Source organism: Callithrix jacchus, chromosome 7 (assembly GCF_049354715.1).
Source record: "Callithrix jacchus isolate 240 chromosome 7, calJac240_pri, whole genome shotgun sequence".
NCBI lineage: Eukaryota > Metazoa > Chordata > Mammalia > Primates > Cebidae > Callithrix > Callithrix jacchus.
The window spans coordinates 30,309,004-30,453,182 of NC_133508.1; the positions used below are offsets into that span (position 1 = coordinate 30,309,004).

General features: G+C 43.1%; 2 protein-coding genes across 11 annotated transcripts; one reads left to right on the forward strand and one right to left on the reverse strand.

The window, feature by feature from the left end:
• Window positions 1–3,637: 3,637 nt before the first annotated feature.
• MTPAP (mitochondrial poly(A) polymerase) lies at window positions 3,638–64,115 on the reverse strand. 8 transcript variants are annotated; one of them, XM_054258585.2, is made up of 9 exons: window positions 35,174–35,454; window positions 28,313–28,485; window positions 27,062–27,286; window positions 23,103–23,327; window positions 17,684–17,895; window positions 13,950–14,176; window positions 7,255–7,347; window positions 7,100–7,173; window positions 3,640–3,855 (listed from the first exon to the last, which is right to left on the reverse strand). In XM_054258585.2, exons 1-9 carry the CDS (start codon window positions 35,448–35,450, stop codon window positions 3,757–3,759), a joined length of 1,605 nt encoding a protein of 534 aa, XP_054114560.1. In that variant the 5' UTR covers window positions 35,451–35,454; the 3' UTR covers window positions 3,640–3,756. The 8 variants fall into 8 exon arrangements, with proteins under 8 accessions (XP_054114561.1, XP_054114560.1, XP_008998372.2 ...); XM_009000124.5 differs by lacking the exons at window positions 3,640–3,855; window positions 35,174–35,454 and adding exons at window positions 4,265–5,387; window positions 63,994–64,115; XM_002750138.5 differs by lacking the exon at window positions 3,640–3,855 and adding an exon at window positions 4,265–5,387 and having other exon boundaries at window positions 35,294–35,454.
• Window positions 64,116–64,348: 233 nt separating this feature from the next.
• On the forward strand, window positions 64,349–93,182 carry MAP3K8 (mitogen-activated protein kinase kinase kinase 8). Of its 3 annotated transcripts, XM_035307068.3 has the most exons (9): window positions 64,349–64,602; window positions 64,858–64,969; window positions 69,073–69,431; window positions 78,043–78,210; window positions 80,612–80,873; window positions 81,978–82,084; window positions 89,053–89,205; window positions 90,393–90,639; window positions 92,067–93,182. In XM_035307068.3, the coding sequence occupies exons 3-9, from the start codon at window positions 69,096–69,098 to the stop codon at window positions 92,195–92,197; spliced, it is 1,404 nt and encodes a 467-aa protein (XP_035162959.1). In that variant the 5' UTR covers window positions 64,349–64,602; window positions 64,858–64,969; window positions 69,073–69,095; the 3' UTR covers window positions 92,198–93,182. The 3 variants fall into 3 exon arrangements, with proteins under 3 accessions (XP_035162959.1, XP_002750186.1, XP_008998375.1); XM_002750140.6 differs by lacking the exon at window positions 64,858–64,969; XM_009000127.5 differs by lacking the exons at window positions 64,349–64,602; window positions 64,858–64,969 and adding an exon at window positions 65,438–65,572.
• The last annotated feature ends 50,997 nt before the right edge of the window (window positions 93,183–144,179 follow it).

The window sequence follows — 144,179 nt, forward strand, 5'->3', positions numbered from 1 at the left end:
TGAAAAATTTAATAGCCAAATTTTATCTAAGTGAATGATAAAACCTATAGTACTGAAATTTGTTATTTGTTATTTTTTTAAAGAAAGGAATCATGGCGTGGGATGGTGGCTCACATCTGTAATCCCAGCACTTTGGAAGGCTGAGGTAAGCAGATTGCTTGAGTCCTAGAGTTCGAGACCAGCCTGGGCAACTTGGTGAAACCCTCTTTCTACAAAAAAAAAATACAAAATTTAGCTGGGAGTGGTGGTACACACTTGTGGTCCCAGCTACCCAGGAGGCTGAGGTGAGATGATTGCTTGAGCCTGGAAGGTGGAGGTTGCAGTGAAGTTGAGATTGTGCCACTGCAGTCCAGCCCAGTCTGGGCAACAAAGCAAGACCCTGTCTCGAAAAAATAAAAAATAAAAAAAGGGAACCATGATCTAAAACTACCAGGTATCAACAGATTAATCATCTGAAAGCATTGTTATTTTACACGAAAACCATCCATGGGCTGGGCGCGATGGCTCACGCGTGTAATCCCAGCATTTTGGGAAGCTAAGGCAGGCAGATCACCTGAGGTCAGGAGTTAAAGTCAGCCTGGCCTACATGGCAAAACCCCATCTCTATTAGAAATACAAAAATTAGACGGGTGAGGTGGTGTGCGCCTATAAAGCTACATGGGAGGCTGAGGCCTGAGAATTGCTTGAACCTGGGAGATGGAGGTTGCAGTGAGCTGAGATCACAGCATGGCACTCCAGCCTGGGCAACAGAGTGCGATTCTGTCTCAAAAAAATAAAAATTAAAAAAAAACATTCATGTTTACCAGTGAAGATATACTCAACCTCCTTAACTTGCAGTTGGCAGTTCTTCCCCATCTCGCTCAACCTTTACTTCTGAGTATCACATTAAAAACTACATCCTAGCCAATCTGGACCTGTAATTCTCCAAACACACACAGCTACTACCAACTGAATGTTACACTCTAGAAAGTGGAGTTGCTACTTCAACAAGATGCATCTGGTTGGTTGCCCTGTCTGGCTTTGCTGCAGACCTTCAGCGTTTGCTTATTTACATAGGCAAATAAAGCATTTCCCTGCCATGGCACCATCAGGCTCTAAGGAGCAGAATATGGCTGTACTTGGAAGGCCAAGGAAATTCTAGGAGCATGAAATGAGGTGGAACAATCTAATTCTGCTCTCACCTGACTACAGTGTATGTCACCTGACTAGGGCTCTACACCCGACTAGAGCAAAATAAAGAGGCCTGTAGGAAATGACAGCAGGAAAAGTCATTTCAACTTTCTTTCCCTTCTCCTTTATGGTAACCGAAGGCTTGGTGAATGAGATAATTACACACTGTTTTCCTATAATGTCTCAGGCTAATCGCTATTTCCTAGAAAGTCTCTGGTCAATTCTCTAATTTTCTAAAGATGGGTAATAGCTCCAGAAATTATCCTAGTGGGCTATAGCTGAAATCGACTTGATCTGTCTAGTCTCATATCAAAATTACTTTCACATATTTAATAAAACTCATTGTAGCTGAAAGTTACTGAATGAAAGCCTAGTAATAGTTAGAAAAGAAAACTTGAAAAAAGTTTTCCTTATCATTGCAATTATTTTTAATTAGGAAATGGCAGTGACAAATAATTGCTAGTTATCATTATCATGTAATAAAAATATTTTTTAAAATCTGGGGTACACAGGAGGCGGAGGTTGCAGTGAGCCGAGATCGTGCCATTGCACTCCAGCCTGGGTAACAAGAGTGAAACTCCGTCTCAAAAAAACAAACAAACAACAACAAAAAAATATGGGTACAATACACTAAAGTTATGAGAAAATATATTTGTCTATAGTCTATATTCAGTTAAATAAACTTTAAAACTGTGTATTAAAAGGTCTTTGTGGCCAGGTGTGGTGGCTCACATCTGTAATCTCATCACTTTGGGAGGCCGAGGCGGGTGGATCATGAGGTCAAGAGATTGAGACCATCCTGGTCAACATGGTGAAAGCCCGTATCTACTAAAAATACAAAAAATTAGCTGGGCATGGTGGCACATGCCTGTGATCCCAGCTGCTCGGGAGGCTGAGGCGGGAGAATTGCCTGAACCCAGGAGGGGGAGGTTGCGGTGAGCCGAGACTGCGCCATTGCACTCCAGCCTCGGTAGCAAGAGCGAAACTCCGTCTCAAAAAAAAAAAATTAGCTGGGTGTGGTGGCATGAGCCTGTGATCCCAGCTACTTGGGAGGCTGAGGCAGGAGAATCACCTGAACCAGGGAGGTGGAGGTTGCAATGAGCCAAGATCACTCCACTGTATTCCAGACTGGGTGACACTAAGACCCATCATCTCAGAAAAAAAAAAAAAAAGGTCTTTGTAGGTCAGGTGCAGTGGCTCACTCCTGTAATCCCAGCACTTTGGGAGGCCAAGGTGGGTGGATCATTTGAGGTCAGTAGTTCGAGACCAGGCTGGCCAACATGGTGAAATTCCGTCTCTACTAACACTAACACACAAAAATTAGCCAGGCATGGTGGTGGGCACCTGTAATTGCAGTTACTTGGGAGGCTGAGGCAAGAGAATTGCTTGAACCTGGGAAGCAGAGGTTGCAGTGAGCCAAGATTGCACCACTGCATTCTAGCCTGGGTGACAAGAGTGGGACTCCCTCTCCAAAAAAAATAAATAAAGGTCTTTGTGGATTTAAAATCAATCACATAATTAAATCTGATTCTGAAAAGTAAAACAGCTTAATGTCATGGTTGTCCTACAAATTACCAAAAAGAAAATGCTAACACATACACATACTTTATGTGCTTAAATAACCATTTTATACCTAGCACCAACCTAAAAAAGAAAATATCTGATTAAATATCTGTGAACAGAAGAAAAAACATTCATTTAGAAACCCTTAAGTGGTTAATGCTTTTTAAATCAATATGGATTTTTAGCCCAAAAAAATAAAGAACAAATTAAAATGACTTTTAAGGGCATTGCCTGTAGAGAACACTGATGTTTGCTGCTATCAAATGTGAAATCCAATAGCACAGCCCCAAGGACACAGAATTCATTTGCTTTGTAATGATGCTATTACTGTTTCTTAAAACATCCCAAGCAAAACCCATTACAATTCCTGACATAAAATTTAAATAGGAAATTTTTTTAAGTACTACAAACTCTAAATCTGAATTTGAGTAGCAAAAAAGATAATTAGATGCCACAAACACCGAAAGGTAAGTTAAAGAGAAGTAACATTTACTACACACCTCCATCCCTCGCTTAATCCTCACAATGATCTGACAATGGTCCACATTTTACAGATGAAACAGCGGCCCCAGGAGACTGAGTAACTTGCCATGGAGCCAGTCTGGCTCAAGTCTCTTTTTAAACACTACACTACTTTTCTTTTTTTTTTTTTTTGAGACAGCGTCTTGCTCTGTTGCCCAGGATGGAGTACAGTAGCCCAATCTCCGCTCACTGCAGCCTCTGCCTCCCAGGTTCAAGCAATCCTTGTGCCTTGGCCTCCCGAGTAGCTGGGACTACAAGCGTGCACTGCCACACCCAGGCCTTACTTGCTTCTTAAATAGAAAGTTACTCCACAGAGGCCGGGTGCAGTGGCTCACACCTGTAATCCCAGCACTCTGGAAGGCCAAGGCAGGTGGATTACCTGAGGTCAGGAGTTTGAGACCAGCCTGGACAACAGGGTGAAATCCCGACTCTACTAAAACTACAAAAATTAGGCAGGTGTGGTAGCATGTACCTGTAATCCCAGCTACTTGGGAGGCTGAGTCAGGAGAATGGCTTGAATCCAGGAGGCAGAGGTTGCAGTGAGCTGAGATTGTGACATTCATTGCACTCCAGCCTGGGGTGACAAGGGCAAAACTCGGTCTCAAAAAAGAAAAGAAAAAAGTTACTCCACAGAGAATGTAATGGAAATTACATTTCAATACACAGATGACCCTGAACAACATGGGTTTGAACTGCACCAAGTCCATTTACTCACAGATTTTTTCCAACCAAACTTGGATTGAAAATACAGTATTGACAGGATGCAAAATCTGGCTCAAGTCTCTTTTTAAACACTATACTACTTGCTTCTTTTTATGTGCGAGGTGGAATTCTCCCATGCACGGGCTCCACAGGACTGACTGAAGGAGTTGAGTGTGTGCAGGTTTGGGTGTACATGAGATCATCCTGGAATCAATTCTCTGCAGATACTGAGAAACAAGTATGTCTATTTTCTACCCGAAGAGGGGAGTTCTCAAAAGAGATGTGAAGGAATACTGAAAATACCACATTGCAGTTAGAAACAGGGTTTTATTTCTGAAAACAGAAAAATCAAACAATATTTTAAAAATCCAATCTACTGATGTCATCATATTTGGCTTGGAATATAAGAATGCAGTAACTGAAGTGTCTGTTCTAAAAACATAAACATTTTTTGATATCAGTACCAACCCACTTTAATGTATATGTAAATAAGAGAACTTTGCTTGAAAAATACAAATATACATATTCAAGAGCACTACCAAATTTTGAAGCTAATGTACTCATTGCCAGCATATTATATATAATTAAAAGTCATTTTAAATATTTTCTAAACAGGGACTGATGTGGATATCAACAATGGTTTCATCCTAAAACTGTGTTTTAGTATTTGTTTAGTATAGTTTCTCTATTTAGTTAAAGCACATTACAATAATCTTTTACCATTCCTTGTGGCTAGTTTATTTTCATTTTTTTAGAGATGGAATCTTGCTGTGTTGTCCACGATGGATTCAAAATCCTGGGCTCAAGAGATCCTCCTGCCTCAGCCTCCTGAGCAGTTGGGACTACAGGAATGCACTGTCACACTCCAAGCTGACATTGTAATAAAGTGCCACTGAGTATCAGACTGAAAACATCCCAGAACTTTAGACCAGGTAAAGGGAGCCAATGAGAAGATCATTGACATCAGATGAAAGCTGAGATCTGTGAAAGTTTCAAACCAGTTTTTCCAAGCAGTCCACAGATGATTTGATAGGGTAAGACTAGTTCCTTACACAACATAGCAGCCGTTATGTTTGAGTACTAATTTGTCTTTTCCCATTGGTATCTGTGAAATTTTCTGTTCTGTTACTTTTTATGGATTCTAACAGGACTTTGATCCTTTCATTTGCAGGCTTTCTGCTTTTCTTCTTGCCCAGGGATTTTCTGCTTGCTCCAGATGGTAGCAGCAGGGCTACCAGGCCCCAAGGCTGATTGCCTGATATGGAAGGTCCATCTAGATGTTCCTGTTGTAAAATCCAGGTACTTTCTTGGGCCAAATCTACAAATTTTTGCAGCTGGCTTTGATTTACATTTTTGCTTATATTGAGAGAAGTTTCAAATGGATTCTGAATGTACAGAGGAGAAGAATCAGGTTTGTTTTGCTCCCTTCCCTATAGATGATGACACAGAAGAAAAAGTGAGTAAGTATATGAAGGGCTTATGATGATGTCACTGCTCAGGTACGAGGTATCTGGGCTAAGTCAACCAACAAAAGTATTTTTTAAAATAATGTAACTTTTACCTAACAAGGTGGAGCATGAAAGGGGAAAAAATGATTAAAAACGGCAGAAGGAAGATGAAGATGTGTTTATTTCTGAGACTTGCTAAAGACATACCTATTATGGTGGAAACAGAAACCCACCAAATGAGAAACCTTACATTAAATATATTAATGTTTCCCAAGTATGAGATGAGGAAAAAAGAGAAGAAACAAAAGATTATTCATTATTTATTTAAAACACTAGGAAGTTTCCATTATATTCCTGTAGATCCAGCAATATGGCAGGGCCCTGCCACATAAGACAGTATCTCATAAAAAGACGCCTGTAGTCCAAGCATTTTGGGAGGCTGAGGCAGGTGGATCACTTGAGGTCAGGAGTTCAAGACCACCCTGACCAACAAACTCTGTCTTTACTAAAAATACAAAAATAGCCAGGCGTGGTGGCGCATGCCTGTAGTTCCACCTACTTGGGAGGCTAAGGCAGGAGAATCACTTGCACCCGGGAGGCAGAGGTTTCAGTCAGCCAACATCATGCCATTGCACTCCCGCCTGGGCAATAGTGAGAATGTCTCAAAAAAAAAAAGATATGCTAAAGCTATGAATCATGTGACCAACATAAGCCATTAGTCTATATTATCTTTTCCTCTTTCAAATGATACTATAAATATTAATTCATATTACAAAGCCAACGGTCAGAATTCCCCAGTGTGAGCAGCAACTGTTTATTCCCTAACTTATTTCACGGTTGGCACCTCTGAACCCCGGAGTACAAAAAGGGTGAAGAATTTTGTACGCTTGATGACCTTTTCCTTCTAGATTGCATTTGCAGTGCTTTCTGCATGCTTTCTCTCTCCTCTCTCCAATCTTTTATTTTGACAAAGAGTCAATGAGAAGGATAAGAGGGAAGAATGAGAAAAGGAGAAGTGAAGAAATAAGGAGAAAGAATGTCTGGGTTTGTGTTTTATGAAGTCAATCTGGTAAGTTTTGTAACCAAGTAGCCAAATGCTAAACAGAATAAACACAGAGGACTATCCCAAGTTATATCCCACTTGTAAACAAATGTTGTCTAGGCTTCTGCCTGACTGATTTTCTTTTTTAAAATAAAAAATATCTTTCATCCCAGCTGCTCAGAGAAATCCAAATCATAAGTTCATTTACTCTAAAAAAAAAAAAAAAAAAACACCTAAATCCTAAGGGCTCAAATGGAGGGAATCACTGAAATCTATCTTTGGGACTTAAATTTATTCCATTGAAACAAATCCAGTTTAAAAACAACTGTATGTAAATTATATCTTTCAGAAAACTTTCTGGAATGTATTCCACATTGTGAGGCAAACAGCATTAGCACTAAGTGAGGACAGAAGTCCCACGGCATAACGACAAAGGTAGATGCTGAAGAGCCGGCTTTTGCTCTTAATGTAACACGATGACTGATCTTAGTCAAGTCATGCAACTTCTCTGGACATCAACCTCCTGGTTACTACCCATTACCATAGAAAAGAAAGAAAATCACATTTATTAGAGTGTTTTGAAAACAGTTAATTAAATATTAGTACAGAGGAACACCAGATTCTAATAACTAAATAATAAAACATTACTTACCTGTCGAATATTTATGGAATTTTTATTGAAAGCAAAATTGCCGAAATATTCAAAAAATTCCTTCAGTAGCAATTCTGTAAGAAAATAAAATAAGGACAATCAGAGGAAAGCCTATTTCAATCCAAAAAGGATAAAGTGAAAAGAAAAACACTTACCTAACGTTTCTGTGTTCTCTGAAGGTTTAATTCTATTCAAGTCACGAACAAATGTGCAGTTGTTGCTTTCTATTATACATTTATCTTCTGCATCTTAAACACAAATGAAAAATATTTCTTTTTTCCCCCCCGAGACAGAGTCTCGCTCTGTTGTCCAGGCTGGAGTACAGTGGCATGATCTCTGCTCACTGTAGCCTCCACCTCCCAGGTTGCAGCAATTCTCCTCCCTCAGCCTCTCGGGTAGCTGGCATTACCAGTACATGTCACCACGTCTGGCTCATTTCTGTGTTTTTAATTGAAACAGGGTTTCACCATGTTGGCCAGGCTGGTCTCAAACTCCTGACCTTAGGTGATCTGGTCAACTCATCCTCCCAAAGTGCTGGGACTACTGGCGAGAGCCACCACGTCTGGCCTATTTCACATATTTCAAAGATATTCCCTTTCTCATAATAAAAATCTATGATTGAAATAAATTTAAGGCTGGGCACAGTGGCTCACACCTGTAATCCCAACACTTTGGGAGGCTGAGGCAGGTGGATCACTTGAGGTCAGAAGTTGGAGACCAGCCTGGCCCACATGGTGAAATCCATCTCTATTAAAAATACAAACATTAGCTGGGCATGGTGGCATATGCCTGTAATTCTAGCTACTGGGGAGGCTGAGGCATGAGCATCGCTTGAACCCAGGAGATGGAGGTTGCAATGAGCTGAGATCAGGCCACTGTACTACAGACTGGGCAACAGAGTGAGGAGTCTTAAAAAACAAAACAAAACAAACAAACAAATTTAAATAAATTTCTACTCTATTATTTATTTAAATCATAGATTTTATAAATGATTGAATAATTATGATTTAATAATGATTTAATCTATGCTTTCTTGTCTGACGATGTTAATTTCACTATGGTATAACTAATCTCAAATCTTTTTATCTTCTTTTAATGGAGTTATATTTAAAAAAAAGACTTGAGACTAGTTATGCCACAGTGAAATTAACATTTAATTTAGCATACTAGAATTATTGTCTAACAACCACCCAATGATTCCTAATCAATTTCTGAGGTAATCAGTTTTCTAGTAACAGATGAAACTGTAGAGTTCCCCCATCATCCACCAAACTAAATTTTGGCACTATCTCTAAGTCAATACTCAGTTTACATCCCCAAATTCCGTTCTTAATATTTTCATTCATGACACAAACTGAATGCTAACTGAAAAAGCTTCAGGTAATTTCTAAAATGTAGCACTGTAAAGTAACTGGAATTCGGTAATTCAGTAACACTCAGTAACAGCACATTAGATTCAGGCATTCACCTTTCCTACTAGTATTTATATCTTTAGATGTATTCATTTTCCTAATAATTGATAAATACACAACCACCATGAAATCCATGGCCCATGCTATCTACAATAGATCATAAGCTGTTTTCAAGAGCAAATTCCTACTCTTCAGAAATCTCATCAATGGCTACTTCCTACCTAGAAGCATTTCATAATTCCAAACTGGCTCTCCATCCTTTTTGCTCCACTCACCATGTGCACTTATCCAACTGCACTCTGACTGTCTGCATGCTGTCCACTCTGTGCCCCAGTCTGGAACTACAAAGGTCACTCTCCTATTCATTAATGCCCACCTCCCCACCATCTGCTCCCAACAAGCATCTAGCATATAGCAGCCATATAATCAATAATCTGAATGACTGCTAATATTTTTTAATTTTTATTTTTTTTAATTTTTTTGAGCTGGCGTCTGGCTCTATCACCCAGGCTGGAGTGCAGTGGCACGATCTCGACTCACTGCAACCGCCTCCCAGGTTCAATTCTCCTGCCTCAGTCTCCTGAGTGGCTGGGATTACAGGCAAGCAACACTACGCCCGGCTAATTTTTGTTATTTTTAGTAGAGACGGGGTTTCACTATGTTGGCCAGGCTTGTCTTGAACTCCTGACCTCAAGTGATCTGCCCACCTCAGCCTCCCAAAATGCTGGGATTACAGGCGTGAGCCATCACACCCAGTCCTGATATTTGATTTTAAATGCCTATAATCACCAGAAAGATAAATAAGACTCCTGTACATTTCTGTCTCCCATTTTTGTGGTTTTTGTTATTTTTTTTTGTCAAGACCTGGTTACTTACATAATTTCTCAAAAATTATTCTACATTCTAACATTTTAAACAGCACATTTTATGTGTTCTACTATATAATTTATAGTATGCTGAAAGAGCTATATAAAATGTGTGTGTGTGTGTGTGTGTGTGTGTGTGTGTGTGTGTGTGTATATTTCTACTTAGATCCATTTTTTAGGGACCTGGGCACATGTTTTACTATGTCAACTGATTAATAGTTTCTGCTTTTTGTGACACAGTGCCAGTCACATATATTGATGCTCTTTTAGCTGCTGTGTCTTTTTTCAGGAATGAATCTTCCATTAAAGCACTAAGCACAGAAGTAAATGTAACAAAAGCTGCAAAGCCAGAAAGCATGGAAAACACAAGAAAATAAAAGACATATGAGAGAAAGTAGTGGAGATTACAGAAAACACAAAGAAACAGAACAATTCGAGAGGAACCAAATATGAAAGCTAACATCATGGTCCATCTTGCTCAGTACAAAAACAGCCCTCAACTTTAAAACGTTCATCCAATCGTTTTGAAATCTATATAGTGAACTCCTGCTATGAACCCAATACTATGCCAGGAATAGAAGATGCAGGGATGAAGCAAAGACAGCCAGCCCTAGAAAAGCTTGACCACATTGAGGCAGGTGGATAAAAGAACTGCAACAATCTAACAGTTATTACAATACAGATGTGTACCAAGGGCTTGGAAACCAACAAAGCACTACCCACTGGGAAGCAGAGAGCACGGCAAGAAAAGACCTAACAAATGAGATCCTGTACTGGGTTTGTCTGTCTTCTCTGGCTTAATCTTGAGGAGGTTCTCCATTGAAAAGGGGGTGGGCAGGTAGAAGGCCATTTCAGGCAAAAGCATGGAGCAATGAAAAAAAGCATCAAACATCTGAGGCTCATCAAGGAGATCAGGAGTGGCTCAAGCTTCCAGCTGGTACACAGGAATCAATGTAAGAGAACAGGATGAAAAGGAGGCTGATAAAGGGCCCTGCACACAATGTGAAAAAGTTTGGTCTTTATCTTAGCTTAGGTTCTAAACAGTAGTTTGTACAAAGTCCTAGAAGTTCTGGAAGATATTCTAGAAATTCATGCTGCCTTCTATTAATAAACAAGCAAGGAAGCAAAGTATTTTTTTCTTTTAAAAAGAACAAGTTAATACTTTATTTGTACATCAAATGAGAGGTGCTGCTTAGAAGAAATGAAATGATTGTACAGATGAATCAAGTCACTTACATGATTAAATGCAGAGTACTCAAGATGGGTTTTTTATTGTTTCACAGTTTAAAATTGTTTTCTTCCTTAGGTTTAATGTCCACCAATGTTGAACTACTAGTAAAAATTAGAAAGTATAAAAACCATGGATTTTGAAAAAAAGGAAAAGGGGGAGGAAAATGTTGATAAATTCTCCTCAAAATGATCTTCACCCCATTTTTAACATACATTAATCTTAGACAAGTTATTTTATAGCAATTTCAAAAACCACAGGTGACGGAAAGCAAAAAGCATATCAAATTTTGCTGGGCCTTTATTGGCAATTCACACCTACAATGTGCTATATGCCAAGCAACAATTGCAAAAAATAGTCTGAAAAATGATCTTACTGTATTTAAAAACTAGCACAAGAATTTAAAAACAGTGAATTTGATGTTTCAAGTGAAATATTAAAGAATTCCAAGCTAGTTTTGCTTGTTTTGATGCCATAAGATGTGAACACATTTAAATTTATTTTAAAGTAGATTTGGACTAAAAACTCAACAGGTCATTTAAAATTTGTGCACATATCATATTCTTTTCCTAAAATAATTAGTGGAAGCTAGGCACAGTGGCTCATGCCTATAATCCCAGCACTTTGGGAGGCTGAAAAGGAACATTGAGCCTAGGAATTTGAGACCAGCCTGGGCAATACAGTGAGACCCCATCTCCACAGTTTTTTTTTTTCATTAGCTGAGTGAGTGGTGGCACAAGCCTGTATATCCCAGCTACTCAGCAGGCTGAGGTGGGATAATCACTTAAGCCTGGGAGGCAGAGGTTGCAATGAGCCAAGACTGCACCACTGCACTCCAGCCTGCCTATAAGGCAGAGCACAGTGGCTCACGCCTGTAATCCCAACACTTTGGAAGACCAAGGTGGGAGGATCCCTTGAGCCCAGTTCAAGACCAGTATAGGAAACACAATACGACCCCATTTCAAAAAAAAATAAAAAAATTAGGCAGGTGTGGTAGTGCATGCCTGTAGTCCTAGCTACTCAGGAGGCTGAACTGGGAAAATTACTTGAGCCCAGGAGGTCAAGGCTATAGTGAGCTGAGATTGTGCCAATGTACTCTAGCCTGAGCAACAGAGCAAGACCCTTTCTCAAAATAAATAAATAATAAACAAAATTTTTTTAAAATTAGACATTTTAAAAAAGATACTAGAAAGTTACTGAAGGACTGAAAAAAAAGAATAACACTATCGTAAGTAATTTTGCAAATCACTCTGTTAACTAAGAATGGATTGGTGGGAACCAAAATGGAGATAAGGGAGAAAGACAGTATAAACTTCCCAGGCAGAGGACAACAGGGGCCTGACCTGGGAAGGGGTGGCAGGACTTGTAAGACTAAGGAGGCAATCAAGATGCTTAGGAGTAGCCTACCCCAATTTTGACTTTCTTCCACTCCTCTTTTTCACACCTACTGTTTCTTAGTTTCTAAACTCCAAAAGTTCCGTGATTTTTCCCCACGATGGTTTCTATAAGAGTAGCAGTAAGCATCAGTGCACACAGCAGGTAGTTTAGCAGTGAAGATCTGCCCATATCTTATGTATGCCTTGCTTCTCCACTAGATTGTGAGTTATCTGAGAACACTGTTCATATCCCCACTCCTCCAATAACACCTGACGCATAGGAAGTAATCAGTAAATACTGAAAGAATGACACTAAGGGCTGAAATGAGCTCAGATATGCATGTTGCCATTTTAATTTCAAAAGTGAGATACATGACCACCACTCTACCCCACTGAAAACTTCCCATTTTCCCTTAACCTAGCAAATCTCGATTTTTATTTCTTTTTTTAGGCTAGTCAAGTGAAGCAGTGGGAGTGGAGAAGGAACAAAGACATTTGTAACTGGTTGTGATTAGTTGTAAACACAAATTGAGCGTTTTTTTTTTTTTCTTGGAGACGGAGTTTTGCTCTTGTTAACCCAGGCTGGAGTGCAATGGCGCGATCTCGGCTCACTGCAACCTCCGCCTCCTGGGTTCAGGCAATTCTCCTGCCTCAGCCTCCTGAGTACCTGGGATTACAGGCACGCACCACCGTGCCCAGCTAATTTTTTTTTGTATTTTTAGTAGAGACGGGGTTTCACCATGTTGACCAGGATGGTCTCGATCTCTTGACCTCGTGATCCACCCGCCTTGGCCTCCCAAAGTGCTGGGATTACAGGCATGAGCCACTGCGCCTGGCCCAAATTGACCTTTTTTTAAGGTCAATTTCAAACTACATCAAACACTTACAGTGTTGACAGGAAGAGATCACTTCTAAAGTGGATAATAAGTGATTATTTTATCACTTAGCATGGAAGAAATAATTTAATCTGAGAGAAAAAAAGCAGACTCCAGGCAGAAAAACAGTGTGAACAAAGAGCTAGGATGAAACGTTCCAGGAACAATCACAGCACTGGCTGGAATGTGGAACACACAGAGAAGCAGAGAAGAGGCTGGAAAACTGGGCTGTGTCTAGAGAGCTAAAGATTTTAAACACCAAGCTATGGAAATAGTTTGAGGTCTATTCTATACAGAATGATCCCTTTTAAGGTTATTTTAAACAGGAAGATTCAAGAAAGCATTTAATCGAATTATCAGGCAGCCATTACATAAGATGGGTAGAAGACAGAGTATGCATTTTCAATGTATGTACCCCTTTATTATCTTCCTTTTAGCATTTACAATTGCAAGATTTTACAATATAACTTCTCCAGCAGGTCTCAGCAAGGCTGAGACATAAGAATCACTTGAACCTGGGAGGCATTTATAAAATCATTCATAATACAAACTAAATAGTGTGTCAAATTTTAATGCACCTAAGATTGCTTATAAACTTAATTAAAAACACATTTAGAATATTTGAAACATCATGAAACAGTTTTATTAGTATCTCTAACCCAAGTCTAAACACAGGTTCAGATTTGAAAGTCATCTCTGAGACTGTGATCCAATCAAAAGTTGTATCTGAAGAAGTTGCATCTGAAAAAGGTCATTCTAGACTTGGTCAACTGGGGGAGAAGCTCTAGCTATCTCATGACTGTGGGAAACGACCCTGCCAACTGATTCAAAGAAAACAGAACTCTCAAAAATCCTAAAAGCCCTAGCTTCCCAGATCAACTGCTCTCATGACCCCGGTAGGCTTTAAATAACAATAATAATAATAATAATAATAATAATAATGATAAAAAGTTTAGATTCACAAGGCTTAGAAGTTAAGACAAATTTTGTGACTAAGAGAAAAAAATAGATGGGACTTTGGTAACACATGGTAATTATATTTGCTCATAACATCAGAAAAAGAAAATGGAGAAGTTTTTCTTTCTAGTCTTACCTGCTAGAGTTTGTAAGGAATCCAGTGTTGGAAGAATAGGGGGTGATCTTCTCTGGAGAAAAAAGATGACCATCATTGTAAGGGAGAAATTTGTAATCCATGCACCAGGAATACTGCTTGTTAGTGAATGTGCTCGAGCCCAGCATCGTACAGTGAACACTAAGGCTCTCACTCTTGAGTCTAGGGCACCATATATATAAAGGAGTTCAGAACTTGTCAAGGCAATCCTTCAGAAAATAAAAACAGAAATATTTTCAAATCCCCAAATTATAAACCAAGGGTAAAATTAAACATATGCCAGGAAACATATCTAAACATCCTACTATATCTGAATATATTCAGAACATCATATTAGGTAATCAAAAGCATTATGAATCTGCAATATAAAATTTAGTATTAATGGCTGAATATCAAATATATTTATTCCCATTAAAACATCCCCTTAATCCTCTTAAAATTGACAATTAAAATATAGGCTGGGCACAGTGGCTCAAACCTGTAATCCCAGTACTTTGGAAGGCTGAGGCAGGTGGATACTTGCGACCAGGAGTTCAAGACCAGCTTGGCCAACACGGTGAAACCCCCTCTCTACTAAAAATACAATAAATTAGCCAGGCACGGTAATGTGTGCCTGTAATTCCAGCTACTCAAGAGGCTGAGGCACAAGAATTGCTTGAACCCAGGAGGCATGGGTTGCAGTGAGCTGAGACCAAGTCACTGCACTCCAGCCTGGTGACAGAACGGAAAAAAAAAAAAAAAGAAAATGTAGATCTAGGGCCGGACGTGGTACTCACACCTGTAATCCCAGCACTTTGGGAGGCCAAGGCGGGTGGATCACCTGAGGTCGGGAGACAAGACCAGCCTGGCCAACATGGTGAAACCGCATCTCTACTAAAAATTAAAAAATTAGCTAGGCGTGTTGATGCATGCCTGTAATCCTAGCTACTTGGGGGGCTGAGGCAGAGAATCACTTGAACCCAGGAAGCAGAGGCTGCAGCCAGCTGAGATCACGTTTTTGTACTCCAGCCTGGGCAACAGAGCAAGACCCTACCTCCAAAAGAAAAGAAAGAAAATGTTCTAGAACTTAGAATTTTTAAATCAAAGTTTCTAAACATGATTTAAATAATAAGTAAAACACACAAAGCTCTTCATAATTATTAACGGATGGCCTGGCACAGTAGCTCATGCCCGTGATCTCACGCACTTTAGGAAGCTGAAACGGGCCGATGGCTTGAACTGAGGAATTCAAGACCAGCCTGGGAAACATGACAAGACCTTGTCTCTACCAAAAATACAGAATTTAGCTGAGTGTCGTGTCACACACTTTAGGCCCAGCTACTTGAGAGGCTGAGGTGGGAGAATCACCTGAGCCCAGAGAGGTCAAGGCTGCAGTATGCCAAAACTGAGCCACTGCACTCCAGTCTTAGCAACAGAGTAAGATAGCATCTTAAACTATATATGCATATACATATATCGTGTGTGTGTGTGTGTGTGTGTGTGTGTGTGTGTGTGTGTAAAATTGATAAAGACAGAGAGGTGTTTGCTGGCCGGGCATGGTGGCTCACTCCTGTAGTCCCAGCACTTTAGGAGGCCAAGGCAGGAGGATAGCTTGAGCCTAGGAGTTCGAGACCACCCTGGGTAACACAGTAAGACACTGTCTCTATAAAAATAAAAAACATATATATAAAATAAAAACAAAATTTTAAAATTTTAATTTAAAAAAGATAGGTGTGGTGGCATGCATCTGTAATCCTAGCTACTCGGGAGGCTGAGAAAGGAGGACTGAGCCCAAGAGCTCGAGGCTGCAGTGAGCTATGATCACACCACTGCACTTCAGCCTGGGAAACAGAGTGAGAAGCTGTCTCTAAAAAAGTAAAAACAGAATTAAATTAAATTAAAAATATTAAGTTCCTACTGATCAAAACGTGTCTTACAATTTCTCAAAGAATCAACAGAGGGCACAAAAAATAATTTAACAGCATCAAGTTAAAACTGTCTCTAAAACGGCATTTACATTTAAAAAGTACAAAGAACAGAAGAAACAAGGCCAGACGTGGTGGCTCACACCAGTAATCCCAGCACTTTGGCAGGCCGAGGTGGGCGGATCATCTGAGCTCAGGAGTTCAAGACCAGTCTGGCCAACATGGTGAAACCCCGTCTCTACAAAAATACAAAACTTAGCCAGGCATGATTGAGTGTGCCTGTAATCCCAGCTACTCGGGAGGCTGAGGTGGGAACTGCTTGAACCCGATAGGGGGAGGTTGCACTACAGTGAGCTGAGATCCTGCCACTGCACTTCAGCCTATGTGACTGAGCAAGACTATGTCTCAAAAAAGAAAAGAAGAAACAGCAACTTAGAAATTCATGGTGATTGTTTTATGAAAATATTTATTTTAAGCTAAATTAAGCTTAAAATAAATATCAAAAAGCTTAAGGTATCTGATATAAAGAAGATAACACAATTACAAAGATATATGTCATTTTGTCCTATTTTACATACTATAAAGAACACAGGATGATAAAAAGTACAGTATATATCTTTATTTTTTATATTCAAATTTGACAAGAAATCACAGACTTTGCTCCGTAAGTTTGACTTGAGAGAAATCCACCAGTACTTAGGATTGGCTTGTTGGTGAACACGAGAGTTTAATCAAAACTGCTCTAGCCTTGATTTTCTGAATCTATTTTCAGTAATGATTATTTATCTAACAAATAACTATAGTGAAATTTAACTCATGCAATGAGAATTTAAGAGATAAACTTCTCAATTAAGAAATTTTTCCCTACTGTGGGCCAGACTCAGTGGCTCACGCCAGTAATCCCAGAATTCTGGGAGGCAAAGATGGGTGGATCACATGAGGTCAGGAGGTCAAGATCAGCCTGGCCAACAGGGTGAAATCACATCTCTACTAAAAACACAAAAATTCACCCAGCATGATGGCACACACCTATAATCCCAGCTACTTGGGAGGCTAAGGCACAAGAATAGATTGAACCTGGGAAGTAGAGGTTGCAGTGAGCCAAGATCATGAGCCACACTGCACTCCAGCCTGGCCAACAGAGCAAGACTCTGTCTCAAATAATAATAAAATAAATTTCCCCTGTTATGAATCCAGGAAAAATCATCAGTAAAAAAGTATTTATTCCCACTCCACTTGTTTCTAGCAAACAAATCGCTAGGAGAACACAATGCACATAGCATGAACAAAAACCATCCAGTCTTAAGCTCTTCCGACCACTTTTGGACCTAAGTAAAGAGGACATTTGTTTAGTACACAAAGTTGACTATACATCTAAAGGCAATTCAAAGGTCAAATTCAAGTGGCTATTTTATTTTCTAAGTATTCTTGGAAGACTTATACTATAAATAGGAATCTTTCTTTTTTTAATTGTACTTTTTTCTTTTTTTGCCATCAGAAATTCATGCTAAAAGGTAGGCACCTTTCACATTACACACTACCAGGCTGCACAAGAATAATAAAATACATTTCTTCTTAGAGGTTAGATATGTGAACATTTTAACACAATATCCTAACACTATTTAGGAACACCAAATTATCAACAAGTATAATATAAAATATTTCTTACTTTTCAATCCAAGTGTTCGAAATTTTTAAAAATTATTGTTCAAGCATGTTTAAGATTCCAAAGCCACTGTTTCTGTATGAGAAAAACTAAGCTAATACGTTAGAATATTCATATTTAAAATAATAAACGTTAAGAGATGGTACCTATTGTTCGTAGTCAAATCACACTGCAATCCAGAGGCCTGGTGTGAGAACCTCACGAGCGGACACCGAGCATTTAATATTTTTTGCACACCCACACAACCAGGGCTGAAGTTGTCAAGGCACTCTCCTATCACAGACAGGATCTTCTGAGTTGCAATTCTTTCGGAAGGAACATTTTTCACTTGAAATTCCATCAGAAAATTTCCTGAGGTCTGAAAAATAAAAACATTTCTAAATAGGAGCTTTTGGTAAAAAAACGATTTCTTAATAAACTTTTGTAAAAGGATGTTTTAAATCATTGCTGGCAAAACTTCGTGAAATCACAGCCAAAAGCAAACTTAAAAGGTCCTCAGTTGCCTTTTGCTTCTCCAGAATATAGAGGAACACAAAACACTAACTTGAACAACCACTGGTTTTTGTAATTAACCTAGGAACTACACTATAATATAAATCATAAAGTAATATTATGCACAGGACCACTCACTCTATACATTCATTGAACATACACTTGTCCTTTACACTGGCCATTATAATCTATGCTATAAACCCACAGCAGTGGGGAAGTACAGGCACAAGAATAGTTCATCAGTAGAAGAAAACAGGCAGTATAAATAGGCTTGCATACAGCAATTTAATATTTAATATTTAAGGCTGCAAATTACTAGGGGAAAATTCCTATTCAACAAATGAGTTAAGTGGCCATCAAAAAAAATAAACTAGATCCTTTGTTAAATACTAAAACTCACCAGGTATGCTGGCTCACACCTATACTCCTAGAGCGCTTTGGGAGGCCAACGCAGGTAGATCACTTGAGTCAGGAGTTTGAAGCCAGCCTGACCAACATGGTGAAACACCATCTCTACTAAAAACACAAAAAAATTAGCCAGGCGTGGTGGCCAGTGCCTGTAATCCCAGCTACTTGGGAGGTGGAGGCAGGAGAATCACTTGAACCCAGGAGGCAGAGATTGAGGTAAGCCAAGATCATGCTACTGTACTCCAACCTGGGCAACAGAGTGAGACTCCATTTCAAAAAAATAAAAAATTACTAAAACTCAGTTAAATTTGCTGAGCGTTGTGGCTCAAACCTGCAATCCCAGCACTTTGGGAGGCGGAAACAGGCGGATCACTTGAAGTCAGGAGTTTGAGACCAGCCTGGCCAACATGGTAAAACCCTATCTCTACTAAAAATAGAGGCAGAAGAATCTCTTGAACTCAGAAGGTGGAGGTTGCAGTGAGTTGAGATCATACCACTGCACTCCAGCCTGGGCGATAGAGCAAGACTCCATCTCAAAAAAAAAAAAAAAAAACAAAACTGAAATAAATTCAACATGGATCAAAGACTAAAATGTAAAAAGTACATCAGTAAAGTACTACAAGACAAAGAGTTAATGCCTTTACAATCAGAGTAGGGAAGGATTCTGTAAGCATAACACAAACTTAGAGAAGACACAAAAGAAGTAATAAGATTGCATAATTAAAACCACCTTAAGGCAAAGCATATAATCACTACTAAAGAACAAGGCAAATAACACATGTCATACAATTTATAATTTATGACAGTTTTATGCAAATGAAAGGGGGAACCCATCACATTCTAAAAATAGGCAAAAAAGACAAAGAAAAATTGACAGATGAAATAAAAATGGTGAAAAACCATAGTAAAAGTTGTGCTTATTTTCTAGAAACTAAATAGAAATTAAAACAACAATGAGATTTTTTATTTTTTGGCCCAACAAAGACAAACAGGTTGGTGACCAGAACTAATGGGTAGGGGAAAACATGTATATTCTGTTGACAGGAGTGTAAACAAGGGACATTCTTCTTATAGAACCTGTCCATATCTATTGAAACTTGTATAATACGTTGGCTATTAAAATGGTTAGAAATTATGTCATTCCTTGAGAACTACTATCAATGTCCTTAAAAAAAAAAAAAAAAAGGAAGAAAGAAATTATGTCAAAGGAATATTTGCATAGATGAGTCAATTTCCAAAGATGTTCACTTACCGCAGTACTAATCAGGTGGTTATACACCTTTTGGGAGTTTTATCTAGCTTAATCAAGTTCCCTATCGACAACTTTTCCCTCTTCTAGAATTCATTCCTCCTACAGGGATGAAGGCCCAACAATGCTTATTTACCATGGAAATCTATCCCCTTCCTTCCGGCTGAATGGACTGCGCAAGACAGCTGATCTAAGCACTGCAGGAGTATACCCCGCATTCATTTGGAGATCTCTACTGGGAACTGGTTACTGGGAACCAGAACTAAGGTTCAGAGGCAACCATGCGGCTAAAACATCCAACTCAGAAGCTTTGGGGCAGGCATATCTATAAAAGCATGAAAAAGTAAAGAAAATCATTGGGGCTGAGGAGGAAGGAGTTAAGGACAGGGAGAAAGCAATAAATGAAGCAAAAATATGTAGAGAGGAACAGAACACTTCCTGAGTTGTTTTGTCGTTGCTTTTGAAACAGGGTATCATAGGCTGTGTGTGGTAGCTCACACTTGTAATCCCAATACTTTTGAGAGGCCAAGGCAGGCAGATTACTTGAGGTTAGGAGTTTGAGACCAGCCTGGACAACACGGTAAAACCCAATCTCTACTAAAAATACAAAAAAAAAAAATTAGCCAGGTATGGTGGCTGTGGCCCCAGCATTTGGGAGGCTGAGGCAGAATTGCTTGAACCTGGAGGCCTAGTTACAGTGAGTCGAGATCGTGCCACTGTACTCCAGCCTGGGGTGACAGAGTGAGACTCAAAAAAAAAGGAGGTATCACTCTGCCACCCAGGCTGGAGTGCAGTGGTACAAAAAATAGCTCACTACAGCCTCAACCTCCGGAGTAGCTGGAACTACAGGTACACACCACCACACCTGGCTAATTTTTTACTTTTAGTAGAGAAGTGGTCTCACCCAGCCTACATTGCCCAGGCTGGTCTTGAATCCTGAGCTCAAGTGATCCTCCCGCCACAGCCTCCCACAGTGCTGTGATATAGGCATGAAGCACCAGGCCCAGCCACTTCCCGGGTTCTTGATGGTTTACACTTCTTACTTCTAGTCCTTTCCTAAGACTCCTCCATATTCCTGGCCCTGTGTTCTGTGATGCCTCCCCTACCTCTTTATTTAAGCTAGTTTGTGTTATTTCTGCTACATATAATCAAAGAATATTAACTAATATATATCTGGCAATAAAGAGGAGAAAAGTTCCCTGGTGGTCTAGTGCCTAGGATTTGGCACTTTCACTGAAAGAAGGGAAAAAAAGATACCACCCTCCTTATCTACAAAAAGATGACTGGTTAAATAAATTATGATACATTCATTTAGTGGAGCATTTTACAGCCACTAAGGACAACACAGTAGACTGAATTACCAAGACACTACTAATGAAGAAAAAAATCAAGTTATAATTTGTATAAAGTTATCATCTGTAAACACTATGTTCTGGAGATTTTTTCTTTTTCTTTTCTTTCTTTCTTTTTTTTTCCAAGCATTTCTATATGTAAAGGAATGTAAAAATCCAGAATATATTAAATTATTCATAGGGTTATCTCTGGAGGCAGTGGGACCATTAGCTATACTTCTGTTGTCAATTTCTGTATCTGTCACTTTATAATCAGAAAAAAATAGATTAAATAAATCCATTACTGTATGCAAACAATCCCCATAAATGTGGTATTTTCTCTACAGATTTGTTGTTTATTTTTATATTAAAAGGACTAAAAAATAAATTTCCTTTAAAAAATTAAAATTTCAGGAGCCGATGCTCAGTTCTTCACTTGAAACAGTAGATACATCAAGTACACACATAGGGCACTAACCAAGCACGCGCATGCACACATACACACGCACAGCAGAAAATCTAGAAATAAACTATTTTAATTTCAACTGTCATGGAAGTTTTGTGTCATTTCCCCAAAAAACACAAATTTTATTTTATGATTTAGTCTTGTTTTTATTTAGAATTATTTAAGAAAAGGGGGAGCTGAGTGCAGTGGCTCACACCTGTAATCACACTTTGGGAGTGTGATTACACTCCCAATACTCTGGGAGGCCAGGGTGAGTGGATCACTTGAAGGCAGGAGTTCAAGACCAGCCTGGCCAACATGGCGAAACCCCATCTCTATTAAAAATACAAAACTTACCCGGGCATAGTGACATGTGCCTGAAGTCCCGGGAGCATAGCTTTGGCTGGGCACAGGGCACAGTGGTTCACCTGAGGTCAGGAGTTCAAGACCAGCCTGACCAATATGGTGAAACTCCATCACTACTAAAATACAAAAATTTGCCAGGCATGGTGGTTCCTACCTGCAGTCCCAGCTACAAGGAAGGCTGAGGCAGGAGGATTGCTTGAACCCGGGAAGCAGAGGTTGCAGTAAGCCAAGATCATGTCATTGCACTCCAGCCTAGGCAACAGAGAGAGAGACTGTCTCAAAAAAACAAAACAAAACAAAAACACATAGACTTTTTAACAGTGTAATTAAATCAGAGCATTCCTTATATTATTTGGGAGGATGGAAGAGATACTGGTTAACTTTACAGTGAGCAAAGATTGCACCACTGGATTCCAACTTGGGCAACAGAGCAAGACTCCACCTCAGTCAGAGTAAAAAGCAAAGAAAAGGCACAGAAAATAGGAAATAAAAAATAAAACAGGAAAAATTAGTCCAAGAATGATCGGAGTAACAATAAACATATTGAACTCAAAGACTGACAGACTGGAGTAAAAGCATACTGCTGCTTATAAGAGATACACCCAAAATAAAGTAACATATGTAAGGCTGAAAATAAACAGAAGACGTGTGAGACAAATAGCAAACAGCCATATTAACAAATAAAATAGAACTTAAGAAGAAAGCATTTATAGAGATGAAAATGGCATGTATGAGGGATATAATCTCATGATAAAGCAATCCAACAAGTAGATATAATAATCATACACCTCTATTTAGCTAATATAGCCTTTGGATAAAACAAAAATCAAAAGCATTTTAAAGAAAAGTTAACAAAACCAAAAATCATGAGATGTAAAAATATTTCAGTAACTAAATCACAAGGTTTAAAAGAAAAAATCAGTTAAGATACATAATTTGAATAACACAATAGGCAACTTTGACCTAACTGAAAAGCTTCTGAACCCTTGAAAAGAATAACTACTTTATTGCATATGTACAGAATATTTGCAAAAATTATCACATAGAACAATACGAAGACTTTACAATTCCTTTTTTTAATTTTTTTTCTTTTTTGATCTACCATCTCAGCTGTATACAATTCCAAAGAATAAGTAACAAATATTCCTTATTCTTTAACCATAATATTTAATAAATTTAGAAATCAACAGTTATAACTTTATTAAGTTAGAAGATGTTCCTTTTCTACTTTCTTAACTTTAAATGATTACAGTGGTCAAAAGAAATAGACTTACCTTGTGAGTGCTGAGGCTTCTGGTTTCATTGAGATCCAAAAACATGTCCAAGTCACATCCTAACTTCCCAAAAGTATTCACTGAGGAGCCAAAGGGTCTGACTATGCAGTCGGGAAAATAAGCAGCTGCTATGTCTTCAATAAGAGAACAGGTGAGATATCGAAGCTTAGTGTTCTCCTCTGTTAGCTGGAACTCCTTCAAGAGAGTGTTCAGCTGATCATCAATCTAGCTGGCCAAAACAAAACAACAAAAGATAGAAAACGTACAGGTCATATAAAAGAGTTACCATTTACTTCAAAAGATTTGGTGGCTTTGGAGACCTACCTTAGAAATATGCAAGGCCAGGCACGGTGGCTCACGCCCGTAATCCAAGCACTTTGGGAGGCCGATGGGGGCTGATCACTTGAGGTCGGGAGTTGGAGACCATCCTGACCAACATGGAGAAATCCCATCTCTACTAAAAATAGAAAATTAGCCAGGCGTGGTGGAGGGCACCTGTGATATCAGCTACTTGGAAGGCTGCAGCAGGAGAATCACTTGAACCCAGGAGGCAGTGGTTGCAGTGAGCTAAGATCATGCCATTGCACTCCAGCCTGGGCAATAAGAGCAAAACTTTGTCTCAAAAAAAAAAATGAAAAAAGAAATATGCAGTATTTTCTTGTTCAGTCTTAAAAGTGGATTTTAAAAAATACTCTTTAAAAAGCACTGAGGAGGCCTGAGCGCCTGGTGGCTCATGCCTGTAATCCCAGTACTTTGGGAGGCCTAGGCGGGAGAATCACATGAGGCCAGTAGTTTGAGACCAGCCTGAGCAACACAGTGAGACCTCATCTCTATTTCGTTAAAGAAATAAATTATATAATATTTAAAATTTTCAAAAACTCTGAGCAATGCCACTAGCAAAATAAAAGTGGGCTAGAATTAAAACTCTGTAAGCAATGAGTATAAAGTATTGTTTTAGGAAAACGAAAGTAGTAGCACACCCCAGAAGAGGTCAGAACAACCACACAGTAGACATTTTAAACCCAAGGGGATGAAAGACCAACGTTAAAGGGCAAGAAAAACTAGAAACACTTAAGTATTGAAGGCCCAGCACCTCTCAGTTTCTCAGAATAACAATCCTGTCTATTCACTAGAAGACTGGCATTAAAATGATACCATACTGAAACCGTGAAAAGTATCTGAAATGAAAAAAAAAAAACAAAAAACAAAAACATAGCTCCAAATGCCCTTATTTGAAACCAACACTGAAAATATCAACTGGCTAGGCACAGTGACTCATACCTGTAATCCCTTTGGAGGCCGAGGCGGGAAGATCACTTGAGCTCAGGAGTTTGAGACCAGCCTGGTCAACATAACAAAACCCTGGCTCTACTAAAAAGATACAAAAACTAGCTGGGCATGGTGGCATGCATATCTAGTCCCAGCTACTCAGGAGGCTGAGGTGGGAGGGTCACTTGAGTCCAGGAGTCTGAGGCTACGGTGAGCTGAGATTGCACCACTGCACTCCAGACTGGGTGAGAGAGCAAGACTCTGTCTCAAAAAAAAATAAAGTAACTGAACTAAGCATTCAACTCAAAAATAATAAAAGAGGCCAGGCTTGGTGGCTCACACGTGTAATCCCAGCACTTTGGGAGGCCAAGGAGGATGGATCATGTGAGGTCAGGAGTTCGAGACCAACCTGGCCAACATGATGAAACCCCATCTCTACTAAAAATACAAAAAATTAGCTGGGTGTGGTGGCTGGCGCCTATAATCCCTGCTCCTTGGGAGGCTGAGGCAGGAGAATCCCTTGAACCTGGGAGGCAGAGGTTGCAGTAAGCCGAGATCACGCCATTGCACTCCAGCCTGGGCAACAAGGGCGAAACTCTGTCTCCAAAAATAACAATAATAAAAGCAAGTATAGGAAATAAATTAGAAGCAAAAATTTTCTTATTAGAAAATTAAACCCTAAAAATAGTACTTTGATAAAAAGCCATAAGTTGATTCTCTGGAAAGACTAACAAGGTCTGGCAAGTCTGAATAAGAAACACCAAGACAAATACAAACAATATTTGAACAGAGAAAAGACACAGAATCTTGGGTCAGGCACATTGGTTCATGCCTATAATCCCAGCACTTTGGGAGGCTGAGGTGGGCAGATGACCTGAGGTCAGTAGTTCCAGATCAGCCTGGCCAAAATGGCGAAACCCCGTCTCTAGTAAAAATACAAAAATTAGCTGGGTGTGGTGGTGTACTCCTATAGTGCCAGCTACTTGGGAGGCTGAGACAGGAGAACTGCTTGAACCAAGGTGGTAGAGGCTGCAGTGAGCCAAGATTGTGCCACTGCACTCCAGCCTGGGCAACAAGAGTGAGATTCCATCTCAAAAAAAAAAAAAAGAGATAGAATCAGAAAGAAGACATTTCAAAATGGATAGAAAACCATGTACAATTTTATGTCATTATGCTGGAAAGAGAAAGAAAACCTAATTTGCTCAAAAAGCCCAAAAACTCCAAAGAATGTGGGAGTACAAATGGGGCATGGCGGGGAAGGAGTAGAGGATTACTATCACTTTTCATTCAACATATCCTGCAATTTGAATTTTTTAAAAGCAATCCCATTTATTTATAGAGATATTACAATTGTAATAAAAATATTAGCACAACAAATGTAATAATGTATTTTTTTAATATACCTTGACTAAGTAGGGTTTATTCTGTGAATGCAAGAATGACTCGACATGAGGAAATCTACAGTGAATATACAGTTCACTACATTAAGACATTAGGAGGGGGAAAAGAGACATTAGGAGAGAAACCATATATAATCTCAAGATGCTATGCCAGTCATCAAGATAATCTCAATCAGGTGCAGTGGCTCACACCTGTAATCCTAGCACTTTGGGAGGCTGAAGTGGATGGATCACGATGTCAAGAGATTGAGACCATCCTGCCTTACATGATGAAACCCCAACTCTACTAAAAAAATAGAAAAACTTAGCACCTCTAGTTCCAGCTACTTGGGAGGCTGAGGCTACAGTAAGTCAAGATCACGCCACTGCGCTCCAGCCTGGGTGACACAGCGAGACTCCGTCTCAAAAAAAAAAAAAAAGATAATCTCAAATGTCAAAACTCAACATCTGCTCAATGCTCAATGTGTTGAGCATGATGACATTATTTTGATTTTATTTATTTATTTTTTTTTGAGACGGAGTTTCGCTCTTGCTACCCAGGCTGGAGTGCAATGGCGCGATCTCGGCTCACCGCAACCTCCTGAGTAGCTGGGATTACAGGCATACGCCACCATGCCCAGCTAATTTTTTGTATTTTTAGTAGAGACAGGGTTTCACCATGTTGACCAGGATGGTGTTGATCTCTTGACCTCATGATCCACCCGCCTTGGTCTCCCAAAGTGCTGGGATTACAGGCTTGAGCCACCGTGCCTGGCCTCTTTTTATTTTTTTTTATTTATGTATTTATTTATCTATTTTAAGACAGAGTTTTGCCCTTCTTGCCCAGGCTGGAGTGCAGTGCTAGCTCGGCTCACAGCAACCTCCGCCTCCTGGGTCAAGCAATTCTCCCACCTCAGCCTCCTGAGTAGTTAGGATTACAGGCATGCATCACTACCCCTGACTAGTTTTGTATTTCTAGTAGAGACGGGGTTTCTCCATGTTGATCAGGCTGATCTCAGACTCCCAATCTCAGGTTATCTGCCCTCAGCCTCTCAAAGTGCTGGGATTACAGGTGTGAGCCCCTGTGCCCAGCCTTGATGACATTCTTAAAAAGCTAGAAATAGAAAAAAACTTTCCTTCATCACATTATGCATCCATCCCCACCATCCATCTCCGTAACTCTTTTTACCTTTTAAAACTGAAGATCTATCTCCGTTAAGCAGTAATGTAGCTTAAATATTTTACAGGAATCTTTATCATACATTAAAAAAATACGTATTTCTAAAAGTTGAAGTATACCTAAAAACTTACATTTTCTGCATCACAAAGTACTTCAAAAAGCTTCTTGCTTGAAGGTGGCAACTGATTACTCATCTGCACACGTGACCGTTCAGATGTCTGGTTTTTCAACTTCAGATTGAAGAAACGTGATCTGAATGGAATTGCCACCTCCATGCCCTTGCTTGGAGCGTGAGTCTCATTCTGCAGTGAACGTACACTTTCCTTCTGGCAAAATTCTACGACAGCATAGAGACCCTATACCAAAAATATATGAAAAAACTGAACACATTTCACAAAATATCTAACATATTTTAGCTCATATTTTAAAACAATTATCATGCTACAAAATATCAAGCTTTTAAAATTTACAAATGATATGATCCTACCACAGCATTATTTTTACCCATTTTAAGTAGATTAAGGAGGAACACTGGGCTGGGCGAGGTGGCTCACGCCTGTAAGCCCAGCACTTTGGGAGGCCGAAGTGGACAGGTCACCTGAGGTCAGGAGTTCAAGACCAGCCTGGCCAACATGGTAAAACTTCATCTCTACTAAAAATACAAAAATTAGCCAGGCATGGTGGTGGGTGTCTGTAATTCCAGCTATTTGGGAAGCTGAGGCAGGAGAACTGCTTGAACCTGGGAGACGGAGGTTGCAGTGAGCCAAGATCACACCTCTGCACTGTAGCCTGGGTGACAGAGTGAGACTCTGTCTCAAAAAAAAAAAGAAAAAAAAGAAAATGAACACTGGAAAACGATGTTAGACAAGAAAAGTTGAAAAGAATGCTGAAGCAGAAAAATAAAAAGTCCAAAGGCAAAACAAAGATCCCCTCCCACTGGCCTTCATATCCATAAAAGGGACTATCTAAAGTATTTAAGCTGGGTGTAGCGGTGCAGGACTCTAGTCCCGGCTACTCCAGGGGCTGGAGGATCACCTGAGCCTAGAAGTCGAGGTACACTACAGTGCACTATTATGGTACCTGCGAATGGTCACTGCACTCCAACATGGGCAACATAGTGGACCCTGTCTCTTAAAAAATAAAATTAAGCATTCAAATAATGAAATCAGTCATAAATAACTTATAATCCTAAAATACTGCTCTAAGAATTTCCATTCTCATATCAAAAACAAAACTCATTAAAGAAATCTAGATAAGGAAGACGCCTATAGCCAAGAAAACCTAACTACCAAACTGCAAAAGGCGAAAGAAAAAACAACTAATGGAGACCGCTACCCCTGAAAAGCATAAACATTAAGTTAGACTGTTTTTCAAATACTTACAAAGCTTTCATAGAAGAAATGATTATTAATAGATCCATGTTGGGATAAATATTTAAGAAACTTTTTTTCACTGATTTTCTCTGGGCAGTGTATTAAAACAGTCCGTTGTGCCTGTTCTCGTCTTTCATTTTGCATCTCAGAGAATCTCTTTTTGGGAATCTTGTCTTCAAAGCCTGTGAATGAGACAAAAACATTTCCACCACACAGACAAAATTTTAAAAATATTTTGATAAGGTGTTCAAAGACTTTATACATGACTAAAAACAACTTTACCTAATCTATTATTTTCTTCTCTACCTTTGTAAGTGTTAAACTATACTGCAGGAGTCCCCCCATGACCCACAGGGGTTATGTTCCAAGAGGCCCGCAAATGCCTAAAAACCTCAGATACTACCAAGCCCTGTATATACAATGTTTCATTTTACATATAGAAGCTATGATGAGGTTTAATTTATAAATTAGGCAAATTAAGAGATTACTAACAATGGTCTGGGCCTGTAATCCCAGCACTTTGGGAGGCTGAGGTGGGTAGAATACTCGAGGTCAGGAGTTCGAGACCAGCCTGGCCAACACGTTGAAACCTCATCTGTACTAAAAATTAAAAAATTAGCCAGACATGCTGCCATGCGCCTGTAGTCCCAGCTACTCAGGAGGCTGAGATAGGAGAATCACTTGAAACCAGGAGGCAGACTTGCAGTGAGCCAAGATTGCGCCACTGTACTCCGGCCTGGGTGACAGAGCGAGACTCCATCTCAAAATACAAAAGCAAAAAAAAAAACCTTAACAAAATTCTGAAGAAATAGAACAGAAAATGTAAATGATATATAGAAATCAGCAGAAACTTTTAGCCTCATTTTCTTCCAAAAGGCTACAAAGCTGATGGATCAAGGAAATACTCCATACCCACTATTTTACCTTTTTTTTTTTTTTTTTAATTTAAGAGACAAGGTATCCCTCTGCTACCCAGGCTAGAGTGTGGTGGCACAATCCCAGGTCACTGCAATCTCTACCTCCAGGTTTAAGTGACTGGCATGCTTCAACCTCCCCAGTAGCAGGGATTACAGGCATATGCCACTCCTGTCCAGGTAATTTTTATATGTTTTGTAGAGACAGGGTTTTACCATGTTGGTCAGGCTGGTCTCGAACTCCTGACCTCAAGGAATCTTCCCTTCTTGGCCTCGCAAAGTGCCGGAATTACAAGCATGAAGCCACCGTGCCCAGCCTGAAAATACAGCTTTTAACTATGTGCCTTCGCCTCCATTCCCAATGACAATTATTTAACATTAATCTCTTATTTCAGGCCTCTATCACAATAATCTGACTCCTAAACTAGTCTCATTCACTCTACAATGACAATTCTTTAACATCAATCTCTTATTTCAGGCCTCTATCACAATAATCTGACTCCTAAACTAGTCTCATTCACTCTAGTTTTGTTTTTCTCAAGCTGTCCTTTGGCAATTATGTCGTCCACATAATTGCCAAAATGTTCTTTATAATGTGGTCTTTTTGGCAGGGCACAGTGGCTCACACCTGTAATCCCGGCACTTTGGGAGGCAGAGGTAGGTTGATCACAAGGTCAGGAGATCAAGATCATCAGAGCCAACATGGTGAAACCCCGTCTCTACTAAAAATACAAAAAAATTGGCAGTGCATGCCTATAGTCCCAGCTACTCGGGAGGCTGAGGCAGGAGAATTGCTTGAACCCAGGAGGTGGAGGCTGCAGTGAGCAGAGATGGCGCCACTACACTGCAGGCTGGGCGACAGTGCAAGCCTCCATCTCAAAAAAAAAAAAAAAAAAAAAAAAAAAAAAGTCTTTTGTTTTTAAGGCTTACTCTTTGACTTCCCTGCTTAAATCCTTTAATAGCTTCCCCAGTGCCTTTAAGGTCATATCTAAACTCCAGAGCCTGGGTATAAAGTGCTTGCACCATGTCCCAACCCCCTCTTTCATGTCACTTATACCATTTCTTTGTTGTATTTTTCACATATGCTTCTCTACACACACTATGAACTACTTATGCCTTCTTCCTTCTGGTTGGAATCCCCACCTTCTCATTTTCTGTCTGGCAAACTCTCATTCATCCTCCAAATCTTGCTTAGGTCTGTGAAAACTTCTGACTCTTCATGATAGAATCTTTTCCACCTCTTTATTACCTAATTTCAACAACTATGAAAGAATGTAATTCATAGCATTATATTTATTTATTTAACAATATGGACGAATACCACCTTCTTCTTTCTTCTTTCTCTCCTCCTCCTCCTCTTCTTTCCTTTTCTTCTTTCTTCTCTTTCTTTCTTCTTTCTTTTCTTCCTTCTTTCTTTCTTCTTCTTCTTCTTCGACAAGGTCTCCCTCTGTCATCCAGGCTGGAGTGCAGCTGCACAATCCCAGCTCGCTCCAATCTCTGCCTCCCAGGTTATGGCAATATGGAAGAAGAACCTTCTTCCATATTACGGACAGAGACTTTTCCGTTTGATCTCAGTCTACCGACTGTCCTTCCGCCAAGTGGTCCTTATTTCCTTCTCTTATGCTACAGGCTCTGCCTAGACCATCTTACCATTTTTTCAGTTGTGACTGCCACCTACACCTCTTGTCTCTGACTTTTACTGAGTCTAAACTGATATCCAACTGCTTGTTACAAAATAAAAGTCAAACAGTGTAGAATTTTCTTTTTTCTTTTTCTTTTTAATTTTTGAGACAGTCTCGCTCTGTCGCCCAGGCTGGATTGCAGTAGTGTGATCTTGGCTCACCACAATCTCTGCCTCCGGGGTTCAAGTGATTCTCCTGCCTCAGCCTCCCAAGTAGCTGGGATTACAGGCACATGCCACTGTGCCAGGCTAAGTTTTATATTTTTAGTAGAGATGGGGTCTCACCATGTTGGCCAGGCTGGTCTTGAACTCCTGACCTCAGGTGATCTACCTGCCTTGGCCTCCCAAAGTGCTGGGATTACAAGCGTGAGCCATGGCACCTGGCCCGAACAGTGTAGAATTTTCTAAAGTAGAAGCACAAGTTTTCCCCCAGTCCTCTTACCCTAACAGCCAACCATTAAGTTGTGGTACTTATCTTTTCAGACATTTTCAAGGCATATGTAAACATATACATATAGATAAACATCTTTTACACAACTGAAATTTACTGAAATCTTACTATGTATTCTATTCTCTAACATGCTGTAAGATATTTAATGCACTGGAGACATCTTTCCATACCAGTACATACATATTTATTTCTTTTAAAATATATACTCTTAAATACATCATAGTTTAGCCAAATCTCTATTGATAAATATTTAGGTGGTTTACCACTTTTCACCATTACAAACAATATTGCAATGTTATCTGTATGCAATGTCTCTGCACATTTATGCAAATATATCCCTGCAGGTGGATGGCAGGCAAAGAGCAGGGATTACATTTGAGAACGAGATAGAAAAGTTTGATTGAAAAGATGGAACAATTTGCTTGAGAAGATGAAAAAGGCAGAATCTAAAGACTTGAGCAACAGTAGGTAAAGAATGATATAGACACAAAGACGAAGTTGTGAAGGCGGGAACAAAACGCTGAGGTAATTTACAGCCTCACCAAAGGTTTATCAAACCTATGAATAACAAATGAAGAGGAAAAACTAGTAAGTGCTAATATTTTGTGACAGACTGAAATGTGCAATGGTCTTAAAATACAATATGATAAACACAAATTAACGTTAAAAAATGATTGAACAGGCCGGCGTGGTGGCTCATGCCAGTAATGCCAGCACTCTGGGAGGCAGAGGAGGGTGGATCGCTTGAGGTTAGGAGTTTGAGACCAGCCTGGCCAACACGGTGAAACCCCGCCTCTATTAAAAATACAAAAAATTAGCCAGGTGTGGTAACACGCACCTATAATCCCAACTACTCAGGAGGCTGAGGCAGGAGAATCGCTTGAATCTGGGAGGCGGAGGTTGCACTTAGCCAAGATCTCACCACTGCACTCCAGCCTGGGCAGCAGAGACACTCTCTCTCAAAACAAACAAATAAATAAATAAAATTAAAAGACTGAATACTATCTTTCATTTAGAATTAAAAACAAAATAAAGATGCATGCACATGATGGGGGAAAAATTAACCTAGCACAGTTTTATAAAAGAGGCCTGAACTGTTTTGCTATGAATACATTTAGAGGGTAAAAAAGAAAAAAAGAAATAAAGAAAAAGAAAAATGGAAAATAAAAGAGGCCCTAAAGTTTGACTGGATGCAACTCGAAATGCATCAAAGGAATGTCTTAACTTGTGGACTGAGGATAGGAAGAGACTGAATACATACACAAAAATTCAAGCCTTTTTAAGACAGATGTTCTTAAAAATCCAAATTTAAGGGGTAATAGCACTTCTTTGCTACTTACTAATCAGGCCACATAGAGAGTATATGTTCTGCTCTGGATGTAACAGTTATGAAGGATATTAATGAGCCAGAGAGTGTCCAGAGAGGAATAACAGAAAGTCTAGAAACTCTAATATACAATTAAATCATTACAGAAAAAGAGGGAATTTACAGCCTGAAAAAAAAATAAAATAAAATAAAATGACAAACTAATGAGAATCTGAGAGCTGAGCACTGTCCTTAAATATTGCACCTTCTCTTAATAGCTTTCCAAGCACTGTCACATACACACACTTCTGAATTTCACAATACCTTTTAAGATAGATAGTGTAGTTCTACCTTTAAAGATGGCCCTACCTTGGCTGCTGGCACCCAAACAGCAGCTAAACCTTGTTCAGGTAATAGTTCAGGTAATACTAGCACACTCTTTGTTCTGTTAACAGCACACCCCTGCTGGTAAAAAACCACTCTATGTGGTTGTGATGAAACTGTCACAATTACTCCCACCCCATGAGATAGGGATTATCAGACTATTCTGGATACCTCCTCTTCATCCAAAGGGTTGGCACGATCAATCAGAAGCCCAAACATGTGATCATCAAGCTGCTGGTGACCATCACCCCCACCATCATCATCCCATGTAGAAAAGTCTGAGATTATAAGGCGGCTAAACAATAGCTAAGGAAAATGACAATCTCTCACACTGACCAGTCAATCCAACTGACCTTAAAGTATGAGATATGTCTCTTTCTGGAGTTTGGTTACATAGATTGGTATAGTCTCCCTTTTCTACTTAAACTATTTTGAGTTAGTTTCTGTTAGCCATATCAGAAAGAATCCTGAATAATACAGTACACACTCTTGTTACAGCTCTTTCCACTACTCACATGAAAGCTATGTCAAAACTAAGACCAATGAGGAAATGGGAAGTTAGCAGATTTTAACTCACTGTAAATATTTTTCAACCATTAGAACCTGACCAAAAACAGAATTGACTGACTTATGAAACAATGTTCCTTATTGTTATGAACTGTTACTAGGAATGTTTTGGTAATGAATCCTCACTCACACTGAAAGAAAAACTGAATTGGATATTTCTCAAGTTCCTTCCAATTATAAAATTACACGCTTCTAGGTGAGTATAAGGTGTAGTTATCTGTTCTTTTTTTACAATGGTAAAGACATCCAAATGAAAATTTTGTTATGTCCCACAAGAATCCCTGAATATTCGGCCATGTTTCCCTAATGATATAAAATGAAACATTTCCTTAAAAAAGAAAAATATCAAAGCTACAGTAAATGAAGATTATAGCCCTGGAATTCGACGTGGGTTTTATTGGCCGTGGGTGCAGTGGGCCGAGATTGTGCCATTGCACCTCAGCCTGGGCGACAGAGCACGACTCCGTCCCGAGAAAAAGAGAAGTGAGTTTTACTCTTTTTGCCACTGAATACTTGAGTTTAGCTTGAACTACTCAAACTACCCTTGGACTACCCTGTTTCTGAATCTATAAGATGGAGTAATAGTATTTCCTTCCACACCTATGCCGCAGGGTTGTTTCATGTCTCAATGGGCATATGAACACACTCTCAAATTTAAACTCTTATACAAACGTTAAATTACCATCGCTTTTTTCTGGGCAGAATCCTTAAATTTTCAGTGTTACTTCGAAATTTTCAACAGATGCAGCTTCCACTAAATACAATTCAATCAATATTTCAATAAAATATTATATAAAGTAAGATTTCTCACTGCGTGTCAATATGTCTTTTATACAATCTGATGGAGACAGCTGCTTACTTTAGGGAAAAATAGCTCCAAGGAATCATAGAAATCAATACATTTTGTTTGATAATTTGACTAAACGTCTAAATTAATTGAGCTAGTGACGTTGCCCAAGTTATTTAGCTCTTTAAGCCTTTTTCTACATCTGTAAAATGGACACAGTGATACATTTCTTGCAATATTGTTTTAAGAACTGTAAATACCATATATAAGCTCTTGAGTCACAAAAGCGGTAACAGTGGCGTCTCAACAAACAAGGAAGCGTATAAATGTAGAACGAACGCGGGACAATAGCCTGTGGCAGTGAATGCAAATCTATTACCAGACTGATTTGGTTCAAAATGGCCAAAAAGAATAAAGTAAACGGCAGTAAATTTCACAGGCAAAACCCTACGTCTAGGAACCAAGAATCCTCGTCATTCATCAGGCTACACTATACTCGGCCTCCAGCAACAACTTAATGTATCAAAATCAGAAATATACGTAAATGATGAAGCGACTGGCTCAGGTGTGTAGCTTCACTATCTTTGGGAACACTGTTTCGTCAAACTGTAAAGTGCTAGCAAGCTGGGGTCCCGGAAGTCTAAACAATTCCATTACTGTACACAGAAGTCGCCCCCGAAGAAACGTCACACATCTCACTTCTGCCTCGGCAACGGCGGCGACCCTGGGTTCCCCTAGTAAGATCAGAGGAGAGGACAGGACACAGTCCCAGCCTCTTACCAAAGGGCCCAAGACCGTTTCCACAGACCACGCGTTCGCCCGGGATCCCAGACTCTTCCCCCTTCCCTCGTCCGCTGTGGGACTGGGCTACAGAGCAAACCGAGACCACGGCGCCATCACCTGTCTCCTTGCTCCCCGAAGGCTGCTCGTCTCTCCTGAGGTCTTCGGCCACAGTTCCCGGGCAACTCAAAAGCCTGAGGACAGGCCGCTGGACCCGAGTTCTTCTCTGGGCATATAGGTGCAAACGGGTTAGGAGACCCACTCCGGGAACCGCCATTGTTAAAAAAAAAAAAAAAAAAAAAAAAGCACAAGCGCCCAGATGAAAGGTCAGCGCATTTCCGCGCATGCGCCCGGGGGCAGAAGAAATGGAAAGCCTCGAGGGTCAAACTAGGCGAAAGAAGTTCGCTTTTAGAAGAAGAAATTGAGACCAAAATGGCCGAGCTTTCAGACACGGTTTACGTCCACAGTCATACAGTTTTCCAAATGAAAATCTTCATACAAGGAGCGCTCCACCTACTCTTGCAAATAGCGTCATGAAAATAGAGCCAGAGCCCAGGCGCAGTGGCTCACGCCTGTAATCCCACCACTTTGGGAGGTCGAGGCAGGTGAATCACCTGAAGTCGGGCGTCCGAGACCAGCCTGGCCAACATGGGGAAACCTTGTCTCTACTAAAAAATACAAAAAATTAGCTGGACGTGGTGACACACACCTGTAATTCCAACTACGCGGCGGGCTGAGGCACGAGAATCACTTGAACCCGGGAGGTGGAGGCTGCAGTGAGCCGACATGGAGCCACTGCGCTCCAGCCTGGACAGCAGACAGAACATGACCTTGTCTCTAAAAAAATAAAAGTTGAAATAATGGAAAGGCCTTTAACCTCTGAAAGGGGCACCAGGAGCAGGGAGGGCACCATCTTCTTCCTTGAACCATGTGAGGACATTTTACAACCTCTGCCAAGATGCCTCGATTCAAATTAAAGTGGTTTTGCCAGCCCCTCCTCCAAGTGAGAAGTGCATACTTCATCTCGAAGCCATAGGAAAGGCATTAGAAAGGACTGGTTCAGTCTTCTCATTTTGGACATGGGAAAGTGGGGCACAGATCAGACAGGGACTGGCCACAGGACACACCTGCGGAGTCACAGCTTAAAGTCAGAGCTCTGCCCTTGATCCAAAGCTCTTTCTCAGTTCCTGTATCGTAACCGGTGGTCCTTGCTCTGGTGCCTGGGAAAGGGACATACGGAACAGCGCAAAGAAACCTGCAACTGAAGGCAGCCCCCCAGGGAACACACTGCTCCTCCCATCTGCCCCCTCCTCGCCTTGACCCAGCACTTTTCTGCCTCACCCATCTGGTCCTTTCTGGACTGGAGGCTCAAGGTGGTACAACCACCAACTCTGTGTGTGCTGTGTGTGTGTGTGTGTGTGTGTGTCCCAAAGGAACAGAGCACTGCCGAGTTCAGGCTGATCATTAGCTCGTGGACTGTCAGCAAAATACATTCACAAGAGGGCTATGGGGCCGGGTGCGGTGGCACAGGCCTGTAATCCCAGCACTTTGGGAGGTCGAGGCGGGCGGATCACGAGGTCAAGATATCGAGACCATCCTGGTCAATATGGTGAAACCCTGTCTCTGCTAAAAATACAAAAAATTAGCTGGGCATGGTGGCGGGTGCCTGTAATCCCAGCTACTCAGGAGGCTGAGGCAGGAGAATTGCCTGAACCCAGGAGGCGGAGGTTGCAGTGAGCCGAGATCGCACCATTGCACTCCAGCCTGGGTAAGGAACAAAACTTCATCTCAAAAAAAAAAAAAGAAAGAAAGAAAGCTATGTGCTGTTTTGTCTTTTGCAGTGATGTCATGTTGCTCATGGTTTTTTTGTTTTGTTTTGTTCTGTTTTTTTAATGAAAGAAAGAGAAAGAGAAAAGGGGGAGAGAGAACAGGAGTCTTGCTCTATTGCCCAGGCTGGAATGCAATCTAAAAGTAGGTATCAAAACCTCTTTTATGCCGATAATTGTGTTTAACAGCAGAGACAGAAAGGAATACAGGAAGAAAATAACAAGCAAACAAACAACCAATATTTCATTTAAGTCTGTGAAATGCTATGCAAATGCTGAAGAGTGATTTACTTCCAATTATGTGGTCACTTTCAAAATAGGTGTGATGTGATACTGAGAAAAATGTATGTTCTGTGGACCTGGGGGGAAGAATTCTATAAATATTTACTGAGTTTACTTATTCCACGTCTGAGTTCAAATCATAAATGTCCCTGTTAATTTTCTATCTCGTTGATCTGTCAAATATTAACAATGTGGTGTCAAAGACTCCCACTATTATTGTGCGGTGGTCCAAGTCTCTTTATAAGTTATTGAAAACTTGTCTTATGTATCTGGGTACTCCTATATTGGGTGCGTATATATTTATGATCATTGACTCCTATTGTTGCGTTGATCCTTTTATCATTATGTAATGTCCTTCTTTAATGACAAAATGTTGCTCATGTTTTATGTTTTTCAGAGTTCATTAGTTTCTATTTGTTGTCAGTTAATATCCAGCTCAATAGATTGAATAAGTAGAATACCCTCAAACTGAAAGTCACATACATAAAATATAGTGAAAAATATGCCACCCACTTAACCTAGAGTTGAAAATATGTACATATTAATTTTGTGTAGTCAATACTGGACAATGGGTAAGTGCACAGGATCCCAGAGCTAGACTGCCTGGGTTCAAGTTCCTACTTAACCACTTGCTGGCTGTGAACTACTTGACAGCTTTAAGCCTCAGTTTCTTTTTTTTTTTTTTAACTTAATCCCAAATGTGATAGTAAGTCTCAGTTTCTTGATCTGAAAAACAGATGTTACTCAGTGAGAGTCTGTGAAAACTTTAAAGTACACTGCCTGGCTCAGGAAAGTCCTCAGCTTTAGCCACTATTAGCTATGATTATTATTGTGCTGGCTACACATGCATTAAAAAAATGAGGCAAGAAAATGCTCAAGGATAACAACCAAGTACCCAAATTATCTCATCAGACCGAGAGAGATGCCAGTGTGTGTATGCTCATGTTTCAGCTCAAAGCCCTTTTCTAGAAGGCTCTTAAACTCAGAGGCCCTGGCAATATCAAATTTACTTTGCAGTGGAGCCATTACTTTTGTTGATCAATGCAATTGACATAATGCTCTCTTTTTTTTTAAGCACCAACCACGTGCCTAGAGTGATCTGTGTCAAGAAGAGCATGCTTCAGATGGCTGGAGTGAGCAATTCAACTTGTGAAGAATGAGAAATGATAGTGTTGAGACAAGAAGCATAAAATCCCAGGGGAAGGTAGGAATCACTGAGAGTCAGGCAAAAGAACTGGTGTCCAGTAATGAGTCAGGCTTTGTCAGCCTCTGGCCCTACAGATGACTCTTTGGAGAGGAAAAAATTCAGCCAGGCCTAAGGCCACAGATCCTAAGGGACTGCTGGCAGCTCTAGGAAGAGAAGCAGAGGGTGGCACCTGGTTGAAAGAGGGGGCTGGGGGACATGGCTTGAGCCTGTGTTTACATATGGAGTCCCCTGATCCTTGAGACTGAGACTGCGGAAGGAGATCATGCCTGGATCAGGGGACCTCAAACCAGAACTCTTCCCACCCACACCTTCTACTTTTTTAGGCATCTTTGACTGCAAACAACAGACAAATTAGTTGGAAAGGTCAACAGATTCTCACAATGGTGCCTAGAGGCCAGGCCTAGCTGCCTTTTAACCTCTGACTGGAGATGATGCCAATGGCCCATAAGTACACATTGGAAAATCTTTACATTCATAGACATGCCATGCCCCAGAGACAGCTGTGCAGGGTCTTTATGTTTGGGGTGCTGTGCTGGCAGGTGGCTTATAAATATGTAGAATTGGCCGGGCGTGGTGGCTCACGCCTATAATCCCAGCACTTTGGGAGGCTGAGGCGGGTGGATCACAAGGTCAAGAGATCAAGACTATCCTGGTCAACATGGTGAAACCCCGCCTCTACTAAAAATACAAAAGTTAGCTGGGCATGGTGGCGCACGCCTGTAGTCCAAGCTACTCAGGAGGCTGAGGCAGAAGAATTGCCTGAACCCAGGAGGCAAAGATTGCGGTGAGCCAAGATCGCACCATTGCACTCCAGCCTGGGTAACAAGAGCGAAACTCCAACTCAAAAAAAAATAATAATAAAATAAAATAAAATATATATATATATATATATGTGTGTGTGTGTGTGTGTGTGTGTGTGTAATATTAAGTGAAAAAAACAAATTCCAGAAGGATGTATACAGCATATCTTATATAACTTGGAAAACAGCTGAAAAGAAAATGTATATATAGGCCGGGCATGGTAGCTCATTCCTGTAATCCCAGCACTTTGGTAGGCCAAGGCAGGAGGATTGCTTGAGGCCAGAAGTTCAAGACCAGCCTGGGCAACAGAGCAAAACCTGTCTCTACAAAAACTAGAAAAATTAGCCAGGTGTGGTGGTGCAGGTTTGCAGTCTCAGCTACTCATGAGGCTGAGGGGGGAGGATCTCTTGAGTTGGGGAGTTCAAGGTTACAGGTGGCCATGACTGCACCACTGCACTCCAGCCTGGGCAACAGAGTGAGACCCTGTTTCAAAAAAAAAAAAAAAACTGTATCAAAAGGATCTCTAGGGAAAATAGAGACATCCGTACACACATTTCATAGCAGCATTATTCACAATAGCCAAAAGGCACATGTTACAGCTTGGGCAAACCTTGAAGATATTATGCTAAGTGAAATAAACCAGGCACGAAAAGACAAACACTGTATGATTCCGCTTGTAGGGGCTATTTTGAGTAGTCAAACTCAGAAATAGAAAGTAAAATGGTGGTTGCCAGCATCTTGGAAGGAGGGGAAAACAGGGAGTTATAGATGGGTGTAGAGTTTCAGTTTTGCAAGATGGAGAGAGTTCTTGGAGACGGGGCACAGCAGCGTGAATATACTCAGCAGTACTGAACTGCACCCTCAACAATGGTAGTGATGGGAAATTTCACGTCATGTTATTTTATCACAAATTTGAAAAGAAAAAAGGAAAATCCCAGCACTTTGGGAGGCCGAGGCAGGTGGATCACGAGGTCAAGAGATCGAGACCATCCTGGTCAACATGGTGAAACCCCGTCTCTACTAAAAATACAAAAAATTAGCTGGGCATGGTGGCACATGCCTGTAATCTCAGCTACTCGGGAGGCTGAGGCAGGAGAATTGCCCGAACCCAGGAGGCAGAGGTTGCGGTGAGCCGAGATCGCGCCATTGCACTCCAGCCTGGGTAACAAGAGCAAAACTCCGTCTAAAAAAAAAAAAGAATATGAGATCCAGGAAAGTGATTACCTGTGGCAGGGGGAAGTGATAAGGAGTCGGGAACATGGGGAAATGCTGTGTCACCAGCTTTAAGTTGTCACAGTCCTAACTTTAATTTTGCATAGTAAACTGCCTTTAAAAATGGTGCTTATTATATTTTTAAAATAAACAAACATATTAAAATGCTCCTGCATTTTACCCGTGGGAGAGTGTGCCATGAACCAGGGGTTAGATCAATCCAGTTATCTGCACCTGAAGAGAAAGACAAAATTATCTGTAGGAAATTATAAATTGTTTTAAAATTTAAAACAGACCTGAACAGAACCTTGTTAAATCAACATCTGATAACAAATCTGAATCAGAATAAGTCAATTATCACATTTATTATGGATCAATTCTATTAAAAAGTAGAGATTAGAAATTTTGAGTGGCCAACTTGCAACCAAATTGGCATGTAAACATGGGCAGGGCATGGGCATCGGAATGTTTTCAAGCCTCTAGGTGATGCTAAGCTCTCCAGGTGCAGCCATTGAGAACCACTGGCATAGCGGCTGGTCTCCTGAGACTTACCCTATCTCAGTCTACACTAATCTTAATCTGAGTTTAGCGCCTAAGTTAAGATCTTTGGAGACCCACGACACTGCAAAAATTATTGTGCTGAGCCCCTGTTTGTTTTGAGATGGGGTTTTACCCTGTCATCCAGGCTGGAGTACAGTCGCATAATCAAAGCTTGCTGTGGCCTTGATTTCCAAGGCTTGGGTCAACCTCCCACCTCAGAATCCTGGGTGGCTGGGACCACAGGCATACACCACCACATCTGGCTAATTTTTGTATTTTTTGTAGACATGGGGTTTTGCACTGAGGCCTTAAGTAATTTCTTTCTTTTCTTTCTTTCTTTCTTTCTTTTTTTTTTTTTTTTTTTTTTTTTTGAGACAGTCTCCCTCTGTTGCCCAGGCTGGAGTGCAGTGGCACAATCTTGGCTCACTGCAACCTCTGCCTTTTGGGTTCAAGCAATTCTCCTGCCTCAGCCTCCCGAGTAGCTGGGACTACAGCCGCATGCCACCACGCCTGGCTAGTTTTTGTATTTTTAGTAGAGACGGAGTTTCACCATATTGGCCAGGTTGGTCTTGAACTCCTGACCTCGTGATCCGCCTGCTTCAGCCTCCCAAAGTGCTGGGATTACAGGTGTGAGCCACCTCACCCCGCCACCCTGAGTAATTTCATAAAGAACACCTTAGGAAATGTCCAGCATCATGGATTCTTACCTTCACTCAGGACCCACAAGGCCCCACATTCTGACAGATTTTATCAGACAAATTGCACTCAGTCACGCTTCATTCATTTTCCTCGGAGAATTCCCAGGTTACATAGAATTGAGATAATCTCCCTATCTCCCTCTCACCCCCATGAAGACACTCTGTGTTTTTGTTTGCAATACAGTTGTATATGGATCAATATTAGATTTTCATGGTGTTTTTTGCATTTTGCAACTATTGCTCAAGCTGGCGACCCAGAACAAGCACTAGCTTTACAGTCAAAGACCCCTGAGTTCTAGTTTCAACTGAGAGACTGTGAGCACATCACAAGCCCACTCTGATCCTATATCCCAGGTGTATAATCACCTATTTCCCATCAATTACCAAGCTGGAGAGAAAAGTGCCCACTCTGCCCCGTACACAGTAGGCGCTTGGTAAGCTTAAGTTCTCTTGCTTCCCCACTAACCTAATGTATTACAGGAAAGACAGATGTTGGCAATGGCACCTGGGAGAGTGCAGCTATATGCCTCACAATCCTACCAATGAAAATTCTGAATTGAGCTTCAATTTCTCCTCTACAAAATGAGACAGGACAGCAGTGGGTAGAAGAGGAGGAGCTTGGCTTTGTTAGTTTAAGCCCGTCTGATTCTGTAGCGCGGGCTTCACTGAGGGTCCAGCCTACTCCCCAGCCAGGGCTTCGCGTGCTCTGAATGTCTTTTGGCCAAGTAAAGGCTGTCCGGGATCGGGGTGGGGAGGCGGGGTGACGAGTAGTGGGTTGGAGAGAAGCAGCTCCCCCACATAACCAGCAGGTGGCACCAGAGCAGCGCGGAAGCCGAGGATTTTGCTCCAGCCTTCCTGGAGACCCCGGCAGGGGGGTAAGTCGAGGCAGAGGTGGTGCACATCACTCAGCTGGGCGGCGGCAGGAAAGCGACTGTGGATCAGCCCACACCCTTTGAAATCGACACCCTGGGTCTTCTGGCTGATTTCCCCTCTTTGGTAGGGCGATCATATGATTTATCATCCAAAACCAGACACTTTGGAAAGTGAAAGGGCCGCTATTATAATTGCACCGCGACAGCAGACAGAACCTTAGCTGTACCTTGCAAACCAGAACATATGGTCACCCTATGCTCCGGTCAGTGTTTCCTCCTTGTTTCCATTCTTTCTTTCTTTTTTTTTTCTTTTCTTTTCTTTTTAAACACACAGCATTCTTTTTCCCCGAGCACCACAGCCTTTGAAAATGCCCTCGCATTCGGGATATTTTCGGCCATCCAACATCTGCTTTCGCACCTTGAATCTCAGCAGTCTCTGAAGTCACCCCAAAGGCTGGTTTTAGCTTCTAGTCAGAAGACTCTGGTCTGTACCTTACCATCCCCATGACTCAAGAATTAAGGATGTCAGATGTGGAACAGTGGCCCTTATCTACATTTTGGTACCTCTTTCTTAATTTATTCCTGTGATTTTGTTCTGAGTGCTCATGTCCTTTATCTCTTTGAATTCACGTATATTAGTTTATCGAATTGCAAGTAGACAAGCCCCATTAAGCAGGATGCTTATATTTCCCAGATCATCCCATTACTCCATTCAACCCCCAATTAGCGTGCCATTTATCGCTTGTTTCTGATCTCTCTTCACTTAACAGGCTCATAAACATCCATCCATTGCCAAAAGGACTCCAACTGTTCTCACTTCCGTTTTTAGTTGATTCATTGCTAGCCAAGTAATGATTTATCTGGGGGAGTCATTAGTAGAGAATTGTGCCCTCACATTTATTTTTATAGTTGGATTCTGCTGATTAATATCTCTGTCATTCTCACATTGCAACAAATGACTATGGGTTTCTGTCTTAACCTAAAATCTAGGTTAGAAATTTGATCTTATCCAAGTAAGATATTAATAGATAATGTTAGACTTTTAAAATAATTTGACCGAAACTTTTCTCAGCTAAGAATGACACTCGTGGTCACAAATATATATGTAAGCAAGTGGAAATTTAGGCTGTAAATAGATAAACTCAAAATATCATGTTTAGAGACGAGATTTTCCTTTTTTTTTTTTTGAGACGGAGTTTCGCTCTTGTTACCCAGGTTGGAGTGCAATGGCGCAATCTCGGCTCACCGCAACCTCCGCCTCCTGGGTTCGGGCAATTCTCCTGCCTCAGCCTCCTGAGTAGCTGGGACTACAGGCATGCGCCACCATGCCCAGCTAATTTTTTGTATTTTTAGTAGAGACGAGGTTTCACCATGTTGACCAGGATGGTCTCGATCTCTTGACCTCGTGATCCACAGCCTCAGCCTCCCAAAGTGCTGGGATTACAGGCATGAGCCACTGCACCCAGCTTTTTTGTTTTTTTTTTTTTTTTTTTAGTAAAGTATATTTGCTATGGTTGGAATATTTGTGTCTTCCCCAAAATTCATATTGGAACTTAAACCCCAACGTGATAGTAATAAAAGGTGGAGTCTTGGCTGGGTGCGGTGGCTCACACTTGTAATCCCAGCACTTTGGGAGGCCAAGGCACGTGGATCAGGAGGCCAGGAGATAGAGACCATCCTGGCCAACATGGTGAAACCCCGTCTCTACTAAAAATACAAAGAATTAGCTGGGCATGGTGGCACACACTTGTAATCCCAGCTCTTCAGGAGGCTGAGGCAGGCTGAGAATCGCTTGAACCTAGGAGCTGGAGGTTGCAGTGAGCCGAGATAGCGCCACTGCACTCCAGCCTGGTGACTGAGTGAGAGTCCTGCTCAAAAAAAAAAAAAAAAAAAACAAAGAGGTGGAGTCTTTAGGAGATGACGAAGTCTGGAGGGAAGACCCCCTCATGAAAAGGGTTAGTGACCTTATGGAAGGGCTTGAAGCGGCGACCTAGCTCAGTTTTCTTCTTTTGCTTTTCTGTCCTTTCCACCATGTTAGGATACAGCGTTCCTCATCTCTGGTGGACTTGGCATTCAAGGCGCCATCTTGGAAGCAGAGAGCAGCCCTCACTAGACTACATACCTGCTGGAGCCTTGATCTTGAACTTCCCACCCCTCAGAACTGTGAGAAATACATTTTTCTTCTTTACACATTACCCAGTCTCAGCCATTTTGTTATAGCAGCACATGCCACAGATAGTAACTGGCACAAAAGGAGGGCGTGAGCTCATCCCAGAAGGAACGAGGAGCGAGTGGTCACGAGTGGAAGAGATGGCCAAGAGCAGTGGACTAAGGAGAAGCAGAAGCTGCAGACTGTGGGGGGGACAGCACACAGGGAAGGAGCAGGCAGATCAGGGGCCGAGAACCAGCGTCCCCAGGGGCTGGACAGCAAAGAGAGAGACAGCAGGCAGTCAAGTCACATAGTGGCCTGGTGCCTTCCTTAGCTCCGGCTTCGATAACAAATTATAACAAATTGCTAGGTGGCTTAGACAGTAACTTATTTTTCATAGCTCTGGGAAGTCAGAGACCAGGCTGCCAGCATGGTTTGGGTTGAGTAAGAACTCTCTTCTTGGTTTCTCCTATGGACACCTCCTTGCTATATCCTCACATGGTAAAGAGAGAGAGAGAGAGAGAGAGAGGCTGCTTGCTTGTGTTTCTTCTTCTTATAAGGGCACTAATCCCATCAGGCAGGATACAAACATTCCGTGCACAGCACCTGGGAAGGCTCAGTTAGGTCTAGGGGAAGGACAGGGTGCCAGAAGGAGCAAAAATTTCTGTCCATCTGGCACTCTCTTCCCCCTCCTCCTCCGCTCCCTCTATCTGCTCCTCCTCCTCCTTCTGATCCCCTCCCTTCTTCTCTGAAACTCTCCACTGCACTCCTAGACTTTCTTCATAGAACTGGAGGGGGATGCCTGAACTGGCCTGGACTGCCCAGCCTGTAGAGCTCTGGGAGCGGGGTGGGGCAGGTGGAGTGAACTCAGCAGCCCCCAGTTTTGCTCTTCCGTGGCTGTGACTGGATCTCCAGGAAGGACTTTGACTGTTCCAGGTCTAAGCATTGAAAATGCTTTGGGCTTCTCCACAGGGGAGAAAATTCAAAATAAAAAGAAAACCATAAACCATACAACACAACTTTTATGTGGATGCTAAAAATAAGTTTTTTCTTAAAGTTTTCGATGGCAAAAGTCTGACTATTTGGAAGCTGAACCTCCTTTGCCCTCTTTTGGAGGAAGTACTGGTTTTGTAGTCACCCCAAACCTACCCCGGTTTACCTGTGTACTGGGTCACCCAGCCCTGTGGACTGGTCCTTCGAAAAGGAGCTTTATCAAGCAAACTGAACACCTGCGATCCCATCCTATAATGACTTGATGAGTCCTGGGAAAGCGCCCACCTTTGATCGTTTCCTTGAGACTCATAGAGTCTCCAGCCCATGCACACCAGGGCAAAGACCTCTGGAGCCCTAGTATTCTTCCTGGGGAGGGGGACACAGTGACCTCTCTGCACTATCCCCTCACCCCCACCCTAATGGCTCTGCAGGGGAGAAGGGCCTTGATGCATTATTCAGGGATCTTCAGGGCCAGCTCTCAGCTGATTCCCAACATGAAACTCACTATGAACTGGAGCTCAGCTGAGCTGGGGAGACCCAGTAAACAGAAGCCATTCCCCAGCCTGGACTGGGAGCAGGGGGAAGGGAAGGACTGTGATCAGCATCAGTCTTGCGGGCAGGGGCCCAGAAGCTTGGGGATTCTGGGGATGCCTTGGCCGGAGGATCTAGGACCCTTCAAGATGGGTGTCTAGGAAGAGGGGAACGTGAGCTACTGAATCCATAGCAGAGACCCCGGCCATGGCTCATGGTGGTATGTGGGATTCCTGGAGCAAGGCCCAAACCTGGCATGTGGCAAGAGCTCAAAAACTAATGATGGGATCAAATTCCCACCAGCAGAGTCCGTCCAGAGTCACCGAGAGCCTCCTGCCACCCTGGCCTGTCTCACTGGGGTTCTGCCTTGCTGATGCTGAAAATCTGAAGCTGTTGACAGTAAGCAGTTGGTAGCCCTATCCCAGGCTGGTCCTTCCTGGCCTTGGGCCACACACTTCCAGAAAGCCCTTGTCCACTGCAATGTGGCTTCCTCTGCTCCAAGTGTGGATCTGGTGTGAGCTTAGCACTGGAAGTCGCTTGGCTGGATTCAGACTAGGTCCCAGGACAACAAAGCCACTCATTAACCATGTGGTCTCAGGCAAGTGACTTAACTCCTCTAAGCCTTGATTTCCTCATCCATAAATGAAAACTAATACCAGTCTTTATGATCAGAGGTCACAGAGTGAACCTCTGTGACAGAGCACAGTGTCTGGCATAAAAGAAGCACTAAGCATGCGTTAACTGGATGAATGGGGAAATGAAGCAAGTGGGGCCTCCCCAGGGATTGACTTACGGAAGTATCTCCTGGCTTGCTCCCCATGAGGATCTGGACCAAACCCTCCCCATCACTCAGAAGGCCTCGGGGACTAGCAGGTGATAAGGGAGGAGACAGTGACGGTGAGGGGAACACCTCCAGACCTGGGAGGTTCTTGTGGGGGCCCTTCCTGGCACCAGGAGATGAGGGAGAATAGGATGAAAAGCAGGAGCTTTCAGGATGGAACTGTAGGCTCTCAGTTTACATGATAAAGCTCCTTTTGGAAGAGGTAGAAATAACACTGGTTCCATGATGAAGCTTCTTTTGGAAGAGGTGGAAATAACACTGGTTTTAAGAAATGATTTCACTTCCATGAAATAACTGCAAAGGGCAGAAATAAATGTGAATGGCTAACCCAAATTCAGTCCTCTCCAAAAGGCATCTAGGTCTCTGAAAACTGGTTTTGAAGGAGGCTTCTCCCTGACTCCCACCCAGACCCTGCCCCTAAAAGGTGAGGGGTCCAATCGTCTGGGAGGGGAAACAGCTTCAGTCCTGCCCAGCTCTGGTTGTTCTTAATGGAAGAACCACCTACTTTTTTTGGTTAACTCTTTGTTCTGTGATCTTTGTCACTCTGTCACTTTTCAAAAGCTGGTTTTGGGGTTTTTTTTTGTTGTTGTTGTTTGTTTTTTTGAGACAGGGTCTCACTCTGTCACCCAGGCTGGAGTGTAGTGGTGTGATCTCAGCTCTCTGCCTCCCAGGCTGAAGCGATCCTCCCACCTCAGCTTCCAGGTAGCTCGGACTATAGGTGCACGCCACTATGACTAGCTAATTTTTTTTTTTAATTATTGTAGTGATAGGGTCTTTCCATGCTACCCAGTTTGGTCTCAAACAGGGGCTCAAGCAATCCTCCTGTCTCGGCCTCCCAAAGTGCTGGGATTACAGGCGTGAGCCATCTTGAGTGACAAAAGTTGTGATCTTTATGTGTCAGCAGGGAACATCAAGAAAGTAGAAGGTTGCTTGGCTTGGAGATTTTGTTGCCATCCTAGGTCTTGGGGCTCTCTTATCTGGAGCTGCAGCAGACATTTCAGCCACATCTCATAATCCTGATTTCAGCTCTCCCACTACCTGACGACCAGGAGCTTTTCTAGAAAGCCTTAGCCTGGCATTGTGACCTTTACCATGCATTGGGGTAAAGAATGGATTGAAAAAAGGTCTATCTACTCCAAAATGGCAGAGAGGTCAGGCATGGTGGCTCATGCCTGTAATCCCAGCACTTTGGGAGGCTAAAGCTGGCTAATTACTTGAGGTTAGGAGTTCGAGGCCAGCCTAGCCAACATGGTGAAACCCATCTCTATTGAAAATACAAAAATTAGCCAGGCGTGGTGGCACACACCTATAGTCCTAGCTACTTGGAAGGCTGAGACAGGAGGTTCACTTGAGCCCAGGAAGCGAAGGTTGCAGTGAACTGAGACCATACATTGCACTCCAACCTGGATGACAAAGTGAGACCCTGTCTCCAAAATAAATAAATAAAAATAAAAGCTAAGGCTGGGCGCGGTGGCTCACGCCTGTAATCCCAGCACTTTGGGAGGCCAAGGCAGGTGGATCACGAGGTCAAGAGATCGAGACCATCCTGGTCAACATGGTGAAACCCCGTTTCTACTAAAAATACAAAAAATTAGCTGGGCATGGTGGGGCGTGCCTGTAATCCCAGCTACTCAGGAGACTGAGGCAGGAGAATTGCCTGAACCCAGGAGGCGGAGGTTGCGGTGAGCCGAGATCGCGCCATTGCACTCCAGCTCGGGTAACAAGAGCAAAACTCCGTCTCAAAAATAAATAAATAAAACAAAAATAAAAATAAAAGCTAAATACATAAATAAGTAAATATATTGGTCCAGGCACAGTAGCTCATGCCTGTAATCCCAGCACTTTGGGAGGTCAAAGCTGGTCGATGACTTGACCCAGCAGTTTGAGACCAGGCTGGGCAATGTGGCCAAACCCTGTCTCTACGAAAAATACAAAAATTAGCCAGGTGTGGTGGCATGTGCCTGTCCTCCCAGCTGCACAACAGTTTTGAAACACATGAACTATGACATTCTTGCAAATTCTATGAAACTGTGTCTTTTATTTTTAAAATCATGGAAGTTTTGCATTTTCTTTATTATTTCTATGTTTGTTACAGTGTAACAATCATGCTTCCTCTAACTATACAGTTAAAATACTTTGTTTCTCCTCAAATTGGCTGAGTACAATTGAACTCCTCCACTCTCATGCTTTCCCCCAGCCCTGACTGCCAGGGATTTCTGCGCTCTTATGTGAGATCCACGGCTCTACCGCTGGGGACTTCTTGACCTCCTTTGTCAAATGCCCGAGTGTTCAATGAATGATCAAACATGTCAAAGTCAAATAAAATACAGAAATGAAGCACTTTTCTCCATGCAGACCAAGAACGCTTATTTTCTATGTTTGCATTCATATTAATTTTTGACTTATGGAGAGTTTTATTACTTTACTTACATGTGATTTTCAATTGTTATCCCCTCTTTAATAATGAGTTCTATGAACTTAGACCCCAATAAGCCCATGAGTTCAGATGCACAGTCACCCATAAAAGTACAGCATTACTCATTTCTATACTTTGTTTCGTTTTGTTTTGAGAAGGGGTCTGACTCTGTTGCCCAGGCTTAAGTGATCCCCTCATCTCAGCCTCCAGAGTAGTTGGCACTACAGGTGTGTGCCACCATGCCCAGCTAATTTTATTTATTTACTTTTTTTTTTTTGTAAATACATCATCTCCCTATATTGTCCAGGCTGGTCTTAAACTCCTGGACTCAAGCAATCCCCCAGCTTAGTTCCCCAAAGTGCTGAGACTACAGGAGTGAGCCACTGCACCTAGCCCACTATTCCTGCCACATTTAATACTAAGTCATGCCTTCTTTTCTTCCCAAATAAGAAAGGAAGAAAGAAAGTATTCTTGAAAGAGGCAAGAGAGAAGAGAGATCGCTGTCCCATGTTTCTTTCCTCTGCAGGCTGTTGTACCGTCAGAGCCATCTGTCACTGGCTCCCTTAGAAAATGCTACTGCTGCCAGACTGTCTTCCTGTGGGCAGAAGTGACTGGAAGTGTACTTCCAGTGGGTTGCAAGGCAGAGGACACAGCCTCTAGTTGGATAGGGATCTGCATCTGGGAAATAGTTTGACCCCACTCCTGGGGATGGAACCCATGCTTTCCTCCTGGGTCAAGCCACTTTCCCTTCATCTATGGTAACCCAGCTGCGTTAGAAAAGGAAAAGCCCGCCTGGGCAGCTGCGTAGCTAAAGGCTCAGGACATTAAACACTAGGCTTGTTCTTCTTTGTCCCAGTGTATGAAAAAACGAACACTCCCTGAGTCACAAAAATAGGCCTTTAAACTGACTTTCTAAAGAAATTGTTAGCTGGGCATGGTGGCTCATGCCTATAATCCCAGCATTTTTGAGAGGCCAAGGCGGGTGGATCACCAAAGGTCAGGAGTTCGAGACCAATCTGTCCAACATGGTGAAACCCCGTTTCTACTAAAACACACACACACACACACACACACACACACACACACACACACACAATTAACCAGGCTTGGTGGCGGGTGCCTGTAATCCCAGCTACTTGGGAGGCTGAGGCAGGACAATCACTTGAACCCAGGAGACTCAGGTTGCAGTGAGCCAAGATCACACCACTGCACTCCAGGCTGGATGACAGAGCGAGACTCCGACTCGAAACAAATAAAAAATAATAATAAATAATAAACTGTTGCCAGGGGAGGCTACTCACCCTTGTAATGTTAGCACTTTGGGAGGCCAAAGCGGGTGGATTACTTGAGGTCGGGAGTTCAAGATCAGCCTGACCAATATGGTGAAAACCCGTCTCTACTAAAAACACAGAAATTAGCCAGGCTGTGGTGGTGCACACCTGTAATCCCAGCTACTCAGGAGGCTGAGGTCGGAGAATCCGGAGCCAGAGTTTGCAATGAGCCAAGATGGTGCCACTACACTGAGACCCTGTCTCAAAACGAAAGAAATGAAAGAAGCTGTTAAGATCTCCCTACAGCTTCTGCAAACTATGTCAAACATTCAATAGTTCCTTAGTTGGGTATTTCCTTTAAAATGTCCTGTTTCTTATCAATGTTAGATATCTTTCCAAGAACTCAAGGGAGATTTGCAGTGGGATCATCCAGTTCATATGGTAAACATGAAACCACTGCCACATAGCTTGTGATGCAATAAAGTAAGTGAAATAAAAGAGGCACCAAAGGAAACCGGAAGCTTCCATATCTTAAAGAGAAAAACCACAGTGATAAACCTTCAACCTGCCGAGTGGTTACCCAGGTTTCTCCATGCACTGGAGAAACTCCATGTGGGGTTTCTGTTACTAACCAGAGCCCTGTTGAGTTGCAGGAAAAACCCAACCACCACCAAGCTCTGCTTTATTTTTCTGGGATCAAGGAGGTTAATTTTGTTCCCTCTATTTATGCCTTTTGTTTTCTATAATCAAGGAAAGTAAAGCTCAAAGGGATTAAGTGGCTTTTCTAAATCAACAGCTAGTATCAGGCAAAAAAAGAAAAACAAAAGGGCATCTGGATATTATATAACATTAAAGCCCATGTTTTCTCTTCTACCCCAGACTTTCCACCAGGCAAAAAAAACAGGTTCAATTACTATGTAATTGATTATATTTGATTACAGTGTATTTATGGGAACTACATAAAGCAACATTTATTTATAATTTTCTTTTCTTTTCTTTTCTTTGAGACTGAGTCTCACTCTGTTGTCCAGGCTGGGATGTAGTGGTGAGATCTCAGTTCACTACAACCTCAGCCTCTGAGGGGTGGTTCAAATGATTCTCCTGCCTCAGACTCCTGAGTAGCTGGGATTACAGGCATGCACCACCATGCACGGCTAATTTCAGTATTTTTAGTGGAGACAGGATATCACCATATTGGCCAGGCTGGTCTTGAATTCCTGACCTCAATTGATCCACCTGCCTTGGCCTCTCAAAGTGCCGGGATTACAGGCATGAGCCACTGCGCCCGGCCTATAATATTCTTTACTGAAAGGAGCTGCATGTTATAGTTGTAATAGATGGAATTTGTGGGCCCAAAAATTTGGCTTCTGGCCAGGTGCGGTGGCTCATGGCTGTAATCTCAGCACTTTGGAGGCAGAGGTGGGCGGATCACCTGAGGTCGGGAGTTCGAAACTAGCCTCACCATCATGGAGAAACCCCGTCTTTACTAAAAATAAAAAATTAGCCAGGCATCATGGCACATGCCTGAAATCCGGGCTACTCAGGAGGCTGAGGGAGAAGAATCACTTGAACCTGGGAGGTGGAGGTTGCAGGGAGCCAAAATCATGCTACTGCACTCCAGCCTGGGCAACAAGAGCAAAACTCCATCTCAAAAACAAAGAACGAAGAAACAAAGTTGGCTTCTGGGTGTAGTTCTGTTATTTGCTAGTGATGTGATTCTAACTAAGACACCCTCTTGACCTCAGTTCCACCATTTATAAAGTAAAAGTGTTAGATTAAATCACCTGTAAGATATTTACTTTGAGAATCTATCCATATCAATTAATAACAAAATGGAAACATGGACTTCAGTGACAAATGATTATTCAACCACAGGGACTTATACCAGGTTGCTATAATCTATAGCATTATGTTTATGTGAGCATCACAGTCTCAGAAGTATCCTTCGTGACCTAAGTAAGTTCTGATCCAAAAGCGTCTCTCCCCATCCCACTCACTTCCTTCACCTTGCTCATTTCCTTCTTGGCAGGTGTCATAAATTGTGCACTTACGTGCATTTATTTATTTGTCCAGTGTCTGTCTCTCTCTCTCTCTCTCTCTCTCTCTCTCTCTCTCTCTCTCTCTCTCTCTCTCTCTCTCTCTCCCAGACTAAACTCTAGACTCCATGAAGGCCATTGAGTGTTGTGCACTGCTACTCCCCAGCACCTGAAACTGTGACTGGCACATACTACACTCTCAAATATTTGCTGAATGAATGGATGAGGGAGCAGATTGTCTTTAAAACAATATTGTGGTTATTCTTTTCTTCTCGCTTGCAAAGCTGATTTTAGAAGCAGATGCCAGAGATAAAGGTTATGAAATCTTAATATCTGTGCTTTACAAAATCAGAATGATGTTCACTAAAATGTTGACAGCAATTATCACTGATCTGAGTGTTGGGATTGGTGGGTAAATTTCATTATCCCTCTTTTCCAGCACATCTTTAGTAAACAGGAATTGTTTTGCAATCAGATTTAAGCTTTTAAAAAGTATAAACTCTTAGTATGCTCTCTAATTTGCTATTCTTCTGGGAGCAGTTAGAACTATAATCTGTGCATGAGGATGGGGAGCATCTGAAATGTCCCCAAATTTAACTAACTAGTGCCAAGAAGATACATCTCAATATTCCAGTATCTCCTTCTGCCAGGATATCTCTACACCCAGTCTATGCTCTGTGGATCTCAGATCTGAGGGATAAAACTGGGAGATCTGACTGGGTAGCAGTTCACTTAGCTAGCACCACTCATGATGGTGGGTTTCAAGCAAACAAGGATGTGGGAGGCAACCTGGGCTCCCACTCAGGGCTCATGCAGAAGCGAAGAGGGCTGGCCAGTGGCTTCATGGTTGACAGTAGCCGATGAGTAATGTGGGCTTTATCTCTGGGACCTGTAGCAATTTCTGGAGTCCACTGATGTGCCTAAGTGTGTCTTGAATGAGCAAGTGGCTTAGCACCTGCTAAGTCCAAGAATATAATAATACAACAGCTATATCATTTTGAAGGCAACACATTTGAGTTAGAGTTTTGGCCATGTGCATGGTCTGAGTGATCCTGGATCTCCAGATTTCAGATTCCTCAAATACAAAACAAGCCTAGTTACAGCAACTTTCAGAGTCACTGTATCAGTGATATTAACTGAGTAAATGAAAGCATGTTTTTCAAAAACACTTTAGTGCAGTATGAATATATGCAATACACAATTTCACTTCTCTCCTATGGTCAGAGCTGTGGGTTAAGAGGTTTTGATATTATAAAAAGTAAAATGAAAAGAAGATAACTTTTCTTTTTCCTATTATATAACAAAGAAACCAAAGCTCTCCAAGTTTAAGTGACTTGCCCAAGGCCACACGTACAGAAAATGGGGAAGCAGAGATCTGAATTTAAAAAGTGTTCTTTTCCTTGGTTAGTATTTCCCAGGAACATTCCCCTCTTGCTTTCTGAAGTTCAAATTTCAGGGGCCCAAGCCTGCCCCTACTGAATGAGAATTTCCTAGGTGATTCTTATGAGACAAATGGAAATCACTGATCCTAAACCAAGCCATCATCAGCATGGAGTTAAGGTTCTGAGTGAATATGTCCCCTTCACTGCCTGCTGTGACAGGCTGGCCATTCCCATGCAGGACTATCCTAAGGCAACAGCCTGACCCTCAGGACAGGTGATGGGTAATCTCCTCTTCCCTTGATTAGGCTATTGGAATAAGGATGGAGCTACAATAACACCTCCACTAGCGAATTGAGGCCACAGCCACCATTTATTGCCTGTGATTTTGCTACTCAGATAGAAGTAAGATTGACAGATGTAGCAGGGCACAGTGGCTCACGCCTGTAATCTCACCACTTTGGGAGGCCGAGGCAGGCGGATCATGAGGTCAGATCAAGACCATCCTGGCCATGATGAAACCCTGTCTCTGCTAAAATGTAAAAAAATTAGCCGGGTGTGGTGACACACACCTGTAGTCCCAGCTACTCAGAGGCCAAGGCAGGGGAATCTCTTGAATCTGGGAGACGGAGGTTGCAGTGAGCTGAGATTGTGTCACTGCACTCCAGCCTGGCGAAAGAGCAAGATTCTGTCTCAAAAAAGAAAAGAAAAGATTGACAGATGTGGTATGAAATATTAGAAAAGGGCCAGGCGGCCAGGCACGGTGGCTCACTCCTGTAATCCCAGCACTCTGGGAGGCCAAGGCACGTGGATCACCCGAGATCAGGAGTTGGAGACCAGCCTGGCTAACATGGTGAAACTCTATCACTACTAAAAATACAAAAATTAGTTGGGCGTGGTGGTACGAACATAGTCGTTCCAGCTACTCAGGAGGCTGAAGACAGTGGATTGCTTGAGCCCAGGAGTTTGGAGTTGCAGTGAGCTACCATCATCACCACAGCACTCCAGTCTGGATGAGAGTGAGGCCTTGTCTTAAATAAATAAGTAAATATCAGAAAACCTAAAGTAGGTCAAAAGTACCAGAAAATATAAACTCTGCCCATTGGCAGTGGTGTGCTAGTAAATATTTGAGAATCAGCTTTCTGAAAGCCCTGCCCTGATGCATAGTATTTGCTGATTTCTGTGATGTAAATCTTCCCGCCACGACGTACTTCAAGTTACCAACATGAGAACACAGAATGCAGTGTTGGAAAGAGAGACACTTCATTAATACAGTGTTTCCACACACAGGCGATATGATAGACCTAAGTAACCCAGAGAGCCTTAAGAAGGGACAAGTGTAACACAATTATCATGAAGTGGTGAGTTTTTCATATTTATTATCTATGTCTTTAATGTACACTTTATTTTCTTGGAATTTTAAAATTAAATTTAATTTATTTTTGAGATGGGTTCTCACAGTGTTGCCCAGGCTGGAGTGCAGTGTTGGATCTCAGCTCACTGCAATCTCCACCTCCTCAGCTCAAGCGATCCTCTCACCTTAGCCTTCCAAGTAGCTGGGACCGCAGGTGTGAGCCACCATGCCTAGCTAATTTTTGTATTTTTTGTAGAGGCAGGCTTTCACCCTGTTGCCCAGCTTGTCTCAAACTCCTGAGTTCAAGGGATCCACCTGCCTTGGCCTCCCAAAGTGCTGAGAGTCCAGGTGTGAGCCATGGCACCCAGCCAAGAATTTTATTTATTTTATTTTGTATTTTTTGTATGAGACAGAGTCTTGCTCTGTCACCCAGGCTGGAATGCCGTGGTGCCATCTCGGCTCCCTGCAACCTTTGCCTCCCAGGTTCAAGCGATTCTCCTGCCTCAGCCTCCCAAGTAGCTGGAACTACAGGCGTGTGCCACCACGCCCGGCTAATTTTTGTATTTTTAATAGAGACAGGGTTTCACCATGTTGGTCAGGCTGGTCTCGAACTCCTGACCTCAGGTGATCCACCTGCCTTGGCCTCCCAAAGTGCTGGGATTATAGACATGAGCCACCGTGCCAGGCCGGAACTCTATTTTTAGTAATGGCTATGTTTAACAACTCGTTCTCACACACAGATCCCTGAAAAGTTTAATGCTGGCTTTGGTTAAGGCTGTAACAAGCGACTGCAGAATGCCACTCTCTTTACGAGTCTCTGGGCAGGGAACTGTTGTTTTAGGAAAAGTGTTAGCCTGGAAGATGAGGATTTGTGCTATTGCTGGCTGGGTGAATGGGGAAAGATGCCTCTCTCTGCCTCAAGCATTCTTGGGAATGCCGTAGAAACAGGCCTGAAGCTCCAGCAATACCTCCTCCCACTTTCTATTTCCCTGTCCAGAACTGACTGCCTCAGTGTCTCTGGGTGGGAGGAGGCAGCACGTTTCTTTGGGTTCCTGCAGACCTGGAGAAATTAAGGCAGGACTACTTTAAGGGTGAGCAAAACTAGTGTTCTATGGTGTCCTGGGCTCAGCCCTCCCACAATCTACTCCCAAGAGATAGCTGAAATGCCTTGACAGCCCCTCCCCTGAGTTAGAGATCAAAGATGAAAACATTAGACCCAAAAACTGCCTGAAACTCATTCACTTCTTCAGCCAGCATAGGAAAGAAGCTCGGCTGGGAGAGCAGGCTGAGACATTTCGCAGCTGGCACATGGCAACCCTGTTTTCCCCAGTGGGCACCAACAAATCCCAGCCGCACACAGAGGTGCCTTTGCTGCAGGCGGCAGAGCCCCTGCCTGTAGATGCAGGAAGCTGTTTATTTGAGTTTAGAGTCAGCCAGGCATGGATTAGAAACGGATTTCCCTGGACGCCTAACCTCTTTAAACTCATGTAAATCCCACGCATAAATGGAGAGAATAGGACCCACCTCAGGATTGTCATGATGGTCACAGGAGATAATCCATCCACGGGGCTCAGCAGAGGCCCCAGAACATAGTACATGCTCAAAATGCAGTTGCTATTAATTTATTTTTATTTATTTATTTATTTTTGAGATGAAGTCTTGCTCTTGTTGCCCAGGCTGAAGTACAATGACTCAGTCTTGGCTCACTATAACTTCAACCTCCCAGGTTCAAGCAATTCTTCTGCCTCAGTCTCCCAAGTAGCTGGAATTACAGGCGCCGGTCACCACACGCGGCTAATTTTTGTATTTGTAGTAGAGATAGGGTTTCACCATATTGGCCAGGCTGGTCTCCAACTCCTGACCTCAGGTGATCCACCCGCCTTGGCCTCTCAAAGTGCTGGGATTACAGGCATGAACCACCAGGCACGGTAGCATTCATTTTTTTTTTTTTTTTTTTTTTTTTTTTTAAAGACAGGGTCCTGCTCTGTCACCCAAGCTGGAGTGCAATGGCCTGATCACAGCTCACTGCAGCCTCGACCTCCTGGGCTCAATCGATCCTCTCACCTGGACCTCTTGAGTAGATGGGACTACAGGTACCCCCACCACATGGGCTAATTGAAAAAAAATTTTAAGAGATGGGGTCTCACTGTGTTGCCCAAGCTGGTCTCCTGGGCTCAGGTGGTTCTCTCAGCTCAGCCTCCCAAGCTGTGGGGTTACAGGGTGAGCCATGGTGCCCAGCCTTGTTTCCTTTGTTTATACATTTACACTTGCATGTACAGCATGGGGATCAGAGTGCGTATATGTTTTTTTAACCAATTCCTCCCCCTGCCTGAACAATATGTTGACAGCAGTTCCCTCCCTTTCCAGGCAGCACCTTCACTGTGCAGTATTTTCAGGCCCTGCATTGCAGGTTGGGGAGAGAGGACTGTGAGTGCGTAAAGGAGTGACAGGAGGCACTTTGCATATGGGTAATCTCCACCAACTCAACTGGGGCTCCACCACAGCATTTAGCCCTAGGCAGTTTAGGGAGATAGGGAGCTGGAGGGAGCACAATTGCTGAGCCTTTCTACCCCTTTAAAAGTGTGGTAAGTGAGGCTTGCTGCCGTGGCTCATGCCTGTAATCCCAGCACTTTGGGAGGTAGAGGAGGGCGGGTCACTTGAGGTCAGGAGTTCGAGACCAGCCTGGCCAACATGGTGAAACCCCATCTGTACTAAAAATACAAAAATTAGCCAGGCATGCCTGTCATCTCAGCTACTTGGGAGGGTGAGGTAGGAGAATCGCTCGAACCTAGGGGGCAGAGGTTGCAGTGAGCTGAGATCACACCACTGCACTCCAGCCTAAGTGACAGAACAAGACTCTGTCTCAAAAAAAAAAAAGTGTGGCAAGTGAAAGCTAAGCATGGGCGTGAGGACAGAGCCTTGCAGAGTTCCCGGGTGCAGGCCGTGCTATGCCATGGTCATTTTGGAAGACCGTGAGTAAGAAACCCTACACGAGGACTTTCCACTTTGGAGGTGGAACAGAGGAACAGACCAATAGTTTCTGTTCTTACAGTGTGGTTCAAGAACCTCAAATTTGGGGAAGCCACAACACTAAGTAAGTAAAATTCTTAACACTTAGCATACAGAACAGTGCTATTTAGGCTCTTTGAGTGACCTAAATTTTAGTTTTCTGCGCATGAGAACAGATGGTCTTGGTTTATAGGCCCAACTTACACCCAGCCTTCAAGATAAACAATAGCCACAGCTGAGTGAATTTAGGAACTCCCCTTCCCTTCCCAGGGTTACTGGGGACTTCTCTCCCCTTCCCCTAAGGGAGGACCTCATCTCTCCTGGGCCCCATTTCCCTTGCTCACTTGCCGTTTTCACTTTACACAGTAAAAGGCAAAACCTGGTGAGCACAGAAATGTTTGGAAAGGGGAGGAGAAGGAAAAAGAAAAAAGGAGGATGGAGAACACTGTCCCTTTCAACCTTGTCTTCATGGGTGGATGGGAAGTGGGGTGGGTCTAAGAGCATAGCCTTTCCCACAGCTGTACCATGAGTACATTATAGATACTCATCTCTATTCCTTAAGGCAGGCAGGTGGGCCTGTGGCTCCAGAGCCTGGTGTCTTTGCAATCTCACCTAGGCTGTTTTAGAGGGCCACTGGGGGACAGCAGAATCTAATCATGCACCCTGTGGTCCCCACAGGTCTAAGGGACAGCTCTGCTCCACCCCACGATACTAAGTGAGACTGAACAGGTTCTCATCAGCCAGCAGCTGCAGGACACACTGCGTGGTCATGAACAGAGACCCAGTTTGTGCTAGAAGGAGTTTATGTTTCAGCTCACTGCAACCTCTGCACCCTGTTTCAGGTATTGGAGCAGATGGCCACAGTCCAAGGAGCAGCCAGTGGCAGGGGTGGGGCATGGGGTGGAGCTGTTGGTTCCCACAGTGGGAAAGGCGTCTCTACTAAAAATACAAAAATTAGCCTGGTTGGTGGCGGGCGCCTGTAATTCCAGCTCCTTGGGAGGCTGGCTGAGGCAGGAGAATTCCTTGAATTTGGGAGGCGGGGATCGCGGTAAGTCGAGATTGCATCATGGCACTCCAGCCTGGATGACAGAGTGAAACTGTGTCTCAAAAAACAAAAACAGGCCGGACATGGTGGCTCACACCTGTAATCCCAGCACTTTGGGAGGCCAAGGTGGGCGGATCACCTGAGGTCAGGAGTTCAAGACCAGCCTGGCCAACATGGTGAAAACCCATCTTAAAACAAAACAAAGAAACAAACAAACAAACAAAAAATTTTATTTTTGAGACAGAGTTTTGCTCTTGTTGCCCAGGCTGTAGTGTTGTGCATGAGCCACTGTGCCTAGACAGAAAAACTTCAATTACATCTGAAATCCACTCATATTATCATAAAAAACCTATACACATCTGCCGGGCATGGTGTCTCACGCCTGTAATCCAAGCACTTTGGGAGGCCGAGGTAGGTGGATACCTGAGGTCAGGAGTTCAAGAGCAGCTTGGTCAACATGGTGGAAACCCTGTCTCTACTAAAAATACAAAAAATTAGCTGGGAGGGGCGTGGTGTCAAGCACCTGTAATCCCAGCTACTTGGGAGGCTGAGGCGGGAGAACTGCTTGAACCTGGGAGGTGGAGGTTGCAGTGAACTGAGATCGTGCCATTGCACACAGGCTTGGGTAACAGAGTGAGACTCCATCTCAAAAAAGTAAAAGAAAAAGAAACTTATACACATCAATGAATGGAAAAAGAGCTACTGGACTTCTAAAATCCAGTTTCAAATTGTTCACAATTTAAGACAATAATAATAGCTGTAAGTTTATTACCTAGGTGTCTGTAAGACTTCTCACCTGAGGTTATTATCAAAAGTATGAAGAGGTTGTTATTCAAACATCTTGATCAGCAAATATAGTATAGCTGTTTCAATATAAAACCATAAAGATAAAGTTACAATCATGAAATCATGCTCAAGTTCCTCTGAACTTTAAAACAGCTCATTTAAAGCTTTATTCAAATTCAGTATGTAATTATTTTCCTTCAATACTTTGTATTTTATTATTTTACAAAAAAACCTGCATATTTTCACCAAGTGACCTATAGCTATGTTCCAACTTATTGCAGTTTATTTTGTTCACAAAATTCCATATTTTATGAATATTAAAAACTGAAAAACAATGCCTCATATCGTATTAATTAGCCTAGAGCACAATTGTGGTTACATTGGTTAATGGGTCAACAGGGTTACCTACCCATCGTTAATATTTTTTTTCTGTGAGTAAAATAATTCAGATTTCCAAACTACATATTACAAACCCATTAATGTCCCAACCTGTGAGTGGAGCAAGCCTCTTCAGGTAAACTGCAATTGGTTATCACCTCATTTGCAAGTGCATTTTGTTTGCTTCAAAAAGCTTCTATAGAGCTGCTTAGTAATGTGCTTTAGGATCACTTCTAGAATAACCCCCTGTGGTTGTGCACACTGGCTCAAGGGACTTCTCATTGATAGGTTTAAAACTTACTTAGTGGCTGGGTGCGGTGGCTCACGCCTGTAACACCAGCACTTTGGGAGGCTGAGGCAGGCAGATCATGAGGTCAGGAGTTCAAGACTAGCCTGGTCAATGTAGTGAAAACCTTGTCTCTACTAAAAATACAAAAGTAGCTGGGCATGGTGGCGCTTGCCCATAGTTTTAGCTACTCAGGAGGCTGAGGCAGGAGAATCACTTGAATTCTGGAGGTGGAGGTTGTGGTGAGCCAAGATCATGGCACTGCACTCCATCCTGGGTGAGAGAGCAAGACTCCATCTCAAAAAACAAAAAACAAACAAACAAAAAAACCCACAAAAAAACAAAAAGAAACAAACTGAAACAAAACCTCACTTAGCTAGCATGCCCCTAAAAGAGCGGGATTGTTTTTGTAAATCTGAATAAAAAACAAAACAAAAGCCGGACCAAAAAAAAAAAAATGCACACACTTCAGGAGGCTAAGGTGGGCGGACTGATTGAACTTAGGAGTTTGAGACCAGCCTGGGCAACATGGCGAAACCCCGTCTCTAACCCTACCCAAAATACAAAAATAAGCTGGGTGTGGTGGCATGTGCCTGTAGTTCCAGCTATCTGGGAGGCTGAGGTGGGAGGATCACTTGAGCTGGGGAAGTAGAGGTTGCTGTGAGCTGAGATTGACCCACTTCACTCCAGCCAGGGTGACAGAGCAAGAACCTATCTCAAATAAATAAACAAATAAATGCAAAGAGTCCACAAACTTTTTCTTTCTTTTCAGTTGCTCTTTCCCTTTTGGCCTCCTTGTTAAAAACTTTACAAATATTTTCAAGTAAACTCACCCAATTCACCCCAAAAATGAAACCTGCTACGGTGTAAGCCAGGAGAAGCAAGAGAGAACCCTGCTAGCCCAGCATTTCACCAGCTCCCTAAAATGCAGCTATATTTGGGAGACTTCTATGTAGGAAGTAAGGCTAATAATGCAGTTCCCAGAAGATTAGGTGTGGTTTTAATGAGCTCACTCAAGGCGGGTGGGGAGGGTAGTGATTCCATGATTCTATTTTTAAAACTCGTGTAAAGATCATCCTTTGTTGTCTAAACAACAGAGGAGAAAGAGACGTCTCTCAATCTCTCACGTTACAATCAGAGGCAACAACCTGTGCTAACCCGGTTTCCAGCGAAAAGGCCCAAAGTGTATTGGTAACTTTTGCTTCAGCGCTTGAGAATGCCAAATTCCACCCATCCAGCGCGCAGGCGAGCGGGGATTCTCCTCCCCAACCCTGGCCCAGGCTGCTTTCGCAGCCTGGTTGGTGGAAGCTGCCTTCCCTCCCTCCACGATCAGAAAGGCACAGCCTTTAGGAAGCGGTTCCACTCTAGGTGCAAGGGACCGCCTGCAGATTTGGAGGGAATGGCAAACGTCCGGCTTCATGAGATGAATGAGTATAATATGAAATCGCTGTCGTATTTAACATAAGTTGGGGGATGACAGTGCCGAGTCAGACAATCGGCCCTCGACGTTGGATTTGCTACCTGGGCTTGTCTGCGAGTTAAAATCCTGCAAAGAGGCCCCAGCTTGTCACCTCAGCTAACCTATGTCCTCCAGCAATTCTCTGAATACATCTTCAGGTCGGAATTGCAATTCATTTTTCATAGCAGAAACGTGGAGGGCTCTAGTGAGGGTCCAAGTCAGATTAAAAAAAAAAAAATATATATATATATATATATATATATATATATATATATATATATAGTATCTTTTAAATGTGAGACGAGGCCTCGCTCTATCGCCCAGGCTGGAGTGTCCTGGCACAATCGTAGCTCATGGGAGCCTCGAACTCCTGTGTTCAAGGAATTCTCCCACCTCAGCTCCGGAGTAGCTGGGATGACACGCGTGAGCCACCATGTCTGGCTAATTTTTAGATTTTTTTTTTTTTTTTTTTTTTGTAGAGACGGAGTAGCTGTGTTGCCCAGGCTGGTCTCCAACTCCTGACCTCAAGTGATCCTTACGCTTCAGCCTCCAAAGCGCTAGGATTACGGGCGTGTGCCACCGCGTGGGGCCAGTTTTGCAACTATAGAAGGAGCACCCGCCTGGGCACCGAGAAGAACAGGGCGTGGACAGTTTGTGACCGCGTTTGATCTGGATTGTGCCCGGGACACCCCACGTCCTGGGCCGTAGGGCAGAGAGTGAGGATATCTACCTAACACGGTCCCTCGCCCTCTGCGCTCTGGTCGAATGCCTGGCTAAAATGGATGCTTGTTAGGTGGGAAATGTATGGGGAGGGGGTGTCGGGTTATTGGGAATGTCCCGCAGAGTGATTTTGGGAGAGAGGCGCTTTTCTCTAGAACTCTCTTCCGGTTACACCTGGAGTAAACGCTTTCCACTCGAGAAGGAAAACCCCAGATGAGCAGTTAGGGCTGAGGGTTAGAGGGGCGTGGGGGACGGGTTGAGTTCAGTACAGGTGCGCTTACTAATAAGGCGGTGCCGCAAAATAACCAATTTTAATAAAGGCTGTAAAGAAGAAAACCAGGTTCTGCAGGCAGAGTTCCCGGGCCCCCTGCCGAGTGCCCAACACCCAGGTTTCGGGCTCACCCTGCGACAGCCTCTTAGGAATCTCTAAGCCCCAGTCCCTGCGTGCGCACCACGGATCACTGCCCTCATTGTGTGTGGACTTGAAGCGAAATCTGGGAGAGGCGGGGCCGTGCTACTAGCAATCGGACCCACAGTCCGGGATCCCAGAAGACCCGAAACTCCCCCGCCTCCCGCAGCACGGATGGGAGGGCGTGCCGCGCCTCTGTGGCCCCAGGGCGTGGGGCGCTCGGAAAAAGCTCTGGAGACAGCCTCCGCGTCACTCCCGCCGGACCCTGGGACTCCAGAGAAGGGCGGAGGGCTCGAGTACACTAAGATATACTACCTTACCTGGGGACCTGGAAAGGGCACAACCGCCTCTTGCAACTCTGCCTTTAGGATGCCTTGGGTCACCAGGCCCGAGGGAAAACTCGTCCCTGTCCCAGGTCCTCCACTCGGGTCGCAGCTCCAGTACCCCACCCCTCCCCTAGCGCCTCTCAGCTCCTCCTTCGTCCCGCCTCCAGCTCCGCCCAGGCGCGCCGAGGGCAAACCAGAGGGCGGGGGGGGGGGCGCGGAATTTCCCAGCGCGGGGGCTCTGGCTTCCCCTTCAATCTGGCCTTCTCTTTCTGTTTACGGAGAGAAAGGGGAAATGGAAAAGTCGGGGAGGCGGTGGCCGGCGTCTGCTGCGCCGCCCCTGGGCCGGCTCAGACGCCATGAGTCAGGGTCAGAGCCAGGAGGTCTGGGCGCGCTGGCTACGTGGGGCTCACTAGTCCGTGCCGCTCCTGACGGTGCGCCACGCTCTGGGGTGCAGCGCCCTGGCTCCTGCTTCTGCCGCCGCCGCCGCCGGATCCCGGTGGCCCGGCGTGCCCGGCTCCCACTGGCCTGCAGCCAGCTGCGCACCGAACCGTCGGGGGGCCGCGGCTGGAGCGCTCGGCAGGCGTGGGAGCACCGAGGCCGCAGGTAACCCAGGATTGGGGTCTCGGGCGTGTCTTTCGGGTCTCATCACGCATGGGTGCCCGGGGATTCCCATGCAGAAATGGAAGGTGCCCCCAGCAGAGGGGAATTCTGGCGTGGGAAGGGGTGGCGGGTGTGCCCACAGCTGCGCTCGCGGGTCGCCGGCTGCACCAGGCACAGCTGGAAAGCACCTTGCGCAAGGCTCTCACGGGGTGCAGACTCGCGACTCCTCCCCCTTCCTCCTCCTTCCCGGATTCGCAGCGCCAGGGCAGTGCTGGTCTGGGCAGTGCTCCGGGAAGCGGGGACCCGCTGTCACTGAGCCTCCCGTCGCCGACGCCGCTGGGACTGCCGCACTCTACCTGCCCGATACCTGGTGAGTGCACCTCGGAGGCTGGAGGACGCGATTCTCCCAAATGACGGGTGCTTTGATAATTTACAAGCTTTTTAGCCTCCCTTGACTAAACGGAGAGAGAACCGGGAGGAAGGGAGTGGGAGTGTGGGTTGGCGGAGCCGAGAGACTTGTGAATGGCTGAAACTAAATTCAAGTTTGTAACCTGGACTGTATCCCGTGACTAAAGAGGTCATCGCAGAACAAGCATGCTGGGCTTTTGGTCTAAGAAAGAATACTAGGAGGAAAAAAAAAAGTTATTTTCACGGAAGTTGTTTTCGACAGATAAAGCTTGATCAGGACTCTGAAATTTTTCCAGCTCTGGGCGGAGAAGGACACTTGGGGAGCACAGGGATTGTCTCCAAAGTTAACAGGGGAAGGAAGGCCACCGGCTGCCTTTAAGAGTGAAACTTTGCGATGCTTATCTATTTCACTTTGGGGAAGACGGGATAAAAGGCTGCTCTTGATAAAAACAGGGAAAGAAAGGCTCTTGCAGTTGCTTTACATACCTGTGGCCTGGGTCGTTTGTGTCAAGGGGACTGTAATCCACTTCCAGCTGACGCCCCCAACTCTCTCCGAAGGATTAAGGTTTGTGTGCAGGACGCCTGGCAGGTGGCCCATGAAGACTTTATCATATAAGGAAAATGGGAACGTTGCGGCATCTAGAGGTTTTGAAGCAGAGTGGCGGTCCTTTCTTCTGAACGCCTGAAAGGCATCATTCCAGGGCTTTTTGAGAACAAAAACATAATCAGAGATGTGCCCTATTTTGGCAGGAATATATATACATATACGGAGTTTTGCTCTTGTCGCCTAGGCTGGAGTGCAATGGCCGGATCTCAGTTCACTGCAACCTCCGCCTCTCCAGTTCAAGCGATTCTCCTGCTTCAGCCTCCCCAGTAGCTGGGATTAGAGGCGCCTGCAGCCACACCCAGCTGCTTTTTGTATTTTTAGTAGAGACAGAATTTCACCTTGTTGGCCAGGCTGGTCTTGAACTCCAGACCTCAGGTGATCCACCCTCCTTGGCCTCCAAAGTGCTGGATTACAGGTGTGAGCCATTGCACGGGCCTAAAAAAATATTTTAGATGGGAAATAACACAAGGACTAGTCATTCTTTGTTAGGCAGAAGCATGTGCTGGTACATTGGCCATTTTCATTCACACTTGCCAGGAAACACTCAAATTTTGTTTGTGTATGTGGAAGCAGCCAAGAGTATTATGTTAATGATTAGGAACAGAATTTCCTCGCGATTTTATTGCTGATTTCTGAAATAATCAGTGTAACTAATTTTGACTGTATTTGCACATCTCTCCAATTCTAAAAGTTGGCATAATTTTCTGTTCGATTAGGAAACAGGAATTTTATGAAGTCTTTTATTATAAACTGTGTTGGGGGGAAATCATCTTATACTAAACGTCTTTAGTGCCAAACTAGAATACCTTCACAATCCAAATTTTCTCTAGATGGGTACAGATCATGAATAACCCAGAAACTATTAGCATATTGTGTGCTTCATTAAGGCTGGAAAGTGCTGAGGCTTTTTGCAGGAGCAGTTAGTCCGCGGACTGGTCAGCAGGGTTTCTGGGGAACACAGATTTGCGTGACAGGAGCCCTGTGTTGCTAAGGAATTAATGCAGGCACTGAGAAAATTCTCAGCATCAGACACTCCTCCACCTCCCGGTCCTGCTTCCCCTGCTTCCCGGTTTCTGGCAACCTGCAGTTTAGGGGTGTGGATCTGTGTGTTTAAGCTCTTGGGTTTTACATATAAATGCTTGAGACTTTGCAGGATTTAAAAACCAAAACCTTGTGTTATAGCTCTTTTAGGATTTGTCATTTAGAATTTCCAGTTTTCACAGGAACCCCCCCAATTAGAAAAAAAAAAAGAATAAAGAAGAAAAGAATATTACTACTACTAATTAAAAAAAAAAAAACCTCTAGAATTTGTCTTTCCGGATCAGCTGAGTGAATTTGAACTGTGTGGACTTTTTTCCTGTTTCTTTCTTGAGTCATGTTAGTACTGACAACATTTTTTTTTTCTGTCAAGTCATCCATTTGCTAAATAATCCAAGAGACTTGGATCCTTTCAACCTGAGGCCCCAAATTCGGCTGTTTTTATTTTAACTTCTGTGTTTCCATTAAATTCGACAAGCAGAAACTGCAGCTAAACAGCTCAGTAAAACCGAAGTCAAATGTTCCTCCATTAACCTAAGAAGTTCCTTTCCTAACTCAGTAGACTCCAAGAACCTGAATCACAATCTCCCTCGAGGATGTAGATCTCGGGAGGGGAAGCTGCCTCCTCACTCTAGATTTCACTGTGGTGATAACAGCCATCAAAGCGTTTCATGGGTTTCTGCCTTTTTTTTCTCTTTGTGTCTTGTTTTAGATGCTATCTTCTTACTTCGAAGAAGCCAGGGGAATAGATAGCCACGTCTCATTTGCAGATAAGAAAGGAGGCTAACGCAGTATCTGACTCAGTACTTTTCTCTCTCATGCATATAAAGCAGCTAAAAATGACACAGCTTATTTACCATGCCCCTGACCCTGCACTGAGCACTTTATAAGCTTGAACTCTTTTAATCCTCACCACCACCTCATGAAGTAGGTGCTTTTATGACTTCCATTTTACAGATGGGGAAAATTGAGGTCGAGAGAGGTTAAGAGACTTGCTCAATGTCAAGCAAGCAATAAATGGGGGTGCGTGAGGGGAGGGGGAGGCGATGAGATTTAATTCCAAGCAGTCTGAGACCAGAGGAATGTTGGATTGCCGGGTGCTAGACTGCTTTCCTTAGACACGATTTATACGTCAGAAAATGACCATCAAGTAAGTTAATGATGACACTAAATTGCAGATCGAGTGCAAATTTTTAAACTAAAATTCACTGAGAGGCAGATGGCTGGGTCGTGCATGCAGGTGGCTCTGCAGTGGGGCATTTCCTGAGCTTTGAACTGAACCTCCAGGGTGATCAGCGGTGTGTGGCTCTAGCCCTGAGTGTCTTGTTTGTTAAAGGTTTGTGTTTTCTAAGAACTTGAAATACCTGTGCTTTCGGGAGTGCCGCAATGCTTTAAGTAGATCAGTGTGCTTTGAAATTCTCTTAGATCTCTTATAGCCTTTTATCTTTTCTCCTTCAGAACAGAGTTCTTCTAAAATCCTGAGTAACAGTGTCACTTTTTAACCTTGCTTTACTTTCTTTTTCTCATCTACAGATCTCTAAGTGTGGCAGTTGATTTGTATATAAGAGCTGAAATGCAATTTTGGTTAATAGAGTCACTTGGCCTTGCTTATGAGAGATTTGACTTGCCTGGCTTCTTTCTACTACTTGCAGCTTCTAGAGGGCCATTTATCCAGATATTGGTCTTCTGGGTCCCTCAAGATGTTTGCCTTGCACTATTAAAAAATTTTGTTCTTAAAGGGAGGACAGCTGAATCACAGGTTAAATGTATCGTCATCTTCTGTTCATCACTGGGAGAACAAGGCTCCCTGTCCTTCTTCCAATGAGCTGTTTAACTCATTTGCATAAGAATTATTCCTGAAACTTGACCTATTGCCATCAAATTTGCTTAGATTGAAATCCATTTTACCAGCTTCTGGCTTTCAGGGCCTGAGTTTTATTTGCCAAGCTAGTTCCTGCTCTTAGCGAAGTAGTTGTTTAAACTCACCAGAGGCTTAAAAAAGTCATAGCGATTCTTGCAGGGAGGGTGCCACTTTGGGGGAATAGCTGGGTTGTGTAAGGTTGGAAGCCCTAAGGAGCCAGAAGCCTGAGGGGAATTCAAAGATTCCCCAGCTGCTCTTGATTCGTGGGTATGTTTAGTGAAAGTTGGCTGTCGGTGATACCACTGACTCCGTGAGCAAGAGTAAGCTCTCTGGATCTCAGCTTTCCCCTCTGCAAAGTGAGTTGGACTAAAGGTTATCTTAGGTCCCTTTCAACTCTGCACTGTCAACTTGAATTCACACACACAGTTGACACAGACCCTCATTTTCTAAAATAAAAAGCATATAAAATCCTGTTGCCAATCCTCATATGTCAGTTTCCCGTTGGTCTTGAGTGCAAATACAAATATCATAAGCTAAGGATTTGTGTTTTCTTTTCTAGACTCTCCAGAAAGTGCAACAGTAATGGAGTACATGAGCACTGGAAGTGACAATAAAGAAGAGATTGATTTATTAATTAAACACTTAAATGTGTCCGATGTAATAGACATTATGGAAAACCTTTATGCAAGTGAAGAGCCAGCAGTTTATGAACCCAGTCTAATGACCGTGTGTCAAGACAGCAATCAAAATGATGAGCGTTCTGAGTCTCTGCTGCTTAGTGGCAAAGAGGTACCATGGTTGTCATCAGTCAGATACGGAACTGTGGAGGATTTGCTTGCTTTTGCAAACCATATATCCAACACTGCAAAGCGTTTTTATGGACAGCGACCACAAGAATCTGGAATTTTATTAAACATGGTATGTTTCTTTCCCATCAGTTGAGTGCTGTGTGCTCAGCTTTCCTACTGCAGCTTCATTTAATGCAGAGTGGTGTCTGAACTTGGTTTAGATGGGCTGCCAGGTATGGTTTAAAAATATGTAATCATCACTAAGAAGTACCTCCATGTTAAAGATGCAAAAAAAAGTCTTCATTAAAAGTTCTATTTAAATAATTTAAATCACATTTTGGTAGTATTTCTACAAATAGGTAATTAAGAAGAATGTATTTTGGCCGGGTGCGGTAGCTCACACCTGTAATCCCCGCGCTTTGGGAGGCCAAGGTGGGTGGATCAATTGAGGTCAGGAATTTGAGAACAGCCTGGCCAACATGGTGAAAACCCATCTCTACTAAAAATACAAAATTAGCCAGGAATGGTGGTGGGCACCTGTAATCCCAGCTACTTGAGAGGCTGAGGCAGGAGAATCCCTTGAACCCAGGAGATGAAGGTTGTGGTGAGCCAAGATCTGCGCTACTACACTCCAGCCTGGGTGACTGAGTGAGACTCTGTCTCAACAACAACAACAAAAAATCAGAATGTATTTTAATTTAACAATTCGTTAGAAAGTTTATTCATCAGTTACACAGAAAAGAAAGGCCTAAGGAGATTCCTTCATCTGAGAGGGGAATAAACACTTTGTCACTAATTAATCTTCTTGAAGGTTGAATTATTTGTTCCTTTTTTGTCACATCTTGAAATGTTATTAATTCATTTCTTGCAAAAAAGCAATATGTAGGCAGTAAATTGCTATCCACAGATTTACTCTCTTTAATTGGCAAAGTATGAATGGCAAGTGATATAACTGCTTAGTCATCCCAAGTATGTAAATCATGCAAAATATTGTCGCAACATTTTGTTGCCATAAGAGTAGATCAGGTGATGTGCTTAGGTGTGCCTGGGATTCTGTCAGGCTTTTAGTATGTCAGGGGTGAATATAGGTGCTGGCTATAGGTAACCTAATTTTTAAAAAAAGAATAATTTGCCAAGAAGTAGGTCGTAACTTGCAAAAGATGCTTATTGGTGAAAGTGACGCCCTTTCTTTTGGTGTATCTAAATGGCAAAATGGCTAATTTAGGGGAAGGTCGGTGCTGAATGAGTACGGAGTCCAGACAAAGTACTTAATTATTTTGTTTTTTTGTATACCGCATTCATTTAGTTAGAAACAACACAGTAATTTAGGTCAGCTATGCAGTGAATTGTTTTGTCAGGAGCCAGTCGTATTCACCCGTAGCTCACCATGGGGCAAGATTACATTTTGTATTGTTGTGTGACTGCTTTGGTCTGGATCTACCAAGTTCTATTTAATAGTTGACTAAGTACTTTACCGTCAGAATATTTCTTCCTTTTATAAATGAGAAGTAATTAACTAGAAGCCATATCTGATTCTCCAGCTAAAGGACAGTTGGAGAACTCGGGTTCAGAGTAATATAGATGTCTATACTGAGAAGTATAATTGTGTGTTTCTCTCATTTTTAGCATATTTATTTGTTAAAATGGGTATTAAAAATTTTTTAATTCTCCTTCTATAAAAATGAGTACTTTAAATGAAAATATGCCAAAAACCAAGTTATTCTTGCTTGTAAATATGCAAACACATGCAAAGATGTTTGACTATTCCCCTATCCTATCTGGGAATGTACAGAAAGGAATTTAGGAAAATTAGAAGCCATACAAAGAAATAGCCTTCTGAAGTCTTTTAGGAGTGGGGCCAGAAAAGTTAATCCTAAAAAAGAGAGAGACTAAGACATTAAGAGGAGGGGTAAAATTGTATCAGCAAAGGGTTTGAGTAAAATGTTGTCATTACCTGCCATGGGTCCTGTGCTCTTTAAGAAGTACATAATTAAGGAGAATTTTCTCTTTTTTTTTTTTGAGACAGAGTCTCACTCTGATACCCAGGCTGAAGTACATTGGCATGATCTTGGCTCACTGCAACCTCCGCCTCCTGGGTTCAAGCAATTTTCCTGCCTCAGCCTCCTGAGTAGTTGGGATTACAGGCGCTTGCCACCCCACCCGGCCAATTTTTGTATTTTTAGTAGAAACAGGGTTCCACCATGTTGACCAGGCTGGTCTGGAACTCCTGACCTCAGGTGATCTGCCCATCTCAGTCTCCCAAAATGCGAGGATTACAGGTGTGAACCACCGTGCCAGGCCAGGACAAAGTTTAAGAGTAAACAAATAAGTAAAGGCAGGGATCTTGAAAAACTTTTAAAAGATTTTTATTTTAAAAATGATCAAGAATATATCTTATAAAACAAGAAGACTAAAAAACAGAATAGAATAAAAGGAGGACCTTAAAATCCAGTGGATCTTACACATGGCCTCACTAGGCAAATCGACCTAGTGGGCAGTGGCTCTGGGGTGCTGTGGTTGACTTTCCTGCCACTGACCTTAAAGATGGACTACATTGCTGTGCCTGCTAGGTAACCCCTCAGAGCTCCATGCTTCATAAATGAGAGCCTAGGAATGGGGACTGTCATCTCTGATCATTGTCACTTCAGTCAGGGTGGTAAGGGAGGCAAGGCTTGCTTTCGACTCTCTTTCATCCTCACGCGGTGTTCTGCTTGGAATCATCAGTGCTCAAGATCTTTCTGTTCCCATTATCTTACCCTCTACCCTACCAAAACTTTACTCGACTGGGTTTCATTTACTGCTCTCTGTCTCTCAGCTTTAGAAAAATAGCAGCTGATTATCTACTATACAGATTGGTTCCTAGGTAAAATCCATCTGTATGGTATATCCACATAGGGTTGGGGAAACTTTCAATGATTTAGTCATTCATTTGCTAGAGATAGCTGGGACATCTACATACAGTGCGTCAGGTCCTAGAGATAGTATGGAACAGTCTGTGCCTCTGGGAGTTTGCTGCCTGGTGCATGCAGGATGCAGTAGAATGGGCAATTGTCGTAAAGTGTGCTGCCTCCCAGAGCACCTGCACCCTGTTTGCTCTGGCAATGCGCAGGCAGGGTACCTTACATAGCCGTGAGTGTGGTAGAAGGAAGGAGAATGTCAGCACCGCCTTCCAAGAAGGATTGATGCCTAAGCTAAGGTCAGAAGCATTGAGTTGGAATCAGCTAGATGACGTGGAGAGGGTTCCAGATGGAGAGAACTGCACATGCAGAGACCCAGAGTCATAGAGACCTGATGTGTCAGGCAGCCCGCAACCACAACACCATGGAGTTACTTAGGGTGCAGAACCAGGAATTACAAAAGTATCCTGAAGCATAGGCATGTTTAGTGATTGTGTGTGTGTGTGTGATTTTACTAAAAACAATATTTGTTAAAGACCCCACCAACATCCAGCAAGACCTGGGGGAGACGCTTTAGGAGATTAACCTGGGAAGTGCTCTGCGTAAGAGTGCTGCATGTTATTTATCATCTACGCTGATTCATAACCTGGTCTGGGAACAAATAATCCAAAATGGGTTTCATACACTCAACTCTTTGGTGGTTTTACGGAAATGAAGGACCAGAAAACCTTCACCCTTTTTTTTTTTTTTTTTTTTTTTAACAACTTTATAGCTATAACTGTGAGATGCTGAAGATGTTCCTAGGGCTTAGTCATGGAGTCATGACCTTGGAGTTGAAAAGCCTTAAAGATACTTGAGGTCCAGCCCTCTGTCTGGGACTCAAATCACCCTGTTCATCATCTCCAATCATTGGTAGAACATTTTCATCTGCTCTTGAAAATCTACTGTGACAAGGTGCTTATCACACACCAGGACACAGAATTTCCTCTTTGTCCAGTCCTGATTGTAAGAAAGTTCTCTTCCTTATATTGAAGCAAAATTTTCATCTCTGACCGTTTAGTGCAAGCCCCACTTTTTGGCCATTAAAAAAAACTACCTGTGATGAGCAGTGGTGAAGATGATGGGCCCTGAATTAAAGTACCTGGGTTATGTAGTTCAGCTCTGAAATGGATTAGCTGTGTGACCTTGGGCTGGTCATTTCACCCCCTTTGCCTCAGTTTGCTCAAGCATAAAATGGGTATCATCATAACACTCTATAGGATTGATATTTGGAGTAATTAATGAACACATGACCTCATTACACACAGTGAGTGTTTAATAAATGCAAGCCATTGTGGGCGTTACTGTTGTATACAACTGTTACACCCCTTCCTTATGACAGTCCTTCCGAAATTGTTTAAATTCCATGCTCCCCAGATCTTCTCTCTTCTTTCACATACATTTCCAACTGTGTTCACAACTTCTCATGTATTGTACTATAAAATTTTCTCATCATCTTGGCAGGACCCTGGGAACTCAAGCTTGCATCAGTGTCTGTCTTAGAGCCAATTTTGAATGTGGGGATCCATTAGTTGTGATCAGCAGAGTAGGACAGAGCTCGCTTGGCCTTTGTGCTAGATAATATGTCTGCATGAATATAGATCAATACCATGTCTGTTTCATAGTAGCATATCATGCAGGTCACTCGTGGAATTTATTCTTACCCTAATACTTAAAATTTTTTCTCAAATGCTGCTTCTGGGCCCAGTGTCATTTAGTATAAATGATGGTGATCTGAATGAGGAAATAGAAAGTGTGCTTATAATGTCTGCCTTTAGAGATGATTTTGGTAAGTTGAAGAATTGACAGAGATAAACAGCATAGACTTCCCTAAGATGGTTTGATAGGGCTGGGTATGGTGGTTCAGGCCTGTAACCCCAACACTTTGGGAGGCTAAGGGCAGAGGATCACTTGGGCCCAAGAGTTTGAGACCAGCCTGGGCAACATAGTGAGACACTCATCTCTATAAAATATTTAAAAATCAGCCAGGTGATTTAGTCCCAGCTACTTGTGAGGCTGAGGTGGGAGGATCACTTGAGCCTGGGAGATTGAAGCTGCAGTGAGCTGTGATGATGGTGCCACTGCACTCCAGCCTAGGTGACAGAGCAAGACCCTATCTTTAAAAAAACATTTTTTTAAATAAGGGCCGCTAGAAAGAAGAAAAACATCCATCTCAAATTTAAATGCAGGGTTCAAGACCAGCCTTACCAACATGGAGAAACCCTGTCTCTACCAAAAATACAAAATTAGCCAGGCATGGTGGCGCATGCCTGTAATCCCAGCTATTATGGAGGCTGAGGCAGCCTCTTCAATCTCTTGAACCTGGGAGGCAGAGGTTGCAGTGAGCTGAGATCATGTGCTGCACTCCAGTCTCAGCAACAAGAGTGAAACTCCATCTCAAAAAAGAAAAAAAAATGTAATACAGGAGATCTGGAGCTAGGCAAGGAGCAGGCATTTGCAGAACTATGAACTGGTCAAGACTTGCACATTACACTGGAAATTCAGGGCGGGTCATGAAGGGAGCCTAGGAGAACTCACAGGTATTGAGAGCAGGGTCTCCTGTATGTGAGAAGTTATAAAATAGGGGTGAATGGGGGTGAAGGAACTTGCATTATTTGATCTATAGAGGAGAAGGCTAAGGTGTGCTCAGAAAATATGTAAACACATAAATAACTGAGTTATTTTTATAACCCGGCATTTAATAACTGGGGTTTCATCATAGCTCAGCTTTAATTATGGCCTTCTGGAAGATAAAAGGCTCTTACCCAGACTAGGAGATATGACTTTGGAGTCAGATAGATCTGAGTTGGAATCCTAATGCCTGCACTAACTAGCGTATTTCTTAACCTCTTGAAGTTAATTTCCTCATCTGTGAAATGAAGATAAAAATAGCAGTGAACGTCAAACAATTGTTGTAGACTTTGATGAGCTAATGTATTGAAGTACTGCGCACAGTGCTGTAGTTAGCACTCAACAAATGGCTGAAATTATCTTTTGTCCTCTTGGACACTGATTCAAAGTGGGTTATAGGCCAGGCACCTGTGGCTCACACCTGTAATCCCAGCACTTTGGGAGGCCGAGGCGGGGCGGTGGAACACTTGAGGTCACGAGTTCAAGACCAGCCTGGCCAATATGGTGAAACCCCATCCCTTCCAAAAATACAAAAATTAGTTAGGCATGGTGGTGCATGCCTGTAACCCCAGCTACTTGGGAGATTGAGGCACAAGAATCGCTTGAGCCCGGGAGGTGGAGGTTGCAGTGAGCTGAGATCCGTCACTCCCCTCCAGCCACTGCACTCCAGCCTGGACAACAGAGCCAGACCCCATCTCAAAACAAAAACAAACAAAAAAACAAATTGGATTATAACAAATTTAGATTGATGAAACTTTCATGAAGGTAAGCTGAACACAGATGGTTCACTGGAGGGTGCAGTGAAATCAGGCCTGCAAATATTTAATGACAAGAAAGGGAAAAGAAGCAAGTGCTGTTGAGTGTCATGCGTAGGGTTCTGTCTGAATGTGAAAAGGGACTAAATCCATCATCTTCTCAGCATGCTGCAAAAGAGGCCTCCAGCAACCAGAGGTGACATACTTCTTGAAAGGAGGTTATCTTTCAAACAAGGCAAGATTGCAATCTGCACGTATTTATGTTAGCTCTCAGGCCCCCGCACAGGGTCTCACACAGCAGAAGCACTCAGTAAATATTGAGTTTTGAAATTCAATGACTTCATATTTCTAAGCATTAGAGTTAGTCTCTGCTTTATTCCCTAATAGTGAACACATCTGTTTGTGGGATGTGTAGCTAAAATTAGCAGTGGTAGATTTGAATGAATGGCCCTTACAGTTACTAGAACTATTTCTGTAGCAGTGTCCCAAGAGAGAAGTCCCATGCATCTGCAGATGACTCAGGATTTCATGCTCTTCCCATGTGGTAGATTTGGGGATTTGTCACATTCCCCTTCAACTGCTGCTGCTTCTTTTAAATTTTACATGCAATGGAAAGGGCAGTCTCACTGTGTCACCCAGGCTGGTCTTGAACTTCTGGCCTCAAGCAATCTTCCCACCTTACTTAGCCTCCCAAAGTGCTGGGATTATAGGCCACAGCACCAAGCTGTTCAGCTTCTTCTGTTACTTGAAATAAGTTAAGGTCCTTTGACAGTTTCATAATTCCTGAGCCAGGCACTATGGCTCATGCCTGTAATCCCAGTACTTTGGGAGGTCAAGGCAGGCGTCTCATTTGAGGTTCGGTGTTCTAGACCAGCCTGGCCAACATGGTGAAACCCTGTCTCTACTAAAAATACAAAATTTTGCTAGCCATGGTGGTGCACACCTATAATCCCAGCTACTTGGGAGGCTGAGGTGAGAGAATACCTCGAACCTGGAAGGCAGAGGTTGCAGTGAGCCAAGAAAGCGCCATAGCACTCCAGCCTGGGTGACATAGCAAGACTCCATCTCAAAAAGAAAAGAAAAGAAAAAGATAGTTTCATAATTCCTGAATTCAGAATCAAAAGGCGTAATATTACTGATTACATTGAAAAACTGATACTGGGGCTATCTATACCTTGAAAGAACACTTTAGACATGTTATAGGCATGCATTCCAGATTGCATTTTTCATGGACCGCATATTATTTTGTTTTAGTTTTAATTATAATTATTTTCTCCTCTAATTTTCTCCTTTTTAAAAATTGGAATAAGTGGCCTGTTAGCACAGTAGTTAAAGTATAAGGCCTGCAACTGCAAGGTTGCTGGTTCAAATCCTCAGTGGAGCCAGTCTTAAACATTGAAATATTCTTTATATATAGTCAAATACACAGATGTTAAATGTCCAATTTTATGAAATTTGACAAATGCACAAGTCCTTGAAACCCACATTGCTATCAGAATACAACTCTTAATTTTTGTTTTATTATTTTAAAATTTATATTGTGTTTTTGTTATTATTTTTTTCTGTAGAGATGAGGTCTCGCTATGTTGCCTAGGCTGGTCTTGAACTCCTGGCCTCAAGTGATCCACCCGCCTCAGCCTCCCAGTGTGCTAGTATTACAAGGCGTTATCCACTGCTCCCAGCTGTCTCCTAATTTTTGAATCAACTAGTTTCAAAACTTGTCATTCTAAGAGTCGGCTTGCTCCTGAACCCTGGGATGTCAGGGGTCAGCCATCTCTTGTTCATGGCTGCCTCTGCAGCACCAAACACTGTGCCTAGCACCGATTTTGCACGTGATAGATACAATGTATACAATAGATATTAAGTGAGTAAGTAGATGAGAAGTAATTCTGCCATCACTTTATTTACATAGCATTATCAACTCATAGCTCTGGCTTAACTCATGGTTTTCCAAAATCTTCCATGATCTTCAATTAATCAGCTCTTTCTCTGTATGCATCATGTGTGAGTAATAGTTATGCAGACTAACAGGTTCGCACATTTTAATAGAGACAAGTCAACCTGCAGGCACGGTTTATATTTACGCAATCTTTATTTTCAGCCTTCTGATTGCAGTAGTCATGCTTTTTTAGATAAATAATTTTTAAAGTTCTATTTGGCAATTAATTACTCATGAGTAGGTGGAAATATGACCAGGTCTGACCAGGCGTATGTGTCTGTTACATGCTTTCTCTGACTTCCTCAAGCTCTAAATATAGTTATAGTGTCTGTACAGTTGGTAGGATTAACCCACAGTGACATTAATTTCGTAACTGTGTACCAGAATGCTTCTAAAATAGTCAGCTCCCTAATGGGTGGGGCTTAGAAAAAGCCAACTTGACTGAAGTTCTCACCCTGTCACATTTTTATTTTGTTGTAGGTCATCACTCCCCAAAATGGACGTTACCAAATAGATTCCGATGTTCTCCTGATCCCTTGGAAACTGACTTACAGGAATATTGGTTCTGATTTTATTCCTCGGGGAGCCTTTGGAAAGGTATACTTGGCACAAGACATAAAGACAAAGAAAAGAATGGCGTGTAAACTGGTATGTGTTTTCTAACTAGATAACCCACACTGTGTCTTTGGCATTCTGGCTCTTGTTTGTTTGTCCATTTGCATTAACCAAAGATTTTTATCCTTTGATTGGATCTTATCCAAGGGTGCACTGCCTCAAAGCATTTGTTTTTCTGGATTTGTGGGCTACCTGGGGCCATTCAGCCCCGAAATCTCTCTTTAGGCGCATAGTTGATTTTGATCTATATGATTAAAAGGAAAGTTCTGGTTTTTTAAGCACTGATTTGGATAAATAACATCATCATTCTTGGAGATAAGTAGAGAAGAGCCATTCAGCAAAGTAGGAGCAATTCTGTGTGCTTTTCCTTTCGTTCCACCCGCTGTGGAGCTGGCCAGGTAGAGGCAGAAACTGGAAAAGAGTAGCCTTCTCAGGAAGGCAGATTTAGGGGCTGAATTTAAATGCATCAGTGATTGAAAAGGCCCTATCCCGTTTTTTTGTTTTTTGGTTTTTTTTTAGATGGAGTCTTGCTCTGTTGTCCAGGCTGGAGTGCAGTGGCAAGGTCTTGGCTCACTGCAATCTCTACCTCCTGGGTTCAAGAGATTGTCTTGCCTCAGCCTCCTGAGTAACTGAGATTACAGGCACCCACCACCATGCCTGGCAAATTTTTTGTATTTTTAGTAGAGATGGGGTTTCACCACATTGGCCAGGCTGGTCTTAAACTCCTGACCTCAAGTGATCCACCCGCCTGGGCCTTCCAAAGTGGTAGGATTAGAGGCGTGAGCCACTGTGCCAGGCCCCTATCCCTTCTTATTAAACAATAACTGCCAAGGTGCCACTACTTTGGAAAACTGTATCTACTGAAGTTGAGCATTCACATCCCTAAGAATCAACAATTCCTCTCCTGCAGGTGCATTTACTCCACAGAGACCTGCCCACGTGGCCACCAAAAACTAAAAGCTAAGCGCTGGCATGTTCATATCAGCACTATTTGTAAGGGTCCCAAACTGGAAACTTTCCAGATGCTGAAATGAATATATATATTATATAATTTATATAAATATATAAAAATATTTTATATATATATATTATATAATGTGGATTAATGTCGTAACCATTATGTTGAGCCCAAATAGCCAGACACAAAATGAGATCTGTATGAGATTCCCGTTATATAAAGGACTAAAACAGGCAAAAACAAATCCATGTTACCGGATGTCAGGACAGTGAATACCTACCCTTGGAGAGTAGTGAATGGAAAAGGCCAAGAGGGGGCTTCTTGATGCTAGTAGACATCTGTTTTTGTTTGTTGTTTGTTTGTTTGAGACAGAGTCTAGCTCTGTCACCCAGGCTGGAGTGCTGTGGCACCGTCTCATCTCACTGCAACCTCAGCCTCCCGGGTTCAAGTGATTCTCCTGCCTCAGCATCCCAAGTAGCTGGGATTACAGACAATCGCCACCATGCCCAGCTAATTTTTGTATTTTAGTAGAGATGAAGTTTTACCGTGTTGGTCAGGCTGGTCTCGAACTCCTGACTTCAAGTAATCCATCTGCCTCAGCCTCCCAAAGTGCTGGGATTACAGGCATGAGCCACCGTGCCCAGCCTGACATCTGGTTTTTCATTTTGATTTAGGTGGAGGTTACGTTTGTACATTCAGTTGATAATTCATTAACTTGGACCCATCATTTTTATACTTTTTTGTATGTCTGTTTTGCTTTAATTATTTTTTTTAAGTACAGTAAAATAAAATACACTCATTTTTGATTTAACAAAAAATAAAATACATAATTAATATTATGTCCTGGTTTCTCTCATTGTAATAAGAGAATAGCTGGGATTACAGGTGTGCACCACCAACACCTGGCTAATTTTTGTATTTTTTGTAGAAATGGGTTTCAACATGTTGGCCAGGCTGGTCTCAAACTCCTGGCCTCAAGTTGGCCTCCCAAAGTGCCGTGATTATAGGTGTCAGCCACTGTACCTGGGCCCAGTGCTTATTTTAAATACATTGCTATAGCAGAATATAAACTGTGGCAACAAACACTTCATATCATCTCACAATAAACTGAAATATTAAAAATACAACCTAAAATCTAGGTACCGTAGATACTGTTGTCTAATATGTAGGAAACTATCTCTTTTGTGATTCATTCATAATTTTAAAACCTTGGATGGATTTCTGACCTCTAAATGAAAATAATAACTCATTATTTTGGTTTTTATTGTTTTGTTCTGAATTTTATACCTAAAGCTGACTGACATAGATAAAGGCAGATCTGAGGTGAACATTATAGTAACTGGGCAGTCCATTTTCATACAGGGCGGAGTATTCTTGAGGACATTTATTTGCCTTTTGTTTTTTGCATTGATCTATATTATATATTTTTAAGATGTCTTTGGGGTCAAGAATCTCATTCATATTGTTGTGTTCTAGATCCCAGTAGATCAATTTAAGCCATCTGATGTGGAAATCCAGGCGTGCTTCCGGCATGAGAACATTGCTGAGTTGTACGGCGCGGTCCTGTGGGGTGAAACTGTCCATCTCTTTATGGAAGCAGGCGAGGGAGGGTCTGTTCTGGAGAAACTGGAGAGCTGTGGACCAATGAGAGAATTTGAAATTATTTGGGTGACAAAGCATGTTCTCAAGGGACTTGATTTTCTACACTCAAAGAAAGTGATCCATCATGATATTAAACGTAAGTATCTTTGGACGTGGCTCAAAGAGACTATTCAGGAGATAGACAAGCTTCTTCCTGTAATCTGAAGACCCTCCATGGGTGGGGGTGGACAGCTCCCTCAGAGCACCGTCCATCTTCTTTCTCCAGAGACGTATCTTAGAATCATTCGAGGTTGCTAGAGCTTTCAAAGTCATAAGGAAAGATAACTTTCAGCAGTCATTGAAGGTTATAGTTACATACCTATTAGGTACTGTCCTGTTAAAAAGGCTTTTAAAATAGCAATTTAGGGTCGGCGCAGTGGCTCACGCCTGTAATCTCACACTTTGGGTTGCTGAGGTGGGTGGATCACCTGAGGTCAGGAGTTGGAGACCAGCCTGGCCAACTGGTGAAACCCCACCTCTACTAAAAATACAAAAAAAAAAAAAAATTAGCTGGGTGTGGTATCAGATGCCTTTAATCCCAGCTACTTGGGAAGCTGAGGCAGGAGAATCATTTGAATCTGGGAGGCGGAGGTTGCAGTGAGCCAAGATCACGCCATTGCACTCCAGCCTGGTTGACAAGAGCAAACTCTGTCTCAAAAAAAAGAAAAAGAAAAATAGCAATTTACTTAAAAACACAGAGACAGATATTTTTGAGAAACAAATCCCTTTTTCATTTTGTATACCAGCGGAACAATAATCTTTCACTAACTGTTTTCTAGGGCTCGGATATGATGAGGTAGTAGGCAAGAGAGACCCATGTAACCGTTAATAGCCAGTTCTAAATTAGAGTGGCACGACTTTTACTGGGGGAAAAGAAAATGGGTATTTGAGTTTTCTGTTTTAGAAAAGTGGCTTGACAACAGTATGTTTATTTCTAGGAGTTTGAAGCTCAAGTTCTTGAACATTATTAAGGGCTATAATCATTCATACCCACATTGACTGAATTCTTGATGGATCTGAAGTGATTTTCACCCAAACTCTGAAATTCATTCTCCTCTTTTGAATATAATACACCAGTCTCACAAGAGGAAGCATTTCAGTCTTTTCTGCTTTGAGATTCATTATGGTTTTAGGTAATGTTTTCATTTGACTTATGAGCATCTAAAACATTTTATCTTAAAAAGATTTCCTCTTATTTCAGCAAGCAACATTGTTTTCATGTCTACAAAAGCTGTTTTGGTGGATTTTGGCCTAAGCGTTCAAATGACTGAAGATGTCTATTTTCCCAAGGACCTCCGAGGAACAGAGGTAATTATATTCACATGAAAATCGTTACTATTTTATTAAGAGTAAAAAGGAAAAAGTGTTCCAGAGTTACCGTGGGAAAGAAGGACAAAGAAGGGGAAGAAAACCATTGCATTCAATCATTACTATCCTTGGAATACATTTAACGAGCACTTGCTCTATGCCAAGTACTAAGTTTAGTATATGATTTTTCATTTTGTTTTTTGCTGTGTTATTTATAATACGTAATAGTATTTATAATACAATATGCATCTTGATATACATAATATAGAACATCTGTAAGCAAAGTAATGTCAAAATAGATCAAATTGGCCAGGTGTGGTGGCTCATGCCTATAATGCCAGTACTTTGGGAGGCTGAGGTGGGAGGATTAGTTGAGTCCAGGACTTTGAGACTGGCTTAGGCATCAGAGCAAGACCCCATCTCTATAAAAAAAAATTGGTTTGGTGTGGCGGGACATGCCTGTAGTCCCAGCTGGCTGGGGAGGCTGAGGCGGGAGGATTGCTTGAGCCCAGGAGTTCAAGGCTGCAGTAAACCATGGGCACTTCAGCCTGGGTGACAGAGCGAGACCTTGTTTCAAAAAAAAAAAAAAGCCCCACAAAATAGATCATATCCACAGTTCAGCTTTGTTTTGTGTGGTTTTAGTTTTGGGTTTTTTGAGACAGAGTCTTGCCCTGTGGCCCAGGTTGGAGTACAGTGACCCACAATCTCAGCTCTCTGCAATCTCTACCTCCTGGTTTCAAGTGCTTCTTAGCCTCCTGAGTAGCTGAGATTACAGGCATGTCCCGCCACACCAAACCAATTTTTTTTTATGGTGGCATGTGCCACCATACCCAGCTAATTGTTTTGTTTTCAGTAGAGATGGGGGTTTCACTATATTGGCCAGGCTTGTCTTGAACTGTTGGCCTCAAGTGATCTGCTCAACTCAGCCTCCCAAAGTGTTTGGACTGTAGGGCCTTGTGTCTGGCCCAGAGTTCAGCTTTAATAATAGTTATAGATTATAGTTAATTTTATAATAAGCTTAGACTTAAAAAGCAGTATGTTATTTAATTCTTACAACAACCCAGTTGTTGTAAATGCTATTATTGTAAGCGATACTACTGTTATTCTCATTCGACAATAAAGGAAATAAGTTTGCAGAGATTAAAGTGTCCAAAATCACTCAGTGACAGACCCTGAACTTGAACCCAGTTCTTTCCTTTTTTTTTTTTTTTGAGACAGAGTTTTGCTCTTTGTTGCTCAGGCTGAAGCGCAGTAGCACAATCTTGGCTCACTGCAACCTCTGCCTCCCAAGTTCAAGTGATTCTCCTGCCTCAGCCTCTGAGTAGCTGGGATTATAGGCACCCACCACCACGCCTGGATAATTTTTGTATTTTTAGTAAAGATGGGGTTTCACCATGTTGCCTAGGCTGGTCTCGAGCACCTGACCTCAGGTGATCTGCCTGCCTTGGCTTCCCAAAGTGCTTCCCAAAGGCTTGGGCCACTGTACCCAGCCTGAACTCAGCTCTTTCTAAGTCTACGCCTAAGGTCAAACTGCTACATAACTTTCAAAAATATAATACTACATACATTATTAAAATAAGAAATGCCAGATATAGGTGATGGGGAGGAAGGCAGCAAATCACACTGCCATGTGTGTACCTATACAACAGTCTTGCATGTTCTTCATCTGCACCCCAAAACCTAAAATGCAATAAATAAAAAATTTACTATCTGTCTCTGCTTACTAAAGCAGAGTCATGACCACTAGATCGTGGAAATTTGGCATATTTTATTCATATAGTAGATACTCGATAAATATTTGTAGAATGAAATATATATATTACTGATATAACCAAACTGCTGAGTTTTGGCTCAATGATAGTCTTAATTATCATGGTCATTCATATTTATGAGGACTCTAAAAGCCTCTCTTTGAGCCTAGGAATCCTATAATAAACCTCAAGTAGTGAGCATAAATGTATCTTATTTAAAGATGTAAAATAGTTCTTGTGTTTATCTCATCTGTGAAGCCAAAAACAACCCAGAAAAGCCTTTCTTTGCTGACTCTAAATGAGATTCCAAAAAATGCATTCATGGTCTTTCAAATAATACATGTTACATTCACATCAATAGGCTGACTAGTTAATTCAATTAGCAAGTGTCCACTCAAGTGTCCGTTGAGTATCTGCTATGTGGCAGGTTGTTGTGGGCACTGACAAGGAAGCATCAGACCAGGCAGTGAGGACCATGCCTTAGTGGTACTCCAGTGGTTCCCACTCTTTGGTGGGAGGACCCACTTTAAATTACCTGAATTGTTAAAAGAGCAACCGTTTAGGGATGGGCGTGGGGTTCTCACACCCATAATCTCAACCGTTTGGGAGGCCAAGATTGGGTGTTTTTTTTTTTTTTTTTTTGAGACAGAGTCTTGCTCTGTCTCCCAGGCTGCAGTGCAGTGGCGTGATCTTGTCTCACTACAACCTGTCTCCCTGTTAAGCTGGGGGGTTTGAGACAAGCCTGAGCAATATAGTGAAACTTCATCTCTTTTGTGAAAGAAAGAAAAAGAAAGAAAGAAAGAGAGAAAGAGAAGGAAGGAAGGAAGGAAGGAAGGAAGGAAGGAAGGAAGGAAGGAAGGAAGGAAGGAAGGAAGGAAGGAAGGAAGGAAGGAGGGAAGGAAGGAAAAGAAAAAGAAAGAAAGGCAGGAGGGAGGGAGGGAGGGGGAGGAAGGAAGGAAAGAAAAGGCACAACAGTTTAGTTCACAGTTGATTGCGATGAACATAAGGTGTGATGCAAGCAGGATGGTAAATGGGTGTAAAAACTGCCTCCCTGGACCCTCATCACTACCGGGGGAAGCTTCACTGCCTGAGCCACTCAGCCCCGTGCCCTTCTCTTTGCTGAAAGTGCCGAGGTTACCAGATCACTCTTGGTGTTCAATCAGATGACAACCCTTAGTCTAGCTAGTATACGTGTTTCCCTGAACTGGATTGCAGCAGCAACAAAAAAAAATGATCTTCCTTTCAAACCAAGATTCTTCCAGCCTAGGCAACATAGTGAGACCCCAACACTATAGAAAGTAAAAAAAAAATAAAAAACAACTTTTTGTAAAACTTGCATGATAGCTCATGCCTGTAGTCCCAGCTATTCAGGAGGCTGAGGTGGAAGGATTGCTTGAGCCCAGGATGAGGCTGCAGTGAGCGGTGATTACACCCCTGCACCCACAGCTAGGACAATAAAAGAAGACCCTGTCCTAAAAAAACAAAACAAAACAAAAACCCCAGGATTCTATAAGCCCTTTCTCAACTCTCTCAGAGCCAAGACTCTCCAGCGCAGCAGAAGAAATCCTTGCTTTTGTGAATATTAGTGAAGTTATTATTGAAAATACTCGAGAGAGGATTCTTGATAGTTGTTTTCGAGCAGAACAATATTCAGAAGGGAAAACCGTAGTTTTGTTTTTTTTAAAGAATGCTCAGTCCCTAGGTCTTAAGAATACTTCACCAAAGTGTGAGATCTAATAAGACTTGATGCTTACGATATGTTTTCTTTGGAAAATGTTTCAGCATATTTGGCACTAGTCACGAGTTCAGATATGTAATATTCCACCACCCTTTTTCCTGGAACCAGTCTGAGAAACAAACTATTTATGGTATTAAAGATGGAAAATACTTTTCCTGGCAATGTGGTGAAGTCGAACATTTTGCAACATTGGAGAAAGAAGTGTTCCTTCTGGGGCTGTCCAGCAGAATGCTTGGATATGAGATAATAACGTATTTCACTCCTGAGTAGAATTTGGATCAAGTTATTTTTGGCAAATGCAAATTGCTTTTTATGAAGTGTGAAACTGAGCCTTGGTGTTTATAAATACAAACTCTCTTTTAATCAACCTGCATTTACCATCTGCTTAGTAAATGAACTCTTAGCATGAACTCTACCCTGTCATCAAGTTTTTAAGTATACAATACACTATTGTTGACTATAGGTACAATGTTGTGCATTAATTTTTTATCTTTGTGATATACTTAGTAGCAAAGCACACAGGAGTTGAAGTTTGACAGCAGCAAAGTTGTGATGTAACCAATGAAACCTTTCAATAAGCTTGCTTTTACTCTTCCTACTTAAAGAGCCAGGAGATCTAATTAGTCAGTCAGCTGTGCAGACTTGCTTGATGTTAGAACTTGATCGTGTGGTATTGCAGTCACAGACAATTTCCGATTTCTGCAGCACAGCTGCAAATGCAAACCCTGGTCACCCCTGTTTGATCTTTCTCTCTGAGCATTCATATTCAGAGCATTCTGTGGTAACCATGTAACACACATACAAGGTTGATCCAGCATATGCAGAATCGACTGGTTTTGAGTCACGTGGTACAAAGAATACATAGTGAATGCAAATTCACTATGTGAATAACAAATTAGAATTACTTTTAGAACTTAGTCCTTTTGAAAGCCCTTCTAAGTCTGCTTGGTTTTACCTACATAAATTAACGTGCAGTCATCACATGCGCACATACACACACACAGGGTCTTTCCCTTTCTAATAAGCATGTTGAGAGCTGAAGGGTTTGATCGCTGACTTTAAGGTTTTCTCTTGCTCTGGTGCTCAGACCTGAGGGTACAGAACTCCCAGAGAACCCTGTGTTGGCCCCACCGGGGCTGTTTCATGCCTTTGAATCAGCCAGCCTGTCGAGTGCTTGAACCTCTTGAACCCTGCTCCTCCCTGATCTGTCTGGTAGTTGGTAGAGCTTGAGGAACAAGCACTGTGAGCCGGGAAGCTCTGGGTTTCTGCCTGAAGGGCAGCACCCAGGCCAACAGGCTTATGGATGCTCCATCCCCGCAGGCTTCCTAGGCGTGCAGTCACGTAGAACCTACAAGCCTCTAGGCACAGCCCCTGTGGGCTACGCCAACAATGAGCACTCAGCCTATTCCTTGCCTTATTGGTGGGGAGGACGGGGTACAGGAGAGAAGATAGGCATCCTCTATGGACAGTTAAAAATACCCACTGCATTTCTTTTTGTATTTTTTCTTTTTCTTTTGTCTTTTTATTTATTTATTTATTTTGTCTGGGAATATCCTGATGAATCTTTTCTTTTTTATTTCATTGTGATAAGAACACTTAGCATGAACTCTACCCTCTCAACAAATTTTTAAGTAGACAATACAGTAGGCCTGGTGTGGTGGCTCACGCCTGTGATCCCAGCACTTTGGGAGGCTGAGGCGGATGGATTGTGAGGTCAGGAGATCAAGACCATCCTGGGCAACGTGGTGAAACCCCGTCTCTACTAAAAATACTAAAAAATTAGCTGGATGTGGTGGCACGAGCCTGTAGTCCCAGCTACTCGGGAGGCTGAGGCAGAAGAATCACTTGAACCTGGGAGGCAGAGGTTGCAGTGAGCCGAGATTGCACCACTCTGTCACCAGCCTGGTGACAGAGACTCCATCTCAAAAAACGAAACAAATATTCAATACAGTATTGTTGACTATAGGTACAATGTTGTGCATTAATTTTTTAACTTTGTGACACACTTAGTGGCAAAATCTTTCCAGAAAGTCCTCTGGCTCTGCTGCAGGGACAGCTTAGAACCAGAGCTCAGTTTAACCTGTTTGCTGAGAGCAAAAGGAAGTCTGCTCAGAAGTGGCTTGTAGGAAGGAGCTGAGCAGGGTTAGGGGGGAGACTGGGCAGTTTCTCCAGTTTTTGTAAGTTAGTTCTCTATTTACTTACCCTGAAGTGTGTTCCAGAAACACTGACCTCCATTCTCTTATTCACGTGGCAGTGTCCACGCTGTTTAGAGCAAAATATTGATAATTGAGCTATTCACTACTATACGTCTGCACCAGCCATAAATACAGATCACTGGTCACCAGTGCTTGCTCTGTTCCTTTAAAAACTTTTTAAAATTAAATTAGGTAACTAATTAGTTTGTAGAATTGGGGGTCTCCATCTTTTCCAGGCTGAGCTCAGGCAATCTTCCTGCCTCGGCCTTCCAAAGTGCTGAGATTAGACACATGAGCCACCATGCCCCACCTCTCTTTCTTTCTTAAGTTTAGAAAGAAACGCTTCTTACAGAAACTGTTTCTAAAACCACCCCTGTTTATTCAGCATGGACTCATGAAACCAAATATAACATATACAATGTTAATAGGGCTGCATTTAATAGTCACTGGGCTACATGGTAGGTAAAAATAACAGATGGTTCATAAAAATGACTCTTTAGGATCACGTTTACAACATACACTTTATTTTTTTAAGTTTTTCCCTTTCAAGAAATGTGCGTGAATACCCTATAGACTTCTCTCACCTTTTATCATTGCAGATATTTAGAGGGTTGGCAGTGTAATGGCAAACAGATGAAGAAGTCTATTTGTAGCTCATTTAACCATAAAAGGAATAGCATTTTAATAGAAAACTTAGCTACACCTGATCAGTGGATGGCAGGATTTTGATGAGTGGGAGTCTCAGATGGATTCCTGGTTCCAGGCTCTTTGCCACCCGATCAGCCAGAAAAAGGTTTTTCTTATTCTTTTGTTGTTTTTGATTTTTGAGACAGTCTTACTCTGTCTCCCAGGCTGGAGTGCAGTATCATGATCTCGGCTCACTGTAGCCTCCGCCTCCCAAGCTCAAACGATTCTCCTGCCTCAGCCTCTCAAGTAGCTGGGATTAAAGGCACCCACCGCCATGCCCGGGTAATTTTTGTATTTTTAGTAGAGATGGGGTTTCACCATATTGGCCAGGCTGGTTTTGAACTCCTGACCTGAAATGATCCGCCCACCTCAGCCTCCGAAAGTGCTGGTATTACAGGTGTGAGCCACTGTGCCTGGCCAGGTGTTCTTTGTCAGATTGCAAGGACACTTCCAGCAAGAGCGGCCTGGTTCCCAGGGAATGCCCATGTTATTCTCCCATCTTAAGGTGAATGAGCCAATTTCCAGAACTGAATTAGGGAAATGGAACCCCACACAAAGGAGGGGAATGAAACTGAATGTTTCCCACATCTTTTTCAGATTTACATGAGTCCGGAGGTCATCCTATGCAGGGGCCATTCAACAAAAGCAGACATCTACAGCCTGGGGGCCACGCTCATCCACATGCAGACGGGCACCCCGCCCTGGGTGAAGCGCTACCCTCGCTCAGCCTATCCCTCCTACCTGTACATAGTAAGTGGGGGGGTCAACCAGGGCTGGGGGGGTGAGTTATGCATGGCACAGGCTGGGAGGGGCTGCTCTGCCCTCTATACCTCCCCCATCTGAATGAGGCAGTGGTGAAATGACAGGTAAGCTACAAGTTCTTCCCATGTAGAAGCAAGCTTCATTCTTACAATGAAAACAACAATTTTAGTGGGAACTTACTAAAATGTGCATTGGGCATAATTTGTGCTATTCCATTGTATGTGTAATAATGCAATACTACTCAGTAGCATCAGAGTAGCATACATATTTCAGCCAAGGAAGTTGTATATGTTCTTTGAACACTTAAAATATTTTTTATTATGAATGTTCACACCAGCCTGGCTTGTAGTGGAACATGCAATTCCCATTTTACCGTTGATAAATTCAGGAGCAGACGCTTCTTTGTTACTGCATAGTGACGTTTGGGCCACTGATTGGAAGCTGTCACTGACACTCAAACCTAGCACTTATCTTTTGCAACACTGAACCAGAAGATGGGCTTAATCTTGTATCCTTTAGAAATTAAAGGGAACCAGGCATGATGGTGTGGCTTCAGCTGCATGGGAGGCTGAGGTGAGAGGATCACTTGAGCCCAGGAGGTCAAGGCTACAGTGAGCTGTGTTCATGATGCTGCACTCCAGCCTGGACGACAGAGCCAAGACCCTGTCTCTAAAGGAAAAGATAAAAGACATTAAAGAGAAGCTTGCTTGTTTGAGGGCATGAACTGCATTTGTTGCAGGGCATGTGGTGAGAAACTAATTCCTTTCTAGGTCCTGTTACTTTATTTATTTTTTGAGACAGAGTTTCACTCTTGTTGCCCAGGCTGGAGTGCAATGGCATGATCTCAGCTCATGGTAACCTCCACCTCCCGGGTTTAAGTGATTCTCCTGCCTCAGCCTCCCAAGTAGCTGGGATTATAGGTGCCACTTATAGCTGGCATGTGCCGCCATGCCCGGCTAATGTTGTATTTTTAGTAGAGATGGGGTTCCTCCATGTTGATCAGACTAGTCTTGAACTCCTGACCTCAGGTGATCCACCCGCCTTGGCCTCCCAAAGTGCTGAGATTATAGGCGTGAGCCACTATGCCCAGCCTCTAAGTCCTGTTACCAGTGTGCTTTTGCTGTTGAGGGTGTATCTCCATACCTTTCATGCTAAGAGAGCTGGTTTATTGCTAGATCCACAAGCAAGCGCCTCCACTGGAAGACATCGCAGATGACTGTAGTCCAGTGATGAGAGAGCTGATAGAAGCTGCCCTGGAGAGAAACCCCAATCACCGCCCAAGAGCCGGAGACCTGCTAAAACACGAGGCCCTGAACCCGCCCAGAGAGGATCAGCCTCGTTGCCAGAGTCTGGACTCTGCTCTCTTTGAGCGCAAGAGGCTGCTGAGTAGGAAGGAGCTGGAACTTCCTGAGAACATTGCTGGTAGGGCCACCCTGCTGTGTCCGCACCCTTGCTTCCCTTCTCTTTCCGTCCACATCAAACCTCTGATGTGTTCATGAAAGCACTTGGAAAAAAAGGAAATGACTTCTTGAGTCCCATACTTTGCTTGAGAAATTCCAGAAAGAAGATGAACAGAAGCATGCTTTGTTTTTAAATTGGCTAATTTAGCACCAGATTTTCAGTGTGAGTATAGGTAGCATAGTCATTGGAAAATGCCTCTGACTTGCTTGTTTGCAACACTGGTCTTTGAAACAAATTGAACATGACAGCTTTGCTGTTGGTAAAGTTCAAGGGTTCTGCTTGATTCACTTTTTCTTGCTTTCTTTTTTTTTTTTTTTTTTTTGAGATGGCGTTGCTCTGTCACCCAGGTTGGAGTGCAGTGGCATGATCTCAGGTCACTGCAACCTCCACCTCGCAGGTTCAAGCGATTCTGTCGCCTCAGCCTCCTGAGTAGCTGGGATTCTAGGTGCTTGCCACCACATCTGGCTAATTTTTGTATTTTTCGTGGAGACTGGGTTTTACCATGTTGGTCAGGCTGATCTTAAATTTCTGACCTCAGGCAATCCACCCACCTCAGCATCCCAAAGTGTTAGGATTACAGGCATGAGCCACCGCACATCAAGTGAGTTAGGGAAACAGCATAGCATTGCCCTGCATGGATAAAATACTGAGTTTGAAGTCAACTTACATTTCCATCTTCCTCTGCTTAAAATCTTGCCAGCCATGAATTTTTTCCACTTAGGAAAGTCAGTATGCATTCCAGGAGCACTGAATATGCAGGGAGAGGGGTTTCCATTTTTATTAAAAATCTGTGGCGTTCTTAATCCATTTAGGTCCAAACCCAGATGTCAAGCCTGGTATACTTGTTTATATTTCTTTGCTGCTTATCTGACTTTTGTGTATTTGAAGAGGACCATCTGACTATTGGAAAAATATGCCAGGATTTCTAACTAATTTCTTGTCTCCATTGACTCCTGTTTGAACTTTGTGGTCTATGTAATGGTTTTTTTTCTTTTCTTTTTTTTTTTGAGATGGAGTCTTGCTCTGTTGCCCGGGCCAGAGTGCAATGGCACTATCTTGGCTCACTGCCACCTCTCCCTCCTGGGTTCAAGAGATTCTCCTGCCTCAGCCTCCTGAGTAGCTGGAATTACAGGCACCTGCGACCACACCTGGCTAATTTTTATATTTTAGTAGAGAAGGTGTTTCACTATGTTGGCCAGGCTGGTCTTGAACTCATGACCTTGTGATCTGCCCACCTTGGCCTCCCAAAGTGTTGGGATTACAGGCATGAGCCATTGTGCCCAGCTGGTTTTATTAGGCCCCAAAGGATTTATTTCTCTGCAGAAGGAAGTTATTTATTATTTGATATGTTTTCTCATAACTTATTTTTTTAATATTTTCCTTTTCAGATTCTTCATGCACGGGAAGCACCGAGGAGTCTGAGATGCTCAAGCGACAGCGCTCTCTCTACATAGACCTTGGCGCTCTGGCCGGCTACTTCAATCTTGTTCGTGGGCCACCAACTCTTGAATATGGCTGAAGGACGACATGTTTCTCTAAATTAAGACAGCATTTATCTCCTGGAGGCTGGTTCTGCCGCCTCCACACAGGGACCCTGTATAGTGAATTGTACCATTTTTGAAGGAGCAGCGTGACCTCCCGTGACCCACGAATGTACCTCCAAGTGGCCCCTGTGTGTTTGACTCGTGAAGCTATCTGGTGTGCACCAGGCCTCAAGGTTCTCATTTCTCAGGTGATGTTATTCCAAGGAAGGAGTTTGCACGTTCACAGAAGAGTCGTGTCTGCTGACTGTTTCATTCGCTGTGCACTTTGCTCAAAATTCTAAACATGCCAGTCACAGGGATAATAGGGTACCTGAAAATTACTATTCTCGTTTCTTATTTAAGTATGGAATCTTCATTTTACTTGGAATAGTTGTGTTGTGTATATTGATGTATATAACTCTTTGAGCCTTTATTGGTAAATTCTAGTATACATTGAATTCATTATAATTTGGGTGACTAGAACAACTTGAATATTGTAGCAATAAGCTGGACTAGTGTCTTAAAAATGGCTAAGATGAATTAGAAGCCATCTGAGGGCAGGCCACTAGTGACAGTTTCTTTTATGTTCCTATGGAAACATTGTGTACTGTACATGCTATGCTTAAGACATTCAAAACACGTTGTTCTGAATGTGGATAAAACTGTGTAAACCACATTATTTTGGTACATCCCAAAGGATGAGAATGTGACCTTTAAGAAAAATGAAAACTTTTGTGAATTATTGATGATGCTCCTTTTGTAATTCTTCTGACTCAATTTTCTTTTAAGCATTTGTACATTAAAATAGCATACTGTGTATGTTTTATATCAAATGCCTTCATGAATCTCTCATATATATTTGTAACATTGTAAAGTATGCAAGTAGTTTTACTTAAAGTATGTTTTTATATTATGCAAATAAAACCCTTTTGTCCAATGTGATTGGTCAAATCAACTGAATAAATTCAGTATTTTGCCTTAGTTATTGTGAAGACTATGATTCTCACCTGGGACTGAGGACAGCCTATAGGAGCTGGGATATAGGTGAGAGGAAAATATGTATCATAAGAAGGCAACAAATACCAGGAGCTTTGCAAATTGTGTTAATACACTCCTTTTCTTTAAAAAAAAAAAAATATATATATATATATTTATATATATATATATATATATATTACCCACGATCTCTTGACCTCGTGATTCTCCCACCTCGGCCTCCCAAAGTGCTGGGATTACAGGCATAAGCCACTGCACCCGGCCAATACACTCCTTTTCTATTGTTCTTGTATGAAGCTATTGTCAACTGGAATGGTTTGCATCCCCGTGCTACATCGAGGTAGAAAAAATAATTGTGGCTGTGCCTGTAATCCCAACACTTTAGGAGGCTGAAGTGGGAAAACTGCTTGAGCCCAGGAATTCGAGACCAGTCTGGCCAACATGGTGAAACCCTGTCTCTACAAAAACCAAAAATTAGCCAGGAGTGGTGGTGCGTGCCTGTAGTCCCAGCTACTCGGGAGGCTGAGAAGGGAGGATCACTTAAGCCTGGGAGATGAAGGTTGCAGTGAGCCAAGATCATGCCACAGCACTCCAGCCTGAGCAATAGAGGGAGACCTTGTCTCTATAAAATAATAATGGTGAGCCACTGGTTTAGGGTTATGTGGCTCTATCTTGCACCTTGTTTTTATACATTTGTACTATCCTTGAATACATGCTTGCATGCTCTTTTTCCATTATTATTTGGCAAGATAATGACTAGCCATTGTAGCAGGTGGCTTTAACTCATGCGCATGAAATCTAGTGAAAACTGTTGAATGGAAGTCTATCATCCATGTAGCAAATAGTATCAAACACTTTCACCTGTTTTATGTAAAATATGCCATCCCTTGTAATCCATGTAAACATACATGAAATATGCATTGCTACCTCTTTTCTCTCAGAGAAGGAAATTGAGGCATAGTGAGGGTAAGTAACGTTATCCTCAAGCAAGTGAAGAAATAGCCAGTATTTGAACCCAGCCCTTTCTGACTCCAATACACATGTTCTCCCTCGTATGTTGCTGCTTGTAAGTTAGACATCAACACTGCAGAGGAAACAGGTGCCCCTCTGGTAAGGGCAGAGACAGATTGACCATGAAGCTAACAAAGCTTCAGCCTCAGGGCTCGTCACTTGCAAGGGCTCCACCATAGCTCTGTACCTAATTTTTTTAAATGTATTTTTTATTTTGATGAGTGGTTTTTAATTACATGAATGAATTATTAAGTGGTGAATTATAAGACTTTAATGCAACCATCACCCAAGTAGTGTATGTTATACCCAGTATGTAGTTTTTTTTATCCTAACACCTGCCCCCTCCACCTTTTTGTTGAAGCAGAGTCTCACTCTGTCACCCAGGCTAGAGTGCAGTGGCACGATCTTGGCTCCCTCCGTCTCCCAGGTTCAAGCAATTATTGTGCCTCGTGTCGATAATCCCAGTAGCTGGCATTATAGGCATGCGCCACTATGCCCAGCAAGTTTTTTTTATTTTTGGCAGAAATGAGATTTCACCATGTTGGCCAGGCTGGTCTCGAACTCCTGACCTCAAATGATAGCCTGCCTCACACTACAGGTGTAAGCCGCTACGACCAGCCCCATCCTTACCCATTATGTCACTCTGTATGCCTTTGTGTATTCATAGCCCAGCCTAGGCAACATTGCAAGACCCCATCTCTTAAAAAAAAAAAAAATAGCTGGGTGTGATGACTCATGACCACAGTCCCAGGTACTTGAAAGACTAAGGCAGGTGGATCGCTTGAGTCCAGGAGTTCGAGTCTGCAATGAGCTATGATCATGCCACTGCAACAGAGCAAGACCCTGTCTCTAAAACAAACAAACAACAGCAACAAAAAACAAAGGAAGCAACTTCCAGCCACCTTGATAATTCCTGCTTCAGGAATTGGATGGAAGCACTGGAACGCACTGCAGAAGGTATACAGAGTTTTCCAGCTCATGCCTTAGAGATGATCTTATTTAAGCCCTTTGCAAGATGGATGGGTAGATGAACATGCTCGCTGGAGGCACACAACCAGTGTTAGTGCCTCATCTTCCAATGGTCACAATCAGAAGGGGTTGCCCTTTGTGTTTTCCTTGAGGTTTGTAAAATATTGAGAAACAGACGATGGAGACTGTACCAAGAATTTACTGGACCTAATGGGAATTTGCCTAGCCTTGGAGAGATGCTTCTTATCTGAGGATCAGCCAGTGCCCCTTTAGCTAAGCTTCTACAGATGACTGCCATGCACCACAGTGGGACCCAGAGAGATGCTTCTTATCTGAGGATCAGCCAGTACCCCTTTAGCTAAGCTTCTACAGATGACTGCCATGTCACCAAGCACCACAGTGGGACCCAGAAGGGATTCATTCTGTTGGTCCCCTGGGTTCCTTGCTGATGCTTGCTCACTGTCTGTCGGACACAAGCAATTTGGTCTTTCATTGACAGCAAGTTTCTGTGGTGTAACTCAATGTGAAAGCCAGTGTTTCCTGGAGGGCCTGGGGGATTTTTTTCACAGGTCTGCAATGTGATTAGGAGTAAAGACTGCTTGATGCCATTCCCCATGGGCAGCCAGGAGGAATGTGCCCAGCAGGAGAGCAGGCCTACCAATGAAGAGTTGAAGTCTTATGGGACCAACTCTGGGTAAGGAACTGTGCTCGGCCCTGAAGGGAACACAAGTGAGAGAAGGTTCTAGCTCCTCTTAGCCACTCTCTGCTAAAAGGAAGCACGTTCCATTTTGGAATTGTTAGAAGGTTCTTTGATTTCATGTATATTTCCATCTGTCTCCAAAAAGACTTTTTTTCATCAAGTATTTACTTGCAATTTTGCCTTTTGCCTGTGAGCTGGATTTCTAAACGTCCATTTAATCTCCAACACATAAGAAAATGATGACTGAAAGAACATGGTTTAGGCATCAGCATCAGGTTTCAAAAGCTTACTTTGGGCCAGGTGCAGTGGCTCACAGCTGTAATCCTAGCTCCCTGGGAGGCCAAGGAGAGTGAATCATGTGAGGTCAGGAGTTTGAGACCAGCCTGGCCAACATGGTGAAACCCCATCTCTACTAAAACTACAAAAAGTTATCCAGGCGTGGTGGCACATGCTTATAATCCCAGCTACTTGGGAGGCTGAGGCATGAGAATCACTTGAACCAGGGAGGCAGAGGTTGCAGTAAGCCGAGATCACACCACTGCAGTCACTCCAGCATGGGCAACAAGAGCAAAACTCTGTCTCAATCAATCAATCAATCAATCAATCAATAAAAAACTCTGCTTTGAGCTAGAGAGAGGAGAGATGCAAAGTAGTCATTTACCAAGCTTTTCTTTTAACGTTTTTGTCAACTTTGTCTAAGATCAGTTGGTTATAGACATATAGCTTTATTTCCGGGTTCTCAATTCTGTACCATTAATCTATGCAACTGGTTTTTGTTTGTTTTTATTATTTATTATTATTTTTTTTAGAGACAGGGTCTCGCTATGTTGCTGAGGCTGGAGGGCAGTGGCTATTCACAGGCACAATCCCACTACTGATCAGCACAGGAGTTTTGACCTGCTCCGTTTCCATCCTGGGCCAGTTCACCCCTCCTTAGGCAACCTGGTGGTCCCCCGCGCCTGGGAGGTCACCATATTGATGCCAAACTTCGTGCAGACCCAGTCGGCATAGTGCACTACAGTCCAGAACTTCTGGGCTCAAGAGATCCTCCCACATCAGCCTCCCGAGTAGCTGAGACTACAGACATGTGCCACCATGCCCGGCAATGCAAGTTTTTATAGCAGTACCATGCTGTTTTGGTTACCACAGCCTTGTAATATTATTTGAGGTCAGGTAATGTGACGCCTCCAGCTGTGCTCTTTTTCCTTAGGATTGCTTTGGCTATTTGGTGGTTTCCTACAAACATTAGGGGTTTTTTTTAAATGTGAAGAAAACATTGGTATTCTGAATTACATTGAATCTGTAGATTATAGATTGCTTTGGGCAGTATGGTCATTTTAACAATATGAATTCTTTCGATCCGTGAGCATGGGATATTTTTTCATTTGTTTGTGTCATCGCTGACGTCTTCCAGGAGTGTTTTGTAGTTTTCCTTATAGAGATCTTTCACCTCCTTGGTTAAACCATACCTAGGTTTGTTTGTTTGTTTTGGTAGCTATTGTAAATGAGATTATTTTCTTGATTTGGTTCCCAGCTTTATTGTTCCTGATGTGAAGAAATGGTGCTGATTTTTGTACATTTATTTTATATCTGACACTTTCCTGAATTCATTGATCAAATGTAGGAATTTTTTTGGCGAGGTCTTTAGGGTTTTCCAGGATAAGATCATATCATCAGGCATTTTGTACTCCTCTGTGAACACCCTCATCAGGGTTTGTGCTCAGCTTTCTCCAGGCAGGGTGTGCAGATTCAAGCATGGAGCGGAGAGAGAATCATGCTCCTATTCTCTTGGGTAACGGTCCTTGGCTCCGGGAGCAGCAGCTGCATTTTCAACAACTAGGACTTGGACTACAGATTTCCTCCCACACTGCCTGTGTTTAACCTTGATGTGGGAAATCTGTCTTGTCACACTTCGAAATCACAGTGAGAGATGACCACTCATAGCCAGCACACAGAAGAACACAGCATGTGCTGCGTTTATTTTCAGGGCTGGGATAAATTCTGAGTACTTAACCAATTTCGAGACATCTGCTTCACCACACATTACAGAACTGAAGGTGATAAGCTGGCTATCTGGCTGCCTGGAGCAGAATGGCTGATTTAATGACATCTTGTTCATCCTGGTGACGGTACAAGGAGGTCAACCGGAAATACAAATCAATTCATAATCAGTTAGGAGCATAACAGTCTCTCATTACAGCTGTACACCAGGTGCCCTGAGCTGGTCTAGCAACTATATCATTACACGAATAACATTAAAGATTAGAACAGATATAGAATTTCCCTACACATGTTGGCTACTATTATCGTTTTAATTCATTAATGCTAACTAAATGTTCTCTCTAGGAAGCTTAATGAAATTCCACTTTATCTTTCCTGTGTGTATGTAGAATTTCAGCGAGTATTTCGTTGGAGCATATCTTCATACTGGTCCATTTATTAATTTGAAAAAAGGCTTGATACTTTTCAGCCTAATAAGCATTCTTCCAAGGAATCGACAGAGATGAGAAGGAAGGAGAATATTTTCAGCAAAAAGAAGGGTAATAGGCACTACGGAAGGAAGGCTTGGAGCTTATAGTGGAGTCAACTTTTGGTTCATTTTTGCTTTTTGCAAATGCACCAGTGACAGTGAGCTCACTGATGCTCTTGGAAAGAGGCTGAGAGTGGTGGCTCATGCCTATAACCCCAGCACTTTGGTACTCAGGCAGGAGGATCACTTGAGGCCAGGAGTTCAAGACCAGCCTGGGCAACAGAAAGAGACCCTGTCTCTCCAAAAAATAAAATAAAAAATTAACTACACATGGTGGCATGTGCCTGTAGTCCCAGCTACTTGGGAGACTAAGACAGAAGGGTCCCTTTAGCACAGAAGTTCAAGGCTTCAGTGAGACATGCTCATGTCACTGCACTTCAGCCTGGACAACACAGCGAGACCCTATTTCAAAAAAAAAAAGATAACAGAGAGAGGCTACAGCATGACAACAGCTGACATTAGGACAGTCTTCTGTCAATGTCTGGGCTTGTGTGAAAAGAAAATGGTGTCAACCTCACATACACGCACAACTCCCTTCTTGCTGTGTAGGTCTTTCTTCTGATTGGAAATTTGCATCTTGCTCAGATTTTGCTCCCAATAGGACAGAGGGCTGGGAGCTGATTCCAAGCCTCAGAGACTCAGAATCTCTCACAACTTCCCTGTGTGGACTTACTTGTGAGCCCTTGCCAGGGCCAGCAAGCAAGAAAGCACCAATTGTTTCTACCTTAATTAAGTTATTTAGGGAAGAAAGAGAAAGAACAAAGTAATTAATTCAGATTTTCTCACTGAAACTGAAAGTTCCTTTTTTGGTCTGGCCAGCAAGCAAGAGGGAACAGAAGTATTTGGCACACGCCTTCCTCATTCACCGGTTCAGCTTGTCCCTCGTCCTCTATATACTCTCCCCAGTCTCCATTCCCCAGCTCTGTTCTCCAGAAACGACTGCTGCTAGCAAAGGTAGTCTATGCATACACAGGAGTATGGGATGATATAGTGATTATGTAACACTCTTCTTCATAAACAACTGCAAATGTGCACGTGGTAGCATACTTTATACATAGCTCTCTACACTTTCGTTTTTATTTTTTGTTTGTTTATTTTTTTGAGACGGAGTTTCACTCTTTTTGTCCAGGCTGGAGTGCAATGGCACCATCTCAGCTCACTGCAACCTCTGCCTCCCGGGTTCAAGTGATTCTCCTGCCTCAGCCTCTGGAGTAGCGGGGATTACAGGCATGAACCACCATGCCCAGCTATTTTTTTTTTTTTAAGATGGAGTCTCACTCTGTCACCCAGTCTGGAGTGCAGTGGCTCGATCTTGGCTCACTGCAACCTCCACCTCCCAGGTTCAAGCAATCCTTCTGCCTCAGCCTCCCAAGTAGCTGGGATTACAGGCACCAGCCACCATGCCTGGCTAATTTTTGTATTTTTTAGTAGAGACAGGATTTCACCATATTGGCCAGGCTGGACTTGAACTCCTGACCTCAGGTGATCCACCCATCTCAGCCTCCCAAAGTGCTGAGACTGTACGTGGCCACTAATTTTATATTTTTAATAGAGATGGGGTTTCACCATGTTGGCCAGGCTAGCCTCAAGTTCCTTACCTCGGCTACTCTAGAGGTCAGGAATCCGAGAGTCAGGAGGCTGAGGCACAAGAATCACTTGAACCCAGAAGGGAGAGGCTGCAGTGAGCAGAGATTATGCCACTGCACTCCAGTCTGGGCAATAGAGTGAGACCCTGTCCCCCACCCACTCAAAAAAAAATTGTGGGATGCAGTTGAGAGTAGACACAGTGAAGTAAGTCTATGAAACTCACACTCCTTTTTTTAAAAAAATTATCTATTTATTTATTTATTTTTCTGAGGCAAGGTCTTTCTATTGTCCAGGCTAGAGGGCAGTAGCATGATAACAGCTCACTGCAGCCTCGATCTGTGTTCAAGGGATCCTCCCACCTCAGTCTCTCAAGTAGCTAGGACTACAGACATGCACCACCACACCTTGCAAATTAAAAAAATTTTTTTGTAAAGATGGGGTCTTGCTATGTTGTCCAGGCTGGTCTTGAACTCCTGGGCACAAGTGATCCTCCTGCCTCACCCTCCCAGAGGGTTGGGATTCCAGGCGTGAGCCAGTGTGGCTGGCCCCAAACTTCTTTTAATGTAAACCATATTGCAGTGTTGGCATTACTATCCCTGTTTGGTGTGACTAGACTAGAATGTCAGTACATTGTGAATTCAGCAACATGATGCCAAGAATTCTAAGAGCAAAGTTCTTCCAAACTAAGCCTCACCCTGGAGTTGGCAGGTGTGTTGAGGAGTGCTGGTCTCCTCTGTCCTTTGCTTTGGTGACTGAGGCTCAGAAACACGAAGATAGAGTGGGTCAGATCTGTCTCCTAGAGGCCAGAGCCCAGGTCTGGTCAGGGGAGGGCTGTGCTCAGTATTTGCAAAGTTTGTTCAATCAGAAATGGTCATAGCAGGGCTTGAGCCATTGTCACAGTTTTCCTGTTGTCAATCAAGGGAACAACCATGTAGGAAATGGACGCTAATATTTATTGAGTGTCTTGTCTGTAACTGATACTGTGGTAGTCGTTTTTTACAGATATTAGCAAACTAGGGAACTGAGACTCTGAGAGGTTGTGTAACTGCTGTGAGGAGAGCTGCTAAGACCAGGAAGCACTGACATTTGAAACCAAGTTCTTCTGACTCCAAAAATTATGCCCTTCCACTAAATTTCATTGTTTCATGATGTCACTGGAGGAAAGGGGAGAAAGAAACTTCTTACCAAAGCTTTGTTAAGATGAGAATCCAAATTCTATGACCCTTATGTCATTCCTATTTCTAAAAATGATGTTACTTGAATTATCAGAATGTTTGTTACTAGAACACACCCTCTTCTTTAAAACAGAACTGTAGCGGGTGCAGTGGCTCATGCCTGGAAACCCAGCAACTTGGGAGGCTGAGGCAGAACGGTTGCTTGAGCCCAGGAGGTCAAGACCAGCTTGAGCAAGAGAGCAAGACCCTATCTCTATAAAATATAAATTAAAAATTAGCTGGGCATAGTGGCACTGGTCTCTAGTCCCAGCTACTTGGGAGGCTGAGGAAGAAGGATCACTTGAGTCCAAGAGTTCAAGGCTCAAGTGAACTATGATTGCACCACAGCACTCCAACCTGGGCGACAGAGGGAGACCTGGTCTCAGAAAAATAAATAAATAATAAAATAGAATTGTATAGAATGTAATCCTTGCTCAGAGAGAGCTAACAGACTTGTCAGACAATAAGATCAGCAACCTGAAGATGGCAACCAGGACATTCAGTGTAATTAAGGATGTGATTGAGAGGCGTAGACTGCTCTATTATTATCTACAGAATAGAAATGGAGCAATAATACTGTAATGACTCAGCCTGGCGTGGTGGCTCATGCCTGCAATCCCAGCACTTTGGGAGGCCGAGGTGGACAGGTCACTTAAGAATAGGAGTTCGAGACCAGCCTGGCCAACATAATGTAACCCTGTCTCTACCAAAAAATATACAAAAAAATACAAAAATCAGCCAGGCATGGTGATGTGCACCTGTAGTTCCAGCTACTTGGGAGGTGAAGGTGGGAGGATCAATTGAGCCTGGGAGGGGGAGACTGCAGTGATCCAAGATTATGATCCTGCACTCCAGCCTGGGTGACAGAACCAGATAGACTCTGTCTCAGAAGAAAAGGAAAGAAAGAAACACAAAGACAGACAGACAGAGAGACAGAGAGAGAGAGAGAAACAAAGAAAGAAGAAAAAGAGAGGAAAGAAAGAGAAAGAAAGAAAGAAGAAAAAAAGAAAGAAAAAGAAAGAAAGAAGAAAGAGAAAAGAGAAAGAAAGAAAGAAAGAAAGAAAAGAAAGAAAGAAAGAAAGAAAGAAAGAAAGAAAGAAAGAAAGAAAGAAAGAAAGAAAGAAAGAAAGAAAGAGAGGAAGGAAGGAAGGAAGGAACTAGGAGGAAGGGATCTGCCTTACTTAGAGTCTTTCTTGGACCAGGCTTCCTAGAAAACTGGGCATCAGGCAAAGCTTAAGTGCTAACATTTTATGGGAGGTCCAACTCCAGGTCAGTGAGAGTAAGACAAGAGGAAAGCGGGAAGAGGGAATCGCCGCAGGAGAGGAGGGGAAGCAAATAAAAGGAGCTTTACGTATTCCAGAACTGTCCGTGGCTTCAGGAAAACACACAGCTAGCGGCTTAGTCACATGGGATGTCTTCAGTGGAGCCGTAGCGAACACAGTGTCCCAGTACAGCCCACTAAAGGGGAAAAGGGAGAGGAATCTATTTTTCTCTCTCTCTCTCCTCTCTCCTGCCTCCCACTGGTCAGGGTTCCCCCATGAGTATTCTCTCTTCCTGCCTTTCTGGATTGTGTCTCCAAACACTTTTTTGCAGCTGCTGGGAAAGCCAGTTTCCACATGCTACAGTTCAGCTCTTCCTCCAGATCCATCAGTGACAGGAAAGACCAGAGCCTTCCAGGTCTGGTCATGCCTGGGCATCAGAACTGCTGCAACTCCCATCGGAGTGGGAGCAATGAAGCTGCGTGGGAGCTGAGCATCCTCCTGGGTGGAGGCTAGGGGTTGTCAGTCCAGCCGATAATGTAGGCACTGACAATAGTGATGGCTGATGATGAGGGTCTCCAAGAGTGAGCAACCAAGGGCATGGAAGACAGGTGGGGCCAGGAGTATGTAAACTCCCTCTGATACAGAGTTCCAAGAGAAGAGATAAGACCTTCAAATTAAGGTAATGTTAGAAAAATCTATTCATAAAGGCACTCTTTCTAGAGATAGCAGTATAAGGGTAGCATGAGGAATCATTTGGTAACTCTGGGCTGGTAGTAGCAGAGATGTTACCAAGTTCAGGCTGGAGGGATTTAGGGAAGAGCATAATTACTAGACTCCGAAGGACATTCAGGTAGAAGAGGTCACCTTGAAGGGAACAATGAACTTTGGTCAAGGGACACCACCAATCCCAGGGTAATCTCACAAAGTAAGAGGTAGGGCTGGTGCAGTGGCTCTTGCCTGATATCCCAGCATTTTTGGGAGACCAAAATGGGAGGATCACTTGAGCCCAGGAGTTCGAGACCAACCTGGGCAATAGAGCGAGACCCCATCTCTAGAAAAAAATTAAAGATTAGCTGGGCATGGTGGCTTGTGCCTGTGGTCCCAGCTACTCAGGAAGCTGAAGCAGGAGAATATCTTAAGTTCAAGAGGTAGAGGCTGCAGTGAGCCATGATCATACCACTGCACTTCAGCCCGGAAAACAGAAAGACCCTGTCTCAAAAAATATATAAATAAATAAATCCCCACAAAGTTTGAGGCTGAGAGTTCCAACCGGAAGCCAGAGAGTAAGAGACTATTGGGGTAGTTTCTCCAGGTCAGCCTCCTGGGACTCAGAGCTGGGTAGGGAGGTGAGGAGGGTGGATCTGGGGAGCACATGGAGCATCTAGTCTAGTGCTTTCTGTCTCCTGCCATTTTTAATTAAATGAGAGCTGCCATCGCTGTTTGCAGGGTGAGTAGAGTGAGTAGGGTGGCTGGGCAAGGGAATAGTGTCCCAAGCAAGAGAGGGAAGGTGAGCAAATGCCCAGGGGCAGGAACAAGCAAGGCAAGTTCAGGGAACACTGGCAGGGGGCGGGAGCTTGTTCCAACCACTGAAAGTTGAAGAATTAGAATTGCTGGTAAGTGGGTGGGGTTGTGCTTTGAAGAGCCTCGAAATAAAGCAGGTCAATTTCCTTTCGGTGTGACAGGAAAAGGGTTGCTATTAAGATTTTCAGATGAAAGCAAAATTAAATTATATCGGCGTCGGCAAAATAATAAATTATTTTATTTGTTTTTTGAGACAGAGTCTCGCTCTGTCGCCAGGCTGGAGTACAGTGGCGCCACTCGGCTCACTGCAACCTCCACCTCCTGGGTGTAGCTGGGATTACGGACACTCACAACCACATCCAGCTAATGTCTGTATTTTCAGTAGAGACTGGGTTTCACCACATTGACCAAGCTGGTCTTGAACTCAAGACCTCAAGTGATGCGCCTGCCTCAGCCTCTGAAAGTGCTGGAATTATAGGCGTGAGGTTCCAGGCCCTGGCCACTGTTGGCTTTTAATAATGTATTTAGGGTTCAAGTTAGTACATTTCAGTTACTTATCCTTAATTAATTAATTAATTTATTTATTAGAGACAGAGTCCTGCCCTGTCACTCAGGCTAGAATTCAGTGATGCCTTATAGCTCATCGCAGCCTCGAACCAGGTTCAAGCAATCCTCCCACCTCTGCCTCTCAAAGCACTGGGTCTCAGGCATGAGCCACTGCGCCTGGTCACTTACTCTTTAATAAACATTGTATGGTAACTAATTTGAAGCGCTAGTTATAAAATTATCCCAACTCAGCCACATGTGTTTGTTTCAAGAGTAAGTTCTCAATGGCACGTAATTGTTGTTTACTCAGGGATGTTGGTATCTGCACGCCCCTGTGGGCTTACACATCCCTATGTGTGGAACAGATTAGCCCCATAGTTTTAGAGATGACACAGAACTTGCATCACTTCAATCTGTCATTCAATGTGGAATTTTTATTCATTTTAAAAATGTAAAACTGTAAAACAAAGAGCAAGTTGTGCGGCGATTTTTTTTCTTTTTTTGGTATGGCAAACGCAAACTTTCATGCATGAAGTATTTTAAATCTGACTAATATCTTTAAAGTTAAGATTTATTTTTCTGGGGGCCAGGCACAGTGGCTCAAGCCTATAATCCCAGCGCTTTGGGAGGCCAAGGTGGGCAGATCATGAGGTCAGGAGTTCGAGACCAGCCTGGCCAATATGGTGACACCCCGTCTCTACTAAAAATACAAAAATTAGTTGGGCATGAAGGCACTTCCCTGTGGTTCCAACTACTTGGGAATTTGAGGCAGAAGAATCTCTTGAACCTGGGAGGCAGAGGTTTCAGTGAGCCAAGATTGTGCCACTGCACTCCAGCCTGGGCGACACAGCTAGACTCCATTAAAAAAAAAAAAGACATATTTTTCTAATTTTAATTACTAATTGTTGATTTAAAACTGATAAATTAGTCAAGAAAATAACTGGCTTTCTGTGTGTGTGTGTGTGTGTGTGTGTGTGTGTGTGTGTCAGTATCAGTAGTATATGACTTGAGCAACAACCTGGTGAAAAGGGAAAATGAGTCTCTCACAATAAAGATAAGCTTTTTCAGCCAGCACAGTGGCTCACACCTGTAATTACAGCACTTCGGGAGGCTGAGGCGGGTGGATCACATGAGGTCAGGAGGTTGAGACCGACCTGGCCAACATGGTGAAACCTTAACCCACTAAAAATACAAAAATTAGCTGGGTGTGGTGGCACAAACCTGTAATCCCAGCTACTCGGGAGGCTGAGGCAGGAGAATTGCTTGAACCCAGGAGGCAGAGGTTGCAGTGAGCTGAGATTGTGCCACTACATTCCAGCCTGGGCAAAAGAGCGAGACTCAGTCTCAAAAACAAATAAACAAATAAATAAAGATAGCTCTTTCTCTACCTTTCATAAGAGAGAAAAGAACGAAATAGGCTGGGTGCAGTGGCTCATGCCTGTGATCCTAGCATTTTGGATCACTTGAGGTCAGGAGTTCAAGACCAGCCTGGTCAATATGGTGAAACCCCATCTCTACTAAAAATGTAGAAATTAGCCAGATGTGGTGGCACATGCCTGTAATCCCATCTACTTGGGAGGCTAAGGCAGGAGAATCGCTTGAACCCAGGAGGTGGAGGTTGCAGTGAGCCGAGATCACGTCATTGCACTCTGGCCTGGGCAATAGAGTGAGACTCATGTCTCAAAAAAATAAAAACAAAAACCACAGTAGTGTTTAATTTTATAGTTTTATGGCTTCATAAATGTCTACTAAATACCCACAAAAAACACCTGCAGAGAACATAGATGGCTTATTTTATTTTATTAGTATTATTTTTTGAGACAGAGTATCACTCTGTTGCTCCTGCAGTGGCGAGATCTTGTTTCACTGCAACCTTTGTTTCCCGGCTCAGGTGATCCTCCTGCCTCAGCCTCCTGAGCAACTGGGACTACAGGCATGCACGATCACCCTTGGCTAATTTTTATATTTTTAGTAGAGATGGGGTTTCACCATGCTGGCCAAGCTGCCCTCGACCTCCTGGCCTCAAATGATCTGCCCTCTTCGGCCTCCCAAAGTGCTGAAATTCCAGACATGAGCCAACGTTCCCAGCAGATGGCTCATTTTAAAAGGTTAATTATTTGCATTGTTTTTGTTGGAGACTGCTTGCTGGTAAGATTTTAAAAACAAAACATGCTAGCAATGTAAGAACAGCCTCATAATAAATAATAATTTTAAAAAACAGAGCATGCAACTTGATAACTGGCATTCAGACTTGATAGTAATTAAATCTTAAAGATCCTGAACCATGAAATTGCTGAATCATATCTCCCCTTCTGAGAAAAATGGGAAACTTTGGCAATGGAACGTAAATTCCTAAACACTATTGATAAAATCCACTAAGTCAAAATATATTAAAAAAAAAAAAATAAGAAAGTTTATATGATCATTTGTACTTGATTATGTTTCTAGCCAAACAAAACTTTTTTGTCTGTGATTATAAAGCAGATATACCATCAGCAAACAAAAGAAATATTTTGATGCTAGTAGAAATAGACTTAAATTCCAATCCAGTTTGGAAGGGTCATTTTGTAAAAATTAAACATCTTTCTTTAGAACAGAGGTCCCCAACCCCCAAACCACGGACCAGAACTGGTCCATGCCCTGCTAGGAACCAGGCTTCACAGTGGGATGTGAGCAGTGGGCAAGGCATCGAGGTTTCATCTGAATTTACAGGCACTCCTCATTGCTCGCTTTACCACCTGAGCTCCTTCTGCCTCCTGTCAGATCAGCCGCCACACTGGATTCTCATAGGACCCTGAACCCTACTGTGACTGCACATGCGAGGCATCTGGGCTGCACGCTCCTTATGACAATTTAATGCCTGATGATCTGTCACTGTCTCCCATCACCCCCAGTTGCGACTGTCTAGTTGCAGGAAAACAAGCTTGGGGCTCCCACTGATTCTGTATTATGGTGAGTTGTAGAATTCTTTCTTATATATTACAATGTCATAATAATAGAAATAAAGTGCACAATAAATGTAATGCACTTGAATCATCCCTACCACCTACTCCTGTTCATGGAAAGACTGTCTTCACAAAACCAGCCCCTGGTGTCAAAAAGTTTGGTGACTACTGTTTTTTTTTTTTTGAGATGGAGTTTTGCTCTTGTTACCCAGGCTGGAGTGCAATGGCGCAATCTCGGCTCACCACAACCTCCGCCTCCTGGGTTCAGGCAATTCTCCTGCCTCAGCCTCCTGAGTAGCTGGGATTACAGGCACGCGCCACTGTGCCCAGCTACTTTTTGTACTTTTAGTAGAGACGGAGTTTCACCATATTGACCAGGATGGTCTCGATTTCTTGACCTCGTGATCCACCTGCCTCGGCCTCCCAACGTGCTGGGATTACAGGCGTGAGCCACTGCGCCCAGCCTGACTACTGCTTTAGAAGGTAGTTTTATTCCGTTTATGTTTTCAACAAAATTTAGAATTCATTCATTCATTTTTTTGGGAAATTGCATTAAAATCGTGGTAAATGTTTAAAAAGCAAAATACAGTCTTTTTGATGGAACTCCTAATATTTCATACAGTTATTAAATATTTGAAGTGATCAAATGTGTTTATATTAAAAATAACCAAATTAAAATAATCATTTTTGGGTGTCTTCCTTCTTTTTTTTTTAGATGGGGTCTCTGTTACCCAGGCTGGAGTGCAGTGGTGTGATCTCAGTTCACTGCAGCCTGTGCCTCTCAGGTTCAAGCCATTCTCCTGCCACAGCCTCCTGAGTAACTGGGATTACAAGCATGGGCCACCACGCCCAGCTAATTTGTGTATTATTAGTAGAGGTGGGGTTTCACCATGTTGACCAGGCTGGTCTTGAACTCCTGACCTCAGGTGATCCACCTCCCAAAGTGCTGGGATTACAGGCATGAGCCACTGTGCCAGGCCTGACATCTTCCCCATTTCTAAGAAGATGGGTGCTAAATGCATCAAACATTTATTGAAACAACTGGATATGGATGGATCAAACACAAACCTCTGCTGTGTTCCAGGAAATGGCAACAGCACTGCTGTGCCTGGCGTTCATGGTGGTCTTTACCAAAGGGCAACGGAGCCGGTCAAAGGCTTTCCTTGTGCTTTCTGCAAGTTATTCTCGGAACCTTTGCAAAGCTTAAACTTTTAAACATGCTTCTTCGTGTGTGATATTTTTGCAACTATGAAAAATTTAATTCTGTCTTTGTAGTCTCACCTCATCAGTGAAAAATGCTGCAGAGTGTAGGTAACACAAAGCATTTCCCAGACAAGGTGGAGCTCCCAGTATGGAGCTGTGCATATCATAAAGACTGATTCTGAAAGAGCGTTCCCACACTGTGAAGTTGAGGGCGTCAGTTCAGATTTTGCTGTCTGCTCTACAGTATTTCTATTTTCTAAATTACATTTTATCTGCAATGACATTTTAGACCAGAATAATCAGACATAAAATATCTGCAAGCAGCTGAAATTAGCCTTAAACGATGTGTAGTAAGCACTGAGCTTTAACATTGTTCCTTATGGACTGATGCACAGCAATTACAAAGAAGACTTTTAACTTCGCAAGGACAAAATATAAGCAATTGACATTAACATAGAAAATTAAATTAAATTGAGCATGGTGGCTCACACCTGTAATCCCAACAGTTTAGGAGTCCAAGGCACGAGGATTGATTGAAGTCAGGGGTTTGAGACCAACCTGGGCAACATAGTGAAACCTCGTCTCTATAAAAAATTAAAAAATTAGTCAGATGTGGTGGTACATGCCAGTAGTCCCAGCCACTTGGGAGGCTGAGGAGGGAGGATCCCTTGAGCTCAGGAGGCGGAGGCTGCAGTGAGTCATGATTGCACCATTGTACTCCAGCCTGGGTGACAAAGCAAGACCCTGTCTCAACAACAACAAATACAACCCCAAAACAAGCAAGCAAAAAATAAAATGTGAAAAAAGAAAAGAAAATTAAATTTTGAAGAAGAACAATATGGTGAAAGGACAATAGACATGGGCTTACATTGCCAGAAGAAACTCAAAGGGCATTGTTTGAATGCCCACCTTTTTTTTTTATCCCCCTAAAGAACTGGACACTGGTCATAAAGGAATAGATCAAATAATAACAACGTTTACTCTCATTTTGTCTTTTTTTTGAGGCGAAGTTTTGCTCTTGTTACCCAGGCTGGAGTACAGTGGCTTAATCCTGGCTCACTGCAACCTCTGCATCCTGGATTCCAGTGATTCTCCTGCCTCAGTCTCCTGAGTAGCTGGGATTACAGGCATACGCCACCACACCCGGCTAATTTTTGTATTTTTAGTAGAGACAGGGTTTCACCATGTTGGCCAGGCTGGTCTCGAACTCCTGATCTCAAGTCATCCACCTGCCTCTCCCTCCCAAAATTCTGGGATTACAGGCATGAGCCATCACTCCCAGCCCTGCCTTTGTTTTACTTGATTTTTGTAGAATAATTTTGAAAGTTTTTATTAAATATATTAGAAATCCATGATGTGCTTTCTAGCAAAGATATATAGAAGATAATGGAAGATTTTGAATGTGAAGACTTTTGAAAAGTGCTGGGATTGGGATCCATTTCAAAGATACAGAAATAGGAATAACATTATCATCTCTGGATTTTTTTGTAAAATGGGACTTAATGTGAATCTCTGCTAAACTATGTACCTTTCTTAGCTATCTGCATGTCTGTTGTCTCTTACGAAAAAACCTTTTAAAGTTAAAATTAATAAGAACTCTTCTTACAATCAACTATGAGTGAGGAAAGATGGGCAAATCTGAGTGTAGTAGCTGTTGGACATGAATACACAAAGACCAATTTTTACCAAGTCTTTGACAGTTTTGCAGGACAAGATAAATTAATTTATTATCCTTTATTAATTTATTATTCTTTACTACAGCTAATAAATATATATAGTTTTTGTCTTTAAAATACATTAATGTCATTAAAAATGTTATTTTTTTTCTTTTTTTTTCCTTCTTTTGTGGGCAAGAATATTAATCTTTTTTTAAAATTTTGTATAGAGACAGGCTCTATGTTGCCTAGGCTGGTCTCAAACTCTTGGGCTCAAACTATCCTCCCACCTTGGCCTCCCAAAGGAGCTGGGATTATAGACATGAGCCACTGAGACCAGCCCCAGAAACTAATTTATTATTTTTTACTCTAACATAGGGGTGTGTGTGTGTGTGTGTGTGTGTGTGTGTAGTGTGTATATCTTCATGTAGTTTTTCTTCTTTAAAAAAACATTAATGCTTGATCAATTCTGGTGTTTAAACCTGTGCATACTTCTCGGAGTTCCCATATTGTATTCTTCAGTTCCATTAATTCACTTATATTCCTCTCTAAATTGTCTATTCTCATTAGGATTTCGTCAAACTTTTTTCAAAGTTCTTAGTTTCATTACATTGGGCTACCACATGTTCTTTTAACTCACAGAAGTTTCACAGGATATCAGAGGTCTAAGACCAACTTAATGAAATAAAACGAGAAGACAAGATTAGAGAAAAAAGGATAAAAAGGAATGAGCAAAGTCTCTAAGAAATGTGGGACTGTGTGAAAAGACCTAATTTATGTTTGATAGGTGTACCTGAATGCGACAGAGAGAATGAATCCAAGCTGGAAAATATTCTTCAGGATATTATTCAGGAAAATTTTCCTAACCTAGCAAAGCAGGACAATATTCAACCCCAGGTAATACAGAGAACGCCACAAAGATATTCCTCAAGAAGAGCAACCCCAAGGCACATAATCATTAGATTCACCAGGGTTGAAATGAAGGAGAAAATACTAAGGGCAGCCAGAGAGAAAGGTCAGGTTACCCACAAAGGGAAGCCTATCAGACTTACAGCAGATCTTTCAGCAAAAACTCTACAAGCCAGAAGAGGGTGGGGGCCAATATTCAACATCCTTAAAGAACAGAACTTTCAGCCCAGAATTTCATATCCAGCCAAACTAAGCTTCACAACTGAAGGAAAAATAAAATCTTTTATGAACAAGCAAGTACTCAGAGACTTTATTACCACCAGGCCTGCTTTACAAAAGCTTCTGAAAGAAGCATTACACATAGAAAGAAACAACCAGTATTAGCCTTCCTAAAAATATACCAAAAAGTAAAGAGCATCAACATAAAGAAGAATTTACATCAACGAATGGATAAAACAGCCAGTTAACATCAAATGGCAGTAATCCTAAATTTAAATCGACTAAATCCCCCAACAAGAGATGCAGCCAAAACCCAACTGTATGCTACATCCAGACCCATTTCACATGCAAGGATACACAAAGACTCAAAACAAAGGGATGGAGAAAGATTTACCAACCAAATGGAGAGCAAAAATAAATAAATAAATAAAAAGCAGGAGTTGCAATTCTCGCATCTGATAAAATAGATTTTAAAGCAACAAAGATATAGTGGTAAAAGGATCAATGCAACAACAAGAGCTAACGATCCTAACACCCAGATACATAGAGACTTAGACTCCATGAGACAGAAAATTAATAAGAATATCCAGGACTCGAACCCAGATCCGGAACAAGTAAACTTATAAATATTTATAGAGCTCTCCACTTCAAATACACAAAATATACATTCTTGTCAATACTGCATCACACCTACTCCGAGGTTTAAATGAAATATTGCTTGGCCATTATTAATACCCATTTTTTAGAATAAAGCAACATTTCCATTCTCTCTCCCTCTTTTTCTTTCTCTTTCTTCCTCTCATTCACTCCTTTTTTTTTCTTTCCTTCGCTCAAAAAAAAAAACAAAAAAACATTAATGAACCAGGTGCGGTGACTCATGCCTATAATCCCAGCACTTTGGGAGCCTGAGGCAGGTGGATCACCTGAGGTCAGTAGTTTGAGACCAGCCTAGCCAACATAGTGAAACCCCGTCTCTGCTAAACATACAAAAATCAGCCGGGCATGGTGGCACATGCCTGTAGGTCCCAGCCACTGAGGAGGCTGAGGCAGGAGACTGGCTTGAACCCAGGAGGCAGAGGTTGCAATGAGATTAAATTGCACTCTAGCCTGGGAGACAGAGCAAGACTCCATCTCAAAAAGAAAAAAAAATTAAACATTAATGTAATTTAAAATATTAATCATTTACCATTTTCTTATTTGTGCTATAAATTTATTTTAATTCTGGGTTTTTTACTGGGATGCTTATATAGTTGAAGTTCAACAAAAGAAAAATTTCAAAGTCTGTGCTTCTTTTCTGGCCACAACTGTTATTTATTTTGCTTTCTGACTAGGACTGAAAGTAATTTTGTCATGTAGAGGAAGGATCTGTTATGTTAGGTATGCCCCAAAATAGAAATCTTCGTTGTAAGTTGTGCAAAGAGGGCTTTTTTTTGTTAAGATATTCAGAAAATAAATCCCCCAATCAAAAGACACAGCCAAAACCCAACGGTATGCTACATCCAGACCCATTTCACATGCAAGAATACACAAAAACTCAAAACAAAGGGATGGAGAAAGATTTACCAACCAAATGGAGAGCAAAAATAAATAAATAAATAAAAAGCAGGAGTTGCCATTCTCGCCTCTGATAAAATAGATGAAATTGCACTCTATTAATGCAACAAGAAGAGCTAACGATCCTAAAACCCAGATACATAAGACCTATAAAGAGACTTAGACTCCCTAGACTCCCACATAATAATAGTGGGAGACTTCAACATCAATATTAGATAGATCAACGAGACAGAAAATTAATAATGATATCCAGAACTTGAACTCAGATCCGGAACAAGTAAACTTCAGCCTCCCGAGTAGCTGGGATTATAGGCATGCGCCACCATGCCTGGCTAATTTTGTATTTTTAGTAGAGACAGGGTTTCTCCATGTTGGTTAGGCTGGTCTCGAACTCTCGACCTCAGCTGATCCGCCCGCCTCAGCCTCTGAAAGTGCTGGGATTACAGGTGTGAGCAAACACGCCTGGCCTATTTCTTTATTTTTATTTTATTTATTTATTTTTTTGAGATGTATTCTCACAGTGTCATGCAGGCTGGAGTGCAATGGCATATTCTCAGCTCACTGCAGCCTTGACCTCCCAGATTAAAGTGATTCTCCTGCCTCAGCCTCCCGAGTAGCTGGATTTTTTGACAGGTGCATGCCATTACACCTGGCTGATTTTTGTATTTTTAGTAGAAACACGATTTCACCATTTTGGCCAGGCTGGTCTCGACCTCCTGACCTCAACTGATCTGCCCACCTCAGCCTTTTAAAGTGCTAGGATTATAGTCTTGAGCCACTGTGCCAGCCCTCTTCCTTTTTTTTAAATATAGAAACTGCGTCTCACTATGTTGTCCAGGCTGGTCTCAAACTCCTAGGCTCAAGTGATCCTCCCGCCTTAGCTTCCCAAAGTGATTACAGGTGTGAGCCATCATGCCTGAACTGATACATATTGCCTGAACAAATGAGTGAATAAATGAGTAAATGGAGGACTCTATTATCTGTCAGTACACCTTCTGCTAATGGAACACGTGAATTATTAATAGAACTTCAACAGAATGTAAAAATATACCAAGAAGGCATCAAGGATGAGACAGATCATTGTGTAAGATTTCCGGAAGATTTATAAACTTTGACATGGGTTTTAACATCTTGGTTGTACACAGACTAGTTAGCGAGAAATTATGAACCATGAAGACAAGGTGTTTCCTTAATGAATACAATTTAATTTCAGAGGAAGCTAAGTGGTCAGGAAAAATGACAAAATAACAAGAGGGGTTGCAATGAGTAGAAACCAACACACTAAAAGGAGGGACAGCACCTCAGCTAAGTAGCATCCGGCACACGTTTTGGCTCTTTGAAAACAAAACTGGAAAAACGCAATTTGTGATTCATGGCATCGGTGTGAGGGTTAATTGAACATTTAGTACAAACTTCTAATTGAGGATCCATCACTTCTGCCCCAAAATAGCTCAGCTGCTTAAGAAGGGTGGTATTTGCTTCCTTCCTCTTTACACTCGCTGATGGTAATTAACAGCTGAGCTGGGATAACTAAAAAAAGGGCTAAGAAAAAGAGGAAGGGTTTGCAAATGCTTGGTGTGAGTTCTCAGGACGTTTTCGGTAAGTGTGTGCATTCTCCGCTTCTCACTGTGGTTTCTCCCACCAAGGCTCCCGACTCCTGGCAGAGACACATGCCATACAGTTCTGCAGGGCTTCTCTTCTTGGTGTGTGAAATGTACTGTCTAGGTATTTCTCAGGTGCTCCAAGTGGAAGTTTGGTGGTGGATGTGGTCAGGTAAATGTCAGTCGTCATGTCCATCTGGGGCCTGGTATTTTCATCCTATTCCTAAGAAGCCTAGCAAAATAGATCAGTTTGGGACTTAGATTGGAGGCATGAAACAGGAACCAGAATTGGAGCAAAGGCAAGATACGGTTCTCTACATAGAAGAGGTTGTTAAGGCTGTGCACAGTGGCTCATGCCTGTAATCACAGTATTTTGGGAGGCCAAGGCGGGAGGATTGCTTGAACCCACGCGTTTAAGATCAGCCTGGGCAATATAGTGAGTCCCTATCTCTACAAAACATAAAAATTAGCCAGGTGTGGTGGCACATGTTTGTAGTCCCAGCAAGTTGGGAGGCTGAGGTGGGAGGATTGCTTGAGCCCAGGAGGTTGAACCATGATCATGCCACTGCACTCCAGCCTGGGCAACAGGTCGAGGTCCTGCCTCCAAAAAACAACAACGAGAAAAATTCTACTTGCTTAGTATCCCAAAGTGGTTTTAGTTTACACAGAGGAGAGCCACAGATAAATGATTACTACAACACTATTTATAACTGTGAAATATTAGTAAAAGCAAGGAAATGATTAAGTAAATTCTGGGTACACCCACTTAAGGATTTTAGGTGCCAACAAAAAAAATGAGTTGATTCATGCTCCATTACTGTAGCTAGAGGTATTGTCTGATTGGCAAATCATAATGCCCCCAAATAAGTCTCCGTTGCTATTATGATACATACAAACTCAACAAACTGGCTTACATCGACCCTTTAGATTCAGCCTTCAAAGTTTCCCTTGCCCTCTTCCCAACTACAGTGCACAGGTGCTGCTCCCTCTGCCTAGAACTGTCCCTCCTTGCTGCCCAGGAAACTCCTGCTAATTCTTCAGATATTAACTCAGACCTCGCTTGGCTAGGGGAAGCCTTCCCTGACCACCTCCCCCAACCCCATGACTAGATCTGGGGCTATAGCACTTTGTAATTTCCACACAATATCATAACTATCTGACTACTTCTGACACTAGACCTGATTAGCTCAATGAAGGCAGGGAGCATTGTATCCACAGGGCCTCATTCCATCCTTCCTTATGAATGAGTCTTTACACTGAGTGAAAATGGAAGAGTTGGCAGGGCATAGTGGTCTATGCTTGTAATTCCAGAACTTTGGGCAGCCAAGGTGGGAGGATTGCTCGAGCCCAGGAGCTCAAGACCAGCCTGGGCAACTTAGGGAGATCCCATCTCTATAAAAAATAATAGTTAAAAAATAGATAATGGAAGAATCAACAACTATATACGAGATGTAATTACAGTTTTAAAAAATTATACCTTTTAAAAATAGAAAAGAAATATACAAGATGTTAATATTTTAGTTATCAAATTTCTATTGTAACAATATATTATTTTTATAATTACAATGAATCATTTTGTCATTTTCTTTTTCTTTCTGTTTTTAGAGACAGGGTCTTGCTCTGTCTCCCAGGCTGGAGTTCAGTGGCATGATCACAACCCACAGCAGCTTAGAACCATCTCAAGGAATCCTCCTGCCTCCACCTGCCTCCCCCCAACCCGGGGCCTCAGGAGCTGGGGCTACAGGCACATGCCACCATGCCTGGCTCGTTTTTGTTACTTTCAAATGCACCCTGAAAAAGGGAAACCAGGTCGGGCGCGGTGGCTCGCGCCTATAATCCCAGCACTTTGGGCAGCCGAGGTGGGAGCCACCTCGCCAAGGCGGGTGGATCACAAGGTCAAGAGATGGAGACCATCCTGGTCAACAAGGTGAAACCCCGTCTCTACTAAAAATACAAAAATTAGCTGGGCATGGTGGTGCACACCTGTAGTCCCAGCTACTCGGGAGGCTGAGGCAGGAGAATTGCTTGAACCCAGAAGGCAGAGGTTGTGGTGAGCCGAGATCTTGCCATTGCACTCCAGTCTGGATAACAACAGCGAAACTCTGTCTCAAAAAAAAAAAAAAGAGAATCCAATCTGAATCCAGCACTGTGGTTGAGAATGGTATTTCAAGCATTGCACCAATAACAGTGCTTTCAGTAGAAAAATAAAAATAGAAGGCCGGGGTAAACTTTGGGTGGAGGAAAGTGACATTTCTATAAACAACCCATCTGTGGGCCATAGCAGAGGAGGCAGACTCAGAGGGAGAGGGGAAATAGCACAGGGCTGGATACACCTGCCCAGGGGATAGGCAGGGACCAACCTGTGAAAAAGGTGAAGATCACAAGAGAGAGTTCAGGCAGGAAGAAGGGTAGAGGGAGTGAAGATGGACCAGTGGATGCTGAAGGAGGGGAGGGAATGAAGAGGGAGTGGGTGGGAAGAATCCCAAGGGCAGCAAAGGACAGCCAGGAGCAGACAGTTCCCACCTGGAGGAGGATGGCCGGGCTTGGCTTAGATGCATAAAGTGAAAGCAGGGTAGAAGGCTCACACCTGTAATCCCAGCACTTTGGGAAGCCAACGTGGGCGGATCACCTGAGGTCAGGAGTTCCAGAGCAGCCTGACCAATATGGTGAAATCCGTCTCTACTAAAAATACAAAAACGAGCTGGCTGTGGTGATGGATGCCTGTAGTCCCAGCTACTCCAGAGGCTGAGGCAGGAGAATCGCTTGAACCCAGGATGTGGAGGTTGCAGTGAGCCGAGATAGAGCCACTGCACTCCAGCCACTGCATTCCAGTCTGGGCGACAGAATGAGACTTCATCTAGAGAAAAAAAAAAGAATGAAAGAGGAGTATGGGGTTTCCAAGGAAAACAGAGTGGGAATGGCCACAGGGTGTGCGTGGAGGAGGGGGTGTGTGGAGCCAAGGGCACTTGAGCAACAAGGCTCCAGAAAAAGACCCCAAGAGAAACTCAGAGAAAGAGGCTTGCAGCTCGGTAGAAGAGACAATCAGAATTTGTCTGAAAAAAATATTGGAGGTATCAAAAAGAATGGTGTCAAAGGTGATGGAAACTTGGGAGTTCAGCAGCAATGAAGAAATCTCCTATGGCGAAACTCAACTGAAAGTTGACATGCATATGACTAATTCAGAAAGCAAGGGACACAGCCCAGCCCAGAGAAGAGCTGGAGAGACGGGTGAGGGGGTGGAAATGAGTTGTTTGCTGCGCATGAAGAAACTGGGTGGAGATGAGTGTCAGGGGCAATTTCCAGCTTGTTTGGTGCGAGGCTGGGGCAGTTATGTAATGACAACCTGTAAGGACTGTCTTACAATAACAACAATAATAAACAAAAAGGGAGCTGGAGTGTTTACTGACAGCTGCCATGCGCCAGGCAGGAGAATGGGGATGGCTAGAGCGTGGAAGAGAAGGGCGCTGCATGGTTTTCCCTAACTTAGGTAGGTGGTTTGGGGGGCCCAGGAAACTCAATCTTAAAGAATTTGTGGAACTCAATCCAGCACCTCCACTCTTCTGGAAACTTTCCCTGCACTTCTAAACCAGGCTCTGGCTGATTAGCTGAGGTCTGTATGCGGAGTCAGATCCCAGCTAGAGACCCAGTGCCATGAAGTCAGTTACCTCTGGGCCAAATGCACAAAGTTGCACCAGACATTTACCAAGCACATTAGGAAAGCAAAATAAGAAGCTCTTCCTTTCCCAGGCATCAGCAGTAACTGACAGAAGAATCTGAGCTGAAAAAGCAATAGCACTGCACTCATAAACCTGTTTCCTGCGGAGGGCTTCCTAACCAGACAGTTTAGAGACCTCTCTCCTATATCCACACAATGCATCCCTTCCGTGATCCAGGTAGAATATAGGCCAGGAGCTGCTGTATCCTTCCAGCCAATGGTGACCTAAAAACTCCTGGTTGTCAAGCCCCCAATTTGCACCTAGGAAATGATGGAAATATACCCTAGGCTGCATGCACCTGCTTGCGCGCACGCGCGCGCGCACACACACACACACACACGACATTAATGTGCAAAACTTAAGAACTCAGGAATCACATTTCCTGCCACGCTTATCATTCAGGACTGAGACTCAGGCTGATGCCCAGAAACAGGGCAAAAGATGCAGACAGAGTCTGGACGGCCCTCAGATTTCTGGTTTTGGTCTTTTCTCAGGCTCAGCGGCATTCCTGTCTCTCTCATCATCAACAATTTTCTTGCTCAATAAAAAAAAAGCCTGGGCAACATAGTGAAACCCCATTTCTACAAAGAATTAAAAAATTAGCTGGACATGGAGTCACACACACCTGTGGTCCCAACTACTCAGGAGGCTGAAATGGGAGGATTGCTTGAGCCCAGGAGGTTGAGGCTGCGATGAGCCATGATTGTGCCAATGCACTCCAGTCTGGGAGATGAGTCAAGGCTCTGTCTCAAAACAAACGAATAACAACAACAACAGAAAAAACCCAGACCAGATGCGGTGGTTCACGCCTGTAATCCCAGCACTTGGGGAGGCCAAGACAGGTGGATCATGAGGTCAGAAGCTCGAAACCAGCCGGGCCAATATGGCGAAACCCTGTCTCTACTAAAAATACAAAACTTAGCCAGGAATGGTGGTACATGCCTGTAGTCCCAGCTATTCGGGTGGCTGAAGCAGGAGAATTGTTTAAACCCGGGCAGTGGAGGTTGCAGTGAGCCAAGATCATGCCCCTCCATTCCAGCCTGGGTAACAGAGAGAGATTCTGTCTCAAAAAAAACTTTTTTTTTCTTGCACAGTCAATGAATTCCCCTTCTGGGCTAATTTCACTTGTGTTGGGGCTCTGTCTTTTATCATCATATCCAGAATGGTGAAATCACAGTGTGGGCATTTGCCAAAAACAATCTAGGGGGCAGAGGAAAAAGGGCATGCTCCCCATAGCAGAAGGGGGCGAGTGAGGATTTGGGTATTTATGGCACACAAGTGCTTGCTCTTGGCTTTCAAAGTATCCTGGGTAAGGGAGGCATTGGACACAGCTGGGCAGGGGCTGGGGAAAAGGGGGCTGCTGTCTAAGCTGCAACTTCAGTGACTGTGACCATGAATATGATTGCAGGCTTGACTAGTCATTTAGAGGGCTTGTCATTGAGAGGAGGGCTTTAGCTGGGCTAGGGGACAGTCAGAGACATGCAATACATATGACTCAAGAGGCCGTCTGGGTGTGATATGCAATCAGGAATAGCACTGCAATTCTGCAGGATTAGGTCATAAATGCATCTCCCAAAAGAAGAGTGTATGAGATGTCAGTGGTCTAGTGGTCTTACATCTGCAAACAGTGGGGTGGCCATCAGATCCCATTAGGGACAGTCGTGGTTTATACCTACTATACTGGCATGATTATTAATAGCACCCCCCTTCACGCTCAGAACTATCTGGTTTGAATGGTAAATTCTGTGGTCCCCTAGTGGACAGCGAACTTAATGTGTCTCAGGTGAAGGGAGAGCTGGGTCTTGACGTTCCTATGTGGAAGAGGAATGGCAACTTTTGCTCCCATGAGAACAGGAAGCCCCAGGGAGCAGGCAGCAGAGGGGAGGAGGGAAGGGACATCTCTAGGAAGAAAAATTAAAAAATGAAACTGCTGTCCCGTGCTGATGGGAAAAAAGAGGAAGTTATCAGGGACACAGAAATGGTATGGAAAGAAATCAGTAGCCACAAGAAACTGCTGAGGACAGAATGGGTGGACCCGCTGGTGAGCTCAGAACCACAGGGACATGTGTTCTCCGGCACAGCAAGGATGACCTTGGAGGAGGCTTGTGTCACAGAGGGCAACACAGAGACAGAACCAGACGGGGCAGAATCCAGGGCCTGAGTCACTCGATGCAGGCAGTCAGGTCAGGGTGTGTCACAGCCAGGGACCGGAGCCATGCAGAGATGATGACACATGCGTTCAGGCCAGCAAGGTCTGGGTCAAGGAAGCAAGAGAGTTTCCTCTTCTGTCACCCGCAACTTAAGGAAAGGCTGTGCTGTCTATTTCTGGCTCCCCTGCACTTATCGCCGTGTCAAGCACATGAGATGTCATCAATGAATTGATACAGCCATGAATATCTGAGAAAATAAAGGGAGAAAAACAAAAGTAAAACGTGGAAGTTCAGAAAGTGGCGCTGAAGCAGGAACATGTAGAAAGGACATAAAAAGTGAAGCTAAGAATTGAAAAAACAGAGACCCCAGGAAGTGGTGAGAGAAAGGAACTGAAAATGGGACTATATATGTACCATGAAAGCTACAGGCGCAGGCTGCAGGGCTGGAAAACTCGAGAAACAATATGGGGAAAGAATAAAAATGATAGTTTGCTGTATCATGAGATTTGACCGAAATGAGTTGGTGAGAACTTTTTTGATGAGATTAGTGAAGACAGCATGTTTATCCAACATGTATGAAAGTAATTTAAAGACAAAAAGTGGGCCAGGCACTGAGGCTTACACCTGTAGTCCTAGCTGCTTGGGAAGCTGAGGCAGGAGGATCGCTTGAACCCAAGAGGTTGAGGCTGCAGTGAGCTGTGATTGCACCACTGCACTCCAGCCTGGGTGACAGAGTGAGATCATCTTAAATAAATAAACAAAGGAATAAATAAAAGCCAAAAAGGAAACAAGAAATGTTTATTTCTTTTCAAAGTACCAACCACTATGTAAAATTAAGGGGCTATTATCATAGCGTATTATATGAGTTAGAGCACTTATTTATGGCTTGGAAACATTTGCAATAGTAAATAACATACAGAAAAGTACGAGTGTTATTGTTTTTTGGGTTTTTTGTTTGTTTTTTGTTTTTCTTTTTAGAGAGGCTCTCACTCTGTTGTCCAGGCTGGAATACACTGCAATCTCTGCCTCCAGGATTCAAGTGATTCTCCTGCCTCAGCCCCCTCCAGTAGCTGGGATTACAGGGACCCGCCACCATGCCTGGCTGATTTTTGTTTTTTTAGTAGAGACAGGGTTTCACCATGTTGGCCAGGCTGATCTCGAATGCCTGACCTCAAGAGATCCGCCTGCCTCAGTCTCCCAAAATGCTGGGATTACAGGCATGAGCCTTCGCACCCAATGCAAGAGTTTTTTTGACCTCACCTTTTAAACTCGAAGCTGGAACCAGCCAAGGTTGAACAGGTGAGGTGGGTACAGGAACTGCTAACAGTCATGACAACAGTCCTTTCTTGAAGATGGATTTCTAATGAATGTCTGGGAGTTTCTGGTCATTTCAGGCATGAAATCTACACTTTTAGGGAATGGAATTAAGTAAGGAAGAATTAATACCATAGAGACACGGAAGCACTAGGAAAGGAGGGAAGGGAATATTTGTTATCAAACACCTGTGAGGTGACAGGCAAAGGCTATACATCGCTTTTCCCATTTGTTCTCTTTCCTTTGACATAGGATTTTTTCACCCCTAAATCTAGTCCCTCTTGGGAAGATGCTTTTATGACTCAAGAAAACACACCCAAGAACTCAGATTTTTCCCTTTCAACGGTGGTAAAGTGTGTGTCATAGGGATGGGCTGGTTCTGGGTTAATTTGTGATAGAGACCAAGGATTTTCCCCAGTTGAGACACCACCTCCCCCAACCCACATCTCATCTCCATCCTCACTTTCTTGTCCTGCTTCTTGGTACAGCTTACTTGACTTACATTAAAGTAGGCAGAGAGGAAGGGAGTGTGATATATTTCTCAAGGATGTGTATAATTTGAAAGAAAACTGGAGTGAAGGCAATACCTGACTAGGCAGTACAAATGGTGGATGCCAACATTTCAGGCATTGCAGGGAAGACTATTTTCTAGGAAGAATGCAAGGCCCCCAAGCCCCTCGAAGCAAATTGTGTAGGTGACTGTACGCTCCACCCATCTGTAAGGTTGGTTCAGGGTGAAGGGGACATTGCTGTCATCCCAGACTTCTGCCAGCCTTCATATCGATCAGTTAGAAGCAGCTTCCAGACACCTAGAGGGTGACTGGCTCTCACAGTGGTCCGGGTTGTGGCTGAGTCTGTGCTCCTATCCAGAATTCTGTGGATTCCCCTTTCCTCCATTGTTCTCACTAGTCTACATTCTCAAATTCTCCCAGAGTATAAAATATTGAGTGTGGGTTGCTAAAGACTGAATGTTTATGCCCCCCCTCACCCACCCAATGAGTGGTTCACATTGAAATTGAATCCCCAGTGTAGTAGTATTTGAAGATGGGGCCTTTGGGAGGTGATTAAGTTCTGAGTGTGGAACCCTAAGAGGGAAGGCTGGTTGTCTATAAACAAGGAAATGGGCCTTCACCAGACACCAGATTGATCTATCGGGACCTTAATCTTGTACCTCTCAATCTCTAGAATTATGAGAAATAAATCCTTGTTGTTTGTAAACTGCCAGATCTATAGTATCTTGCTATTGCAACCCAAACACACTAAGACACTGGCAAACTTTGGGAAGAGTTTTGCTTGATTAGCCAAAACTACATAAAAAGGTCCCTGAAACAGTCAAGCCCTAGATTCTGAGTAGAGGAAGATGCTCCAAGCTCTGTTTTATTAAGAATGCAAGCACGTCACACTCTTGCTTGGAAAGAGTGATTTGTTTCCATATTTGAAAGTTGAACGTTTATAAGATGAGTTTCTGGATTTGTTCCACATTTTGTTCCAAGTTTTACTGCTTGAAAAACTAAGATTTCATTTCTAAGAGAAAAAAGAAGGTGTGAGACCTCAGCTCTCGGGCCACCTGATATAAATCATTTGGTCGATCCAAGACCACAACTGGGTCCTAGCCAGTGGGCACCAAAAGCTTTGGAGTGAGTGTGTGGGGAATCACTCTGGCGTGTCATTCTGTTTGCAGGGACAGAGAGAGAAATTTCCCCAACCTTCACTGACCACCGTTGAGCTGTTTGAATGCCCTCCAGGAGCCTTACTCTAACCACTTCCTCCCCACACCTTCCCTTGCTTTCCCTGCCAATCTCAAAACACTGCAGTATTAACACCTAAGACTTTGGAGAAATAAGAGGTCTTAATCTGAGAAAACAGCGCTAATTCTAAACTGCTGCACTTATAATGAGCCATTTAGAACTAATAGCAATTTAGAACAGACTAGCATAGTTTAGCACTGGTATTTTAGTGTGGCTATAAGAGTCAGAAACAGAGCAAGAGCATGAGTTCTTCTGATAGCTGGCTCAGCCCTATTTCTTCCTTTTCTTTCTTTTTGTGGAGATGGAGTCTCACTCTCTTGCCCAGGCTGGTCTCAAACTCTTGGACTCAAGAAATTCACATGTGTTGGCCTGTATTGAGATGACAGGTGTCATCTCAATGATGGGAGCATGGGGATGGATGAATTCAACTTACAGGTATGTTTGAACGTGAGATATAAGAAGTGCAAGATAGAATGATAAGTAATAGAGAAACTATGAAGCTTTCAGCCTGGTGGATGTGTCTTAAAAATTTAACAAAATGCTTCCAGGGAGGCCCATTTGGCCAGAGGACGTGAGACAAACTCCGCCATCCAGGCAACTTTGTTGCGGTGCCTATCACCGCATGCCCAGAGAGCAGCAGGCCAAGCAGACTGCTTGTCTAGGACACTCTGATGCCCGAGTACAGAATTCTTGAAAAACGGAACTCTGGATGGATTTGAAGGAAATGAGGCAATTGGAAGTCAGCGTGCCATAGAACAAAGAGTCACAAACTTTGGAACTGGACAAATTCAGATCCAAGACTTACTACAGTGTGATTTTTGTTTTCTTTTTTAAGACGGAGTTTTGCTCTTGTTGCCCAGGCTGGAGTGCAATGGCATGATCTCGGCTAACCGCAACCTCCGCCTCCCAGTTCAAGCGATTCTCCTGCCTCAGCCTCCCAAGAAACTGGAATTATAGGCATGAGCCACCACGCCTGGCTAATTTTGTATTTTTAGTAGAGACAGGGTTTCTTCATGTTGGCCAGGCTGGTCTCGAACTCCTGACCTGGAGATCCATCTGCCTCAGCCTCCCGAAGTGGTGGGATTACAGGCATGAGCCACCACGCCCGGCTTCCTGTGATTTTTCTAATACTCTATTTTGACTCCTAGGAGGTGGCATTCATTGACATTAAGCATTTTTTGAGGCTTTCACATTTATTTAGCATCAATAGAAATAAAGCAATATGCAGAATATACCCAGATGCTTCTTCCAAAGACATAAAACGTGTGCACACTTAGCTTCATCGACTTTTTTCCCCCTAAAGTAAAAAGTTTAATACTTTCCCATCATGCTTCTTGATGTTAAGACACTATGCAGAGAAAAATAGCAATTGATAAGACTCTTTTCACAAAGATGTTATTTTTAGACTTTTAAAATAGGCATTCCAATTTAACATAACTTTACCCAGCTACCCTTTCAAGAGGGCTTGTGTTTATAATTTCACATTTTGCCTGAGTAGAAAAGCATCTCATTTCTTGAACTTAGGAAGTGGTTTCAGCAGCTGGAAAGACCTCAGGCTTAGAGTGTGATAAAAAGTCATGGTGGAACCCAGCTTCTGACCACACAGCCTGAGGCCACCACGGAGAGGAGGCACCACCCGGAAACGTCACATCTCAGTGGCTGAGGCTAAGCCATTTGAGGATTTGCATCAATCCACCCAGATGAATGATTGAAAATGAAAGAAATCACACTACCTCATCTTTATGCATCAAACAATTTCTTATAAAGCCATTAGTTCTAACAGTTTTTCAGGTGGGGAAGGTAGGCCTCAAAACTCCCAGAAGTTTAGTGAATTTCTTGTTTGTTGTAATAGGCTTGTTTTGCTCAGTTTCTCTTTTGTTTTTCTGATCCTGTGAACACTTTCTTTGCACCTGTTTGCTTCATTGGCCTTTGTGATGGGCATCACACTATGGTGGCGCACCCTGGGGACCCTATCTTCTCCCTCTAGCAGTCCCTAGCGCTGCAGCTCTGTACAGCCAGGCCAAGCTCCTTCCAGAGGCATTTCCATTTGAATATCTGAATTAAAGTGAAGGTCCAGCCATGTGGCTGTTCACCTGGCTGCCTCACACACTCCACTGGTTCTCTCTGACCTTGCTCAAGCTTCTTTCTTTTCTTTGCACAGTATCACAAGGCTCAGCCTAAGATATTTTCACTCTTGGTTCTCTTTCTAAGTCACCTCACCTATTCTGGGACTCTCCATCTACATGCTGATCATGGCTCTCAATCTACATGTTATATGCTACATGCGACAATCACAGCTATCAGTCTACATGCTTATGACTCTTACATTTACACATTTCAGCCAGATCTTCTCACTAAGCCCATGCCCTGTAATTCTTTTTTCTTTTTTTTTGGATTTTTTAGATTCAGGTGGCACACATACACGTTTGTTGCAAGGGTATATCATGTAATAGTGACGACTGGGCTTCCAGGGTACGTATCACCCAAATACTGAACATTGTACATAACAGGTAAGTTTTCAATCCTCAGCCCCTCACACCCCCTCTTATTCTGGAGTCCCCGTGTCTATTATTTTTATCTTTATGCCCGTGTGTCCATAAACTGCCCATCTGACATCTTCACCTAAATGACTTTCAGACAACTCAAACTCCTCTCCACAAAAGCCATACAACTATGTGCCTTTCGTCTCAGATGTGTGCTCCTCAAGGTATGTTTCATGAGCCTTGTGTAACTCATAACCATCCCCCAGGGCTGTAAAAAAGACAAGTGACCACCATACGGGAAACCTGCTTCTTCTTCATCCACTTCTCTCGTCTCACTCAACACATGTTTTCGGCACCCTAGACAGTGTTCTTCTTAAGCGTTAGTCTGAGACATCCTCCCACAGAAAAGGTTTAGGAAGGTTCTCAGGGCTCCTAAGATGAGGTCCTGGATGATGTAACTGACAAGGCCCTCCGTGACCCCACCTTTCCGCCCAGGCTCAGGCCATGGACTTTCTCTCGTTGCCCACCCCTCCCCAGCCACAGTGACCTTGCAGCAGTTGCTCACATATTCCATGGTTCAAGAATTAAATCGTCTAGCCCCACTGGAAGCAAGAAAAAAAATTAAATCGTTCTTTATGGATTCTAACAAAAAAGAACAGTTCCCTAAACCACCCCCTTTTTCATTTTCTGCACACCAGGGGAAAAAACTTTCAAAAATTATAACTGATTATTTGGGTAACATTTGCCTTATCCCTAAATAACATGGCTACATTTCCATCTCTTTATTTTTCTGTTTTAGGCTTTATCTATGAATTTCTGTATATGAAAGACGAAAGTTTAGTTCTCTTTTATAATATCAGCCCCCACCACATGTGTAGACCATTCTCAGCTCCTTCCAACATAAACTCCAGGCCAGATGCAGTGGCTCATGCCTATAAATCCCAGTGTTTATGGGAGGCCGAGGCAGGAGGATCACTTGAGGCCAGGAGTTTGAGACAAGTCTGGGCAACATAGCAAGACCCCAACTCTACAGAAAATGCAAAAGCAAATTAGCCAGACATGGTGGCATGTGCCTGCAGTCCCAGCTACTTGGGAGGCTGAGATCAGAGGATTGCTTGAGCCCAAGAGTTGAAAGCTGCAGTGAGCTGTGATCACGCCACTGCACTCCAGCCTGGGCAACAGAGTGAGATTCCCATCTCAGAAAAACAAAACAAAAGAAAAAGAAAAAGAATTAAAAAGTAGATAAAATATAACTTCAGTTAGATTAATGCTCAGCGTTTACATGATTGTTATGCTATTTAGAGCTAGGTCATGTAGTGCACTAGGCTTTTTCCCCCTAAGCCTAGAATTAACCATTGACTCATTACCAGCTACTTGGAAAGTTGAAGTGAGAGGTTTGCTTGAGCCCAGGAGTTCCAGACCAGCCTGCGAAACGTAGCAAAATCCTGTCTGTAAAAAGAAAACAGGCTGGGCGTGGTGGCTCATGCCTGTAATCCTAGCACTTTGGGAGGCCAAAGCAGCCATATCACTTGGGGTCAGGAGTTTGAGACCAGCCTGGCCAACATGGTGAAACCCTGTCTCTACTAAACATACAAAAATTAGCCGGGCGTGGTGGTGGGCACCTGTAATCCCAGCTACTCAGGAGGCTGAGGCAGGAGAATCGCTTGAACCTGGGAAGTGGAGAGTGCAGTGAGCCGAGATCTTGCCATTGCACTCCAGCCTGGGTGACAGACAGAGTGAGACTCCATCACAAAAAAAAAAAATTGATATGTGTTTAAATTTTATTTTCTATCACTTTCAGTTCAGGATAATCAGGGAGGCATTTGGTCGAAGGCTGAGAACCACTGCACTATACTATGTAGAATATGCTGTTTATATACTTTTCCAGTGACTGATTACTCCTTATGCCAAGCTTTGCTAAACACACACTTGACTCAGCAAATAATTATTTCTAATAATTTAATCTTGAGCCCAGGAACCTTACTAATAGCTATGAAAAAGTAAGAGTTTCATATCCCTATAGTTCCTCATATTCTTTCTGTTCTTGTTCCTGTTTTAAGCACAGACCGAAAAAAAGTCACTATTGCATCTCTGTATGTGGTGCTGGGTTGCCTGAATCCGGGAAGTACACAAAGGCCAGTGTGTACTGGTTGCACTTTGGTTAAGAGCTGGGTTTCGAGTGGGATAAACATGGTTTCAAAGGTTGACTCAGCTGATTGAACAAATGTAGTTCATCAAAATCTCACACGTAAAATGGGAATGACGGTGTTAATTCATAGGACGGCCGAGGGGATTCCATGAGATAATGCATTTTACGTGCTCAGCAGGGGACTGTGCAGAGAAAGTATTCAACTGGACTGGCTGTTGCAGAAAAGCAGTTCACAACATGGACTCTGAAATGCACAGCCTGGGTTTGAAGCCCCACTGCAGCGCTCGTGGCTCTGTGGCTTGGGAAGTTCCTTACCCTCTCTGTGCTTCGATTTTACTCATCTGTAAGATGGCCGTTCTGACACAGCTGCCTCAGAGACTTGTCATGAAGACTAAATGAGGTGATATGTGTGAAACACTGGGAATATGCCTGACCTCACTATAAAGTAGTTATTGCTGGGCGTGGTGGCTCACACCTGTAATCCCAGAACTTCGAGAGATCAAGACGGGAGGATTGCTTGAGCCCAGGTGTTCAAGACAAGCCTGGGCAAAATGATGAAACCTCGACTCTACAAAATATACAAAAATTAGCCTGACCAAGCCAGACCCTGTCTGAAAAAAATAAATGAATAAAACGTAAAAGTTATCAATGCTATAGAAGGTGTACTTTCTCCAGATCATGCATTCATTTCCTTGTTTGGGGGTTTAGGAGATGTGGTTGGAAATTTTATTTTATTATGGTTCCTTTGAAGCAGAAATGTTTCTGGAACATATGTTTTTGTTTGGTTGTTAGAGCTTTGCTCTTTAAAACAATCAAGACTTAGACGATCACTTAAGAGTGCACTATTGAGGGCCGGGCACGGTGGCTCACGCCTGTAATCCCAGTACTTTGGGAGGCTGAGGCGGGTGGATCACAAGGTCAAGAGATTGAGACCATCTTGGTCAACATGGTGAAACCCCATCTCTACAAAAAATACAAAAAATTAGCTGGGCATAGTGGTGTGTGCCTGTAATCCCAGCTACTCAGGAGGCTGAGACAGAAGAATTGCCTGAACCCAGGAGGCAGAGGTTGCGGTGAGCCAAGATCGCGCCATTGCACTCCAGCCTGGGTAAACAAGAGCGAAACTCTGTCTCAAAAAAAAAAAAAAAAGAGTGCCCTATTGAAATAAACTCCTGGTCAGCATCATCTAAACTTTAGGGTAGAGTCTAGACTCCAAATCCTCACTAAATACTTATTGGCCCTTGAGATCTACCAGCCCTTAAGATTCACCAGACATGAGGTCTGTCCTCAGCTGGTTCTATGGCTCAGGTGAACCAGAGTCCTGCAGCAAACAATTGTTGACTAAGCTCAGGTGAGAGAAAAACAGTGTCTGGTTAGAGTTTTTTTAAGAACAACAATACAACAACAACAAAAAAACTAACTGGCTGGGCCTGGTGGCTCACGCCTGTAATCCCAGCACTTTGGGAGGCTGAGGAGGGCAGATCACCCAAGGTTGGGAGTTCGAGACCAGCCTGATCAACATGGTAAAACCCTGTGTCTACTGAAAATACAAAATTAGCCAGGTGTGGTGGTGCATGCCTGTAATCCCAGCTACTCGGGAGGCTGAGGCAGGAGAATCACTTGACCCCGGAAGTGGAGGTTGCAGTGAGCCGAGATCACACCATTGTACTCCAGCCGGGGCAACAAGAGCAAAACTGGCTAAAAAAAAAAAAAAATGACTTTAGGCTGTTAATTTTCTAGGAAAGGGGCTGCTTTGACATTCCGTTTTAAGGACACAGCAGAGTGACCCTCTAAGGGTTGGAAGCAACAATCAATGATGGGAACAATGCCATGCCATGCATAAACAAGATTCATTATCCTTTACAGACTTTCCCATGATGCCTTGCTGCTTTAATTTTTCTCTACCTACCCACAGTGTTCCAAGCCTCTAGAATAAAAGGCAAACACCTTAACTTCATTAGTTCCTTCCAGAAGGAACAATGCATTGTATTTGCCTTTCTGAAACTGATAATTTTATTGTAGTTTAAAAAGTATTTCTGAGTAAGCAGATTTTCCTGGCTTGTCTCTAAGAAAAATCTAAAACTATTAAACATTACAATTTGGCAAAAATCCATGATTTGGAAAGCTGACTGAATATTTAGCACTTACTAAAAAATAATTACGACTTTTAATATTTATTTATTTATTTTTGAGACAGAGTCTCGCTCTGTCACACAAGCTGAAGTACAATGGCATAATCTTGGCTCACTCCAATCTCCACCTTCCAGGTTCGAGCAATTCTCCTGCCTCAGTCTTCCAAGTAGCTGAGACTACAGCCATGCACCACCACTCCCAGCTAATTTTTGGATTTGTAGTAGAGATGGAGTTTTACCATGTTGGCCAGGCTGGTCTCAAACTCCTGACTTCACATGATCTCGGCCTCCCAAAGTGCTGGGATTACAGATATGAGCCACCGTGCCTGGCCTTATTTATTTTTGAGACAGGATCTGGCTCTGTCACCCAGGCTGGAGTGCAGGGGTGCAATCATGGCTCACTGCAACGTTGACCTTCGGAGTCGAGCAATCCTCCTGCCTCAGCCTCCTAAGTAGCTGGGATTACAGGTGTGAGCCACCACACCTGGCTAAATTGTTTTACTTTTTATAGAGATGGGGTCTTGTTATGTTACCCAGGCTGGTCTCAAACTCCTGGGCTCAAGCAATCCTCCCTTTCTGCCTCCCAATGTGTTGAGATTACAGACATGAGCCACTGTGCCCAGCCTAATTATGACTTTTTAAAAAACTCAATTTTGTTGAATCTACAATATAAGAAGTCATTCAATAGAATATACTAAATCATAAATTACTTTAAAATGTGCTTTCAATAGATATTTAATTGTTTAGAAATATATTTTAAGAACATGCAAAAGAACGCTGGGCATAGAGATGGGCGCCTGTAATTCCAGGGGCTACTCTGGAGGTTGAGGCAGGAGAATTGCTTGAATCAGGAGGCAGAGGTTGCAGTGAGGTGAGGTCACACAACTGCACTCCAGCCTGGGTGCAGAGTGAGTGAGACTCCATCCCTCCCCCACCGCAAAAAAAGGACATGCAAAAGGAATTCAAGGAAGCACCTTTTAATTAACATAAATAAACTTTTTTTTCCATTGATAAAGTAAAAAAAATAACACATAGGTTGTTTTTCAGCATGCGGAAAGAGTGCTTAATGTATAGGGTGACTTCAATATTTTGATTAAGAGGCCTCAAAAAATAAGATTCAAGTAACACAATGGGTGACTTTTAAGAGTTTGCAAGAGCGAAGATGCCAGGAACAGACAGCCCATTCTCCTCTCATTTTCCTGGCACCAGTGGATTTATGTAGGTGACAGAGTGAGGGAACAAGCTCTGGTGAATGTTTTCCTTGAAACTACAGGAAATATAATTTCATGGCTTATATATTTCTGGAAGGCTACTCCTCAGACAGACTTTCTCTATCTGACTTCGTATCAGATCTCAAATATCCAAACAGACCTCTTCCTCTGGCATGGGGTGGATGACAAGGCCAGTCTAAGATGTGTGGCTTTAGTAATTCAAAATTTCCTGTAGGGTCTCTGGCGTGGTCTTGGCTCACTGCATCCTCCAACCCCCCCACCCCGGGTTCAAGTGATTCTCCTGCCTCAGCCTCCTGAGTAGCTGGGACTATAGGCATGTGCTACCACACCCAGCTAAATTTGTATCTTTTTTAGTAGAGATAGGGTTTCACTATGTTGGCCAGGCTGGTCTTGAACTTCTGACTTCGTGATCTGCCTGCCTCAGCCTCCCAAAGTGCTGGGATTACAGGCGTGAGTCACGGCGCCCAGCATATTTACTCTTCTTAATGAAAAACTGCTTACTTTTTTTTGATAGACACACAATAACCTACACTTATACAGCGCTTTTTACTTTTCCCCCTTTGTGGATTGCAATTTCTACAGCCTGTATTAAAAGGTACATTTATCTTGAAGTAAGAGTTTGAAACTTTCCCCTTATTGGCAAATGTCTGAGAAATGTAGTTAACTGTTTAGAACTTTAGTTTCTTTCTTTATAAAGCATGCACAATAACTCTTGGAGGGCTATGAGGCAGTTGAAAGGGGTTTTGTACATTGCAAAGCACCATTCATATGTAAGTGATTATTGTGAACATGGTCGGTGCTTGATAAAATATTTGTTGAGCAATTAGACAAACTACCAGTAATCTTCTACATTCAGTATTTCATATTGCAATTTGACAAGGTACCATGTGTAGACACTTTATCTGCTGGTGTGAGCTAGAATGCCTCAGCTTAGCTCCCAGCTCTGTCACTATTTGTGTGGCCCAGGACAAGTTACCGTAAAGGTGAAATAATAGCAGACGGACTATTAATGTTGACAAAGACAACTTGTTTGGCCTTCGCTCATTTCATTTGTAAAACACAAATTAAAAAACCCCACTGAGGCCAGGTGTGGTGGCTCACACCTGTAATCCCAGCACTTTGGGAGGCCGAGGCAGAAAGATCACCTGTCAGGAGTTCCAGATCAGCCTGAGGAACCAAGATGGTGAAACCCTGTCTCTACTAAAAGTACAAAAATTAGCTGGGCATGGTGGTGCATGCCTGTAGTCTTAGCTACTCAGGAAGCTGAGGCAAGAGAATTGTTTGAAGCCCCAAGGCAGAGGTTGCAGTGAGCTGAGATTGCACCACTGCACTCCAGCCTGGGTGACAGAGCAAGACTCAAAAAAAAAAAAAAAGAAAAAGAAAAAGACAAGCCCATTGAATTTACTGATCATGAGGTGATATGATGTGTGAGATTTACATCAAAATCACCCAGGAGATGGTGTGCAGGAAGTAGAGGAGGTGTAGATAAAATGAGACTGGCCATCAACTCACGGCTGCTGAAACCAAGTGAGCAGCACCTGTCTGTATATTTCTGACTTCCCCATGTTAGAAAGCAAAAACAGACAAACAACTAAGAGATGGCTTCAAAAGAATTCAAGATGTAACAATGTGAAAATTAGCTTCCGAAATCCCATTTGGTATATTGGTGCGTTGTTTTTTGTTTTGTTTGTTTTGTTTTGTCTTGATTTGTTTGTTTTAAACAAAGGAAAAAGCGTCTGGGTTACTTGAGACAGCTGGGGGAGGGGTGGGGGCTGATATCAGCTTAGAGATTCTCAAGCATAGCTGTTATCTGATTCACCCCTCCTCCCCCAGCAAGGCTGGCCGGCTCTAGTGGACAGGGTATTCCCGGGTCCCTTCCTGGGCTCCAATGACTCACACGCTAAATCAGAGTTTCACATTTAACTATTACGGGTGTTGGTTACTACAGCTGGAAGCCAAAAGCCTGCTTGAAATGAAGACCCCTTTCTAAAGGTCAGAACTTTCCTCCAGAAAATGTTCTTCTCTGTCAGGAAGCCTTGGCATGATGTCATTTTAGATATGGACTTACAAGGGGACACTTCCTAAAAGTACACTTAGCTCCTTTGTGACATTCACGTTAGGGCTAAAATTAGCCAACGCCATATGCTGACTTGTTCACTTAAAGAAAATGCCAGATGAGCAGGGAGTTCATCACAGCCTTGATTATTTAGACTGTCTGGATGGTCGACCAGCTGTCTCACTTTGCCTCTCCTTCACAGACATTTGGAAGAGGACTAAGGCTACCACCCTTGCTCTCAGCACACTGATCGGACACTAACCGGTCAGGACCTTTTCTCCCACAGACTCTAAAAGCAGATTCAGAAATATTCCATGTGTAAGCGTAGCCAAGAGAAAGGAGAAGAGACCGAAGTCAGGCAAGCAAGTTTTATTAACCTGCCGGGCTGGTCCATAAGTCAGAGGAGGCAGCCCGGAGTTTACAAAACGAGGGGTTTATTGGGGCATAAGGGAGTTTCAGGACTGAGGTCATCTATTCGCTGGTAACAGGCACAGAGATAGGCTGTTAACTTGTAACAGATCTACAACACATCATCCTGTGACTTTAGTGGCGACAGTCTTTTTTAAAAAAAGAGAGAAACCAGGATTTTTTACAGATATGCGTCAAACAGGAATTTACAAGAATGGATAACAAACATTTGAGCTGCCTGGATGGCTGTAATCAGGCTTTGCTCAGCCTTGATGTGGCACCTAGATAGGGGTTCAGGAATGCAGCTGCAGAGCAAGCGGTCGGGGGAAGGGGTCAGCTTGCACAGCTTGTCCCTAACACCGTGGTCAGGGTGCCAGGCAACCATTGCCCATCAATAGAAGCTGGCAAGTGAGATGAAGCCTATTCACCTGCTCTTGATTCAGTCTTGCTTTCAAAGTTAAGAAAGCTGAGGCTCAGGGAGGTCAAACAACTTCTCTAAAGTCACACCTGTCATGGATGGGTTGAGTTTGAGGCCATTTTCTCTCTGAGTTCAAGGAAGCTAGAAATTCTGTGTCTCAAAGATGAAAATCAAGGCTTTGGCGGAAATGTGATAAGGATAAGGCACCAAACATTTGCCCACATTTTCCATATCTTTAAATAACCCTGCGGAGTAACTGTGGTGTCCCTGGCACAGGAGGAGAATGAAGTGCAGCCCAAGAGCATAGAATCTGAATGGTAGAGCTGCAAACCAAAGCCATCTTTCTTTTTGTTTTCTAACTTACATTTTTTTAAAACTTATTTTTAACAAAGATGCAGTCTTACTCTGTTGCCCAGGCTGGTCTGGAGCTCCTCGGCTCAAGTAAACCCCCCGCCTCGGCCTCCCAAAATGTTGAGATTACCAGTGTGAGCCACAGCCAAATCCATCTCTTTGTATGCTCAAAAACTATCTTCTTTCTTTTCTTTTCTTTACTTTCTTTCTTTTGTTTTTTTTTTTTTTTTGACACAGAGTTTTGCTCTGTTGCCCAGGCTGGAGTGCAGTGGCGTGATCTTGGCTCACCTCCACCTCCTGTGTTCAAGCAAATCTCCTGCCTCAGCCTCCCGAGTAGCTAGGAATACAGGAGCCCACCACCAGGCCTGGCTAATTGTTTTTTTGTGTTTTTTTTGTATTTTTAAGAAAGAAGGGGTTTCACCATATTGGCCAGGCTCGTCTCAAACTCCTGACCTTGTGATCCACCCACCTCAGCCTCCCAAAGTGCTGGGATTACAGGCATGAGCCACTGCGCCCGACCTTTTTTTTTCTTTTTTCTTTTTCTTTTTTGGTCTTTGAGACAGAGTCTCGCTCTGTTGCCCAGGTTGGAGTGCAGTAGTGTGATCTCGCCTCACCACAACCTCCACCTCCTGGATTCAAGTGATTCTCCTGCCTCAGCCTCTTGAGTAGCTGAAGTTACAGGCATGAACCACCATGCTCGGCTGATTTCTTGTATTTTTAGTAGAGATGAGGTTTCACCATGTTGGCCAGGCTGGTATTGAACTCCTGACCTCAAGGGATCCACCTGCCTGGGACTCCCAAATTACTGCGATTATAAGCATGAGCCACCGTGCCTGGTCAAGCTATATTCTTTCTATTTCACTGGAGAAAATAAGCAGACCCTTGAGCCAGCAGAGATTGTTTTTTCTCTCTCTCTCTCTTTTTAATTTTATGAATCATGGCCCTGCACGGTGGCTCACACCTGTAATTCCAGCACTTTGGGAGGCCAAGGTTGGCGGATCACCTGAGGTTGGGAGTTCTAGAGCAGCCTCACCAACATGGAGAAACTTCATCTCTACTAAAAATACAAGAAATTAGCTGAGCATGGTGGCTTGTGCCTGTAATTCCAGCTACTCAGAAGGCTGAGGTAGGAGAATCGCTTGAAACTGGGAGGCAGAGGTTGCAGTGATAATGTCACTGCACTCCAGCCTGGGCAACAGAGCAAGACTCCATCTCAAAAATAATAATAATAATACAGTAAGCGAGACTTCACTGGATAAAAAGATGGCCCATTTATCTCCTAAGCCACCTGGGGTTGGAAGTTATTTTGGGGTCAGCCACAGGGTCGTTGCAGGAGCTTGTACTTCTGCTCTGTTCCATGGGAGCTTCCTACAAGCTTATCCTTTCATTTCTGAACTCTGTAGTTTTTCTAAAAGTTTAAAGTTTTATAACAGAGTTTCAGGATTTCTAGTCTGCCATATTCCTAGAAGCAGAACTCTCACTCAATTTTATAATCCACTCCAGAGACTTGTGTGCTGCTGTTTGCAAAGCAGACCCTCACATGTGTGCTGGATGAGTGTGTGATGGCTGCTCCTCACATGTGAATTCCATCTCTCCTATGAGACACTCTTTTATTCCTCTCCTGTCTGCCTAGCATCTAGCTCAGTGCTATGCACTTGTTAGGGGCTCATTATAGCATTTGTTGAATGAATATACAGGTCCTTGTCTTGTCTCTCTAGGAAGGGAGGTTTTATGATCGTTTTTGGAAGCCTCTTTTACATATTAGTCATCCTTACATTAAAAAGTGTCTGTGGGCCAAGTGTGGTGGCTCACAACTGTAATCTCAGTCCTTTGGGAGCTGAGGTCAGAAGGTCACTTTAGTTCAGGAGTTTGAAACCAGCCTGGACAGCAAAGCAAAACCAAAATAAAAATTAGTATTAATTATTATACATTATTTATTATTCTACAATGATAATAATTATGATTAGCCAGGCTTGGTAATGCACACCTGTAGACCCAATTACTCAAGAGGCTGAGGCAGGAGGATCACTTGAGCCCAGGAATTCAAGGTTAATCATGACACTGCACTTCAGCCTGGTCAATAGAGTGAGATCCTGTTTTTTTTTTTTAAATAAAGTTTTAAAACATTAAAAATTAATAATAATAAAAAATGCTATGCAGTCTGATCAATGCCTCTTCCCCAAATGCTTACCTATTTCCTTCCCTTTTGCCCTTTGTGAATATGGAGAACAATTGGTTGACAATTTTCTCATTTAACAAAAATTATGTTTTTTTAGACACCTAAATGATGGGTGTGTGTGTGTGTGTGTGTGTGTGTGTTGTTGTTGTTTTGTTTTAAGACAGAATTTTGCTCTTGTTGCCCAGGCTTGAGTGCGATGGCACGATCTCAGCTCACTGCAATCTCCAACTCCCAGGTTCAAGTGATTCTCCTGCCTCAGCCTCCCGAGTAGCTGGGATTACAGGCATGCGCCACCACATCCGTCTAATTTTGTATTTTTAGTAGAGACGGGGTTTCTTCATGTTGGTCAGGCTGGTCTCGAACTCCTGACCTCAGGTGATCCTCCCACCTCAGCCTCCCAAAATGCTGGAATTACAGGCATGAACCACCACGTCCAGCTCCCAAATGATGTTAAGACAGCTCTCTTTACTGAAGCAACCTTGTTCTCCCAGTGGTGGACATACTTCTGTGTGTTTCTGGGTAAAGTTGGGTGTGAAATAACCAAAGTTTTATTTCAGAAGTTCTTTGTCACTGAATGTGTCCTGATAGAAACGAGGCACTTAATGAGGCCTTGGACAGGTGCTGCCCACCCAGCGTTTTGTTTGTTTGTTTGTTTGTTTGTTTGTTTGTTTGTTTCTGGCCCAGACTGGAGTGCAGTGGTGCCATCTCTGCTCATGGCAACCTCCACCTCCCAGGTTCAATCGATTCTCCTGCCTCAGCCTCCCAAGTAGCTGGGACTACAGGTGCCACCACACCACACTAATTTTTTTTGTATTTTAGGAGATGGGCTGTTACCACGTTGGCCAGGATGGTCTCGATCTCCTGACCTCATGATCCACCCGCCTCAGCCTCCCAAAGTGCTGGGATTACAGGCGTGAGCCACCATGCCCGGTCAGGCCCAGCATTCTTGCTGAAACTCTCCCCATGCGTCACTGGCTCCTGGGTGCAATGTTTCAGGTAACCCGGGCAAAGTACGCCTGCTGCTGTGGCTCTGTGGTCAGCCCATGACGAGAGCCTCCTCCATGTTCCGTGAAATCTGTGAGTGCTGCCCGAGTCGAGCTACCGTTGCTCACCACTGCCACTTCCTGCCTTCCTGCCCAGGGCCGCTGCTCCCCGAGGCTGCCAGTGGCTGGGTGCATCTAGCCGGAGTCCTCCACCCAAAGAAAATAAGGAACCTGGCCTAACAGAGGCCAATGGAAGAGTCTGCTCCTCTTGTTCCTTCTTGCTGCTGTTTTGCCTTTGCCATTTATTTTGTGGTCATTCATTGGTGAGTATTTAAGCAGCATTCATAACATGACTGGGGGCCCCTGACAGCGATCGGATGTGCAGAAACCTATGTAAAACTCACTCGACACCAAGCTAGGCTTCACTGGATAAAAAGATGATCCATTTTCTTCCTTTTCTTAAACTTTTATTTTAAGTTCAGGGGTACATGTGCAGGTTTGTTACAAAGGTAAACTTGTGTCATGGGGATTTGTGGTACAGATAATTTCATCACCCAGGTATTAAGCCTGGTACCCATTAGTTATTTCTCCTGATCCTCTCCTTCCTCCCACCTCCCACCCTCTGATAGACCCCAGCATGTGTTGATCCCTCTATGTGTCCATGTGGTCTCATCATTTAGCTCCCACTTATAAGTGAGAACACGTGGTATTTGATTTTCTCTTCCTGTGTTAGTTCACTAAGGATAATGGCCTCCAACTCCATCCATGTCCCTGCAAAGGACATGATGTCATTCTTTTTTATGGCTGCATAGTATTCCATGGTGTATATGTACCACATTTTCTTTAGCCAGTCTACCATTGATAGGCATTTGGGTAGTAGATTCCATGTCTTTGCTATTGTGAATAGTGCTGCAGTCATATGAAAAAAAAGCTTAATATTACTGATCATTAAAGAAATGCAAATCAAAACTACAATAAGATACCATCTCACACCAGTCAGAGTGGCTGTTACTAAAAAGTCAAAAAATAACAGATGCTGGCAAGGTTTGCAGAGAAAAAATGAACGTTCAGACACAGTTGGTGACAGTGCAAATTAGTTTAATCATTGTGGAAATTCCTCAAAGACCTAAAATCAGAAATGTCATTTGACCCAGCAATCCCATTACTGGATATATACCCAAAGGAAGGTAAATTGTTCAATTATCAAGACACATGCACACATATTGGCTGGGTGCAGTGGCTCACACCTGTAATCCCAGCACTTTAGGAGGCTGAGGCAGGCAGATCACTTGAGATTAGGAGTTCAAGACTAGCCTAGCCAACATGGCTAAACTTCTCTCTACTAAAAATGGAAAATTTAGCCAGGCATGGTGGTACATACCTGTAATTGCAGCTACTCAGGAGGCTGAGGCAGACGGACTGCTTGAACCCAGGAAGCAGAGGTTGCAGTAAGCCTAGATCATGCCACTGCACTCCAGTGTGGGTGACAGAGTAAGACTCTGTGTAAAAAAAAAAAAAAGACACATGGACACCTATGGTCCGTTTACTTTTGCCTATTCAATGAGATAACCAACTGGTCCACTAGCCTCATTTTCCAAGCTGAGCACTTGAGAACTAGCATAATTCTTAAGAGACACTGGCCCTGCCTTTCTGAGAACACTTCTTAAAAAATGAATTTCTGAAAATGAATTCATTCATTATCCAACAGAGATGTTTACATGTCAGACACTGTTGTAGGCATTTGAGATACAGCAGTGACCAAAAGAGACATAGGTCCCTGTCCTGGGAACGTTCGTTCCAGCTGTGCACAATACATTTTTATTAGTGGAAGTGGATTTTTCAGCTCCGCAGGGGTTACTGTTACTTAAGGAAACCTAACTGTGGATTCTTATCTTTTTTTTTTTTTTAGACAGAATCTTGCTTTGTTGCTCAGGCTGGAGTGCAGTGGTGCAATCTCGGCTCATTGTGACCTCCACTTCCTGGGTTCAAGTGATTCTCCTGCCTCAGCCTCCTGAATAGCTGGAATTACAGGCATGTGCCACCATGCCCCGCTAATTTTGTATTTTTAGTAGAAACGGGATTTCTTCATGTTGGTCAGGCTGGTCTTGAACTCCTGACCTCAGGTGGTCCCCCTGCCTCAGCATCCCAAAGTACTGGAATTACAGGCATGAGCCACCATGCTTAGCCAGACTTTTATCTTCTTTTAAGAAAAGACCCTTTTTGTGCCCATGCCAGGAGTCCCCTGGTGGTGGGAGGCAGCTGGGGTTGCTGAGCAGTGGCCGTGGAGGACCAGGTTACCAACAACTGGGAGGCAAGGAGGCAGTAGGGTGCAGGACTGAGGCTCCAATCCCAATGCACGTTCCATTATCCCTCTGGACTTCACTTACAAAACACAATTTCAGGTCCAGCATGGTGGCATGCGCCCATAGTCCCATCCACTTGGGAAGCTGAGGCGGGAGGGTCGCTTTTGCCCAGGAGGCACAGGCTGCAGTGAGTGATGATTGCAGCATTTAACTCCAGGCTGGATGACAGACCATGACCTTGGCTTCAAAACAAACCAACAAACAGAACACAAAGGCAGAGGTCAAATTAAGCTCTGCGAGGTGGCTCACGCCTGTAATCCCAGTACTTTGGGAGGCTGAGGCAGGTGGATCACCTGAGGTCAGGAGTTTTGAGACCACCCTGACAAACATGCCGAAACCCTGTCTCTTCTCAAAATACAAAAATTAGCCAGGCGTGGTGGTGGGTGCCTGTAATCCCAACTACTTGGGAGGCTGAGGCAGGAGAATCACTTGAACCCAGGAGGCATAGGTTGCAGTGAGCTGAGATTGCACCATTGCACTGCAGCCTGGGCAACAGAGTGAGACTTTATCTCAAAAAAAAAAAAAAGGATCAAATAAGTAAGATTTTAAATGAATAACTAATTAAATCCCAAGTGCAAGGGGAATGTGAACATTTCCAAATGCTGGGACTTTCTGAACATGTGGGGCCCTGAGTGACTATCCTGGCCACACACCCTTGAAGCCAGCCCTGCCCACAGCTTTTAACTGGTATGTTCTATAGGAATAGTATCTCCCTTCCTACCTTGCAGCTCTGCTGTGAAGAGTGAGAGGAAGTATTCTGAAAAGTGCAAGGTCTTACATTGGGGTAAGATACTCTACTGTTTTGTTTTTGTTTTTTGAGATGGAGTCTTGCTCTGTTGCTCAGGGTGTTGTGTAGGGGTGCAATCTCAGCTCACTGCAAACTCTGCCTCTGGTTCTGGTGATTCTCCTGTCTCAACCTCCCGAGTAACTGGGACTACAGGCGTGCACCACTATGCCCAGCTAGTTTTTGTATTTTTAGTAGAGACGGGGTTTCACTATGTTGGCCAGGCTGGTCTTGAACTCCTGACCTCAGGTGATCTGCCTGCCTCAGTTTCCCAAACTGCTAGAATTACAGGTGTGAGCCACCGCATCTGGCCTACTCTACTGTTTAAGTCTGATTTTTCACATCTGATATCACATTGGTTTACTAGGAATCATATGCATGTGTTTGGCGTTCTGTGTCCCATAGTGTACATTCAATTTCCAAATTCTATGGGAACAGATTATCTAAGGGGTCATAACACGTTCTTTTATAAAGAAGCCACATAGCGGACTGCAGAAGAGCTCCAGGATCAGCTTGGCCCACTAGCTTCTGAGATCCTCTTAGTATTGTAGGAAAACTCCCCAAAGAGTTTTAGAACATTTTCTAGGAAGTGTGTTGGTCTTGGTGGGTGGGGGTGAGGTGGCAGTGGTTTAGTGTCGTGTTACTTAGATCTGGATTGAATTCAGAGCTACTGCTTCCTAGCTGGGCAGCCTTGTGCAGGTCGTGTGAATAAGCCTCTCTTCGTTTACAATAAAATGAGTATGATGTTAATGATACCATCTTTCAAATGTTCTTGTACGAAGCAACAGAGGATTCTTCCCATTGTCAGCTATGCAGTAGGTGCTCAGTAAGATTAGCTGTTACTATTTTTAGCTTGGAGAGGTACAAGCTAAAGACTTGCAGAGTAAAAGAATTGGTGCTGATCGCTTATTTGATAAGTATCATTCCCAGTGCCCAAAGTCAACGAGATCCCAAGTCTGGTTGGCTGCTAGAGACTCAAGCTTTTGGATTTGTCCCATGGACTTGAAACTCTCCATTCCAAGGTCTATGTGGAGGGGAAGAAAAAAAAACAACCCAGAAACAATAACCCAAGCATCATAACTCAATTGAAATCTTAACTTTTTCTACTGTCACAGAAAGACACAGAAGTAACACTGCAAATGTCACAAATCTCCAACGCCGTATGCTGTTACTCTGAGCTGAATTATTCTGTTCTTAATCTTTAAAATCTCTGCATGAAAGTGGACTGCATAGAGTTTTTTTTGTTTTGTTTTGTTTTTTGGTTTTTTTTTTTTTGAGGCAGAGTCTTGCTCTGTCACCAGGCTGGAGTGTGTAGTGGCATGATCTCTGCAACCTCTGCCTCCCTGGTTCAAGCAATTCTCCTGCCTCAGCCTCCTAAGTAGCTGGGATTACAGGCATGGGTCACCATGCTCAGCTAATTTTTGTATTTTTAGTAGAGATGGGATTTCACCATGTTAGTCAGGCTGGTCTCGAGCTCTTGACCTCAGGGGATCCATCTGCCTCGGCCTCCCAAAGTGCTGGGATTACGGGCGTGAGCCACCTCAGCTGGCCTGCAGAGAAATTTGATAATCGTTGTTTCCGGGGAGCTCCTTCTTAGCTAGATCATAGGCCGAGATCATATTTTACATGCTGGACTCTCACAGAATTCTCCTGCATCTGCTTTGGGATTAAATGTTGCTGATTCTAGAACTACTTTTGAGAAAATAGTCACAACAGTTTACCAACCACCAGAGAAAATACTGCACCAAGTGACCGAGCGTGGTGGCTCACGCCTGTAATCCCAGAACTTTGGGAGGCCAAAGCGAGTGGATCACCTGAGATCAGGAGTTCGAGACCAGCCTGGCCAACATGGTGAAACCCCATCTCTAGTAAAAATACAAAAATTAGCTGGGCTTGGTGGTGGGTGCCTATGATCCCAGCTACTCAGAAGGCTGAGACAGGAGCAAGTTGCAGTGAACTGAGATTATGCCACTGCACACTCCAGCCTGGGCGGCAGAACACGACTCCACCTCAAAAAAAAAAAAAAAATCTAGTGGCGTTTTATTAATTAGAGATGAGTGACAGAAACAGAAGAGCCAAGTCTCCGTCTTGACAAACGTGTACTGCCATCTAGTGACAAGTTGTCAAAGTTCAGGCACAGTGTTGCACCATCCAGGTCTCCACGGCAGCACAACCCTGGGAAGGAAAGGGTCTAAGGCGCCCCCTCAGCCACAGTCACGCAGGACCTGTGCTGAAGTTCACAGAAGCCCCTTAGCCCACCCTGGCAGATGAGTATCTGTGACAGCCTTTCTTGGACGTGTTCATTTTTCGTGTGTTCATACTGTACTCCTACAAGGTGGACTCTTGACTGATGGGCTTCTGTCCCTGAGTTGGGTTAAAGATGTGACTATTAACCTTGAATATCCCAATTCTCCACCAGAAACTTGTTTGGGGAAGAGAGAACACATATGGGAAGTTATCAGAGTGGGAAAACAAAATCAGCTTTTATCCACACCCCTCCTTTTTCTCAAACAGGGTCTCTCTCTGTCGCCCAGGCGCCAGTGCAATGGCGCCATCAGGACTCGCTGCAGCCTCGAGCTTCCGGGCTCAAGTAATCCTCCTGCTATGCTTTCCCAAAGTGCTGGGATTACAGCCGTGAGCCAGTGTTTCCAGCCTATTTTCTTATTTTAAATGCAAGAGATAAAGAAAAAGAATTAACCTCCACAGCCTAACTCTGCTCCACATGGTGGGGAAATTTGCCTACTCCTTGGATTTAGAGTTTCAGATGTCCTTATGTGGTTTTTACTCATTTCATTATTTATTAACTTAATGAACAGATGCAGCTCCCAAACACTGGGTATAGGATGGAGAGTGGGATCCACAGAGTTCTTGCTCACATGAAGCTTTTAAAATAGATCTGTTTTTTGACTGGGCCCTGTATCTCATGCCTATAATTCCAGCACTTTGGGAGGCTGAGGTGGGCAGATCACTGGGAGTTATAAGTTCAAGACCAGCCTGGCCAACATGGTGAAACCCCGTCTCTGCAAAAAATACAAAAATTGGCTGGGCGTGGTGGTGGGCTCCTGTAATCTGGGCTACTCAGGAGGCTGA

Excerpts from the sequence above, each read along its gene's own strand:
- MAP3K8 (XM_035307068.3), top strand. The coding sequence starts at position 69,096 with ATGGAGTACATGAGCACTGGAAGTGACAATAAAGAAGAGATTGATTTA. Across the intron at positions 80,874-81,977 it reads GATCCATCATGATATTAAAC|CAAGCAACATTGTTTTCATG; the intron begins GTAAGTATCTTT and ends CTCTTATTTCAG. Across the intron at positions 82,085-89,052 it reads AGGACCTCCGAGGAACAGAG|ATTTACATGAGTCCGGAGGT; the intron begins GTAATTATATTC and ends CATCTTTTTCAG.
- MTPAP (XM_009000123.5), bottom strand. The coding sequence starts at position 35,450 with ATGGCGGTTCCCGGAGTGGGTCTCCTAACCCGTTTGCACCTATATGCC. Across the intron at positions 17,896-23,102 it reads GAAGCCTCAGCACTCACAAG|ACCTCAGGAAATTTTCTGAT; the intron begins GTAAGTCTATTT and ends TTTATTTTTCAG. Across the intron at positions 7,348-13,949 it reads TTCCTTACAAACTCTAGCAG|ATGCAGAAGATAAATGTATA; the intron begins GTAAGACTAGAA and ends TTTGTGTTTAAG.